Consider the following 144,179-nt stretch of genomic DNA (forward strand, 5'->3'; position numbering starts at 1 on the left):
CTAACAAAGAACAAATGTGTGACAATTTGCACTAATGTAAATTAACATAGATGATGGAACATGTTCCCTTTTGCTTATGTGATGAACCGCTAAGGGGACATAAATATTTACCATCTAAACCATGTGTGACCTCTGACCTCTCTGGCTGTAGAAGTGTTCTTCCTAACCAGTCCCTCAACAGCTCTCTGACTGAGCTCCACCCTCACTGGGTCTTCAGAGGAGAGGAAGGCTGAGGAGGGATGGAAGGATGAATGGATCAATCAGTCAACAAGGACAGGACTTTGCGGACACCACAGAGTGGGCGGACAGGCTGTGTGAAAGGCGAAGCTTCTGGAAGGCCGGCTGGACCAGCACGGGAGAGTTGAAATAAAGGGAGCTGCTGTCAGTTGTGTTGCACTCTTTTTTTCTGTGTTGTAAAAGCAAGCAGAGCAGAAACTGGCTACTCTTTAGTTGACTGATGTAACTGGGCAAGGTAACTGCTGTTTAACTTAACAGAACAAATACAAACTAGTGCTGTTGAGCTATTAGCTAGTGTAAATGACATGTACTGTTAATGTTTTTGTAGCCTTTGTTTTGTCCCGTTTCAGAAGTAGATGAACTTGGCTTTTACCAGTTGATGTACCGTAACAAATTACCCCAACCTTAACCACACTGCTAACCATAATGCTATGCTATGCTAACCATAATGCTATGCTATGCTAACCATAATACTATGCTATGCTAACAATAATGCTAACATTAGCTATTCTTTTTTGCCTCAATCACACTAGACCTGAATCAAATGATGAAACCAACGGCTGAAACGATTGAAGACCGATATTATGAAGTTTTTTTTTTTTCAGTGCAATGTTGAGTTTTTTTATTAGTCAGTATAGCAATGAAACGTTATTGATCTGTCAGTTTCCCCAAGCTAATTCCCTACCTTTCACACTGACACGGTAATAAACAGCTCTATGGGCTTCACTGTCGTGGTGCAGTGTCAGTACACAACGCTGTGCTCATCATGTCTTAGCAGGATCAGATGGTGTCCCAGCAGGGTCAGACAGCCAGGGAAGACCAGTCTGCGGAGCTCAGGTGAATTTTGCAGCGGTCTAAGGCACTGTGTCTCAGTGCTTGAGGCGTCACTACAGACCCCCTGGTTCGATTCCAGGCTGTATTACAACCGGCCGTGATTGGGAGTCCCATAGGGGCGGTGCACAATTGGCCCAGCGTCGTCCGGGTTTGGCCGGTGTAGGCCGTCATTGTAAATAAGAATATGTTCTTAACTGACTTGCCTAGTTAAATAAAGGTAAAATAAATAAATACATGTACACCAAGGTATTTATTTGTCATGCCTCCTTTTAGGGGGATCAGATGGTGACAGCAGGGTCAGGCAGCCAGGGAAGACCAGGCTGGGATGGAGCTAAGTTGTAATTTTTGCAGATACAACACTTTATTCTATCTGTGCAGCAAACACTGGACAAGCCAGAAGCTTCAAAGATTGAAACTATTTTAAGGCAGTCTGACAAAACCTCCAAAGTTAATTTACAAACTGTATCAGGGGTTGATAGAGGCTTTTCCCGATGACACAAAACATGTCAAACAAAAATGTGAGGAAGACCTGGTAGAAGCTATTGATGATCATGAATGGATACAGATACAGTGGGGGGAAAAAGTATTTAGTCAGCCACCAATTGTGCAAGTTCTCCCACTTAAAAAGATGAGAGAGGCCTGTAATTTTCATCATAGGTACACGTCAACTATGACAGACAAAATGAGGAACAAAAATCAAGAAAATCACATTGTAGGATTTTTTATGAATTTATTTGCAAATTATGGTGGAAAATAAGTATTTGGTCAATAACAAAAGTTTCTCAATACTTTGTTATATACCCTTTGTTGGCAATGACACAGGTCAAACGTTTTCTGTAAGTCTTCACAACGTTTTCACACACTGTTGCTGGTATTTTGGCCCATTCCTCCATGCAGATCTCCTCTAGAGCAGTGATGTTTTGGGGCTGTCGCTGGGCAACACAGACTTTCAACTCCCTCCAAAGATTTTCTATGGGGTTGAGATCTGGAGACTGGCTAGGCCACTCCAGGACCTTGAAATGCTTCTTACGAAGCCACTCCTTCGTTGCCCGGGCGGTGTGTTTGGGATCATTGTCATGCTGAAAGACCCAGCCACGTTACATCTTCAATGCCCTTGCTGATGGAAGGAGGTTTTCACTCAAAATCTCACGATACATGGCCCCATTCATTCTTTCCTTTACACGGATCAGTCGTCCTGGTCCCTTTGCAGAAAAACAGCCCCAAAGCATGATGTTTCCACCCCCATGCTTCACAGTAGGTATGGTGTTCTTTGGATGCAACTCAGCATTCTTTGTCTTCCAAACACGACGAGTTGAGTTTTTACCAAAAAGTCATCTGACCATATGACATTCTCCCAATCCTCTTCTGGATCATCCAAATGCACTCTAGCAAACTTCAGACGGGCCTGGACATGTACTGGCTTAAGCAGGGGGACACGTCTGGCACTGCATGATTTGAGTCCCTGGCGGCGTAGTGTGTTACTGATGGTAGGCTTTGTTACTTTGGTCCCAGCTCTCTGTAGGTCATTCACTAGGTCCCCCCGTGTGGTTCTGGGATTTTTGCTCACCGTTCTTGTGATCATTTTGACCCCACGGGGTGAGATCTTGTATGGAGCCCCAGATCGAGGGAGATTATCAGTGGTCTTGTATGTCTTCCATTTCCTAATAATTGCTCCCACAGTTGATTTCTTCAAACCAAGCTGCTTACCTATTGCAGATTCAGTCTTCCCAGCCTGGTGCAGGTCTACAATTTTGTTTCTGGTGTCCTTTGACAGCTCTTTGGTCTTGGCCATAGTGGAGTTTGGAGTGTGACTGTTTGAGGTTGTGGACAGGTGTCTTTTATACTGATAACAAGTTCAAACAGGTGCCATTAATACAGGTAACGAGTGGAGGACAGAGGAGCCTCTTAAAGAAGAAGTTACAGGTCTGTGAGAGCCAGAAATCTTGCTTGTTTGTAGGCGACCAAATACTTATTTTCCACCATAATTTGCAAATAAATTCATTAAAAATCCTACAATGTGATTTTCTTGATTTTTTTTCTCTCCATTTGTCTGTCATAGTTGACGTGTACCTATGATGAAAATTACAGGCCTCTCTCATCTTTTTAAGTGGGAGAACTTGCACAATTGGTGGCTGACTAAATACTTTTTTTCCCCACTGTATGTTTGAATGCCCAGTCATGTTCATATAATCTTAGACATAGTTTAAGACCATCCATAGAACGTACTATGTGCCAGTGAAACTGAATTACATGCACTCAGAAATGTAATTCCTCTGCTGGAGGTGTAAAACACAAAAGGGGATATACAGTAATTGCATATTTTATGGTCTTGTGAAGGCTGGTGGAATTCTGGCAAAGAGTATGTCCTTTTATCTCAGCATGTCTACAGATTCTCCCTTCTCCCTGCTTTTTGTTTGCTTGGAAATGTTGATACTGGAGACTGTTATCAGAAGAAACTGTGTAACCAAGCATTTATAGCGGCTAAGAAATGCATTGCCATTAATTGGAAGGTTGGTTATCCTCCCACAATGTCACAATGGATGGCAGAAATGTCAAGTTATGTATCACCAGATTTGATTTATTACACGATGAAGGGTCTACTGGGCAACTTTCATAAGGTCTGGATGCCTTATATCAGATACTGGACGACTAAAGGAGTCTGTATTGAAAACACGCCCACATCAAGGGAGATACCTATTTAGGAAATCCCTGGCTGCTGGGCTGCTCAGTCCTGGCCCTGGGGGTCTGCTGTACTGCTCAGTCCTGGCCCTGGGGGTCTGCTGTACTGCTCCCGGCCCTGGGGGTCTGCTGGGCTGCTCAGTCCTGGCCCTGGGGGTCTGCTGGGCTGCTCAGTCCTGGCCCTGGGGGTCTGCTGAGCTGCTCAGTCCTGGCCCTGGGGGTCTGCTGAGCTGCTCAGTCCTGGCCCTGGGGGTCTGCTGGGCTGCTCAGTCCTGGCCCTGGGGGTCTGCTGGGCTGCTCAGTCCTGGCCCTGGGGGTCTGCTGTACTGCTCAGTCCTGGCCCTGGGGGTCTGCTGTACTGCTCCTGGCCCTGGAGGTCTGCTGGGCTGCTCAGTCCTGGCCCTGGGGGTCTGCTGTACTGCTCCTGGCCCTGGGGGTCTGCTGGGCTGCTCAGTCCTGGCCCTGGGGGTCTGCTGGGCTGCTCAGTCCTGGCCCTGGGGGTCTGCTGGGCTGCTCAGTCCTGGCCCTGGGGGTCTGCTGGGCTGCTCAGTCCTGGCCCTGGGGGTCTGCTGGGCTGGTCAGTCCTGGCCCTGGGGGTCTGCAGTACTGCTCAGTCCTGGCCCTGGGGGTCTGCTGTACTGCTCAGTCCTGGCCCTGGGGGTCTGCTGGTCTGCTCAGTCCTGGCCCTGGGGGTCTGCTGTACTGCTCAGTCCTGGCCCTGGGGGGGGGTCTGCTGTACTGCTCAGTCCCGGCCCTGGGGGGTCTGCTGGGCTGCTCAGTCCTGGCCCTGGGGGGTCTGCTGTACTGCTCAGTCCTGGCCCTGGGGGGTCTGCTGGGCTGCTCAGTCCTGGCCCTGGGGGTCTGCTGGGCTGCTCAGTCCTGGCCCTGGGGGTCTGCTGTACTGCTCAGTCCTGGCCCTGGGGGTCTGCTGTACTGCTCAGTCCTGGCCCTGGGGGTCTGCTGGGCTGCTCAGTCCTGGCCCTGGGGGGTCTGCTGTACTGCTCAGTCCTGGCCCTGGGGGTCTGCTGGGCTGCTCAGTCCTGGCCCTGGGGGGTCTGCTGTACTGTTGGTTGTCACTCTGGCCTTGGCCTAACACACTCAAAACCAATAATGAACGTTTCACTAACATCCTAAAGCTGAGTGGGGTGTGTTGGTTTGGAGCGCTGCAGGGCGGTGGACCCCCAGGGGGGCAGGACGATCCTAAAGAGCTCTACAGTACTATTAGGCAGTGTTGTAGTACGCGAGTCGGGTCTCGAGACCAAATATTGAGTGTCTCGGTCTTAATAATAATAATAATAATAATATGCCATTTAGCAGACGCTTTTATCCAAAGCGACTTACAGTCATGTGCACATTCATTTTTACTCATGGGTGGTCCCGGGGATCGAACCCACTACCCTGGCGTTACAAGCGCCGTGCTCTACCAGCTGAGCTACAGAGGACCGGTGTCGGATACATTTATACTCTGAATTGACTCTGTCTCGGACGGTGAGGACTCCCGAGACCAGCCGAGACCAGCAGAGTAGAAAACTCATCATTATCAGCTTCCATTTAGTCAGTGCATAAAACCGCTTATCCAGGCCAAATATATACACTCCTTCATTGATACATTAATATATTAACAACCTTATCTATTATAGACTTGTTTGATCAGTGGTGAACCTATAGGCCTTCAGTGGTGACAGTGGTGAACCTATAGGCCTTCAGTGGTGACAGTGGTGAACCTAAAGGCCTTCAGTGGTGAACCTATAGACCTTCAGTGGTGACAGTGGTGAACCTATAGGCCTTCAGTGGTGACAGTGGTGAACCTATAGGCCTTCAGTGGTGAACCTATAAACCTTCAGTGGTGACAGTGGTGAACCTATAGGCCTTCAGTGGTGACAGTGGTGAACCTATAGGACTTCAGAGTGTGACAGGTTTGTGATTCTGAAAGAACAGCAACCGTAATACCAGAGAGCTCATGTAGGAGAGTTCACTTTTTGTAAACCCAAAGGGCCAGTGGTGTAGTGGAGGCTCTACGCAGGTATAAACCGTAAACCCAAAGGGCCAGTGGTGTAGTGGAGGCTATACGCAGGTATAAACCGTAAACCCAAAGGGCCAGTGGTGTAGTGGAGGCTATAGACCAGGTATAAACCGTAAACCCAAAGGGCCAGTGGTGTAGTGGAGGCTCTACGCAGGTATAAACCGTAAACCCAAAGGGCCAGTGGTGTAGTGGAGGCTCTACGCAGGTATAAACCGTAAACCCAAAGGGCCAGTGGTGTAGTGGAGGCTATAGACCAGGTATAAACCGTAAACCCAAAGGGCCAGTGGTGTAGTGGAGGCTCTACGCAGGTATAAACCGTAAACCCAAAGGGCCAGTGGTGTAGTGGAGGCTCTACGCAGGTATAAACCGTAAACCCAAAGGGCCAGTGGTGTAGTGGAGGCTCTACGCAGGTATAAACCGTAAACCCAAAGGGCCAGTGGTGTAGTGGAGGCTCTACGCAGGTATAAACCGTAAACCCAAAGGGCCAGTGGTGTAGTGGAGGCTATAGACCAGGTATAAACCGTAAACCCAAAGGGCCAGTGGTGTAGTGGAGGCTCTACGCAGGTATAAACCGTAAACCCAAAGGGCCAGTGGTGTAGTGGAGGCTCTACGCAGGTATAAACCGTAAACCCAAAGGGCCGGTGGTGTAGTGGAGGCTCTACGCAGGTATAAACCGTAAACCCAAAGGGCCGGTGGTGTAGTGGAGGCTCTACGCAGGTATAAACCGTAAACCCAAAGGGCCAGTGGTGTAGTGGAGGCTCTACGCAGGTATAAACCGTAAACCCAAAGGGCCAGTGGTGTAGTGGAGGCTCTACGCAGGTATAAACCGTAAACCCAAAGGGCCAGTGGTGTAGTGGAGGCTCTACGCAGGTATAAACCGTAAACCCAAAGGGCCAGTGGTGTAGTGGAGGCTCTACGCAGGTATAAACCGTAAACCCAAAGGGCCGGTGGTGTAGTGGAGGCTCTACGCAGGTATAAACCGTAAACCCAAAGGGCCGGTGGTGTAGTGGAGGCTCTACGCAGGTATAAACCGTAAACCCAAAGGGCCAGTGGTGTAGTGGAGGCTCTACGCAGGTATAAACCGTAAACCCAAAGGGCCAGTGGTGTAGTGGAGGCTCTACGCAGGTATAAACCGTAAACCCAAAGGGCCAGTGGTGTAGTGGAGGCTCTACGCAGGTATAAACCGTAAACCCAAAGGGCCAGTGGTGTAGTGGAGGCTCTACGCAGGTATAAACCGTAAACCCAAAGGGCCAGTGGTGTAGTGGAGGCTATACGCAGGTATAAACCGTAAACCCAAAGGGCCAGTGGTGTAGTGGAGGCTCTACGCAGGTATAAACCGTAAACCCAAAGGGCCAGTGGTGTAGTGGAGGCTCTACGCAGGTATAAACCGTAAACCCAAAGGGCCAGTGGTGTAGTGGAGGCTCTACGCAGGTATAAACCGTAAACCCAATGGGCCAGTGGTGTAGTGGAGGCTCTACGCAGGTATAAACCGTAAACCCAAAGGGCCAGTGGTGTAGTGGAGGCTCTACGCAGGTATAAACCGTAAACCCAAAGGGCCAGTGGTGTAGTGGAGGCTCTACGCAGGTATAAACCGTAAACCCAAAGGGCCAGTGGTGTAGTGGAGGCTCTACGCAGGTATAAACCGTAAACCCAAAGGGCCAGTGGTGTAGTGGAGGCTCTACGCAGGTATAAACCGTAAACCCAAAGGGCCAGTGGTGTAGTGGAGGCTCTACGCAGGTATAAACCGTAAACCCAAAGGGCCAGTGGTGTAGTGGAGGCTCTACGCAGGTATAAACCGTAAACCCACTTCCTTTTTCAGTGGGCGTTGCGTAATACTCATTGGTTAATCCCTACTGATGCATGTGATAGTAATGTAGTGGAGGAATACGACTTATCAATTACAGAGCCTTCGGAAAGTATTCAGACCCCTTGACTTTTTACACACTGTGTTACGTTACAGCCTTATTCTAAAATGTATTAAATATTTTTGCCCTCATCAATCTACACACAATACCCCCATAATGACAAACCAAAAGCAGTTTAAAAAAAATGGTGTGCCAATGTATTAAAATTTTTAAAAACAGTACGTATTCAGACCCTTTGCTATGAAACTCGAAATTGAGCTCAGGTGCATCCTGTTTCCATTGATCATCCTTGAGATGGTTCTACAACTTGATTGGAGTCCACCTGTGGAAAATTCAATTGTTTTGCCATGATTTGGAAAGGCACACACCTGTCTATATAAGGTCCCACAGTTGACAGTGCATGTCAGAGCAAAAACCAAGCCATAAGGTCGAAGTAATTGTCCGTAGAGCTCCGAAACAGGATTGTGTCGAGGCACAGATCTGGTGAAGGGTACCAAAACATTTCTGCAGCATTGAAGGTCCCCAAGAACACAGTGGCCTCCATCATTCTTAATGGAAGAAGTTTGGAACCACCAAGACTCTTCCTAGAGCTGGCCATCCGGCCAAACTGAGCAATCAGGGGGAAAGGGCCTTGGTCAGGGAAGTGACCAAGAACCCGATAGTCACTCTGACAGAGCTCCAGAGTTCCTCTGTGGAGATGGGAGAACTTTCCATAAGGACAACCATCTCTGCAGTACTCCACCAATCAGGCCTTTATGGTAGAGTGGCCAGACGGAAGCCACTCCTCAGTAAAAGGCAAATGACAGCCCGCTTGGAGTTTGCCAAAAGGCACCTAAAGGACTTTCAGACCATGAGAAACAAGATTCTCTGGTCTGATGAAACCAATAATGAACTCTTTGGCCTGAATGCCAAGCGTCACGTCTGGAGGAAACCTGGCACCATTCCTACGGTGAAGCATGGTGGTGGCAGCATCATGCATGCTGTGGCAATGTTTTTCAGTGGCAGGGACTGGGAGACTAGTCAGGATCGAGGGAAAGATGAACGGAGCAAAGTACAGAGAGATCCCGGCCGGCCAAACCCTCCCCTAACCCGGACGACGCTGGGCCAATTGTATGGGTCTCCCGGTCGCGGCTGGCTGCGATACAGCCCGGGATCGAACACGGATCTGTAGTGATGCCTCTAGCACTGCGATGCAATGCCTTAGACCGCTGCGCCACTCGGGAGGCCCACAGAGAGATCCTTGATGAAAATCTGTTCCAGAACGCTCAGGACTTCAGACTGGGGTGAAGGTTCACCTTCCAACAGGACAACGACCCTGAGCACACAGCCAAGACAACGCAGGAGTGGCTTCGGTCTCTGAATGTCCTTGAGTGGCCCAGCCAGAGCCCGGACTTGAACCCGATCGTACATCTCTGGAGAGATCTGAAAATAGCTGTTCAGTGACACTCCCCATCCAACAAAATGTAGAAAAAGGGAAGGGGTCTGAATACTTTCCGAATGTTGCTAAAATGCTGTCAGTTCCACTTTGAATGCAACAATGTTTCACACACAGAAGTTATTTTAAAAGAGATGGCTAACAAACTGCAATAAAAAACACAGTTCCACTCATCAGATGATGATCATTTGAAACTTAACTTCTTGTTGAAGTCCTTGAGTGGCCCAGCCAGAGCCCGGACTTGAACCCGATCGAACATCTCTGGAGAGATCTGAAAATAGCTGTGCAGTGACGCTCCCCATCCAACCTGATATAGCTAACAAATTAGCAACAACATCCTCTTTGATAACACCTGCTGCAACCGCTGTAAACTAGCCGACAACAAAAGCTAGCTAGCTAGACCGTGGGAAAACTATTGCTCGCTATTGCGCAGTGACCTGTTTGCCTTCAAGAAGGCAGAAGTTTTTGTAAAAACGTTCCCACCCATTAAGTCAAAATGTGATTGGTTGATTCTGCTGTCACTCCAAAATGTTGCCCTAATACAGTTGAATGGCAGATGCCTTCTATCTAGCTTCTGATGACCTAGCCAATGGCTGACTTTGCCAGCTAGATTTATCTCCCCAGAGACCAGAAAAAAATATTTGTATCTCTTCAGTGTTAACCGATTCCTTTCCAACAAAAGCTGCAGAGATTAAATCAGAACATCACTGAAAATAATAATATAATTATAATTATAATATAAATCCTTAGCCCTTCTCTGAAGGCGTAGAAGGCCCATTGTTCCCCACTGTGTTTGGGTTAGTAATCATTTGTAGAGTGGCTCTATTTTCCCTCAGCATGCATTTTTTCACTATTCTGAATGTCTAAAGAATCCATATGTTGTTCTGAAATATGAAGACAGAAATACTGGACATTTTGGACTCTTATTATGGTGGTGATTTGACAAAATTACAATCATGGTCTTGAATTGGACTCGCATGGTCTTGACTCGGTCTCGGACCCCTTGTCCCCCTCCCGGTCTCGGTCTTGACTCGGTCTCTGACCCCTTGTCCCCCTCCCGGTCTCGGTCTTGACTCAGTCTCGGACCCCTTGTCCCCCTCCCGGTCTCGGTCTTGACTCGGTCTCGGACCCCTTGTCCCCCTCCCGGTCTCGGCCTTGACTCGGTCTCGGACCCCTTGTCCCCCTCCCGGTCTATGTCTTGACTCGGTCTCGGACCCCTTGTCCCCCTCCCGGTCTCGGTCTTGACTCGGTCTCGGACCCCTTGTCCCCCTCCCGGTCTCGGTCTCGGACCCCTTGTCCCCCTCCCGGTCTCGGTCTTGACTCGGTCTCGGACCCCTTGTCCCCCTCCCGGTCTCGGTCTTGACTCGGTCTCACACCCCTTGTCCCCCTCCCGGTCTCGGTCTTGACTCGGTCTCGGACCCCTTGTCCCCCTCCCGGTCTCGGTCTTGACTCGGTCTCGGCCCTTGTCCCCCTCCCGTTCTCGGTCTTGACTCGTTCTCGGACCCCTTGTCCCCCTCCCGGTCTCGGTCTTGACTCGGTCTCGGACCCCTTGTCCCCCTCCCGGTCTCGGTATTGACTCGGTCTCGGACCCCTTGTCCCCCTCCCGGTCTCGGTCTTGACTCGGTCTCGGACCCCTTGTCCCCCTCCCGGTCTCGGTCTTGACTCGGTCTCTGACCCCTTGTCCCCCTCCCGGTCTCGGTCTTGACTCGGTCTCGGACCCCTTGTTCCCCTCCCGGTCTCGGTCTTGACTCGGTCTCGGACCCCTTGTCCCCCTCCCGGTCTCAGTCTCGGACCCCTTGTCCCCCTCCCGGTCTCGGTCTTTACTCAGTCTCGAACCCCTTGTCCTCCTCCCGGTCTCGGTCTTGACTCGGTCTCGGACCCCTTGTCCCCCTCCCGGTCTCAGTCTCGGACCCCTTGTCCCCCTCCCGGTCTCGGTCTTGACTCGGTCTCTGACCCCTTGTCCCCCTCCCGGTCTCGGTCTTGACTCGGTCTCTAACCCCTTGTCCCCCTCCCGGTCTCAGTCTTGACTCGGTCTCGGACCCCTTGTCCCCCTCCCGGTCTCGGTCTTGACTCGGTCTCTGACCCCTTGTCCCCCTCCCGGTCTCGGTCTTGACTCGGTCTCTAACCCCTTGTCCCCCTCCCGGTCTCGGTCTTGACTCGGTCTCTAACCCCTTGTCCCTCTCCCGGTCTCAGTCTTGACTCGGTCTCGGACCCCTTGTCCCCCTCCCGGTCTTGACTCGGTCTCTGACCCCTTGTCCCCCTCCCGGTCTCGGTCTTGACTCGGTCTCTGACCCCTTGTCCCCCTTTATTTATTTTTTATTTTTTTATTTTATTTCACCTTTATTTAACCAGGTAAGCCAGTTGAGAACAAGTTCTCATTTACAACTGCGACCTGGCCAAGATAAAGCAAAGCAGTGCGATAAAAACAACACAGAGTTACATATGGGGTAAAAAAACATAAAGTCAAAAATACAACAGAAAATATATATACAGTGTGTGCAAATGTAGCAAGTTATGGAGGTAAGGCAATAAATAGGCTATAGTGCAAAATAATTACAATAGTATTAACACTGGAATGCTAGATGTGCAAGAGATTATGTGCAAATAGAGATACTGGGGTACAAAAGAGCAAAATAAATAACAATATAGGGATGAGGTAGTTGGGTGGGCTAATTTCAGATGGGCTGTGTACAGGTGCAGTGATCGGTAAGGTGCTCTGACAACTGATGCTGAAAGTTAGTGAGGGAGATAAGAGTCTCCAGCTTCAGAGATTTTTGCAATTCGTTCCAGTCATTGGCAGCAGAGAACTGGAAGGAATGGCGGCCAAAGGAGGTGTTGGTTTGGGAATGACCAGTGAGATATACCTGCTGGAGCGCAGACTACGGGTGGGTGCACGATTAACACGATTAACTTCGCCCATAGCACCACTCCCGGTCTCGGTCTTGACTCGGTCTCGGACCCCTTGTCCCCCTCCCGGTCTCGGTCTCGGACCCCTTGTCCCCCTCCCGGTCTCGGTCTTGACTCGGTCTCGGACCCCTTGTCCCCCTCCCGGTCTCGGTCTTGACTCGGTCTCGAACCCCTTGTCCCCCTCCCGGTCTCGGTCTCGGACCCCTTGTCCCCCTCCCGGTCTCGGTCTTGACTCGGTCTCGAACCGCTTGTCCCCCTCCCGGTCTCGGTCTTGACTCGGTCTCGGACCCCTTGTCCCCCTCCCGGTCTCGGTCTCGGACCCCTTGTCCCCCTCCCGGTCTCGGTCTTGACTCGGTCTCGGACCCCTTGTCCCCCTCCCGGTCTCGGTCTTGTTTCGGTCTCGGACCCCTTGTCCCCCTCCCGGTCTCGGTCTTGACTCGGTCTCGAACCCCTTGTCCCCCTCCCGGTCTCGGTCTCGGACCCCTTGTCCCCCTCCCGGTCTCGGTCTTGACTCGGTCTCGAACCCCTTGTCCCCCTCCCGGTCTCGGTCTTGACTCGGTCTCGGACCCCTTGTCCCCCTCCCGGTCTCGGTCTTGACTCGGTCTCGGACCCCTTGTCCCCCTCCCGGTCTCGGTCTTGTTTCGGTCTCGGACCCCTTGTCCCCCTCCTGGTCTCGGTCTTGACTCGGTCTCGGACCCCTTGTCCCCCTCCCGGTCTCGGACCCCTTGTCCCCCTCCGGGTCTCGGTCTTGTTTCGGTCTCGGACCCCTTGTCCCCCTCCCGGTCTCGGTCTTGACTCGGTCTCGGACCCCTTGTCCCCCTCCAGGTCTCGGTCTCGGACCCCTTGTCCCCCTCCCGGTCTCGGTCTTGACTCGGTCTCGGACCCCTTGTCCCCCTCCCGGTCTCGGTCTTGACTCGGTCTCGGACCCCTTGTCCCCCTCCCGGTCTCGGTCTCGGACCCCTTGTCCCCCTCCCGGTCTCGGTCTTGACTCGGTCTCGGACCCCTTGTCCCCCTCCCGGTCTCGGTCTTGACTCGGTCTCGGACCCCTTGTCCCCCTCCCGGTCTCGGTCTTGTTTCGGTCTCGGACCCCTTGTCCCCCTCCCGGTCTCGGTCTCGGACCTCTTGTCCCCCTCCCGGTCTCGGTCTTGACTCGGTCTCGGAACCCTTGTCCCCCTCCCGGTCTCGGTCTTGACTCGGTCTCGGACCCCTTGTCCCCCTCCCGGTCTCGGTCTCAGACCCCTTGTCCCCCTCCCGGTCTCGGTCTTGACTCGGTCTCGGACCCCTTGTCCCCCTCCCGGTCTCGGTCTTGACTCGGTCTCGGACCCCTTGTCCCCCTCCCGGTCTCGGTCTTGTTTCGGTCTCGGACCCCTTGTCCCCCTCCCGGTCTCGGTCTTGACTCGGTCTCGGACCCCATGTCCCCCCCGCCAGTCTTGGTCTTAGAGTGTTGAAATATATATTTTTATGCGAAAATGTGCAAGAATTGAAGGTGCCAACAAATGTTATAGTCATCGTAACAATATTTTACTGTCATATACAAAAAAATCAGGTCCTCTCTCGACTGGCATCGATTAACTTCGCTCTTTTCAGCTTCTGCCCACCACCTGATAACACAACCACACCACAGATAGAACAATGAGCCAGATATTTCACCTGATGTATAAATGTGAAACATAATGTGAAGCATCCGGTTGGCGTTTCAACTCACTACCAAATATGGTGATGAGAGGAAGCCCAGTGGCCGGCAGTGGGAGAAGATGGAGCGAGATGGATTTTGGCCGATATTCCGCAATTTTTCTCATGATAAACGGTTGATCTCAATACAGTTTTCTATTTTCAAAACTAGAATCTGTGTCAAACAGAGTGGACTACGTTATGTAGACTTTAACCTTTGCCAAAGTTTTCTAATAATTGTGTTGTTTAGAAGGAGTGCAAGGGCGAATTGAGTTATTGCAGAGTAGGCGTTCCCTAACGGAAATATGCAAATAAATGCTAGAACGCGCCAATAGGACCTCTCTTGCTCCTGCTTGGCTCTGCCCACCTCCTTGCTTGTTCTGCCCACTAGGATTAATTTGCTCCTATTGGAAACGACAGGCTCTGGTCTATCTTGGGTTAGTTATAAAAGTATTTGGCCACACAGCCTGAGAAGAGCATGAGGTGTGGCTGAGATTAGTCAGCAGATGGCGATGTGGGACTTTAAGGCTATGCTGCTAGTGTGACGTATAATCTAGTGGACGGGACGCTTCTTTCAACAGCAGCAACAGTTAGTCAGACACCTCGGTAGCTTGCTAGACAAAATAGCCGAACCAATAAAGCTCTTTAGACGCTTTCGTGTATATTAGCCACTGTGTTTTAAACCCACTTCTGTCGTCTAGTTAGTTATCCCATTTAATTTCATATTTACGGTGTTGTTGTTATTGGTCAGCTAGCTGGCTGGTTAAGTTAGCACTAGCCTAGCTAGCTAACATCCCCGACCATGAGCTCACTAAGCTACTCTCCTCCTGCTAAAGAAGAGGAGGTCTGCTGGACGGAGAAAGAAGCTCTAGTGAAAGAGGAGGAGGAAGAGGAGGATGTTACAATACAAAAACAAGTAGAGGGTGAAGCTGTTACCGTGAAAGAAGAAGAGAAAGATGTTACAGTGAAAGAAGAGGAAGACGCGTTCAGAGTGAAAGAGGAGGAGGATGTTACAGTGAAAGAAGAGGAAGACGCGTTCAGAGTGAAAGAGGAGGAGGATGTTACAGTGAAAGAAGAGGAAGACGCGTTCAGAGTGAAAGAGGAGGAGGATGTTACAGTGAAAGAAGAGGAAGACGCGTTCAGAGTGAAAGAGGAGGAGGATGTTACAGTGAAAGAAGAGGAAGACGCGTTCAGAGTGAAAGAGGAGGAAGATGTTACAGTGAAAGAAGAGGAAGAAGAGATAGAGGAGGATGCAGTTTTTGGAGTGAAGAAGGAGGGAGAGATTACTGTCACGTTGAAAGATGAAGAGGAGGAGATAGGAGATCTGATTAACACCAGTAAGTACCGCCTTAAATGTGTTTTTCACTTTGGATATTTGGAGTTCGCTCGTCAATTCAATGGAGAGAGATGCTATGCTACTAGCATCATGTTATGAATTTGCAAAGCCATCTCCTATAGTGTTTTTTCTCAAAGTTGTTGGTATGTCACCTGTCCTACTTATCAGTACACTCAGAACAACTTAAGCATTACGAAACTTCTATTAGATCAAAGTAAACATCACGTAGCACGTAAGCCATTCATTTAGTTGACCAACTTGGACCAGCTCACAGACCTCCATACAAAAACTCCACCTGCTGGAAGGAGAGATATTCCCGTGAGTTGGTTCTCTCTCTTCCTCTAGGGCTACACTAGCTTGTGCTAGCTAGCTAGTAATCTCCTTCCCAGACACTTCCACGCAGTGTGGGGACGAGGTTAGCCAGCTAGCTACATTCCCTCGGCGTAAAGCAGTGCTCGGCAGGCCGGGGCTAAGGACACAGTGTACCGATGTTGTGAAACACAGACTTGCCGTTCAGGCTGTTGTGCTGCTTACAACTTGGAGGAAAACATTTGGCCACGTTAACTACCGCCGGCGACACCGTGATACAGCTGCCCAGTGGGAAGCACCTCAGGCCGGCATGCACCTCGAACACCGGTGATTTGGTATTTTATTAGGTGTAATGGTCGTTCGCACTGCTCGTCTTCCTGCTCCTGAAATCAGTAACGTGTTGGTGCTTTCAAGAGAACTCGGAACCTCATAGTTAAAGTGTATGGACGTTTGTTGTGTAGAGCTTCCTATTGGTCGATTCCGATATTTTCCAAGTGGGAAACCAAGGAAATGTTTCTATGAGTGTTCAAGTCGGAAATGTCAGAATGACCGATTCCCCAGTTGTCTTGAAAGCGGAAGGAACTAATTGGTAAGGCACTGTGACATCCAGATGGTGACCAACTCTCGCTCGACCATCAAAATAAACACAACTCTTGAGTCGCGGGATGTTGGGAAGCAAGGTGGTTGTCTGAAATGAGCCTTCCGATAAAACCCTCCCAGTTTCCTCAAAGTTCGATAGAATAGTCAATTTAGTATCATTGTTTTTTGAGTGATTTTGTTGTTTTGTTTTATCTAAGTTTTTCAACAATGTCTGCATTGAATTCAGCTTCAACACACGTAGCACAATCGCTAGCGCAGCGGCTAACCGTCTACCTCTTGTTGCACTTATAATAATAATAATATGCCATTTAGCAGACGCTTTTATCCAAAGCGACTTACAGTCGTGCGTGCATACATTTTTTTTTTTTGTGTATGGGTTGTCCCGGGGATCGAACCCACTACCTTGGCGTTACAAGCGCCGTGCGCTACCAGCTGAGCTACAGAGGACCACACTTCAGCCAGTATGACTTTGAAAGGGCAGAACATAGAACCCAGCTTGTTGTCGGCCTTGCAATCATCCCTGCAGAAGGCCATGGAAGAAATGGGTAGAGTCAAGCACCATTCTTGAATCTCTTGAGTCTGATGTTTTCTCAGGTCAAGCGATCTCAGATGAATATGCAAGAAGATGTATCGGTCCTATTACAGAGGCAATATGAGGCAGAGGGTCAGAGATCAACGCTGGAGGACGACAACGACCGACTGATTTAAGGAAGTCGAGAAGAACGCCAAACCGTATGAGGATCTCCACAGAAGCGTTCAAGATTCAGCTAACCGAGACAGGCTCCTCAATTTAAGACTTTTAGGGGTCTGGAGGATAGCAGGCCGCGGGAATGCGTGAGACGAATTATCTGGGAAGCTCTTGGGAGGGATCTGGACAAATCCGAGCTTCAACGGAGTCCACCGTTCCCTAGCAACAATACCACGGGAGAATCAGCCGCCTTAGACCGATCATCATCCGCTTTCTCAGGGATCTGGAGAGAGAGGACTGGCGGCTGCAGAAGGGAACGTATCGGGAGAAGAGAGGGGTGACTTGGAAGGACTAAAGCTTATGTTAGGGGCACAATAATAGCACACACTAGCAGAAAGAAAATGGAGAAAGAGTTGGAAAAAAACTAAAGTCTCACATTTAAAGAGTTGGCGAAAAATAGTTCTCCGAGGAAAAATCCCTATTGAAACAAGTCTGTGATCTGAAGTTTCAATGGCGTGAGATCTGTAACAAAAAAGGCTGAATATGTTTCTGCTTTGAAGAAAGTGGTGAAAGAACAGGTCCATTATTGGCTGGACAATTGAAAAAAAAAGATGCCAGTTTTGTAATACCAGCTATCAAAAGTGGAAGTGTGGAGCTACTGACTGGTACAAAAGATATTAACAATGTGTTTTATGACTTTTATTGGACTCTTTATATAAGTCTGAATGTAACTTAGACCCAGTTAAATTGAATGCCTTTTTTTTCCCAGGGGGTGTCCCCAGATCAAATAAAGGATTTGGATGCTCCTATACTAGAATCTGATATGAGAACAGCCATCACCTCAATGAAGTCTGGAAAGTCACCAGGAGTAATCAAATCAAATTTTATTTGCCACATGCGCCCGAATACAACAGGTGTGGACATTTCCGTGAAATGCTTACATACAGCCCTTAACCAACAACGCATTTATTTTTAAATAAAAAAGTAAAATAAAACAACAACAACAAAAAAAGTGTTGAGGGGGAAAAAAAGAGCAGAAGTAAAATAAAATAACAGTAGGGAGGCTATATACAGGGGGGTGTTAGACTGCTTCCTGGTTGAGTGTTTATAAGAGGAATATTGGCGTTATTATAATAATATAATATGCCATTTAGCAGACGCTTTTATCCAAAGCGACTTACACTCATGTGTGCATACATTTTTACGTATGGGTGGTCCCGGGGATCGAACCCACTACCCTGGCGTTACAAACGCCGTGCTCTACCAATTGAGCTACAGAGGACCACCAATGTCATGCAATAAAATGCAAATTAATTACTTAAAAATCATACAATGTGATTTTCTGGATTTTTGTTTTAGATTCCGCCTCTCACAGTTGAAGTGTAGCTATGATAAAAATTACAGACCTCTACATGCTTTGTAAGTAGGAAAACCTGAAAAATCGGCAGTGTATCAAATACTTGTTCTCAAACATATACTCATTAAAATACAAAAACACAGTCATGGGAAAATATATTGAGACCTAGGTGTCTTTTACACATGTATATACAGTGGGGAGAACAAGTATTTGATACACTGCCGATTTTGCAGGTTTTCCTACTTACAAAGCATGTAGAGGTCTGTAATTTTTATCATAGCTACACTTCAACTGTGAGAGGCGGAATCTAAAACAAAAATCCAGAAAATCACATTGTATGATTTTTAAGTAATTAATTTGCATTTTATTGCATGACATTGGTGGTCCTCTGTAGCTCAATTGGTAGAGCACGGCGTTTGTAACGCCAGGGTAGTGGGTTCGATCCCCGGGACCACCCATACGTAAAAATGTATGCACACATGAGTGTAAGTCGCTTTGGATAAAAGCGTCTGCTAAATGGCATATTATATTATTATAATAACGCCAATATTCCTCTTATAAACACTCAACCAGGAAGCAGTCTAACACCCCCCTGTATATAGCCTCCCTACTGTTATTTTATTTTACTTCTGCTCTTTTTTTCCCCCTCAACACTTTTTTTGTTGTTGTTGTTTTATTTTACTTTTTTATTTAAAAATAAATGCGTTGTTGGTTAAGGGCTGTATGTAAGCATTTCACGGAAATGTCCACACCTGTTGTATTCGGGCGCATGTGGCAAATAAAATTTGATTTGATTACTCCTGGTGACTTTCCAGACTTCATTGAGGTGATGGCTGTTCTCATATCAGATTCTAGTATAGGAGCATCCAAATCCTTTATTTGATCTGGGGACACCCCCTGGGAAAAAAAAGGCATTCAATTTAACTGGGTCTAAGTTACATTCAGACTTATATAAAGAGTCCAATAAAAGTCATAAAACACATTGTTAATATCTTTTGTACCAGTCAGTAGCTCCACACTTCCACTTTTGATAGCTGGTGTGAGAGACGGAATCTAAAACAAAAATCCATAAAATCACATTGTATGATTTTTAAGTAATTAATTAGCATTTTATTGCATGACATAAGTATTTGATACATCGGAAAAGCAGAACTTAATATTTGGTACAGAAACCTTTGTTTGCAATTACAGAGATCATACGTTTCCTGGTTGACCAGGTTTGCACACACTGCAGCAGGGATTTTGGCCCACTCCTCCATACAGACCTTCTCCAGATCCTTCAGGTTTTGGGGCTGTCGCTGGGCAATACGGACTTTCAGCTCCATCCAAAGATTTTCTATTAGGTTCACGTCTGGAGACTGGCTAGGCCACTCCAGGACCTTGAGATGCTTCTTACGGAGCCACTCCTTAGTTGCCCTGGCTGTGTGTTTCGGGTCGTTGTCATGCTGGAAGACCCAGCCACGACCCATCTTCAATGCTTTTACTGAGGGAAGGAGGTTGTTGGCCAAGATCTTGCGATACATGGCCCCATCCATCCTCCCCTCAATACGGTGCAGTCGTCCTGTCCCCTTTGCAGAAAAGCATCCCCAAAGAATGATGTTTCCACCTCCATGCTTCACGGTTGGGATGGTGTTCTTGGGGTTGTACTCATCCTTCTTCTTCCTCCAAACACGGCGAGTGGAGTTTAGACCAAAAAGCTCATTTTGTCTCATCAGACCACATGACCTTCTCCCATTCCTCCTCTGGATCATCCAGATGGTCATTGGCAAACTTGAGACGGGCCTGGACATGCTCTGGCTTGAGCAGGGGGACCTTGCGTGCGCTGCAGGATTTTTATCCATGACGGCGTAGTGTGTTACTAATGGTTTTCTTTGAGACTGTGGTCCCAGCTCTCTTCAGGTCATTGACCAGGTCCAGCCGTGTAGTTCTGGGCTGATCCCTCACCTTCCTCATGATCATTGATGCCCCACGAGGTGAGATCTTGCATGAAGCCCCAGACCGAGGGTGATTGACCGTCATCTTGAACTTCTTCCATTTTCTAATAATTGCGCCAACAGTTGTTGCCTTCTCACCAAGCTGCTTGCCTATTGTCCTGTAGCCCATCCCAGCCTTGTGCAGGTCTACAATTTTATCCCTGATGACCTTACACAGCTCTCTGGTCTTGGCCATTGTGGAGAGGTTGGAGTCTGTTTGATTGAGTGTGTGGACAGGTGTCTTTTATACAGGTAACGAGTTCAAACAGGTGCAGTTAATACAGGTAATGAGTGGAGAACAGGAGGGCTTCTTAAAGAAAAACTAACAGGTCTGTGAGAGCCGGAATTCTTACTGGTTGGTAGGTGATCAAATACTTGAAAATCATACAATGTGATTTTCTGGATTTTTGTTTTAGATTCCGTCTCTCACAGTTGAAGTGTACCTATGATAAAAATTACAGACCTCTACATGCTTTGTAAGTAGGAAAACCTGCAAAATCGGCAGTGTATCAAATACTTGTTCTCCCCACTGTATATATACAGTACCAGTCAAATATTTGGACACCTACCCATTCCAGGGTTTTTCTTAATTTTTTACTATTTTCTACATTGTATAATAATAGTGAAGACATCAAAACTATGAAATAACACGTATGGAATCATGTAGTAACCAAAAAAGTGTTAAACAAATCAAAATATATTTTATATTTGAGATTCTTCAAAGTAGCCACCCTTTGCCTTGACGACAGCTTTGCACAATCTTGGCATTCTCTCAACCAGCTTCATGAGGTAGTCACCTGGAATGCATTTCAATTAACAGGTGTGCCTTGTTAAAAGTTAATTTGTGGAATTTCTTTCCATGACTTCTTCCACATTTTTGTTACGTTACAGCCTTATTCTAAAATTGATGATATAAAAATGTTCCTCGTCAATCTACACACAATACCCCATAATGCCAAAGCAAAAACAGGTTTTTAGATTTATTTGCTAATAATACCCAGGAATAATTCTCAGAGTAATAATGTTACTATATAATGTTATAATGTATAATATAATATAATAATATGATGTAATATAATATAAAGATACTTGGAAAAAGAAGCTGAATAGAATGACAACATTAGAACTAAACAATTCAACCTCCTTCCAGTTAGAACTAGCTAGAACATCCTTCAGCAGCCCGGAAACAAAATCTGTTTGCGCGAGGCATTTCCGCTGACTCTGGGACCGATACCAGTCTCAGGTTATTGGGGCAAGAAAATCCCTCTAAGCTCACACAGCTCTCCTGCACCTTTTTCAGGTCTCCCAGCCAGGCGTTTCACGTCAGCCTCCAGAGAGGTAGTCAGCTCTCCCAGCCAGGCGTTTCACGTCAGCCTCCAGAGAGGTAGTCAGGTCTCCCAGCCAGGCGTTTCACGTCAGCCTCCAGAGAGGTAGTCAGCTCTCCCAGCCAGGCGTTTCACGTCAGCCTCCAGAGAGGTAGTCAGGTCTCCCAGCCAGGCATTTCACATCAGCCTCCAGAGAGGTAGTCAGGTCTCCCAGCCAGGCGTTTCACGTCAGCTTCCAGAGAGGTAGTCAGGTCTCCCAGCCAGGCGTTTCACGTCAGCCTCCAGAGAGGTAGTCAGGTCTCCTAGCCAGGCGTTTCACGCCAGCCTCTAGAGAGGTAGTCAGCTCTCCTGCACCTTTTTCAGATCTGCCAGCCAGGCCTTTCACGTCAGCCTCCAGAGAGGTAGTCAGGTCTCCTAGCCAGGCGTTTCACGTCAGCCTCCAGAGAGGTAGTCAGCTCTCCCAGCCAGGCGTTTCACGTCAGCCTCCAGAGAGGTAGTCAGCTCTCCCAGCCAGGCGTTTCACGTCAGCCTCCAGAGAGGTAGTCAGGTCTCCTGCACCTTTTTCAGATCAGCCAGCCAGGCCTTTCACGTCAGCCTCCAGAGAGGTAGTCAGGTCTCCCAGCCAGGCATTTCACGTCAGCCTCCAGAGAGGTAGTCAGGTCTCCCAGCCAGGCGTTTCACGTCAGCCTCCAGAGAGGTTTTCAGGTCTCCCAGCCAGGCGTTTCACGTCAGCCTCCAGAGAGGTAGTCAGGTCTCCCAGCCAGGCGTTTCATGTCAGCCTCCAGAGAGGTAGTCAGCTCTCCTAGCCAGGCGTTTCACGTCAGCCTCCAGAGAGGTAGTCAGGTCTCCCAGCCAGGCGTTTCATGTCAGCCTCCAGAGAGGTAGTCAGCTCTCATAGCCAGGCGTTTCACGTCAGCCTCCAGAGAGGTAGTCAGCTCTCCCAGCCAGGCGTTTCACGTCAGCCTCCAGAGAGGTAGTCAGGTCTCCCAGCCAGGCGTTTCACGTCAGCCTCCAGAGAGGTAGTCAGGTCTCCTAGCCAGGCGTTTCACGTCAGCCTCCAGAGAGGTAGTCAGGTCTCCCAGCCAGGCGTTTCACGTCAGCCTCCAGAGAAGTAGTCAGGTCTCCCAGCCAGGCGTTTCACGTCAGCCTCCAGAGAGGTAGTCAGGTCTCCCAGCCAGGCGTTTCACGTCAGCCTCCAGAGAAGTAGTCAGGTCTCCCAGCCAGGCGTTTCACGTCAGCCTCCAGAGAGGTTTTCAGGTCTCCCAGCCAGGCGTTTCACGTCAGCCTCCATAGAGGTAGTCAGGTCTCCCAGCCAGGTGTTTCACGTCAGCCTCCAGAGAGGTAGTCAGGTCTCCCAGCCAGGCGTTTCACGTCAGCCTCCAGAGAGGTAGTCAGCTCTCCCAGCCAGGCGTTTCACGTCAGCCTCCAGAGAGGTAGTCAGCTCTCCCAGCCAGGCGTTTCACGTCAGCCTCCAGAGAGGTAGTCAGGTCTCCTGCAGCTTTTTCAGATCAGCCAGCCAGGCCTTTCACGTCAGCCTCCAGAGAGGTAGTCAGGTCTCCCAGCCAGGCGTTTCACGTCAGCCTCCAGAGAGGTAGTCAGGTCTCCTAGCCAGGCATTTCACGTCAGCCTCCAGAGAGGTAGTCAGGTCTCCCAGCCAGGCGTTTCATGTCAGCCTCCAGAGAGGTAGTCAGGTCTCCCAGCCAGGCGTTTCATGTCAGCCTCCAGAGAGGTAGTCAGCTCTCCCAGCCAGGCGTTTCACGTCAGCCTCCAGAGAGGTAGTCAGGTCTCCTGCACCTTTTTCAGGTAGTCAGGTCGGAGTCAGGTGTAAAGGGCTGTAATCATCATGGTGTAGAACTCTTGTTGTTGTTTTGAGTGATGCAATAACAGGCATTCTCGTTTCGCAGATTAGTTGAATCTGCTTTGAAAAGTACCAGAAACCTCTTGCCCACAGTGGTCTAAAGTAGTGCACTGTATAGGGAATATTATGCTTGTATTCAACTACATACATTTTCATCTTAACTTTCTCAGAGCGTAGAAGAAGAAGCGTAGAAGAAGCTTGATGGCCTCGAATTTTCATTTTAGCGCCCCCAGACAAAGCCACACCTCTGGGCAAAGTGCGAGTCTCTGGGCTTTCAGGCTCAGGAGAGGACAGTGATGAAACTGGGTCTTGTAGGCCGGGTTTTCCCTCAGTCCTGTTTTTGGCTTTATGTTTCGTGACATTTTGAAAGCAAAGTAGTCTTGCGTACTCCAGAAAGGGATCACCAAAATAATATTTGAAAAGAAATACGGTTTTACTGCCAAATTCACATTAACTTTAAGAATACTGCGGGAGCAAACGGAAAACACACTGCGACCGAAATGTTTGATGATTGTCTAGGTTGCCTTGGTGACCACTGTTCTTCACACTGGCTATTACTTTCATGAACTCCACCCCCAAACAAGACCAAATCTGAACCAATCATAGACGTCCGTTTCACAAGTTTGGACACACAGTAACTGGATACTCTGTTTGTCTTTGGCAGGAGAGAGACCAGACTCTCCCTCTGACAGCGGGAAGAGTCCTTCAGGGGATCCAGACCAGGGTCCTTCAGGGCAATCAGACCAATCAGAGGCTCCCAAACCAGCAGGACAACATCACTGCTCCCACTGTGGAAGGAATTTTACTAAGTTAGGGAGCCTGAAGAAACATGAGAGGACACACACACAGGGAAAAATACTTTCCAATGTTCCGAGTGTGGGAAAGGTTTTCTTTGGTTATATCACCTTAAAAGGCATGAGAGGACACACACAGGAGAAAAACCATTCCGGTGTTCCGAGTGTGGAAAGAGTTTTAACAAATTAGGGTACCTGTTCCCCGGGACCACCCATACACAAAAAAAAAAATTATGCATGCATGACTGTAAGTCGCTTTGGATAAAAGCGTCTGCTAAATGGCATATTATTATTATTATTATTATTATTATTATTAATACACAAGAGAATACACTCGGGAGAGAAGCCTTACCACTGCTCCAAATGTGGAATGACTTTCACCTGGTTAGGGAGCCTGAAAACGCATGAGAGAATACACACTGGAGAAAATCCTTTCCAATGTTCCCGCTGTGGAAAGAGTTTTAGCCAGTTAGGGAACCTGAATAGGCACAAGGACACACACACAGGAGAGAAGCCTTACCAATGCTCTCAGTGTGGAAAGAGTGTTAGGGGGTGAGCCTGAAACAGCATAAGAGAATACACACAGGAGAGAAGCCTTACCACTGTCCCCAGTGTGGAAAGAGTTTTAGATGGTTAGGCACCTTGAAAATGCACGAGAGGACACATACAGGAGAAAAGCCTTACCAATGCACCATGTGTGGAAAGAGGTTTACCCAGTTAAAGTCCATGAAATTACACGGGAGGATACATACAGGAGAGAAGCCTTACCACTGCTCCCACTGTGGAATGACTTTTACCTGGTTAATAAACATGAAAACTCATGAGAGAATACACACAGGAGAGAAGCCTTATCAATGTTCCGAGTGTGGAAAGACTTTCAGGGGTTTAGTAAACCTGAAACAGCATGAGAGGACACACCCAAAAGAAAAGCCCTACCAATGCTCCCTGTGTGGAAAGAGTTTTACCAAGTTAGGGGGCCTGACTAGGCATGAGAGGACACACACAGGAGGGGATAAGACCTACCACTGCTCCCTGTGTGGAAAGACATTTAACCGGTTAAGACATCTGAATAAGCATGAAAGAATACATACACAGGAGGAGAAGACATACCACTGCTCTCACTGTGGAAAGACATTTTCCCAGTCAGAGGACCTGAAATCACATGAGAGAATAGAGAAACTGTGTTCTGACTTATGTTTTTGACTGAGAATTTGTGTTGTTGTTGATGCCACATAAAATCATGTTGTTTAATGAAATCATTTAAAAAATCGGTTGACTTAAAAAAGAAAAATTGTATCATGTATAAATGAGATGTAAAAAATTAGGTGTATGACAGGTGTATGAAAAGTATTCCGACCCCTTGACTTTTTCCACATTTTGTTTCGTTACAGCCTTATTCTAAAATGGATTAAATTACACACAGTACCCCATAATGACAAAGCGAAAACAGGTTTTTAGAATTATTTTCACATTTATTAAAAATAAAAACAGAAATACCTTTATTTACCTTAGTATTCAGACACTTTATGAGACTCGAAATTGAGCTCAGGTACATCCTGTTTCCATTGACCATCCTTGAGATGTTTCTACAACTTGATTGGAGTCCACCTGTGGTAAATTCAATTGATTGGACATGATTTGGAAAGGCACACACCTGTCTATATAAGGTCCCACAGTTGACAGTGCATGTCAGAGCAAAAACCAAGCCATGAGGATGAAGGAATTGTCCATAGAGCTCTGAGACAGGATTGTGTAGAGACACAGATCTGGGGAAGGGTACCAAAACATTTCTACAGCATTGATGTCCCCAACAACACAGTGGCCTCCATCCTTCTTAAATGGAAGAGGTTTGGAACCACCAAGACTCTTCCTAGAGCTGGCCGCCCGGCCAAACTGAGCAATCGGGGGAGAAGGGCCTTGGTCAGGGAGGTGACCAAGAACCCGATGGTGACTCTGACAGAGCTCCAGAGTTCCTCTGTGGTGTTGGGAGAACCTTCCAGAAAGACAACCATCTCTGCAGCACTCCACCTTCCAATAGGACAACGACCCTAAGCACACATCCAAAACAACACAGGAGTGGCTTCAGGACAAGTCTCTGAATAACCTTGAGTGGCCCAGCCAGAGCCCGGACTTGAACCCGATCTAACATCTCTGGAGAGACCTGAAAATAGCTGTGCAGCGACGCTCCCCATCCAACCTGACAGACCAAGCATATACTCAAACTAAAATCAAACATAATGAATCACCCAGAAAAATAGTTACATTCCGCCACAAATAAATTCCCAATCAATACTTTAAATTTAAAAAAGCCAACTTTAAATCTTAGCTTCTTAACCAGCTTATCTAAACTGAGCTAAAAAAGATAATCAAAGATAATTCGTAAAAATCAAAATAACTTCACAGATCTTCATTGTAAAGGGTTTAAACACTGTTTCCCATGCTTGTTCAATGAACCATAAACAATTAATGAACATGCACCTGTGGAACGGTTGTTAAGACACTAACAGTTTACAGACGGTAAGGAATTAAGGTCACAGTTATGAAAACTTAGGACACTAAAGTCCTTTCTACTGACTCTGAAAAACACCAAAAGAAAGATGCCCAGGGTCCCTGCTCATCTGCGTGAACGTGCCTTAGGCATGCTGCAAGGAGGCATGAGGACTGCAGATGTGGCCAGGGCAATAAATTGCAATGTCCGTACTGTGAGACGCCTAAGACAGCGCTACAGGTAGACAGGACGGACAGCTGATCGTCCTCGCAGTGACAGACCACGTGTAACAACACCTGCACAGGATCAGTACATCCGAACATCACACCTGCGGGACAGGTACAGGATGGCAACAACAACTGCCCGAGTTACACCAGGAACGCACAATCCCTCCATCAGTTGTGGCTTAAACCCATACAGTATGTTGTATCTTAGACCCATACAGTATGTTGTATCTTAGACCCATACAGTATGTTGTATCTTAGACCCATACAGTATGTTGTATCTTAGACCCATACAGTATGTTGTATCTTAGACCCATACAGTATGTTGTTAGACCCATACAGTATGTTGTATCTTAGACCCATACAGTATGTTGTATCTTAGACCCATACAGTATGTTGTATCTTAGTCCCATACAGTATGTTGTATCTTAGACCCATACAGTATGTTGTATCTTAGACCCATACAGTATGTTGTTAGACCCATACAGTATGTTGTATCTTAGACCCATACAGTATGTTGTATCTTAGACCCATACAGTATGTTGTATCTTAGACCCATACAGTATGTTGTATCTTAGACCCATACAGTATGTTGTATCTTAGACCCATACAGTATGTTGTATCTTAGACCATACAGTATGTTGTATCTTAGACCCATACAGTATGTTGTTAGACCCATACAGTATGTTGTATCTTAGACCCATACAGTATGTTGCATCTTAGACCCATACAGTATGTTGTATCTTAACCCATACAGTATGTTGTATCTTAGACCCATACAGTATGTTGTATCTTAGACCCATACAGTATGTTGTATCTTAGACCCATACAGTATGTTGTATCTTAGACCATACAGTATGTTGTATCTTAGACCCATACAGTATGTTGTATCTTAGACCCATACAGTATGTTGTTAGACCCATACAGTATGTTGTATCTTAGACCCATACAGTATGTTGTATCTTAGACCCATACAGTATGTTGTTAGACCCATACAGTATGTTGTATCTTAGACCCATACAGTATGTTGCATCTTAGACCCATACAGTATGTTGTATCTTAACCCATACAGTATGTTGTATCTTAGACCCATACAGTATGTTGTATCTTAGACCCATACAGTATGTTGTATCTTAGACCCATACAGTATGTTGTATCTTAGACCCATACAGTATGTTGTTAGACCCATACAGTATGTTGTATCTTAGACCCATACAGTATGTTGCATCTTAGACCCATACAGTATGTTGTATCTTAACCCATACAGTATGTTGTATCTTAGACCCATACAGTATGTTGTATCTAAGACCCATACAGTATGTTGTATCTTAGACCCATACAGTATGTGGTTAGACCCATACAGTATGTTGTATCTTAGACCCATACAGTATGTTGTTAGACCCATACAGTATGTTGTATCTTAGACCCATACAGTATGTTGTTAGACCCATACAGTATGTTGTATCTTAGACCCATACAGTATGTTGTATCTTAGACCCATACAGTATGTTGTATCTTAGACCCATACAGTATGTTGTATCTTAGACCCATACAGTATGTTGTATCTTAGACCCATACAGTATGTTGTTAGACCCATACAGTATGTTGTTAGACCCATACAGTATGTTGTATCTTAGACCCATACAGTATGTTGTATCTTAGACCCATACAGTATGTTGTATCTTAGACCCATACAGTATGTTGTAGCTTAGACCCATACAGTATGTTGTAGCTTAGACCCATACAGTATGTTGTATCTTAGACCCATACAGTATGTTGTTAGACCCATACAGTATGTTGTTAGACCCATACAGTATGTTGTATCTTAGACCCATACAGTATGTTGTATCTTAGACCCATACAGTATGTTGTATCTTAGACCCATACAGTATGTTGTATCTTAGACCCATACAGTATGTTGTTAGACCCATACAGTATGTTGTTAGACCCATACAGTATGTTGTATCTTAGACCCATACAGTATGTTGTATCTTAGACCCATACAGTATGTTGTATCTTAGACCCATACAGTATGTTGTTAGACCCATACAGTATGTTGTTAGACCCATACAGTATGTTGTATCTTAGACCCATACAGTATGTTGTATCTTAGACCCATACAGTATGTTGTATCTTAGACCCATACAGTATGTTGTAGCTTAGACCCATACAGTATGTTGTAGCTTAGACCCATACAGTATGTTGTATCTTAGACCCATACAGTATGTTGTTAGACCCATACAGTATGTTGTTAGACCCATACAGTATGTTGTATCTTAGACCCATACAGTATGTTGTATCTTAGACCCATACAGTATGTTGTATCTTAGACCCATACAGTATGTTGTTAGACCCATACAGTATGTTGTTAGACCCATACAGTATGTTGTATCTTAGACCCATACAGTATGTTGTATCTTAGACCCATACAGTATGTTGTATCTTAGACCCATACAGTATGTTGTAGCTTAGACCCATACAGTATGTTGTATCTTAGACCCATACAGTATGTTGTATCTTAGACCCATACAGTATGTTGTTAGACCCATACAGTATGTTGTTAGACCCATACAGTATGTTGTATCTTAGACCCATACAGTATGTTGTATCTTAGACCCATACAGTATGTTGTTAGACCCATACAGTATGTTGTATCTTAGACCCATACAGTATGTTGTATCTTAGACCCATACAGTATGTTGTATCTTAGACCCATACAGTATGTTGTTAGACCCATACAGTATGTTGTTAGACCCATACAGTATGTTGTATCTTAGACCCATACAGTATGTTGTATCTTAGACCCATACAGTATGTTGTATCTTAGACCCATACAGTATGTTGTAGCTTAGACCCATACAGTATGTTGTATCTTAGACCCATACAGTATGTTGTAGCTTAGACCCATACAGTATGTTGTAGCTTAGACCCATACAGTATGTTGTATCTTAGACCCATACAGTATGTTGTATCTTAGACCCATACAGTATGTTGTTAGACCCATACAGTATGTTGTATCTTAGACCCATACAGTATGTTGTATCTTAGACCCATACAGTATGTTGTATCTTAGACCCATACAGTATGTTGTGTCTTAGACCCATACAGTATGTTGTGTCTTAGACCCATACAGTATGTTGTTAGACCCATACAGTATGTTGTTAGACCCATACAGTATGTTGTATCTTAGACCCATACAGTATGTTGTATCTTAGACCCATACAGTATGTTGTATCTTAGACCCATACAGTATGTTGTTAGACCCATACAGTATGTTGTATCATAGACCCATACAGTATGTTGTATCTTAGACCCATACAGTATGTTGTATCTTAGACCCATACCGTATGTTGTATCTTAGACCCATACAGTATGTTGTATCTTAGACCCATACAGTATGTTGTTAGACCCATACAGTATGTTGTATCTTAGACCCATACCGTATGTTGTATCTTAGACCCATACAGTATGTTGTATCTTAGACCCATACAGTATGTTGTTAGACCCATACAGTATGTTGTATCTTAGACCCATACCGTATGTTGTATCTTAGACCCATACAGTATGTTGTATCTTAGACCCATACCGTATGTTGTATCTTAGACCCATACAGTATGTTGTATCTTAGACCCATACAGTATGTTGTATCTTAGACCCATACAGTATGTTGTATCTTAGACCCATACAGTATGTTGTATCTTAGACCCATACAGTATGTTGTATCTTAGACCCATACAGTATGTTGTATCTTAGACCCATACAGTATGTTGTATCTTAGACCCATACAGTATGTTGTTAGACCCATACAGTATGTTGTATCTTAGACCCATACAGTATGTTGTATCTTAGACCCATACAGTATGTTGTATCTTAGACCCATATAGTATGTTGTATCTTAGACCCATACAGTATGTTGTTAGACCCATACAGTATGTTGTATCATAGACCCATACAGTATGTTGTATCTTAGACCCATACAGTATGTTGTATCTTAGACCCATACCGTATGTTGTATCTTAGACCCATACAGTATGTTGTATCCTAGACCCATACAGTATGTTGTATCTTAGACCCATACAGTATGTTGTATCTTAGACCCATACAGTATGTTGTATCTTAGACCCATACAGTATGTTGTTAGACCCATACAGTATGTTGTATCTTAGACCCATACAGTACGTTGTTAGACCCATACAGTATGTTGTATCTTAGACCCATACAGTATGTTGTTAGACCCATACAGTATGTTGTATCTTAGAGCCATACAGTATGTTGTATCTTAGACCCATACAGTATGTTGTATCTTAGACCCATACAGTATGTTGTTAGACCCATACAGTATGTTGTTAGACCCATGCAGTATGTTGTATCCTAGACCCATACAGTATGTTAGACCCATACAGTATGTTGTATCTTAGACCCATACAGTATGTTGTATCTTAGACCCATACAGTATGTTGTATTTTAGACCCATACAGTATGTTGTATCTTAGACCCATACAGTATGTTGTATCTTAGACCCATACAGTATGTTGTATCTTAGACCCATACAGTATGTTGTATCTTAGACCCATACAGTATGTTGTATCCTAGACCCATACAGTATGTTGTATCTTAGACCCATACAGTATGTTGAATCTTAGACCCATACAGTAAGTTAAGGCTTAGATCCTATTTTACAGGGTGGTGTCGTGGCTGAAACATTTACTAAAAGTTGAAATGTAAATGTTATTCACCTTTCAAATGGAACCACAAAGATCGTTGGAGGTCCACAGAGAATGTTGACTTGAAAATATATGTTGTTTTAAATCCGGGACGGGCAGCTCCAGTCCTCGGGGACGGTGTGGTGTCACACTTTCCCCCCATCCCTAGCAAACACAGCTGATTAAACTAAATGCATTCTAAACTGAACATCACGATTAGTTGATTATTGGGGTCAGGTTTATTAGCTGGGATTGGGGCAAAAGTGACACCAATCAGGCCTTTATTAAAACACTTTTTTTTCAAGAAATAATCAAATAGTTTGACCACCCTGTTTGGAAGCTTTTAAATGATCTCAAACTCAACCGTTAATATTTTCCAGTGATGAAGACGATGGATGATTCATTGCATGGTGGGGTTTGGAAAAAGAGTCAACTTCGAGCACCTTTATCTCATAAATGTTTTGGCTTTCAGTTACAAAAAGTCACTTTCTTACCACTTCTTCCAAAGGCAAACATGTAAGGAAAGCTTTTTTTAAATCAAAAGGGATGCTGTCAAAAATGTATTCAATTCAAATGGATTTACCCAGTGTACAAAGCACTACAGCCACTCTGTGATGACAAGCTCTGCTCTTTTATTGAGGGATCTAGTCTAGGTTAAACCTCATAGGAAGACAGTTTTATCATGTGGAGGTTTCATTCAAGTCTCTGTTTAACTAAATACTCTGTTTGTCTTTGGCAGGAGAGAGACCAGACTCTCACTTTGACAGCGGGAAGAGTCCTACAGCGGAACCAGACCCAGAGACGCCCAAACCAGCGAGACAACACCACTGCTTCCAATGTGAAAAGAGATTTTCCCGATCAGGGGACCTCAAAGCTCATGAGAGGACACACACAGGAGAAAAGCCTTTCCAATGTTCCCAGTGTGGAAAGAGTTTTACCATGTTAAATAACCTGAAAAGGCATGAGAGAATACACACAGGAGAAAAGCCATTCCAATGTTCCCATTGTGGAAAGAGTTTTACTCAGATAGGGCACCTAAAAGAGCATGAGCGAAAACACACAAGAGAAAAGCCTTACCACTGCTCCCAATGTAAAAAGAGATTTTCCCGATCAGGGGACCTAAAAGCTCATGAGAGGACACACACAGGAGAAGAGCCTTTCCAATGTTCCCAGTGTGGAAAGATTTTTACCCTGTTAGCTAACCTGAAAAGGCATGAGAGAATACACACAGGAGAAAAACCTTACCACTGCTTCCAATGTGAAAAGCGATTTTCCCGATCAGGTGACCTAAAAGCTCATGAGTGGACACACACAGGAGAAGAGCCTTTCCAATGTTCCCAGTGTAGAAAGCGTTTTACCGTGTTAGCTAACCTGAAAAGGCATGAGCGAATACACACAGGAGAAAAGCCTTATCAATGTTCCCAATGTGGAATGAGTTTTATTCAGTTAGGGAGCCTGAAGGAGCATGAGTGGACACACACAGGAGAAAAGCCTTTCCAATGTTCCCAGTGTGGAAAGAGTTTTATCGTGTTAACTAACCTGAAAAGGCATGAGCGAATACACACAGGAGAAAAGCCATTCCAATGTTCCCATTGTGGAAACGGTTTTACTCAGAGAGGGCATCTAAAAGAGCATGAGAGAATACACACAGGAGAAAAGCCTTACCACTGCTCCCAGTGTAAAAAGAGATTTTCCCGAGTAGGGGACCTAAAAGCTCATGAGAAGACACACACAGGGGAAAAGCCTTTCCAATGTTCCCAGTGTAGAAAGAGTTTTACCGTGTTAGCTACCCTGAAAAGGCATGAGAGAATACACACAGGAGAAAAGCCTTACCACTGCTCCCAGTGTGGAAAGAGTTTTACCTGGTTAAGGAGCCTGAAGGAGCATAAGAGAACACACACGAAAAAAGCCCCACCACTGCTCTCTCTCTGTGTGGAAGGACAATTTCCCAGTCAGAGAACCTGAAATCACACGAGAGAATTGAGTGACTGTGTTCTGACTTATTTTTTAAACTGACAATTTGTGTTTTTGTTTATGCCACATGAAATCATTTTGTTTATATGAATTCTTACTCAAAAATAGGCATATTTTTGTTTTTTCACCTCGAGGCCTGATCATGTCTAAAATCAGATTAAATACTATAAAATGTGTATTTTGTTTTGGTTATGAACTTTAATGCATTGGTTACAGGTATAAACCCTCAGTTGTTCATTATATTATTTGGATATTGCTAAATGTAAATTATTATATAGATGAATGGAACTTTTTATTTCTTGATTCTAAACTTGAAACCTATAGACTTTGATTTGATATATAAGATTAGGCTTTTGCTAAATGAATTTTTTTTTTGAGAACTCTGTTTATTAAGTTTTACACACACACAGACAAGACAAAGCAATATAAATAATATACTCAACTAGACAAAAATACAAATAATACATATAAAAAAAAAATAATAACTTTAAAGATACCATACTTTAGACAAGTTAAACACACCAGGCAGAAGGCTACAAAAGGTTAAAGGGCAATCTATAGTATAGGGACAGAGCAAATACCTCACCATTGTTCCTGTAAACAGTTAAGGGATGGGGTGGAGAAATGCAACCACTCACAGACAGTCAAGGCCACAGACCAATCATCCACTGGACCAAAAATAAAAAGTTACAATGCTTTAAAAATAAAAAATGAATATTGATAATTTTATGTAGGCGTGAACAGAATTAAAAAAAATTAAAATAACTGGGAAAAACAAGCTCACACCTTAGTCTCTGCCCGGGCGAGATGAACAGGGCATCCGCAGGTCACAATCAATAAGGACATCAACCTTAATGCCCCCCACCCCCATCCCAGAAAAAAAACACAGAGAAATGCTCATCCAACCCCTAAGTCACAGGGAGGTCAAATACAGACTTATTTTGGTTTTAATAGGAATGCTATCAGAGGATGGACTGTTTAAAGTAAGACCGGAATGGAGCCCAAGCCTCATTAAACAGTTTGGGGTTCCCACGTGAATTGAATTTAATTTTTTCTAGTTTCAGAGAGCACAACACATCTCTCACCCAATATTTATAAGATGGGGGAGCTGCCATCTTCCAGTTCTGTAGTATTAGCCGTCTAGCTAAAAGAGTTGTATAAGCAACGGTGTCCGACTGGATTCTTGACAGGGGGGTGCTTATGGGCAGTACTCCAAAAAGGGCTGTAAGGGGAGAGGGATCTATAACAGTGTTATATATATCAGAGAAACATTTAAATATTAATTCCCAGAAACCTGACAGTTTATGACAGCCCCAGAACATATGCAACAGTGTGGCCGGTTCAATTTTACATCTGACACAGGTAGGATCAAAATCAGAGAATATTCTTCCAAGTCTGGCCCCAGACCAGTGGATACGGTGAACCACCTTGAATTGAATGAGGCTGTGTCTAGTGCTAAAAGAGGACGAATGCACCCTGCGCAGCACAGATTCCCAGGTGTCTTCCCCAAGTTCCTCCCCCAAATCCTTTTCCCATCGAGTCTTTAAAGGCACCAAAGAAGGGTTCTGTAAGTCATGAATGATTGCATATACATCTGAAATTGCGCCCCTAGGAAGCTTGTTCAGCTCCAGGATGCTCTCTATAGCTGTATTCACAGGCCTATGGGGAAATTCAGGTGTGTTAGCTCTGACAAAGTTCCTAGTCTGGAGATAGCGGAAAAAGTGGGATTGGGGGAGGTTGAACCTTTCCTGTAGCTGAGCAAAAGAGGCAAATGTATCATCAAAGAATAATTGGGCTAGTGAGGAGAGGCCTAGTGAGTGCCAGATGTCAAAAGCCCCATCATTCAAAGATGGAGGAAATAAAATGTTCTGATTGATTGGGCCTGATAGAGAAAAGCCTCGGAGGCCAAAGGCTAAGCGGAACTGATTCCAAATTTTAAGAGACTGCTTTACAATTGGGTTGACACACCTTTTGCCAAGGGACACTGGGAGGGACGAGCACAACACAGAAGAAAGTGCAGCAGGTTTACACGATTCAGACTCCATCTGGACCCAGATTGGTCTAGGGCCAGTAGGATCAGTCTGCAGCCAGTACAGAAGGGCTCTGAAATTTGCAGCCCAATAGTATGTCTGAAAATTTGGTAGAGCTAAACCCCCCAATGACTTAGGCTTCTGTAAATGTTTTCTACCAATCCGTGGTACCTTGCCATCCCAAATAAAATGCATGAATGTTTGATCCAGTGAAATAAAAAAAGATTTTGGAATAAAAATGGGTAGACATTGAAATAAATATAGAAATTTGGGCAACACACTCATTTTAATGACATTAATCCTTCCGATAAGAGAAAGAGGTAGCGCTTTCCAAAAAGCAAAAGATTGTTTCAAACTGTCTGCTAGAGCAACCAAGTTTTCCTGAAACAGATTTGAATATTTCCTTGTCACTTTGACTCCCAAGTAGGTGAATTGATCCCGGACAATCCTAAACTGAGAGCTTGTAAAAGAGCACTTTAAAGCAGCCTTGTTTACAGGAAAAAGCTCACTCTTGCCTAGATTCAGCTTGTACCCTGAGATTGATCCAAACTTTTTAAGAACAGATAAGGCGCGTGGCAAAGAGGTATCAGGGTTAGAGATAAACAAAAGGAGGTCATCCGCATATAGCGAGACTTTCTGCTCTGAGCCCGTCCGGATTATTCCTTGAATGGCATCATTAGAGCGTAATGCAATGGCGAGAGGTTCGATTGCCAAAGCAAACAACAAGGGGGAGAGTGGACAGCCCTGTCTGGATCCGCGGTGCAAGGGAAAATAGTCAGAGGACAAGTTGTTAGTCCGTACCGAAGCCATGGGGGAAAAATAAAGAATCTTTATCCACGCAATGAATTTGGGGCCAAAGCCAAATCTATAAAGGGTGGCTGTTAGGTAATCCCACTCAACGCGGTCAAACGCTTTTTCTGCATCAAGTGAGACCACCACCTCTGGGTCCTCCGACGCAGGGGAGTACAGTATATTCATAAGGCGCCTAATATTGAAAAACAAATGCCTATTTCTCACAAAGCCAGTCTGGTCAGAGTGTATTACTTGATGCAGCGAGCCTTCCATACGGATGGCTAAAAGCTTGGCTAGGATTTTGTAATCACAGTTTAAAAGCGAGATTGGGCGAAAGGATCCACATTCCAGAGGGTCTTTGTTTTTCTTTAATAGTAATGAAATTGAAGCTTGATAAAGACTAGGCGGTAGCTTTGAGGTATTAAGGCACTCTGCAAATAGTCGAAACAAGAATGGGCAAAGCAGACCAGAAAACGTCCTGTAAAATTCGGTTGGAAAACCATCCGGACCCGGTGATTTACCGCTTTTCATTGCGGACACTGCTGTTGCAATCTCCTCAGGTGTAAATTCTTCTTCTAGATAGTCATGGGTGTCTGTATCAATTGAAGGCATATTCAGGCCATTAAAGAAGGAATCAATCAGCAAAGGGTCTTGAGGGGATTCAGAGGTGTATAGCGCAGAATAAAATTGTTTGAATTGATCATTGATCTCTTTATGTATAACTGTGGTGGCACCAGACGGGGTCCTTATTTGTGGGATTAAACGTGAGGCCTCAGATTTACGGATCTGATGTGCAAGGAGTTTACTGGCCTTGTCGCCTTGTTCATACACTCTGTACCGAGCTCGCAAGAGTAGCTGTTCAGCTTGCCTGGTAGAAAGCTCATCAAATTCAGATTGGAGTAGTTGGCGCTCTTTATGCAGATCAGAGGAAGGAACCGTGGCATACTTCTCATCCAATGTGGCTATGGATTCGCTCAGGTCCCGAAGTCGCTGAGAGCGAACTCTGTTTTGGTTGGCTGTATAAGAAATAATTTGGCCACGTAGGTATGCTTTGAGAGACTCCCATATGGTAGAGCAGGACATACCTGGTGTTGAATTAGTTTCTAGGAATAAGGTGATTTCAGAAGAAATGAAATTGACAAACTCCTTATCTGAGAGTAAAATGGGGTTAAGACGCCATTGATAACACATAGGAGGTCGCTGGGGAAACTCTAGTTCAAGCACTAATGGAGAATGGTCCGAAATAACAATACTCTTGTAAGTACACTGCCGAAGGTTAGGCAAAAGTTTTTTGTCCAAAAAGAAGTAATCAATCCGGGAGTATGTTTGATGAACATGAGAATAAAAGGAATACTGTCTATCTGTAGGATGTAGGAAACGCCAGGCCTCAAACATGGCATATTTCTGAAGAAAGGCTTGAATAAGTAGGGCACATTTAGATGGGCCTGTAGTTGTTCGTGAGGACTTGTCAAGAACTGGGGACATTTTGCAGTTGAAATCCCCCCCTAAAATCAATAAATGAGAGTCTAAATTGGGTATAGCAGACAAAAAGGAAGAAATGAAACTTGTGTCATCCCAATTGGGAGCATAAACACTAGCCAAAACAAGAGGGGTAGAAAACAGTTTACCGGTTACTATGACGTATCGTCCCTTAGGATCAGCGATAACCTCAGAAGCTACAAAGGGAGTGACTTTATCAACCAAAATGGCAGCCCCTCTTGATTTACTATGAAAGTTAGAGTGGAACACTTGACCAACCCAGTCCCTACGCATCCTGAAGTGCTCACCAGTCCTCAAGTGAGTCTCTTGTAGAAATGCTACATTTGCATTCAAACCCTTTAAGTGTGTCAACACCCTCTTACGTTTCACTGGGTTATTAACCCCTTTGGTGTTCCACGAAATGTATTTGATCGCATTGTTTCGGCCCCTCTGGGCATTCCCGTTATACAACCCTGTCATTAGAGCATAGAATGGAAAAGCAATGAGCGCCCAGAAACCCCAGTATAACTTGTCTCAGAGTAATAATGTACGGTGGTAGATGTTGAGAAAAAGTACCGAAAAAAAAACAAAAAAGACAGAATGACAACATTAGAACTGAACAATTCAACCCCTCCCCCCACCCCCTCCCCCCATCCCAGACAGTACCTCCCCAAACGAGGTACAAGCCTAAATAGAGCATGTTCTCTTCGCACAGTATGTCTGTGAGAGTGCGGTCTTAAACCTAAACCCACAGTCCCGCTCTTTAAAGTCGTGTTTTGTTAGTGGATCAAACAGCAAAAAGAGATAATCATTTTTTAAATAAAAGAAATTAAGGTGAATCCCTTGTGCAGACGAAATTACAAAAGCACCACTTGTAGATGTATATAATTATATTCCCAGTCTTATAGCAGGCATTTGAGAGAGAAAATAAAGAAAATAAATAGAATGTGTAACGGCTCTCAGCCGAAAACCTAATTTGAAGTAAGGAAATCGTAGTAAGACAATCAAAAATGATAATAATTATTATTATTATAATAGTTGTCTAGTTGAATGCTGAGACAGCTTACAACCAAGACCAAAAAACTACGTGTGCGCAACGTTTAACGCTTGCTGGGCATAAATGACGCTCTGAGCCTTAAAATTTAAGTGAAGACCCCAAAAAAACGTGTCGCCTCGGGAAGCATTTACCGTTTACTGGGTCAATGCAAACGGCTGCAGTAAGCAAATAACCAAGAATATTTTGAGTCACTGAGACACTATGTAAACAAACTGAATAGGTGAGCAAGACAGCCTGGAAAACACAGGAGTATAGTAAAACCGCAATACAATGAGATTAAAATGACTGAATGCTTGTAAGGCAAGCACACTAGATGATCAAAACATTAGATCACATCAAATAAGCCTGAATGGGTACGCCAACCCCCCAACTATACAAAATTAGCATGTTGTAGCTAAACAGTTGTACCACAGGTGGGTTACTTACTATCCACAGTTCGCTAGCAACAATTGCTGAACTATGAGCAAGTTCAAGACTTCTTGATGTGACGTTGAATGTGAGAGAGAGCCTCATCCGGAGATTCAAATGTGTAGTCTTTACCATCATGAGATAGCCATAAACGGGCCGGGAATCGCAGTCCGTACTTCACACCTGGGTGGTCCCGAAGTAGTCGTTTGGCCTGTCCAAAGGCTGCGCGCTGCCTGGAAACAGTGGGGGAGTAGTCCTGGTAGATGGAGAAGCTCTGTCCTTGAAAGCTCAGAGTGGTATTGCGGGCTCGTCGGAGAATCTCCATCTTCTCATGGAAAAAGTGCACTCGAAGAATTATGTCACGGGGCCTCTCCCCCTCCCGGGGCTTTGGGCGCAGCGACCGGTGGGCACGATCAATCAGGGGCTTTTCATCCAAGGCTAGAACATCCTTCAGCAGGCCAGAAACGAAATCCGTGGCGCGAGGCATTTCCGCTGACTCTGGGACTGATACAAGTCTCAAGTTATTGCGGCGAGAGAATCCCTCCAAACTTACACAGCTCTCCTTCACCTTTTTCAAGTCCGCAGCTAGGCGTTTCACGTCAGCCTCCAGGGATGTAGTTAAGTCGGAGACATTTGTAGCGAAGGTCTCCAGTGCTGCAATCGTTGTAGTGTGCGACTCCATTGTTGTTTTGAGTGATGCGATTGCCGGCACTGTCTCGTTCCGCAGGATGGTTAGATCTGCTTTTAAAGTATCAGAAACCTCCTTTATTCGGGCCTCAATCGTAGCAACCACCTCCGTTTTCATTTCAACTATCTCAGAGCGTAGTAGTTTGATGGCCTCGAGAATGTTCACTTCGGCGCCGCCAGGCCAAGCCGCCCCCCCGGGTAGAGTATCAGTCCCCGGGTCGTCAGGCTCAGGGGAGGGCGGTGATGAGAGTGTGTCTTGTAGGCCGGGTTTTCTCAAAGTCATGCTTTTGGCCTTATGTTTCGTCGACATGCTGATATTTGGAAGTAAAGTAGTCTTGGTTTTTACGGGAAGGGATCACCAAAATAATATATGAAAATAAATACGGTTTTGCTGCTAAATTCACATAAACTTTAAAAATACCACGGGAGCAAACGGAAAACACGTCAGTCGCACATGGCGTCCCTCCAATCCCCCCTTGCTAAATGAATTTGATTGAAATTGATTGGATATATGATTTGGATATTGCAAAATGAATTTGATTACATGATTTGGATATTGCTAAATGTAAATGATGAACTAGATTCATAGCATGTGCATTTCTTGATTCTAACATTGAAACCTTTTGAATTTACTTGTGTTTCATTTAGTTAATTTGTATAGTAAAGTCCTCAAGCTAAAGGTGTATGAAAATGTGATGTTCTGGTAACATTGATAAGTTGTTGACATGAAAAACATTCACTACCTCATGACTGTTCCCATCAGTATTATTCCACCATATCAGAGAGAACTGGTGCTGATTGTAAAAAGGATTTTATTAATGCAGCGTAATTTTATCTGAATAGAAATAAAATCACATGAGAGAATAGTGAGGCTGTGTTCTGACTTTTGTTTTTGACTGAGAATTTAGTGTTTTTGTTCATGGCACATTACATCATATTGTTTACGATTATACCTGTCTATATAAGGTCCCACAGTTGACAATGCATGTCAGAGCAAAAACCAAGCCATGAGGTCGAAGGAGTTGTCCGTAGCGCTCTGAGACAGGATTGTGTCTGGGGAAGGGTACCAAAAAATTTCTGCAATATTGAAGGGTCCCAAGAACACAGTGGCCTCCATCATTCTGAAATGGAAGAAGTTTGGAACCACCAAGACTCTTCCTAGAGTTGGCCGCCCGGCCAAACTGAGCAATCGGGGGAGAAGGGCCTTGGTCAGGGGGGTGACCAAGAACCCGATGGCCACTGACACAGTTCCAGAGTTCCTCAGTTGGGATGGGAGAACCTTCCAGAAGGACAACAATCTCTGTAGCACTCTACAAATCAGGCCTTTACGGTAGAGTGGCCAGACGGAAACCACTCCTCAGTAAAAGGCACATGACAGCCTGCTTGGAGTTTGCCAAAAGGTACCTAAAGGACTCTCAGACCATGAGAAAGAAGATTCTCTGGTCTGATGAAACCAAGATTGAACTCTTTGGCCTGAACGCCAAGCGTCACGGGTGGCGTAAACCTGGCATCCTCCCTACGGTGAAGCATGGTTGTGGCAGCATCATGCTGTGGGGATGTTTTTCAGTGGTAGAGACTTGTCAGGATCGAGGGAAAGATGAATGGAGAAAAGTACAGATGAAAACCTTCTCAGGACCTCAGACTGGGTTGAAGGTTCACCTTCCAATAGGACAACGACCCTAAGCACACAACCAAGACAACGCAGGAGTGGCTTCGGGACAAGTCTCTGAATAACCTTGAGTGGACCAGCCAGAGCCCGACTTGAACCCGATCTAACATCTCTGTAGAGACCTGAAAATAGCTGTGAAGCGACGCTCCCCATCCAACCTGACAGAGCTTGAGAGGATCTGCAGAGAAGCTTGTCTCCTGAGTGGCGCAGTGGTCTAAGGCACTGTATTGCAGTGCTAACTGTGCCACTATAGATCCTGGTTCGAATCCAGGCTCTGTCGCAGCCGGCCGCGACCGGGAGACTCATGGGCGGCGCACAATTGGCCCAGCGTCGTCCAGGGTAGGGGAGGGAATGGCCGGCAGGGATGTAGCTCAGTTGATAGAGCATGGCGTTTGCAACGCCAGGGTTGTTGGTTCGATTCCCACGGGGGGCCGGTATAAAAATATATATATATGTTTTCACTAACTGTAAGTCGCTCTGGATAAGAGCATCTGCTAAATGACTAAAATGTAAATGTAAATGTAAGAATGGGAGAAACTACCCAAATACAGGTGTGCCAAGCTTGTAGCATCACACCCAAGAAGACTCGATGCTGTAATCGCTGCCAAAGGTGCTTCAACAAAGTACGTAGTAAAGGGTCTGAATACATATGTAAATGATATATTAACGTTTTTATTAATTAATTAATTAATGTTAATATTAATATTTATGTAAATGTGACACTTCATTATTTCTTTATTTATATAAATTAGCAACAAAAACAAAAACATGTTTTTGCTTCGTCATTATGTAATTATGTATTGATGTTGATTTTTATTTTATTTTAGTCGATTTTAGAATGAGGCTGTAACGTAACAAAATGTGGGAAAAGCCAATGGGTCTGAACGCTTTCCGAATGCACTGTATTGTAACACCATGTAGGAGCTGTATAGACCTAGTCTGTTCATTATATACATCTATATGATGTATTGTTACACCATGTAATAGCAGTATAGACCTAGTCTTTTCATTATATACATCTACATGATGTATTGTTACACCATGTAGGAGCAGTATAGACCTAGTGTGTTCATTATATACATCTATATGATGTATTGTTACACCATGTAGGAGCAGTATAAATCTAGTCTGTTCATTATATACATCTACATGATGTATTGTTACACCATGTAGGAGCAGTATAGATCTAGTCTGTTCATTATATACATCTACATGATGTATTGTTACACCATGTAGGAGCAGTATAGATCTAGTCTGTTCATTATATACATCTATATGATGTATTGTTACACCATGTAGGAGCAGTATAGACCTAGTCTGTTCATTATATACATCTATATGATGTATTGTTACACCATGTTGGAGCAGCATGTTAGATAGTTACTTATTTAGATTTTGTTTGACTTAATGAAACTGCCTTAAATGCAGATGTGCTGTAGTATAATTTTTTTTATTTGAACTCGTTAAAAATCTGCACTAATCAATTAACACATCCCTGTCTTTGTACGTCTCAATATAATAGTATTATTTAATTATATACATTTAAAATAAACTTTGAAAATAAAATATTTTCCTCAAGCGCGATACCCACTCCAGTCAGCAGATGGCGATGTGCGTCTTTCAGGCGATGCTGAAAGCGTGACGTATAATCTAGTGGACGGGAGGCAACAGTCAACCACCTCCGTAGCTGGTTAGCCAACAGCCGAAAGATTCAAGCTCTAGACGCTTTCGGTGTATATTAGCTACTGTGTTTTAAACACACTTCCGTCGTATCTACTTGTTAACCTATTTAATTTAATATTAAGTTGTTATTAGTCAGCTAGCTGGCTTGTTAAGTTAGCACTAGCCTAGCTAGCTAACATCCCCGACCATGAGGTCACTAAGCTACTCTCCTCCTGCTAAAGAAGAGGAGGTCTGCTGGACGGAGAAAGAAGCTCTAGTGAAAGAGGAGGAGGAAGAGGAGGATGTTACAATACAAAAACAAGTAGAGGGTGAAGCTGTTACCGTGAAAGAAGAAGAGAAAGACGTTACAGTGAAAGAAGAGGAAGACTCGTTCAGAGTGAAAGAAGAGGAGGATGTTACAGTGAAAGAAGAGGAAGACGCGTTCAGAATGAAAGAGGAGGAGGATGTTACAGTGAAAGAAGAGGAAGACGCGTTCAGAGTGAAAGAGGAGGAGGATGTTACAGTGAAAGAAGAGGACGACGCGTTCAGAGTGAAAGAGGAGGAGGATGTTACAGTGAAAGAAGAGGAAGACGCGTTCAGAGTGAAAGAGGAGGAGGATGTTACAGTGAAAGAAGAGGAAGACGCGTTCAGAGTGAAAGAGGAAGAGGATGTTACAGTGAAAGAAGAGGAAGACGCGTTCAGAGTGAAAGAGGAGGAGGATGTTACAGTGAAAGAAGAGGAAGACGCGTTCAGAGTGAAAGAGGAGGAGGAAGAGATAGAGGAGGATGCAGGTTTTGGAGTGAAGAAGGAGGGAGAGATTACTGTCACGTTGAAAGATGAAGAGGAGGAGATGGGAGATCTGATTAACACCAGTAAGTACCGCCTTAAATGTGTTTTTCACTTTGGATATTTGGAGTTCGCTCGTCAATTCAATGGAGAGAGATGCTATGCTACTAGCATCATGTTATGAATTTGCAAAGCCATCTCCTATAGTGTTTTTTCTCAAAGTTGTCGGTATGTCACGTGTACTACTGTAACCTACTGGTCACCATAGCAACATCCACCCTACTGACCCGGATTTTAAATGAATATTTTCCAGTAATAATAATAAGTTGTGTCTTCCTATCCACACGTTTTAGAGATCTACAGACCACTACTGTGGGTTCCCTCTCCAATAACAGACAACTACTGTGGGTTCCCTCTCCAATAACAGACCACTACTGTGGGTTCCCTCTCCAATAACAGACAACTACTGTGGGTTCCCTCTCCAATAACTACTGTGGGTTCCCTCTCCAATAACAGACAACTACTGTGGGTTCCCTCTCCAATAACAGACCACTTCTGTGGGTTCCCTCTCCAATAACAGACAACTACTGTGGGTTCCCTCTCCAATAACAGACAACTACTGTGGGTTCCCTCTCCAATAACAGACCACTACTGTGGGTTCCCTATCCAATAACAGACAACTACTGTGGGTTCCCTCTCCAATAACAGACCACTACTGTCGGTTCCCTCTCCAATAACAGACAACTACTGTGGGTTCCCTCTCCAATAACTACTGTGGGTTCCCTCTCCAATAACAGACCACTACTGTGGGTTCCCTCTCCAATAACAGACAACTACTGTGGGTTCCCTCTCCAATAACAGACCACTACTGTGGGTTCCCTCTCCAATAACAGACCACTACTGTGGGTTCCCTCTCCAATAACAGACAACTACTGTGGGTTCCCTCTCCAATAACAGACAACTACTGTGGGTTCCCTCTCCAATAACAGACCACTACTGTGGGTTCCCTCTCCAATAACATACAACTACTGTGGGTTCCCTCTCCAATAACTACTGTGGGTTCCCTCTCCAATAACAGACCACTACTGTGGGTTCCCTCTCCAATAACAGACCACTACTGTGGGTTCCCTCTCCAATAACAGACAACTACTGTGGGTTCCCTCTCCAATAACAGACAACTACTGTGGGTTCCCTCTCCAATAACAGACAACTACTGTGGGTTCCCTCTCCTTTGTCATCCACTCTACACATTTTCCTCTCCTTTGATTTCTTTAAAATATTCAGTTGAGATACTTATATGTTTTATTTCCTACATTTAAAAAAAGCTTCCTATCCACATCACATTGAGATCTACAACCAGTTTGGGTGATGGCACTGATCTCGCTCAGTAATGCTACACCCATTATAATGTAGAATATAATATATACACATTACATGCTAACAATGCTAAATGCTAAATAATGCTACCAGGGTTTCTGTTAGGAAGATGTGGCGTCGGACAAAGTGACCGGGAAGATTTTAATTTACCGGCCATTTGAGAACTTTACCGGACCCACCGTATGTATTGGGTGCATAACCCATTAGGCTCGTCGACCCACGGTGATCGACCCACGGTGCTCAACCCACGGTGCTCAGAATGACAGAAATCACATTTAGATTATGGTAATGAATCTTAACAGGACATGCAACTCATGTAATGAAGCAGCCAATAAAACATACACCACCGTTCAAAGGTTTGGGGGTCACTTAGAAATGTCCTTGTTTTCGAAAGAAAATCTTTTTTTTTGTCCATTTTAAAATAACATCAAATTGATCAGAAATTGAGTGTAGACATTGTTAATGTTGTGAATGGCTATTGTAGCTGGAAACGGCTGATTTTTTTTATGGAATATCTACATAGGCGTACAGAGGCCCATTATCAGCAACCATCAGTCCTGTGTTCCAATGGCACGTTGTGTTTGCTAATCCAAGTTTATCATTTTTAAAACCCTTTTGCAATTATGTTAGCATAGCTGAAAACTGTTGTGCTGATTAAAGAAGCAATACAACTGACCTTCTTGAGACTAGTTGAGGATCTGGAGCATCAGCAATTGTGGGTTCGATTACAGGCTCAAAACGGCCAGAAACAAAGAACTTTCTTCTGAAACTCGTCAGTCTATTCTTGTTCTGAGAAATGAAGGCTATTCCATGCGAGAAATTGCCAAGAAACTGAAGATCTCGTACAACGCTGTGTACTACTCCCTTCACAGAACAGTGCAAACTGGCTCTAACCAGAATAGAAAGAGGAGTGGGAGGCCCCGGTGCACAACTGAGCAAGAGGACAAATACATTAGTGTCTAGTTTGAGAAACATGCGCCTCACAGGTCCTCAACTGGCAGCTTCATTAAATAGTACCCGCAAAACACCAGTCTTAATGTCAACAGTGAAGACGCGACTCCGGGATGCTGACCTTCTAGGCAGAGTTGCAAAGAAAAAGACATCTCAGACTGGCCAATAAAAAGAAAAGATTAAGATGGGCAAAATAACACAGACACTGGACAGAGGAAGATTGGAAAAAAGTATTATGGACAGACGAATCAAAGTTTGAGGTGTTCGGATCACAAAGAAGAACATTTGTGAGACGCAGACCAAATGAAAAGATGCTGGAGGAGAGCTTGATGCCATCTGTCAAGCATGGTGGAGGCAATGTGATGGTCTGGGGGTGCTTTGGTGGTGGTAAAGTGGGAGATGTGTACAGGGTAAAAGGGATCTTGAAGAAGGAAGGCTATCACTCCATTTTGCAACGCCATGCCATACCCTGTGGACGGCGCTTGATTGGAGCCAATTTCCTCCTACAACAGGACAATGACCCAAAGCACAGCTCCAAACTACAGTGGGGAAAAAAAGTATTTAGTCAGCCACCAATTGTGCAAGTTCTCCCACTTAAAAAGATGAGAGATGCCTGTAATTTTCATCATAGGTACAAAATGACAAAAAAAAATCCAGAAAATCACATTGTAGGATTTTTAATGAATTTATTTGCAAATTATGGTGGGAAATAACTATTTGGTCAATAACAAAAGTTTCTCAATACTTTGTTATATACCCTTTGTTGGCAATGACACAGGTCAAACGTTTTCTGTAAGTCTTCACAAGGTTTTCACACACTGTTGCTGGTATTTTGGCCCATTCCTCCATGCAGATCTCCTCTAGAGCAGTGATGTTTTGGGGCTGTCGCTGGGCAACACGGACTTTCAACTCCCTCCAAAGATTTTCTATGGGGTTGAGATCTGGAGACTGGCTAGGCCACTCCAGGACCTTGAAATGCTTCTTACGAAGCCACTCCTTCATTGCCCGGGCGGTGTGTTTGGGATCATTGTCATGCTGAAAGACCCAGCCACATTTCATATTCAATGCCCTTGCTGATGGAAGGAGGTTTTCACTCAAAATCTCACGATACATGGCCCCATTCATTCTTTCCTTTACACGGATCAGTCGTCCTGGTCCCTTTGCAGAAAAACAGCCCCAAAGCATGATGTTTCCACCCCCATGCTTCACAGTAGGTATGGTGTTCTTTGGATGCAACTCAGCATTCTTTGTCCTCCAAACACGACGAGTTGAGTTTTTACCAAAAAGTTCTATTTTGGTTTCATCTGACCATATGACATTCTCCCAATCCTCTTCTGGATCATCCAAATGCACTCTAGCAAACTTCAGACGGGCCTGGACATGTACTGGTTTAAGCAGGGGGACACGTCTGGCACTGCAGGATTTGAGTCCCTGGCGGCGTAGTGTGTTACTGATGGTAGGCTTTGTTACTTTGGTCCCAGCTCTCTGCAGGTCATTCACTAGGTCCCCCCGTGTGGTTCTGGGATTTTTGCTCACCGTTCTTGTGATCATTTTGACCCCACGGGGTGAGATCTTGCGTGGAGCCCCAGATCGAGGGAGATTATCAGTGGTCTTGTATGTCTTCCATTTCCTAATAATTGCTCCCACAGTTGATTTCTTCAAACCAAGCTGCTTACCTATTGCAGATTCAGTCTTCCCAGCCTGGTGCAGGTCTACAATTTTGTTTCTGGTGTCCTTTGACAGCTCTTTGGTCTTGGCCATAGTGGAGTTTGGAGTGTGACTGTTTGAGGTTGTGGACAGGTGTCTTTTATACTGATAACAAGTTCAAACAGGTGCCATTAATACAGGTAACGAGTGGAGGACAGAGGAGCCTCTTAAAGAAGAAGTTACAGGTCTGTGAGAGCCAGAAATCTTGCTTGTTTGTAGGTGACCAAATACTTATTTTCCACCATAATTTGCAAATAAATTCATTAAAAATCCTACAATGGGATTTTCTGGATTTTTTTTTCTCAATTTGTCTGTCATAGTTGACGTGTACCTATGATGAAAATTACAGGCCTCTCTCATCTTTTTAAGTGGGAGAACTTGCACAATTGGTGGCTGACTAAATACTTTTTTCCCCCACTGTAATAGTGGTTCCAAATGTGACAGAGATAAAAATCTCTGTTAGAAACTTAGAAAGAGGGGGAATCTAATGATGCAACAACTAGGATGGGATGCTAATATGACTAGGATGGGATGCTAATATGACTAGGATGGGATGCTAATATGACTAGGATGGGATGCTAATATGACTAGGATTGTGCCTTTGGCTTCTGGACAACGAAAGAAAGGTGATATGAGAACCAATAGAACAGGAGAGAAATGACATAGCGCTGGGTCCAATAGGAAAGTTAATGGAAATAAATTTGCCAAAACTATATATTTACTCCTGTCTATACAGAAATAAATAAAAAATACTTCACCAGAAAGCATGACTTGGCCACAGAGGAATCAGGGATCATTAGCGTCTTTAATAAAAAAATAGCTGTGGATAGTTTCAGATCACAGCCTGTTTGGGAAGCCAGCAGTTTGGGCATTGCCGTGGCGATAGGTCTATCTGATTGCTGAGTGGTGACTGTCAGTGAAAAGCATCTAGAATATGTGGGAAGATAATGCCTCTTCAGTATCATTTAATATGTTGAGACGAGAAGAAGAAGGGAAGGGTTATGTGGGAAGATAATGCCTCTTCAGTATAATTTAATATGTTGAGACGAGAAGAAGAAGGGGAGGGTTATGTGGAGAAGAAGATATAGGCCAGTCTCTCTTCAGAATGTCCTCCGCTGGCTTCCACCAATTTTTGAATTGCCCTTTGATTTAACAAAAAATCTATTCCCCATTACATATATCACCAGTAGTAAATCTACCGTTAATCCCTGTCATTTGGTTAGATTAATTTCTGTGAATGCATATATTAATTACAGGCCTCACTCCAATGACAACGGAACCAGAAATAAGACCAGACTAGAGTTCCACATTGTAGAAAGGAACTGCCAATGCAACGCATCTCCACGCCTTGTACTAACACACTGGAACCAGTTGCTGAAGCATCTCCACGCCTTGTACTAACACACTGTAACTAGTTGCTGAAGCATCTCCACGCCTTGTACTAACACACTGGAACCAGTTGCTGAAGCATCTCCACGCCTTGTACTAACACACTGGAACCAGTTGCTGACGTGGCAAAAAACACCCTCCAAAAAGGAATGAACGGCTTCCCCAGTATCTCCCAGTATCTTCACCGGCTGCTTAACAGCATCACCACTCTGCAGTGACCCAGAACCTGTCTGAAACAAACGGTTCGTACACATCTGATCCAACATCTGGTTTAGGAGATACCCCAGTCCCAACCAGAGACTTAATGAGAGTCCCAACCAGAGACTTAATGAGAGTCCCCAGTCCCAACCAGAGACTTAATGAGAGTCCCAACCAGAGACTTAATGAGAGTCCCCAGTCCCAACCAGAGACTTAATGAGAGTCCCAACCAGAGACTTAATGAGAGTCCCAACCAGAGACTTAATGAGAGTCCCAACCAGAGACTTAATGAGAGTCCCAACCAGAGACTTAATGAGAGTCCCAACCAGAGACTTAATGAGAGTCCCAACCAGAGACTTAATGAGAGTCCCAACCAGAGACTTAATGAGAGTCCCAACCAGAGACTTAATGAGAGTCCCAACCAGAGACTTAATGAGAGACCCCAGTCCCAACCAGAGACTTCATGAGAGACCCCAGTCCCAACCAGAGACTTAATGAGAGTCCCAACCAGAGACTTAATGAGAGTCCCAACCAGAGACTTAATGAGAGTCCCAACCAGAGACTTAATGAGAGTCCCAACCAGAGACTTAATGAGAGTCCTAACCAGAGACTTAATGAGAGACCCCAGTCCCAACCAGAGACTTAATGAGAGTCCCAACCAGAGACTTAATGAGAGTCCCAACCAGAGACTTAATGAGAGTCCCAACCAGAGACTTAATGAGAGTCCCAACCAGAGACTTAATGAGAGTCCCAACCAGAGACTTAATGAGAGTCCCAACCAGAGACTTAATGAGAGTCCCAACCAGAGACTTCATGAGAGTCCCAACCAGAGACTTCATGACAGACCCCAGTCCCAACCAGAGACTTAATGGGCTGGAGTGCTCCCACAAGAAGAAACATATTTTTCTGTTTCAACTTAGGACACTGAGAAACAATGTGTCCTTTCTCATGGCAGTAATTACAAACGGGTGGATACGATAAACCAGTTTTCTGCCAATCTTTATCTTTTGGCACTGTAGAAAAGGACTAAAATCTCGCAGTAGGAGGTGACTTCTCTGGATTGATTTTTGCATAGAGATACAGTGGGGGAAAAAAGTATTTAGTCAGCCACCAATTGTGCAAGTTCTCCCACGTAATGTAGAATGATGAAACAAGATTGGTTGCCTTCTAGAGTGTCTGAGGATTGCACAGAAACCGAACTTGACTGGGTGAAACAAGGTTTAGCGTTTAGATTTCATCGATTGTTTTGTTGCAAGTTGAGAGAGTCGGAATTCATGCGAAACACTGTATACAACATGGTTCGTGTTAGGATATAAAAATGGATTTTTATCAAACAAAAATACGCTACATTTTATCTCTGGGACCCTCAGGATGTCAAATCAGAGCAAGATTACTGAATGTAAGTACATTATTTACCTTCAGAGGTGAATGTATCAAACCAGTTGCCGTGATAACTTTTTTGTTGTTGTGCACTCTCCTCAAACAATAGCATGGTGTTTTTTCACTGTAATAGCTACTGTAAATTGGACAGTGCAGTTAGATTATCGAGAATTTAAGCTTTTCTGCCCATATAAGACATGTCTATGTCCCGGAAGGTTGGCTGTTGTTTACAACGTCATTCTAGTCACATTATCGCATATCGAGCAACAACCGTCCCGATTTCGGGACACTGATCCAATAGAGGCCCTTAACCAACGATGCAGTTTTAATAACAAAAAATACAAAATAAGTGTTCAAGTATTTACTAAATAAACTGAAGTAAACAATTAAATAAATAAAATAATAAACTGTTCATTACTATTGTGTCTAAGTTTAATGGTTTTAACACACAGTGGTTAAAAAAACTCGGGTCACAAAAATGTAATGACATTGAGCAATAGACCACATTACTTGTTACTACTAATATATTTCTGGTTTTAGAAACAAAGCATGGTCATTCATTACTTGTTACTACTAATATATTTCTGGTTTTAGAAACAAAGCATGGTCATTCATTACTTGTTACTACTAATATATTTCTGGTTTTAGAAACAAAGCATGGTCATTCATTACTTGTTACTACTAATATATTTCTGGTTTTAGAAACAAAGCATGGTCATTCATTACTTGTTACTACTAATATATTTCTGGTTTTAGAAACAAAGCATGGTCATTCATTACTTGTTACTACTAATATATTTCTGGTTTTAGAAACAAAGCATGGTCATTCATTACTTGTTACTACTAATATATTTCTGGTTTTAGAAACAAAGCATGGTCATTCATTACTTGTTACTACTAATATATTTCTGGTTTTAGAAACAAAGCATGGTCATTCATTTTTGTGATTTTTGGTGTAATCATGGCAAAAACAATATTTTGGCTGGTAACAAAAAACTGAATGGCTGGTATATTCTTTAATCTGCCTGCCACAGTGGCTGGTATATTCTTTAATCTGCCTGCCACAGATGCTGGTATATTCTTTAATCTGCCTGCTACAGTGGCTGGTATATTCTTTAATCTTTCTGCCACAGTGGCTGGTGGACCAAAAACGAACCAAAACAAGACTTAGAAGACAATTGTCAAAGTTTGTGAAAGACATTTTTAAAATTCACTAGATTAGCTAGGTTTCCTTCCAATTTGTGACAGATTTTCATGTGAATATTCAAAATATATTCATACAAATATATGCACATGTTTCCATCCAACCTGTTTTCAGATAAAGGTCAGTGCGTGATGACGTAGTATCAGAATAACTCCTGCGGTTAAATTCCCATCTACCGAATAAAGAAACAACCAGTTCAATGGGATTCGGCAGCCAAGCATCGATCATCATGTCACCAGACTAAGACCGTCGATACTTATTGGAATTGGAGCGTCAAGCTCATCACCGTGGCACTTTCACCAACCCTGTGAAGTTCATCGTAACTTATTTAATCTGTAGCCTAATAAACATAAAAGCGTTTCCGCTGCCATTTCTCGAATAATTAATTTTACTGACAGAAAAAGTTCCCACCATGTTGAATGAACAAATGTCTGTCGGCATTTATAAAATTGTACCTGCATTTCCTGTTTCCATCAGCCCAGTCGTGACCTTTTTCATGTGTTCATCTGAATGAAATGGTTGAATGGAAACCTGGTTAGTGACTGTGTGACTTTGTCGTTCACACAGGAGAGAGACGTGACTGTTGTGGATCCTCTGGGGAGCCTCAACAACATCATGATGCTGACGAGGCAGAGAAGAGTCTCTCCAGATCAGAACACCTCAAGAAACACCAGCGGAGACCCACAGGGAAGAAACCTCACTGTGGGAAACGTTGCAAATCTTCATCAAAACATGAAATACACCAGCGAGTACACACAGGAGAGAAATCTTATAGCTGTGATCAATGTGGGAAGTGTTTTGTTCATTCAAGAAATATGAAAACACATCAGCGGATACACACAGGAGAGAAACCTTTTAGCTGTGATCAATGTGACAAGAGTTTTACTCATTCAAGCAACCTGAAAACACACCAGCGGACACACACAGGAGAGAAGCTTCACCACTGTTCAGATTGTGGGAAAAGCTTTTCAACATCACAGACTTTGATGCTGCACCAGAGAACCCACACAGGAGAGAAGCCTTATAGCTGTGATCGGTGTGGGAAAAGTTTTTCTCGTATAGAACACCTTAAAGAACACCAGAGAACCCACACAGGAGAGAAGCCTTATAGCTGTGATCAATGTGGGAAGAGATTCACTCAGTCAGCACACCTGACTGTACACCAGAGAATCCACACGGGAGTGAATCCTTATAGCTGTGATCGGTGTGGGAAAAGTTTTTCTCGTATAGAACACCTTAAAGAACACCAGAGAACACACACAGGAGAGAAACCTTATAGCTGTGATCAGTGTGGGAAAAGCTTTGGTAGAGCTTATTATCTGACTGAACATAAGCAAACACACACAGGAGACAAACCTTACCACTGCTCTGACTGTGGGAAGAGCTTTGCTTCCCTAAGAAACCTGACACAACACCAGAGAACACACACAGGAGAGAAACCTTATAGCTGTGATCAATGTGACAAGAGATACTCTCATTCAAGTTCTCTGATTAAACATCAGAAAATACATGCGGGAGATCCACAGAGTGTGGAATGATCTCCAACACCAGACCTGGGTAGTAGAACACAGAGTGTGGAATGATCTCCAATACCAGACCTGGGTAGTAGAACACAGTGTGGAATGATCTCCAACACCAGACCTGGGTAGTAGAACACAGAGTGTGGAATGATCTCCAACACCAGACCTGGGTAGTAGAACACAGAGTGTGGAATGATCTCCAATACCAGACCTGGGTAGTAGAACACAGAATGTGGAATGATCTCCAATACCAGACCTGGGTAGTAGAACACAGAGTGTGGAATGATCTCCAATACCAGACCTGGGTAGCAGAACAATCATCATTGCATATCGTTTTTATATAGCACATGCGCAGAGCGTTATATGTCAGACATTTAGAAAATGCAAAAAAGTGTGTTTGTGTTGGAGGTGTTTTTATTCACACTCATGGGTTATTAAATCACTTTTTATCTTTAGTTTTTACCGCATGGAATGGGCTTTAAAATTATGCTCCCTAGTGAAAATTATTGTTATCAATCAATAATGACAAACCTCCTGGCATTGACAACTTAGATGAAAAGCTACTGAGGATGTTAGCTGACTCTATAGCCACTCCTATCGGTCATATCTTTAATCTGAGCCTAGAGGAAAGTCTTTGTCCTCAGGCCTGGAGGGAAGCCAAAGTCATTCCGCTACCCAAGAATGGTAAAGCATCTTTACTGGTTCCACCAGCCGACCTATCAGCTTGCTGCCAGCTCTTAGTAAACTGTTTGACCAAATACATTTTCTCTGTAAACAACAGACTTTTCAGCATGCTTATAGAGAAAGGCACTCAACATGTACTGCACTGACGCAAATTACTGATGATTGGTTGAAAGAAATTGATAATTAGAAGATTGTGGGAGCTATACTGTTAGATTTCAGTGCAGCCTTTGATATGATTGACCATAACCTGTTGTTGAAAAAATGTTTGTTATGGCTTTTCAACCTCCGCCATATCGTGGATTCAGAGCTATCTATGTAAAAGAACACAGAGGGTTTTCTTTAATGGAAGCTTCTCTAATGTTTAACATGTAAAGTGTGGTGTACCGCAGGGCAGCTATCTAGGCCCTCAACTCTTTTCTATTTTTACCAATGACAACGTAATGGATCCAGATAAAATAAAATAAATACTCAATTCTGTTCTTTGTATTTTATGCTACCCTTGTAAAAGAGACAGTCTCAATGTAACTCAGAACTAAAATATTTTCTAAATTTGGTCAGATGCTCTATTTAATTCTGGGGGCATACATGTTAGAAATTGAGATTTTTCCACCCTCACCAATGGAAACTCTCAGCAAAAGGCTGATGTTTACATGCACACCATGTGAAGCAGTGAAGGAACATGGAAGTGTTCAGACTACATTTTACATTCGGAAAGTATCCAGTGAGCTCGGGACAGACACAGCTGTAGGCGATTTTGCGCCAAGGGATAAGAAGCGGTGGTTGACTAGCTGAGTACCAGCACCTCAGATGTTCTACTGCTTGAGCTCCTGTTCCTTCCTTTTATAGAATTATTAGCTCAAAAGAATTGTGGAGCTCCTGCACCTAAATATAAACAGTACCAGCACCCAAAATGAGTACCGGAACCTATTTCAGTCCAAGTCAAGCACTGATAAGAAGGAATCGGCTAGGCCTGTTTTATGATGTTTCCACTGGATCAGAGCATGACATTTTTCGCTTTCACGCTGAGTGGTTATCGAAAGGGAGAGAGCTGGAAATATTTTTTTCAGGCCAGGTAGCCTATAGTCCTACTTCTATGCGTAATCAGGTGAGTGTCCATTACTCAACATTGACAGGAGCGCTCCAAACAAAAGACAAAACTCGTAAATGTTAATTTAGGTTAATCAAAATTCTATCTAAATCTAAATGAAGATTATACAAATCTAAAAGTAACTTCTATTGCCATGGTCAACTATTTAAAAATAGCCAACATAAAGCTAACCAAAAAAAATCTTTGCAGCCTGCAGGTAGAAAATCTCCTGATCAAAATAAATATCCTATAAATCACATTGACTACGAATGGCCTGTCTGCAACGAACTTGAAACATGGTATCAACTGGGTCCGGCCTGAAGCTCATGCTGGCAAACTTGCAACATTGTATAAAATATTCTGGGCCCTCAGACTTTTCGATGCCAGTGAGCTCCGAACAGACACAGCTGTAAGCTATTTGCGGGATAAGAAGTAATCAGGTAAGGCCCTATTTTATGATGTTTCCACTGGATCAGAGCAAGACCATTTCTTTCCTTTCACGGTGAGTGATTATCGAAAGGGAGAGAGCTGGAAAGATTTGAGGAACTATTGTAATTCTCAATTAATGTAAAAACAGACTTTGTTTACTTGCTGTTTGAGGTGAAGAAAAAAAATAATTTGAGAAGCTCTACAGCTCATTAGTGGTGGTGCGTTAAGCCAATCAGAAATACTATCAGATCCCCAAATGGGGACAATTAATAAATTGACAAAACTCATAAATGCAATGAAATAAACCATAACTTGTTTCTCACAAGTGTAGCAGGTTGTTGTGGTCCTCAAACAACGTGTCCACTCTGACAATGAGAATGTTTAAAATGCTGTAATAATAATATATTGAATGCATTAACAGAAGTTACCGTAACAAACATTGTAGATTAGAAATTATAGAAATTACGGTAAATGTACTTCTGGTGATGTATGTAATGGGGAATTGATAGACACTGACAATCAAACACAAACAATTCACACAATGAAGTTATGAAACAATGAATGTGCACAAATTGGTGGGAGAGAGTGCATTCTGGAGAGAGAAGTGCATTGTGCATCTGAGTGCATGGTCAATCCCAACGTCTCCATTGGCAATGCAGTATTTACGGTGATACGGCCTCAGCAGAAGTTAGGGCATTCACACTTCTTGCTCTTCACGGAGCAGTTCATTGTTACAAACATTTTGGGAGGCGCACGGCGATGCGGTACAGTGCGTCGATTTGGCCTCTGGAGGCTGTGCAATTGCGTCTTAATATGGAGCCTCTGACCACATATGGAGCCTCTGACCACATTTTTGGATCAAGCATTAATTGTATTTTAGTCTAGGACTCCGCATTGGATTAGAACACAGAGATGGGTGCAAGAAGCCTGGTGTGGTATATCAGTCAGTCTCATGCAGGAACCAACCATGGTTATAATGACTTGTTTGTGTAGCAGTATAAAGGGACTGAAAAGGGAACGTCCCTTTTTCAGAGTTTCATCGGGCTTGTATTGAGTTTGTGAACCTCTCCGTGATAATAAAGATTGCTTCATTTACTTTGAATTTGAGTCCTTAGTGGTGAATTTAAACTAAAAGCAGATTTACCCAGCTCGGTGGAGAACCTAGGAAACTCAAGAGTTAACCAATCCTGTGAACGAGTTAAACAACTCAGGTGTCTATACTTCAACAGCAAAGTTAGATAAGACAGAAGGTTATGAAGTAGGGCTTTGTAAACAGAAAGGGGGTAATGTAGAGATCTACGGGTCTTTAGCGAAGTCCAGCCAACCTTTTGAAACAGGATGCAGTGATGAGTATCAAACCTGTCGCCTGTAACAAAACGAAGGGCACTATGGTAGATGGCATCCAAAGGTTTAGGAGTAGTAGCAGCTGGACTTTGATAAATAATATCACCATAATCAGGAACAGATAAAAAGGTTGACTGAATAATCTGCTTCCTACTGCTTAGAGAAAGGCACCATCTGTTTCTGTAGAAAAAGCCAACTTTAAATCGTAGCTTCTTAACCAGCTCATCTATATGTATTTTAAACATAAAATCCATGTCAATCCAAATGATTAAGTATTTATATGCGGGGCAAACGTTCGATTGGAGAACCATCTAATGAGTGAACATGTAGTTCATCTGAAACATTCTTACGAGAGTTTGAAAACAACATGTATTTAGTTTTACTTTTATTAAGCACAAGTTTTAAATCAGCAAGGGATTCCCGCATAGCTCTAAATTCTGACTAGTTTTGACACAGCCAGATCATTACCCATCATACCATGAGACATCCATGTCTTCATCACTGGAAAAGATAAAACGGTTCAGATCGATATCATTTAAAACAAACAGGGTTATCAAACTATTTCATCATTTCTGGGAAAAAATCAAATATAATCTGTAATATTTGCACCTTTAAAGTCAATTATCTTAAACTTGTAAACTCTGATTTTTTTTCATATTCGCATACAGTATGTTGTAGCTTAGACCCTATTTTACATGTGAGGTTCCTGTGTTGTGCCGTCTGTTGAGAATAAAAGGTGGTGTCATGTTTTGGCTGATACATTTGACTAAAATGGGAATAACATTTCAACTTTCAAATGGAACCACAAAGATCGTTGGAGGTCCACAGAGAATGTTGACTTGAAAATATGTGTTGTTTTGAATCCAGGACGGGCAGCTCCAATCCTCGGGGACGGAGTGGTGTCACACTTTTCCCCCATCCCTAGCAAACACAGCTGATTTTAAACTAATTGCATTCTAAACTGAAGATCACGATTAGTTGATTGTTGGAGTCTTTTCTATGAGTCTATAATCTATATTTCTATTGAAATCATAGAAATATGGATAATAGAATAGACATTACCATTTAACTTGACATTGGACGGTGGGTGGACCGGTGGTCTTTTTTGTGTTGTAGTAATTAGAAGTAAACATTTATATCCAATTAAAATGTCATTAAGGTGTATCAGCTAAATTGCAGCGGTCTGAAGGGATAGGTCCATTCTATTAATTATATTTCTATAATTTGAAATGACACCCGCCCTGTATTCAAGAGAATGCTGCCTCAACCGATGGCAGCACAACCCAAAAACCTCAGATGATGTAAAGTAGAGTCAAAGCTACAACGTGAAAATATATATATTTTTTAATCTGAGTTTAAACGTTTTTAGATCATTGACGGTAAAGGGGTTACATTAGTTTTTATTAAAACACTTTTTTCCCCCCCAATAAATAATCAAATAGTTTGACAACACTGTTTGGAAGCTTTTATATGATATCGAACTAAACCGTTAATATTTTCCAGTGATGAAGACGATGGATGATTCATTGCATGGTGGGGTTTGCAAAAAGAGTAAACTTTGAGCACCATTTATGTCATGAAGTCACTGTCTTGCCACTTCTTCCATAGGCAAACATGTAAGGAAAGCTTTTTTTAAATCAAAAGGGATGCTGTCAAAAATGTATTGAATTCAAATGGATTTACCCAGTCTACAAAGCACTACAGCCACTCTGTGATGACAAGCTCTGCTCTTTTATTGAGGGATCTAGTCTGGATTAAACCTCATAGGAAGACAGTTTTATCATGTGGAGGTTTCATTCAAGTCTCTAAATAATCTGTTTGTCTTTGGCAGGAGAGAGACCAGACAGCGGGAAGAGTCCTACAGGGGAACCAGAACCAGAGACGTCCAAACCAGCGACACACCACCACTGCTCCCACTGTGGAAAGAGTTTTAGCTGCTTAGGGAACCTAAAACGGCATGAGTGGACACACACAGGAGAAAAGCCTTTCCAATGTTCCCACTGTGGAAATAGTTTTACCATGTTAAATAATCTGAAAAGGCATGAGCGAATACACACAGGAGAAAAGCCTTTCCAATGTTCCCAGTGTGGAAACAGTTTTACTCAGATAGGGCATCTAAAAGAGCATGAGAGAAAACACACAGGAGAAAAGCCTTACCACTGCTCCCAGTGTAAAAATAGATTTTCCCGAGTAGGGTACCTAAAAGCTCATGAGAGGACACACGCAGGAGAAAAGCCTTACCAATGCTCCCAGTGTGGAAAGAGTTTTACCGTGTTAGCTACCCTGAAAAGGCATGAGAGAATACACACAGGAGAAAAGCCATTCCAATGTTCCCAGTGTGGAAAGAGTTTTACCTGGTTAAGGAACCTGAAGGAGCATAAGAGAACACACACGAAAAAAGCCCCACCACTGCTCTCTCTCTGTGTGGAAGGACAATTTCCCAGTCAGAGAACCTGAAATCACATGAGAGAATAGAGAGGCTGTGTTCTGTCTTATGGTTTTGACTGACAATTTGTGTTTTTGTTTATGCCACATGAAATCATTTTGTTTATATGAATTCTTACTCAGAAATAGGCATATTTTTGTTTTTTCACCTCGAGGCCTGATCATGTCTAAAATCAGATTAAATACTATAAAATGTGTATTTTGTTTTGGTTATGAACTTTAATGCATTGGTTACAGGTATAAACCCTCAGTTGTTCATTATATAATTTGGATATTGCTAAATGTAAATTATTATATAGATGAATGGAACTTTGCATTTCTTGATTCTAACCTTGAAACCTATAGACTTTGATTTGATATATAAGATTAGGCTTTTGCTAAATGAATTTGATTGAAATTGATTGGATATATGATTTGGATATTGCAAAATGAATTTGATTACATGATTTGGATATTGCAAAATGTAAATGATGAACTAGATTCATAGCATGTGCATTTCTTGATTAACATTGAAACCTTTTGAATTTACTTGTTGTGTTTCATTGAGTTAATTTGTGTACTAGTCCTCAAGCTAAAGGAATATGAAAATGTGATGATGTTGTTCTGATAACATTGATAAGTTGTTGACATGAAAAACATTCGCTACCTCATGAATGTTCCCATCAGTATTATTCCACCATGTCGGAGACAACACTGGTGCTGATTGTAAAAAGGATTTGATTAATGCAGAGTAATTTTATCTGAATATAAATAAAATCACATGAGAGAATAGTGAGGCTGTGTTCTGACTTATGTTTTTGACTGGGAATTAGTGTTTTTGTTCATGGCACATGAAATCATATTGTTTACGATTATACCTGTCTATATAAGGTCCCACAATTGACAATGCATGTCAGAGCAAAAACCAAGCCATGAGGTCGAAGGAGTTGTCCGTAGCGCTCCGAGACAGGATTGTGTCTGGGGAAGGGTACCAAAAAAATTCTGCAATATTGAAGGGTCCCAAGAACACAGTGGCCTCCATCATTCTTAAATGGAAGAAGTTTGGAACCACCAAGACTCTTCCTAGAGCTGGCCGCCCGGCCAAACTGAGCAATCGGGGGAGAAGGGCCTTGGTAAGGGAGGTGACCAAGAACCCGATGGCCACTGACAGAGTTCCAGAGTTCCTCAGTTGGGATGGGAGAACCTTCCAGAAGGACAACAATCTCTGTAGCACTCTACAAATCAAGCCTTTACGGTAGAGTGGCCAGACGGAAGCCACTCCTCAGTAAAAGGCACATGACAGCCTGCTTGGAGTTTGCCAAAAGGTACCTAAAGACTCTCAGACCATGAGAAAGAAGATTCTCTGGTCTGATGAAACCAAGATTGAACTCTTTGGCCTGAATGCCAAGCGTCACGGGTGGCGTAAACCTGGCATCCTCCCTACGGTGAAGCATGGTGGTGGCAGCATCATGCTGTGGGGATGTTTTTCAGTGGTAGGGACTAGTCAGGATCGAGGGAAAGATGAATGGAGCAAAGTACAGATGAAAACCTGCTCCAGAGCTCTCAGGACCTCAGACTGGGGTGAAGGTTCACCTTCCAATAGGACAACGACCCTAAGCACACAACCAAGACAACGCAGGAGTGGCTTCGGGACAAGTCTCTGAATAACCTTGAGTGGACCAACCAGAGCCCGACTTGAACCCGATCTAACATCTCTGTAGAGACCTGAAAATAGCTGTGCAGCGACGCTCCCCATCCAACCTGACAGAGCTTGAGAGGATCTGCAGAGAAGCTTGTCTCCTGAGTGGCGCAGTGGTCTAAGGCGCCGCATCGCAGTGCTAACTGTGCCACTAGAGATCCTGGTTTGAATCCAGGCTCTGTCGCAGCCGGCCGCGATCGGGAGACTCATGGGCGGCGCACAATTGGCCCAGCGTCGTCCAGGGTAGGGGAGGGAATGGCCGGCAGGGATGTAGCTCAGTTGATAGAGCATGGCGTTTGCAACGCCAGGGTTGTGGGTTCGATTCCCACGGGGGGCCAGTATAAAAAAATATATATATGTTTTCACTAACTGTAAGTCGCTCTGGATAAGAGCGTCTGCTAAATGACTAAAATGTAAATGTAAGAATGGGAGAAACTCCCCAAATACAGGTGTGCCAAGCTTGTAGCATCACACCCAAGAAGACTCGATGCTGTAATCGCTGCCAAAGGTGCTTCAACAAAGTACGTAGTAAAGGGTCTGAATACATATGTAAATGATATATTAACGTTTTTATTAATTAATTAATTAATGTTAATATTAATATTTATGGAAATGTGATACTTCATTATTTCTTTATTTATATAAATTAGCAACAAAAACAAAAACGTGTTTTTGCTTCGTCATTATGTAATTATGTATTGATGAGGATTTTTATTTTATTTTAGTCTATTTTAGAATAAGGCTGTAACGTAACAAAATGTGGGAAAAGCCAATGGGTCTGAACACTTTCCGAATGCGCTGTATTGTTACTCCATGTAGGAGCAGTATAGACCTAGTCTGTTCATTATATACATCTACATGATGTATTGTTACACCATGTAGGAGCAGTATAGATCTAGTCTGTTCATTATATACATCTATATGATGTATTGTTACACCATGTAGGAGCAGTATAGATCTAGTCTGTTCATTATATACATCTATATGATGTATTGTTACACCATGTAGGAGCAGTATAGACCTAGTCTGTTCATTATATACATCTACTTTATGTATTGTTACACCATGTAGGAGCAGTATAGATCTAGTCTGTTCATTATATACATCTATATGATGTATTGTTACACCATGTTGGAGCAGTATAGACCTAGTCTGTTCATTATATACATCTATATGATGTATTGATACACCATGTAGGAGCAGTATAGACCTAGTCTGTTCATTATATACATCTACTTTATGTATTGTTACACCATGTAGGAGCAGCATGTTAGATAGTTACTTATTTAGATTTTGTTTGACTTAATGAAACTGCCTTAAATGCAGATGTGCTGTAGTATATATTTTTTAATTTGAACTCGTTAAAAATCTGCACTAATCAATCAACACATCCCTGTCTTTGTACGTGTCAATATAATAGTATTATTTAATTGTATACATTTAAAATGAACTTTGAAAATAAAATATTTTCCTCAACTGCGATACCCACTCCAGTCAGCAGATGGCGATGTGTGTCTTTCAGGCGATGGTGAAAGCGTGACGTATAATCTAGTGGACGGGAGGCAACAGTCAACCACCTCCGTAGCTGGTTAGCCAACAGCCGAAAGATTCAAGCTCTAGACGCTTTCGGTGTATATTAGTATCTACTTGTTAACCTATTTAATTTAATATTAAGTTGTTTTTATTAGTCAGCTACAGTAGCTTAGCCCTTACTAGCCCCTGCTAACCCTCTTACTCACTAGTGCTTCACCACCGGACCTTATGATAACTCAGCTATACAGCTGATATCTGCTGGACTGTTCCTTTTTACGGTACTACATCCTGTTTATGTTTAGCCTCAGCCCAAACATGGTTAGTTTATTGTTGTTTCGGTTATTTCTAATTGTACTATATCACTGTAGACCCCCCAGCCTAGCTAAACCTGCCTTAGATAGCTATTTTGTCCCTCCCCCCATACACTCAGAGACCGACTCAATTTATGCCTCTAGAGATACCTCCAGCGATGCTATCTCTTTCATTGTTACCCAACGCTCAGGTTTACCTCCACTTTACTCATATCCTTCCTTATCCTTGTCTGTACATAATGCCCTGAATCTTTTCTATAACACCCGGAAATCTGCCCCCTTTATTCTATGAACCCAACGCACTAGAAGACCAGTTCTTAAAGCCTTTAGCCGTATCCTTATTCTAGTCCTCCTCTGTTCCTCTGGTGATGTAGAGGCTAACCCAGGCCCTGCTGCCCCCAGTATCACTCCTACTCCCCAGGCGCTATCATTTGATGACTTCTGTAATCGCAAAAGTATTGGTTTCTTGCACATAAATATCAGAAGTCTACTTCCTAAGTTTGAGTTATTCACTGCGTTAGCACACTCTGCCAACCCTGATGTTCTAGCAGTGTCTGAATCCTGGCTCAGGAAGGCCACCAAAAATTCTGAAATTTCCATCCCCAACTATAACATTTTCCGTCTAGATAGAACTGCCAAAGGGGGTGGAGTTGCAATCTACTGTAGAGATAGCCTGCAGAGCTCTATCATACTATCCAGGTCTGTGCCCAAACAGTTTGAGCTTCTACTTCTAAAAATCCACCTTTCCAGAAATAAGTCTCTCACTGTTGCCGCTTGCTACAGACCGTCCTCAGCCCCCAGCTGTGCCCTGGACACCATATGTGAATTGATTGCCCCCCATTTATCCTCAGAGTTTGTACTGCTTGGTGACCTAAATTGGGATATGCTTAATACCCCAGCCATCCTACAATCCAAGCTAGATGCCCTCAACCTCACGCAAATTATCAACGAACCTACCAGGTACAACCCTAAATCCGTAAACATGGGTACCCTCATAGATATCATCCTGACTAACATACCCTCTAAATACACCTCAGCTGTCTTCAACCAGGATCTCAGCGATCACTGCCTTATTGCCTGCGTCCGTAATGGGTCTGCGGTCAAACGACCACCCCTCATCACTGTCAAACGCTCCCTAAAACACTTTAGCGAGGAGGCCTTCCTAATTGACCTGGCCCAGGTATCCTGGATGGATATAGATCTCATTCCGTCAGTAGAGGATGCCTGGTTGTTCCTTAAAAGTAATTTCCTCTCAATCTTAAATAAACATGCCCCATTCAAAAAATACAGAACTAAGAACCGATATAGCCCCTGGTTCTCCTCAGACTTGACTGCCCTTGACCAGCACAAAAACATCCTGTGGCGTACAGCATTAGCATCAAATAGCCCCCGCGATATGCAACTTTTCAGGGAAGTTAGGAACCAATATACACAAGCAGTCAGGAAAGCAAAGGCTAACTTTTTCAAACAGAAATTTGCTTCCTGTAGCACTAACTCCAAAAAGTTTTGGGACACTGTAAAGTCCATGGAGAATAAGAGCACTTCCTCCCAGCTGCCCACTGCACTGAGGCTAGGAAACACTATCACCACCGATAAATCTACAATAATCGAGAATTTCAACAAGCATTTTGCTACAGCTGGCCATGCTTTCCATCTGGCTACCACTAACCCGGCCACCAACTCTGCACCCTCTGCTGCAACTTGCCCATGCCCCCCCCGCTTCTCCTTCACACAAATTCAGACAGCTGATGTTTTGAAAGCGCTGCAAAATCTGGACCCCTACAAATCAGCTGGGCTAGACAATCTGGACCCTTTCTTTCTAAAACTAGCCGCCGAAATTGTCGCAACCCCTATTACTAGTCTGTTCAACCTCTCTTTCATAACGTCTGAGATCCCCAGAGATTGGAAAGCTGCCGCGGTCATCCCCCTCTTCAAAGGGGGTGACACTCTAGATCCAAACTGCTACAGACCTATATCCATCCTGCCCTGCCTTTCGAAAGTATTCGAAAGCCAAGTTAACAAACAGATCATCGACCATTTCGAATTCCACCGTACCTTCTCCGCTATGCAATCCGGTTTCCGAGCTGGTCACGGGTGCACTTCAGCCACGCTCAAGGTCCTAAACGATATTATAACCGCGATTGATAATAGACAGTACTGTGCAGCCGTCTTCATCGACCTGGCCAAGGCTTTCGACTCTGTCAACCACCGCATTCTTATTGGCAGACTAAATAGCCTTGGTTTCTCAAATGACTGCCTCGCCTGGTTCACCAACTACTTCTCAGATAGAGTTCAGTGTGTCAAATCGGAGGGCCTGTTGTCTGGACCTATGGCAGTCTCTATGGGGGTGCCACAGGGTTCAATTCTTGGGCCGACACTTTTCTCCGTGTATATCAATGATGTCGCTCTTGCTGCTGGTGACTCTCAGATCCACCTCTACGCAGACGACACCATTTTGTATACATCTGGCCCTTCATTGGACACTGTGTTAACAAACCTCCAAACGAGCTTCAATGCCATACAACAATCCTTCAGTAGCCTTCAACTGCTCTTAAACACTAGTAAAACTAAATGCATGCTTTTCAATCGAACGCTGCTAGCACCCGCCCACCCGACTAGAATCACCACTCTCGACGGGTCGGACCTAGAGTATGTGGACAACTACAAATATCTAGGTGTCTGGTTAGACTGTAAACTCAACTTCCAGACTCACATAAAGAATCTCCAATCCAAAGTTAAATCTAGAATCGGCTTCCTATTTCGCAACAAAGCCTCCTTCACTCATGCTGCCAAACATGCCCTCGTAAAACTGACTATCCTACCGATCCTTGACTTCGGCGATGTCATTTACAAAATAGCCTCCAACACTCTACTCAGCAAATTGGATGTAGTCTATCACAGTGCCATCCGTTTTGTCTCCAAAGCCCCATACACTACCCACCACTGTGACCTGTACGCTCTTGTTGGCTGGTCCTCACTACATGTCCGTCGTCAAACCCACTGGCTCCAGGCCATCTATAAATCACTGCTAGGCAAATCCCCGCCTTATCTTAGCTCATTGGTCACCATAGCAGCACCCACCCGTAGTCTGCGCTCCAGCAGGTATATCTCACTGGTCATTCCCAAAGCCAACACCTCCTTTGGCCGCCATTCCTTCCAGTTCTCTGCTGCCAATGACTGGAACGAATTGCAAAAATCTCTGAAGCTGGAGACTCTTATCTCCCTCAATAACTTTAAGCATCAGTTGTCAGAGCACCTTACCGATTACTGCACCTGTACACAGCCCATCTGAAATTAGCCCACCCAACTACCTCATCCCTATATTGTTATTTATTTTGCTCTTTTGCACCCCAGTATCTCTATTTGCACATAATCTCTTGCACATCTAGCATTCCAGTGTTAATACTATTGTAATTATTCTGCACTATAGCCTTTGTATTGCCTTACCTCCATAACTTGCTACATTTGCACACACTGTATATATATTTTCTGTTGTATTTCTGACTTTATGTTTTTTTTACCCCATATGTAACTCTGTGTTGTTTTTATTGCACTACTTTGCTTTATCTTGGCCAGGTCGCAGTTGTAAATGAGAACCTGTTCTCAACTGGCTTACCTGGTTAAATAAAGGTGAAATAAATAAAAAAATAGCTGGCTGGTTAAGTTAGCACTAGCCTAGCTAGCTAACATCCCCGACCATGAGTTCACTAAGCTACTCTCCTCCTGCTAAAGAAGAGGAGGTCTGCTGGACGGAGAAAGAAGCTCTAGTGAAAGAGGAGGAGGAAGAGGAGGATGTTACAATACAAAAACAAGTAGAGGGTGATGCTGTTACCGTGAAAGAAGAAGAGAAAGATGTTACAGTGAAAGAAGAGGAAGACGCGTTCAGAGTGAAAGAGGAGGAGGATGTTACAGTGAAAGAAGAGGAAGACGCGTTCAGAGTGAAAGAGGAGGAGGATGTTACAGTGAAAGAAGAGGAAGACGCGTTCAGAGTGAAAGAGGAGGAGGATGTTACAGTGAAAGAAGAGGAAGACGCGTTCAGAGTGAAAGAGGAGGAGGATGTTACAGTGAAAGAAGAGGAAGACGCGTTCAGAGTGAAAGAGGAGGAGGATGTTACAGTGAAAGAAGAGGAGGAAGAGATAGAGGAGGATGCCGTTTTTGGAGTGAAGAAGGAGGGAGAGATTACTGTCACGTTGAAAGATGAAGAGGAGGAGATAGGAGATCTGATTAACACCAGTAAGTACCGCCTTAAATGTGTTTTTCACTTTGGATATTTGGAGTTCGCTCGTCAATTCAATGGAGAGAGATGCTATGCTACTAGCATCATGTTATGAATTTGCAAAGCCATCTCCTATAGTGTTTTTTCTCAAAGTTGGGGTTAGGGTATGTCACGTGTCCTACTTATCAGTACACTCAGAACAACTTAAGCATCACGAAACTTCTATTCGATCAAGTAAACATCACGTAGCACGTAAGCCATTCATTTTGTTGACCAACCTGGACCAGCTCATTGACCTCCATACAAAAACTCCACCTGCTGGAAGGAGAGATATTCCCGTGAGTTGGTTCTCTCTCTTCCTCTCTGGCTACACTAGCTTGTGCTAGCTAGTTAGTAATCTCGTTCCCAGACACTTCCACGCAGTGTGGGACGAGGTTAGCCAGCTAGCTACATTCCCTCGGCGTAAAGCAGTGCTCGGCAGGCCGGGGCTAAGGACACAGTGTACCGATGTTGTGAAACACAGACTTGCCGTTCAGGCTGTTGTGCTGCTTACAACTTGGAGGAAAACAGTTGGCCACGTTAACTACCGCCGGCGACACCGTGATACAGCTGCCCAGTGGGAAGCACCTGAGGCCGGCATGCACCTCGAACACCGGTGATTTGGTATTTTATTAGGTGTAATGGTCGTTCGCACGGCTCGTCTTCCTGCTCCTGAAATCAGTAACGTGCTTTCAAGAGAACTCGGAACCTCATAGTTAAAGTGTATGGAAGTTTGTTGTGTAGAGCTTCCTGTTGGTCGATTCCGATATTTTCCAAGTGAGGAAACCAAGGAAATGTTTCTATGAGTGTTCAAGTCGGAAATGTCAGAATGACCGATTCCCCAGTTGTCTTGAAAGCGGAAGGAACTAATTGGTAAGTCACTGTGACATCCAGATGGTGACCAACTCTCGCTCGACCATCAAAATAAACACAACTCTTGAGTCACGGGATGTTGGGAAGCAAGGTGGTTGTCTGAAATGAGCCTCCCGATAAAACCCTCCCAGTTTCCTCAAAGTTCGATAGAATAGTCAATTTAGTATCATTGTTTTTTGAGGGATTTTGTTGTTTTATCTAAGTTTTTCAACAATGTCTGCATTGAATTCAGCTTCAACACACGTAGCACAATCGCTAGCGCAGCGGCTAACCGTCTACCTCTTGTTGCACTTATAATAATAATAATATGCCATTTAGCAGACGCTTTTATCCAAAGCGACTTACAGTCGTGCGTGCATACATATTTTTTTTTGTGTATGGGTTGTCCCGGGGATCGAACCCACTACCTTGGCGTTACAAGCGCCGTGCGCTACCAGCTGAGCTACAGTGGGCCACACTTCAGCCAGTATGACTTTGAAAGGGCAGAACATAGAACCCAGCTTGTTGTCGGCCTTGCAATCATCCCTGCAGAAGGCCATGGAAGAAATGGGTAGAGTCAAGCACCATTCTTGAATCTCTTGAGTCTGATGTTTTCTCAGGTCAAGCGATCTCAGATGAATATGCAAGAAGATGTATCGGTCCTATTACAGAGGCAATATGAGGCAGAGGGTCAGAGATCAACGCTGGAGGACGACAACGACCGACTGATTTAAGGAAGTCGAGAAGAACGCCAAACCGTATGAGGATCTCCACAGAAGCGTTCAAGATTCAGCTAACCGAGACAGGCTCCTCAATTTAAGACTTTTAGGGGTCAAGGAGGGTCTGGAGGATAGCAGGCCGCGGGAATGCGTGAGACAAATTATCTGGGAAGCTCTTGGGGTGGATCTGGACAAATCCGAGCTTCAACGGAGTCCACCGTTCCCTAGCAACAATACCACGGGAGAATCAGCCGCCTTAGACCGATCATCATCCGCTTTCTCAGGGATCTGGAGAGAGAGTACTGGCCGCTGCAGAAGGGAACGTATCGGGAGAAGAGAGGGGTGACTTGGAAGGACTAAAGCTTATGTTAGGGGCACAATAATAGCACACACCAGCAGAAAGAAAAGGGAAAATGGAGAAAGAGTTGGAAAAAACTAAAGTCTCAAATTTAAAGAGTTGGGGGAAAAATAGTTATCTGAGGAAAAATCCCAATTGAAACAAGTCTGTGATCTGAAGTTTCAATGACGTGAGATCTGTAACAAAAAAGGCTGAATATGTTTCTGCTTTGAAGAAAGTGGTGAAAGAACAGGTCCATTATTGGCTGGACAATTGAAACAAAAAAGATGCCAGTTTTGTAATACCAGCTATCAAAAGTGGAAGTGTGGAGGTACTGACTGGTACAAAAGATATTAACAATGTGTTTTATGACTTTTATTGGACTCTTTATATAAGTCTGAATGTAACTTAGACCCAGGTAAATTGAATGCCTTTTTTTTCCCAGGGGGTGTCCCCAGATCAAATAAAGGATTTGGATGCTCCTATACTAGAATCTGATATGAGAACAGCCATCACCTCAATGAAGTCTGGAAAGTCACCAGGAGTAATCAAATCAAATTTTATTTGCCACATGCGCCCGAATACAACAGGTGTGGACATTTCCGTGAAATGCTTATATGCAGCCCTTAACCAACAACGCATTTATTTTTAAATAAAAAAGTAAACTAAAACAACAACAACAAAAAAAGTGTTGAGGGGGAAAAAAAGAGCAGAAGTAAAATAAAATAACAGTAGGGAGGCTATATACAGGGGGGTGTTAGACTGCTTCCTGGTTGAGTGTTTATAAGAGGAATATTGGCGTTATTATAATAATATAATATGCCATTTAGCAGACGCTTTTATCCAAAGCGACTTACACTCATGTGTGCATACATTTTTACGTATGGGTGGTCCCGGGGATCGAACCCACTACCCTGGCGTTACAAACGCCGTGCTCTACCAATTGAGCTACAGAGGACCACCAATGTCATGCAATAAAATGCAAATTAATTACCTAAAAATCATACAATGTGATTTTCTGGATTTTTGTTTTAGATTCCGCCTCTCACAGTTGAAGTGTACCTATGATAAAATTTACAGACCTCTACATGCTTTGTAAGTAGGAAAACCTGAAAAATCGGCAGTGTATCAAATACTTGTTCTCAAACATATACTCATTAAAATACAAAAACACAGTCATGGGAAAATATATTGAGACCTAGGTGTCTTTTACACATGTATATACAGTGGGGAGAACAAGTATTTGATACACTGCCGATTTTGCAGGTTTTCCTACTTACAAAGCATGTAGAGGTCTGTAATTTTTATCATAGGTACACTTCAACTGTGAGAGACGGAATCTAAAACAAAAATCCATAAAATCACATTGTATGATTTTTAAGTAATTAATTTGCATTTTATTGCATGACATAAGTATTTGATACATCGGAAAAGCAGAACTTAATATTTGGTACAGAAACCTTTGTTTGCAATTACAGAGATCATACGTTTCCTGGTTGACCAGGTTTGCACACACTGCAGCAGGGATTTTGGCCCACTCCTCCATACAGACCTTCTCCAGATCCTTCAGGTTTTGGGGCTGTCGCTGGGCAATACGGACTTTCAGCTCCATCCAAAGATTTTCTATTAGGTTCAGGTCTGGAGACTGGCTAGGCCACTCCAGGACCTTGAGATGCTTCTTACGGAGCCACTCCTTAGTTGCCCTGGCTGTGTGTTTCGGGTCGTTGTCATGCTGGAAGACCCAGCCACGACCCATCTTCAATGCTTTTACTGAGGGAAGGAGGTTGTTGGCCAAGATCTTGCGATACATGGCCCCATCCATCCTCCCCTCAATACGGTGCAGTCGTCCTGTCCCCTTTGCAGAAAAGCATCCCCAAAGAATGATGTTTCCACCTCCATGCTTCACGGTTGGGATGGTGTTCTTGGGGTTGTACTCATCCTTCTTCTTCCTCCAAACACGGCGAGTGGAGTTTAGACCAAAAAGCTCTATTTTTGTCTCATCAGACCACATGACCTTCTCCCATTCCTCCTCTGGATCATCCAGATGGTCATTGGCAAACTTGAGACGGGCCTGGACATGCGCTGGCTTGAGCAGGGGGACCTTGCGTGCGCTGCAGGATTTTTATCCATGACGGCGTAGTGTGTTACTAATGGTTTTCTTTGAGACTGTGGTCCCAGCTCTCTTCAGGTCATTGACCAGGTCCAGCCGTGTAGTTCTGGGCTGATCCCTCACCTTCCTCATGATCATTGATGCCCCACGAGGTGAGATCTTGCATGAAGCCCCAGACCGAGGGTGATTGACCGTCATCTTGAACTTCTTCCATTTTCTAATAATTGCGTCAACATTTACATTTTTTTTTACATTTTAGTCATTTAGCAGACGCTCTTATCCAGAGCGACTTACAGTTAGTGAGTGCATAATTTTTTTTTTTATACTGGCCCCCCGTGGGAAACGAACCCACAACCCTGGCGTTGCAAGCGCCATGCTCTACCAACTGAGCTACAGGGGACTACAGTTGTTGCCTTCTCACCAAGCTGCTTGCCTATTGTCCTGTAGCCCATCCCAGCCTTGTGCAGGTCTACAATTTTATCCCTGATGTCCTTACACAGCTCTCTGGTCTTGGCCATTGTGGAGAGGTTGGAGTCTGTTTGATTGAGTGTGTGGACAGGTGTCTTTTATACAGGTAACGAGTTCAAACAGGTGCAGTTAATACAGGTAATGAGTGGAGAACAGGAGGGCTTCTTAAAGAAAAACTAACAGGTCTGTGAGAGCCGGAATTCTTACTGGTTGGTAGGTGATCAAATACTTGAAAATCATACAATGTGATTTTCTGGATTTTTGTTTTAGATTCCGTCTCTCACAGTTGAAGTGTACCTATGATAAAAATTACAGACCTCTACATGCTTTGTAAGTAGGAAAACCTGCAAAATCGGCAGTGTATCAAATACTTGTTCTCCCCACTGTATATATACAGTACCAGTCAAATATTTGGACACCTACCCATTCCAGGGTTTTTCTTAATTTTTTACTATTTTCTACATTGTATAATAATAGTGAAGACATCAAAACTATGAAATAACACGTATGGAATCATGTAGTAACCAAAAAAGTGTTAAACAAATCAAAATATATTTTATATTTGAGATTCTTCAAAGTAGCCACCCTTTGCCTTGACGACAGCTTTGCACAATCTTGGCATTCTCTCAACCAGCTTCATGAGGTAGTCACCTGGAATGCATTTCAATTAACAGGTGTGCCTTGTTAAAAGTTAATTTGTGGAATTTCTTTCCTTGACTTCTTCCACATTTTTGTTACGTTACAGCCTTATTCTAAAATTGATGATATAAAAATGTTCCTCGTCAATCTACACACAATACCCCATAATGCCAAAGCAAAAACAGGTTTTTAGATTTATTTGCTAATAATCCCCAGGAATAATTCTCAGAGTAATAATGTTACTATATAATGTTATAATGTATAATATAATATAATAATATGATGTAATATAATATAAAGATACTTGGAAAAAGAAGCTGAATAGAATGACAACATTAGAACTAAACAATTCAACCTCCTTCCAGTTAGAACTAGCTAGAACATCCTTCAGCAGCCCGGAAACAAAATCTGTTTGCGCGAGGCATTTCCGCTGACTCTGGGACCGATACCAGTCTCAGGTTATTGGGGCAAGAAAATCCCTCTAAGCTCACACAGCTCTCCTGCACCTTTTTCAGATCAGCCAGCCAGGCGTTTCACGTCAGCCTCCAGAGAGGTAGTCAGCTCTCCCAGCCAGGCGTTTCACGTCAGCCTCCAGAGAGGTTTTCAGGTCTCCCAGCCAGGCGTTTCACGTCAGCCTCCAGAGAGGTAGTCAGGTCTCCCAGCCAGGCGTTTCACGTCAGCCTCCAGAGAGGTAGTCAGGTCTCCCAGCCAGGCGTTTCACGTCAGCCTCCAGAGAGGTAGTCAGGTCTCCTAGCCAGGCGTTTCACGCCAGCCTCTAGAGAGGTAGTCAGCTCTCCTGCACCTTTTTCAGATCTGCCAGCCAGGCATTTCACGTCAGCCTCCAGAGAGGTAGTCAGGTCTCCCAGCCAGGTGTTTCACGTCAGCCTCCAGAGAGGTAGTCAGCTCTCCCAGCCAGGCGTTTCACGTCAGCCTCCAGAGAGGTAGTCAGCTCTCCCAGCCAGGCGTTTCACGTCAGCCTCCAGAGAGGTAGTCAGGTCTCCTGCACCTTTTTCAGATCAGCCAGCCAGGCCTTTCACGTCAGCCTCCAGAGAGGTAGTCAGGTCTCCCAGCCAGGCATTTCACGTCAGCCTCCAGAGAGGTAGTCAGGTCTCCCAGCCAGGCGTTTCACGTCAGCCTCCAGAGAGGTTTTCAGGTCTCCCAGCCAGGCGTTTCACGTCAGCCTCCAGAGAGGTAGTCAGGTCTCCCAGCCAGGCGTTTCATGTCAGCCTCCAGAGAGGTAGTCAGCTCTCCTAGCCAGGCGTTTCACGTCAGCCTCCAGAGAGGTAGTCAGGTCTCCCAGCCAGGCGTTTCATGTCAGCCTCCAGAGAGGTAGTCAGCTCTTCTAGCCAGGCGTTTCACGTCAGCCTCCAGAGAGGTAGTCAGCTCTCCCAGCCAGGCGTTTCACGTCAGCCTCCAGAGAGGTAGTCAGGTCTCCCAGCCAGGCGTTTCACGTCAGCCTCCAGAGAGGTAGTCAGGTCTCCTAGCCAGGCGTTTCACGTCAGCCTCCAGAGAGGTAGTCAGCTCTCCCAGCCAGGCGTTTCACGTCAGCCTCCAGAGAGGTAGTCAGGTCTCCCAGCCAGGCGTTTCACGTCAGCCTCCAGAGAGGTAGTCAGGTCTCCCAGCCAGGCGTTTCACGTCAGCCTCCAGAGAGGTAGTCAGGTCTCCTAGCCAGGCGTTTCATGTCAGCCTCCAGAGAGGTAGTCAGGTCTCCCAGCCAGGCGTTTCACGTCAGCCTCCAGAGAGGTTTTCAGGTCTCCCAGCCAGGCGTTTCACGTCAGCCTCCAGAGAGGTAGTCAGGTCTCCCAGCCAGGCGTTTCATGTCAGCCTCCAGAGAGGTAGTCAGCTCTCCTAGCCAGGCGTTTCACGTCAGCCTCCAGAGAGGTAGTCAGGTCTCCCAGCCAGGCGTCTCACGTCAGCCTCCAGAGAGGTAGTCAGGTCTCCTAGCCAGGCGTTTCATGTCAGCCTACAGAGAGGTAGTCAGGTCTCCCAGCCAGGCGTTTCACGTCAGCCTCCAGAGAGGTAGTCAGCTCTCCTAGCCAGGCGTTTCACGTCAGCCTCCAGAGAGGTAGTCAGGTCTCCCAGCCAGGCGTTTCACGTCAGCCTCCAGAGAGGTAGTCAGGTCTCCTAGCCAGGCGTTTCACGTCAGCCTACAGAGAGGTAGTCAGGTCTCCCAGCCAGGCGTTTCACGTCAGCCTCCAGAGAGGTAGTCAGGTCGGAGTCAGGTGTAAAGGGCTGTAATCATCATGGTGTAGAACTCTGTTGTTGTTTTGAGTGAAGCAATAACAGGCAGTCTCGTTTCGCAGATTAGTTGAATCTGCTTTGAAAAGTACCAGAAACCTCTTGCCCACAGTGGTCTAAAGTAGTGCACTGTATAGGGAATATGATGCTTGTATTCAACTACATACATTTTCATCTTAACTTTCTCAGAGCGTAGAAGAAGAAGCGTAGCGTGTCCCCCAGGGATCGGTTCTGGGCCCTCTCCTTTTCTCCCTATACACCAAGTCACTTGGCTCTGTCATATCCTCACATGGTCTCTCCTATCATTGCTACGCTGACGATACACAACTAATCTTCTCCTTTCCCCCTTCTGATAACCAGGTGGCGAATCGCATCTCTGCATGTCTGGCAGACATATCAGTATGGATGACGGATCACCACCTCAAGCTGAACCCTGGCAAGACGGAGCTGCTCTTCCTCCCGGGGAAGGACTGCCCGTTCCATGATCTCGCCATCACGGTTGACAACTCCGCTGTGTCCTCCTCCCAGAGTGCGAAGAGCCTAGGCGTGACCCTGGACAACACCCTGTCGTTCTCCGCCAACATCAAGGCGGTGACCCGCTCCTGCAGGTTCATGCTCTACAACATTCGGAGAGTGCGACCCTGCCTTACACAGGAAGCGGCGCAGGTCCTGGTCCAGGCACTTGTCATCTCCCGTCTGGACTACTGCAACTCGCTGTTGGCTGGGCTCCCTGCCTGTGCCATTAAACCCCTACAACTCATCCAGAATGCCGCAGCCCGTCTGGTGTTCAACCTTCCCAAGTTCTCTCACGTCACCCCCCTCCTCCGCACACTCCACTGGCTTCCAGTTGAAGCTCGCATCCGCTACAAGACCATGGTGCTTGCCTATGGAGCAGTGAGGGGAACGGCACCTCTGTACCTTCAGGCTCTGATCAGTCCCTACACCCAAACGAGGACATTGCGTTCATCCACCTCTGGCCTGCTGGCTCCCCTTCCTCTGCGGAAGCACAGCTCCCGCTCAGCCCAGTCAAAACTGTTCGCTGCTCTGGCACCCCAATGGTGGAACAAGCTCCCTCACGACGCCAGGACAGCGGAGTCACTCACCACCTTCCGGAGACATTTGAAACCCCACCTCTTTAAGGAATACCTGGGATAGGATAAAGTATTCCTTCTAACCCCCCCCCCCCCCCCCCCCAAATTGTAAAGTGGTTATCCCACTGGCTATAGGGTGAACGCACCAATTTGTGAGTCGCTCTGGCTAAGAGCGTCTGCTAAATGACGTTAATGTGCCCTTGAGCAAGGCACTTAACCCTAATTGCTCCTGTAAGTCGCTCTGGTTAAGAGCGTCTGCTAAATGACTAAAATGTAAATGTAAATGTAAGAAGCTTGATTGCCTCGAATTTTCATTTTAGCGCCCCCAGACAAAACCACACCTCTGGGCAAAGTGCGAGTCTCTGGGCTTTCAGGCTCAGGAGAGGACAGTGATGAAACTGGGTCTTGTAGGCCGGGTTTTTCCTCAGTCCTGTTTTTGTCTTTATGTTTCGTGACATTTTGAAAGCAAAGTAGTCTTGCGTACTCCAGAAAGGGATCACCAAAATAATATTTGAAAAGAAATACGGTTTTACTGCTAAATTCACATTAACTTTAAGAATACTGCGGGAGCAAACGGAAAACACACTGCGACCGAAATGTTTGATGATTGTCTAGGTTGCCTTGGTGACCACTGTTCTTCACACTGGCTATTACTTTCATGAACTCCACCCCCAAACAAGACCAAATCTGAACCAATCATAGACGTCTGTTTCACAAGTTTGGACACACAGTAACTGGATACTCTGTTCGTCTTTGGCAGGAGAGAGACCAGACTCTTCCTCTGACAGCGGGAAGAGTCCTTCAGGGGACCCAGACCAGGGTCCTTCAGGGCAATCAGACCAATCAGAGGCTCCCAAACCAGCAGGACAACATCACTGCTCCCACTGTGGAAGGAATTTTACTAAATTAGGGAGCCTGAAGAAACATGAGAGGACACACACAGGGAAAAATACTTTCCAGTGTTCCGAGTGTGGGAAAGGTTTTCTTTGGTTATATCACCTTAAAAGGCATGAGAGGACACACACAGGAGAAAAACCTTTCCGGTGTTCAGAGTGTGGAAAGAGATTTAACGAATTAGGGTACCTGTTAATACACAAGAGAATACACTCGGGAGAGAAGCCTTACCACTGCTCCAAATGTGGAATGACTTTCACCTGGTTAGGGAGCCTGAAAACGCACGAGAGAATACACACTGGAGAAAATCCTTTCCAATGTTCCCACTGTGGAAAGAGTTTTAGCCAGTTAGGGAACCTGAATAGGCACAAGGGGACACACACAGGAGAGAAGCCTTACCAATGCTCTCAGTGTGGAAAGAGTTTTAGGGGTTTAGTGAGCCTGAAACAGCATAAGAGAATACACACAGGAGAGAAGCCTTACCACTGTCCCCAGTGTGAAAAGAGTTTTAGATGGTTAGGCACCTTGAAAATGCACGAGAGGACACATACAGGAGAAAAGCCTTACCAATGCACCATGTGTGGAAAGAGGTTTACCCAGTTAAAGTCCATGAAATTACACGGGAGGATACATACAGGAGAGAAGCCTTACCACTGCTCCCACTGTGGAATGACTTTTACCTGGTTAATAAACATGAAAACTCATGAGAGAATACACACAGGAGAGAAGCCTTATCAATGTTCCGAGTGTGGAAAGACTTTCAGGGGTTTAGTAAACCTGAAACAGCATGAGAGGACACACCCACAAGAAAAGCCTTACCAATGCTCCCTGTGTGGAAAGAGTTTTACCAAGTTAGGGGGCCTGACTAGGCATGAGAGGACACACACAGGAGGGGATAAGACCTACCACTGCTCCCTGTGTGGAAAGACATTTAACCGGTTAAGACATCTGAATAAGCATGAAAGAATACATACACAGGAGGAGAAGACATACCACTGCTCTCATTGTGGAAAGACATTTTCCCAGTCAGAGGACCTGAAATCACATGAGAGAATAGAGAGGCTGTGTTCTGACTTATGTTTTTGACTGAGAATTTGTGTTGTTGTTGATGCCACATAAAATCATGTTGTTTAATGAAATCATTTAAAAAATCGGTTGACTTAAAAAAGAAATAAATTGTATCATGTATAAATGAGATGTAAAAAATTAGGTGTATGACAGGTGTATGAAAAGTATTCCGACCCCTTGACTTTTTCCACATTTTGTTTCGTTACAGCCTTATTCTAAAATTGATTAAATTACACACAGTACCCCATAATGATAAAGCGAAAACAGGTTTTTAGAATTATTTTCACATTTATTAAAAATAAAAACAGAAATACCTTTATTTACCTTAGTATTCAGACCCTTTATGAGACTGGAAATTGAGCTCAGGTGCATCCTGTTTCCATTGACCATCCTTGAGATGTTTCTACAACTTGATTGGAGTCCACCTGTGGTAAATTCAATTGATTGGACATGATTTGGAAAGGCACACACCTGTCTATATAAGGTCCCACAGTTGACAGTGCATGTCAGAGCAAAAACCAAGCCATGAGGATGAAGGAATTGTCCATAGAGCTCTGAGACAGGATTGTGTAGAGACACAGATCTGGGGAAGGGTACCAAAACATTTCTACAACACAGTGGCCTCCATCATTCTTAAATGGAAGAGGTTTGGAACCACCAAGACTCTTCCTAGAGCTGGCCGCCCGGCCAAACTGAGCAATCGGGGGAGAAGGGCCTTGGTCAGGGAGGTGACCAAGAACCCGATGGTGACTCTGACAGAGCTCCAGAGTTCCTCTGTGGTGTTGGGAGAACCTTCCAGAAAGACAACCATCTCTGCAGCACTCCACCTTCCAATAGGACAACGACCCTAAGCACACATCCAAAACAACACAGGAGTGGCTTCAGGACAAGTCTCTGAATAACCTTGAGTGGCCCAGCCAGAGCCCGGACTTGAACCCGATCTAACATCTCTGGAGAGACCTGAAAATAGCTGTGCAGCGACGCTCCCCATCCAACCTGACAGAGCTTGAGAGGATCTGCAGAGAAGAATAGGAGAAACTCCCCAAATACAGGTGTGCCAAGCTTGTAGCATCATACCCAAGAAGACTCGATGCTGTAATCGCTGCCAAAGGTGCTTCAACAAAGTACTGAGTAAAGGGTCTGAATACGTATGTAAATGTGATATTTCCGTAAAAAACAACAACAGCTTTTGCTTTGTCATTATTGGGTATTGTGTGTAGATTGATGAGGAATAATCTTTTAAAATCAAATTTAGAATAAGGCTGTAACGTAACAAAATGTGGAAAAAGTCAAGGGGTCTGAATACTTTCCGAAGGCACTGTATTAGAGGGAAATCGTTGCTGTTTGGGGAGGAGAGGCCAACCAGCTTGTCTAAGGAGGAAACCATTCCTGTTTGGGGAGGAGAGGCCAACCAGCTTGTCTACGGAGGAAACCATTCCTGTTTGGGGAGGAGAGGCCAACCAGCTTTGACAGTGATGAGGGGTGGTCGTTTGACCGCGGACCCGTTACGGACGCAGGCAATAAGGCAGTGATCGCTGAGATCCTGGTTGAAGACAGCGGAGGTGTATTTAGAGGGTAAGTTAGTCAGGATGATATCTATGAGGGTACCCATGTTTACGGATTTAGGGTTGTACCTGGTAGGTTCGTTGATAATTTGTGTGAGATTGAGGGCATCTAGTTTAGATTGTAGGATGGCCGGGGTGTTAAGCATATCCCAATTTAGGTCACCAAGCAGTACGAACTCTGAGGATAGATGGGGGGCAATCAATTCACATATGGTGTCCAGGGCACAGCTGGGGGCTGAGGACGGTCTGTAGCAAGCGGCAACAGTGAGAGACTTATTTCTGGAAAGGTGGATTTTTAGAAGTAGAAGCTCAAACTGTTTGGGCACAGACCTGGATAGTATGATAGAGCTCTGCAGGCTATCTCTACAGTAGATTGCAACTCCACCCCCTTTGGCAGTTCTATCTAGACGGAAAATGTTATAGTTGGGGATGGAAATTTCAGAATTTTTGGTGGCCTTCCTAAGCCAGGATTCAGACACTGCTAGAACATCAGGGTTGGCGGAGTGTGCTAACGCAGTGAAAAACTCCAACTTAGGAAGGAGGCTTCTGATATTTACGTGCAGAAAACCAAGGCTTTTACGGTTACAGAAGTCAACAAATGATAGCTCCTGGGGAGTAGGAGTGATACTGGGGGCTGCAGGGCCTGGGTTAGCCTCTACATCACCAGAGGAACAGAGGAGGAGTAGAATAAGGATATGACTAAAGGCTTTAAGAACTGGTCTTCTAGTGCGTTGGGTACAGAGAATAAAGGGGGCAGATGTCCAGGCGTTGTAGAATAGATTCAGGGCATTATGTACAGAAAAGGATATGGAAGGATATGAGTACAGTTGAGGTAAACCTAAGCGTTGGGTAACAATGAAAGAGATAGCATCACTGGAGGCACCGATTGAGCCGGTCTCGGCGTGTATGGGGGGTGGAACAAAGGAACTATTTGAGGTAGTTTGAGAGGGACTTGGGGTTCTACAGTGAAATTGTATAATAAGAACTAACCCAAACAGCAATAGGCAATGCATATTGACATGGGAGAGAGGCATAAAGCAATCACAGGTGTTATTAGAGAGAGCTAAGACAACAACTGGTAATAGCGATAAAGTTTGGGCTGAGGCTAAACAGAATAAACAGGACAGGGTACCGTGTAAAGGAACAGTCCAGCAGGCATCAGCTGTGCAGCTGAGTGATCATAAGGTCCAGTGAACAGCAATATGTGAGTCCGAGAGCAGTTCAAATTGGTGCTTCAGCACAGCTAGCAGGAAGCACAGTTGTAGTTTGCGTGTGCTAGCGGGCCGGGGCTAGCAGATGGATCTTCGTGGTCGTCGCAACGGGAAGCCTGTTGAAATCACATCAGACGATTTCGTCGGCAAACCAGTCGTGTTGGATCGGCAGAGCTCAGAGTCAACACTAGGAGGTCCCGTCCGGTTGACAGAGAGGTAGATAGCCGTGAGATGGGCCTGAGGCTAGCTCAAGGCTAACTGGTGCTTGCTATGGGGCAATGGTAATTAGCCAACAACAGGTTGCAGCTAGCTGGTTGCGATGATCCGGCGCTAGGGTCCAGTGATTCCGGCAGAAAGTCCGATATGCTCTGGGTCGATAGCACGCTGTGCAGACTGGCCGACGAATTGTCCAGGCTAGAGCTAGAGCTGGCTGGTGGATAGTGCAGGCCACGGACAATGGTGAAGACGCTAACGGTGACTAATAGCAAGTAGCCATTCAGTGGCAGCTTGACTAGTTTCAGCTTAAGGTTCTTGATGAAAGTTATAAAGAAATAATAGAATCCTTTCCACGTTGGGTGAGGCGGGTTGCAGGAAAGTATATTTAGTTAAAGAATTAAAAGTAAAATTGAGAAATATATATACAAAATAGACACAAAAAAAAAGAAACTGGAAATTTACACTAGGACAATGAATAAAACCACGACCGCACTGCTACGCCATCTTGGAACAAATTAGCTGGGATTGGGGCAAAAGTGACACCAATCAGGCCTTTATTAAAACACTTTTTTTTCAAGAAATAATCAAATAGTTTGACCACCCTGTTTGGAAGCTTTTAAATGATCTCAAACTCAACCGTTAATATTTTCCAGTGATGAAGACAATGGATGATTCATTGCATGGTGGGGTTTGCAAAAAGAGTCAACTTCGAGCACCTTTATCTCATGAATGTTTTGGCTTTCAGTTACAAAAAGTCACTTTCTTACCACTTCTTCCAAAGGCAAACATGCTTTCTTCTTTATCAAAAGGGATGCTGTCAAAAATGTATTGAATTCAAATGGATTTACCCAGTCTACAAAGCAGTACAGCCACTCTGTGATGACAAGCTCTGCTCTTTTACAGTGGGGGAAAAAAGTATTTAGTCAGCCACCAATTGTGCAAGTTCTCCCACTTAAAAAGATGAGAGAGGCCTGTAATTTTCATCATAGGTACACGTCAACTATGACAAACAAAATGAGAAAAAAAAAATCAAGAAAATCACATTGTAGGATTTTTAATGAATTTATTTGCAAATTATGGTGGAAAATAAGTATTTGGTCAATAACAAAAGTTTCTCAATACTTTGTTATATACCCTTTGTTGGCAATGACACAGGTCAAATGTTTTCTGTAAGTCTTCACAAGGTTTTCACACACTGTTGCTGGTATTTTGGCCCATTCCTCCATGCAGATCTCCTCTAGAGCAGTGATGTTTTGGGGCTGTCGCTGGGCAACACGGACTTTCAACTCCCTCCAAAGATTTTCTATGGGGTTGAGATCTGGAGACTGGCTAGGCCACTCCAGGACCTTGAAATGCTTCTTACGAAGCCACTCCTTCGTTGCCCGGGCGGTGTGTTTGGGATCATTGTCATGCTGAAAGACCCAGCCACATTTCATATTCAATGCCCTTGCTGATGGAAGGAGGTTTTCACTCAAAATCTCACGATACATGGCCCCATTCATTCTTTCCTTTACACGGATCAGTCGTCCTGGTCCCTTTGCAGAAAAACAGCCCCAAAGCATGATGTTTCCGCCCCCATGCTTCACAGTAGGTATGGTGTTCTTTGGATGCAACTCAGCATTCTTTGTCTTCCAAACACGACTAGTTGAGTTTTTACCAAAAAGTTCTATTTTGGTTTCATCTGACCATATGACATTCTCCCAATCCTCTTCTGGATCATCCAAAAAGTTCTATTTTGGTTTCATCTGACCATATGACATTCTCCCAATCCTCTTCTGGATCATCCAAATGCACTCTAGCAAACTTCAGACGGGCCTGGGCATGTACTGGCTTAAGCAGGGGGACACGTCTGGCACTGCAGGATTTGAGTCCCTGGCGGCGTAGTGTGTTACTGATGGTAGGCTTTGTTACTTTGGTCCCAGCTCTCTGCAGGTCATTCACTAGGTCCCCCCGTGTGGTTCTGGGATTTTTGCTCACCGTTCTTGTGATCATTTTGACCCCACGGGGTGAGATCTTGCGTGGAGCCCCAGATCGAGGGAGATTATCAGTGGTCTTGTATGTCTTCCATTTCCTAATAATTGCTCCCACAGTTGATTTCTTCAAACCAAGCTGCTTACCTATTGCAGATTCAGTCTTCCCAGCCTGGTGCAGGTCTACAATTTTGTTTCTGGTGTCCTTTGACAGCTCTTTGGTCTTGGCCATGGTGGAGTTTGGAGTGTGACTGTTTGAGGTTGTGGACAGGTGTCTTTTATACTGATTACAAGTTCAAACAGGTGCCATTAATACAGGTAACGAGTGGAGGACAGAGGAGCCTCTTAAAGAAGTTGTTACAGGTCTGTGAGAGCCAGAAATCTTGCTTGTTTGTAGGTGACCAAATACTTATTTTCCACCATAATTTGCAAATAAATTCATAAAAAATCCTACAATGTGATTTTCTGGAATTCTTTTTCTCAATTTGTCTGTCATAGTTGACGTGTACCTATGATGAAAATTACAGGCCTCTCTCATCTTTTTAAGTGGGAGAACTTGCACAATTGGTGGCTGACTAAAAACTTTTTTTCCCCACTGTATTTAGGGATCTAGTCTAGATTAAACCTCACAGGAAGACAGTTTTATCATGTGGAGGTTTCATTCAAGTCTCTGTTTAACTAAATACTCTGTCTTTGGCAGGAGAGAGACCTGACTCTCACTCTGACAGCGGGAAGAGTCCTTCAGCGGAACCAGACCCAGAGACGCCCAAACCAGCGAGACAACACCACTGCTTCCAATGTGAAAAGAGATTTTCCCAATCAGGGGACCTCAAAGCTCATGAGAGGACACACACAGGAGAAAAGCCTTTCCAATGTTCCCAGTGTGGAAAGAGTTTTAGCATGTTAAATAGCCTGAAAAGGCATGAGAGAATACACACAGGAGAAAAGCCATTCCAATGTTCCCATTGTGGAAACAGTTTTACCGTGTTAAATAACCTGAAAAGGCATGAAAGAATACACACAGGAGAAAAGCCTTTCCAATGTTCCCAGTGTGGAAAGAGTTTTATCGTGTTAACTAACCTGAAAAGTCATGAGCGAATACACACAGGAGAAAAGCCATTCCAATGTTCCCAGTGTGGAAACAGTTTTACTCAGAGAGGGCATCTAAAAGAGCATGAGAGAAAACACACAGGAGAAAAGCCTTACCACTGCTCCCAGTGTAAAAAGAGATTTTCCCGATCAGGTGACCTAAAAGCTCATGAGAGGACACACACAGAAGAAGAGCCTTTCCAATGTTCCCAGTGTGGAAAGATTTTTACCGTGTTAGCTAACCTGAAAAGGCATGAAAGAATACACACAGGAGAAAAGCCTTTCCAATGTTCCCAGTGTAGAAAGAGTTTTACCGTGTTAGCTACCCTGAAAAGGCATGAGAGAATACACACAGGAGAAAAGCCTTTCCAATGTTCCCGGTGTAGAAAGAGTTTTTCCATGTTAACTAACCTGAAAAGTCATGAGAGAATACACACAGGAGAAAAGCCATTCCAATGTTCCCAGTGTGGAAAGAGTTTTACCTGGTTAAGGAGTCTGAAGGAGCATAAGAGAACACACACGAAAAAAGCCCCACCACTGCTCTCTCTCTGTGTGGAAGGACAATTTCCCAGTCAAAGAACCTGAAATCACACGAGAGAATAGAGAGGCTGTGTTCTGACTTATTTTTTAAACTGACAATTTGTGTTTTTGTTTATGCCACATGAAAACATTTTGTTTATATGAATTCTTACTCAAAAATAGGCATATTTTTGTTTTTTCACCTCGAGGCCTGATCATATCTAAAATCAGATTAAATACTATGAAATGTGTATTTTGTTTTGGTTATGAACTTTAATGCATTGGTTACAGGTATACACCCTCAGTTGTTCATTATATAATTTGGATATTGCTAAATGTAAATTATTATATAGATGAATGGAACTTTGCATTTCTTGATTCTAACCTTGAAACCTATAGACTTTGATTTGATATATAAGATTAGGCTTTTGCTAAATTAATTTGATTGAAATTGATTGGATATATGATTTGGATATTGCAAAATGAATTTGATTACATGATTTGGATATTGCTAAATGTAAATGATGAACTAGATTCATAGCATGTGCATTTCTTGATTCTAACATTGAAACCTTTTGAATTTACTTGTTTCATTTAGTTAATTTGTGTAGTAATCATCAAGCTAAAGGTGTATGAAAATGTGATGTTCTGATAACATTGATAAGTTGTTGACATGAAGAACATTCACTACCTCATGACTGTTCCCATCAGTATTATTCCACCATGTCAGAGAGAACTGGTGCTGATTGTAAAAAGGATTTTATTAATGCAGTGTAATTTTATCTGAATAGAAATAAAATCACATGAGAGAATAGTGAGGCTGTGTTCTGACTTATGTTTTTGACTGAGAATTAATGTTTTTGTTCATGCCACATGAAATCATATTGTTTACGATTATACCTGTCTGTATAAGGTCCCACAGTTGACAATGCATGTCAGAGCAAAAACCAAGCCATGAGGTCGAAGGAATTGTCCGTAGCGCTCCAAGACAGGATTGTGTCTGGGGAAGGGTACCAAAAAATGTCTGCAATATTGAAGGTTCCCAAGAACACCGTGGCCTCCATCATTCTTAAATGGAAGAAGTTTGGAACCACCTAGACTCTTCCTAGAGCTGGCCGCCCAGCCAAACTGAGCAATCGGGGGAGAAGGGCCTTGGTCAGGGAGGTGACCAAGAACCTGATGGTCACTCTGACAGAGTTCCAGAGTTCCTCTGTTGGGATGGGAGATCCTTCCAGAAGGACAACAATCTCTGTAGCACTCTACGAATCAGGCCTTTACGGTAGAGTGGCCAGACGGAAGCCACTGCTCAGTAAAAGGCACATGACAGCCTGCTTGGAGTTTGCCAAAAGGTACCTAAAGGACTCTCAGACCATGAGAAACAAGATTCTCTGGTCTGATGAAACCAAGATTGAACTCTTTGGCCTGAATGCCAAGCGTCACGGGTGGCTTAAACCTGGCATCCTCCCTACGGTGAAGCATGGTGGTGGCAGCATCATGCTGTGGGGATGTTATTCAGCGGTAGGGACTTGTCAGGATCGAGGGAAAGATGAACGGAGAAAAGTACAGATGAAAACCTTCTCAGGACCTCAGACTGGGTTGAAGGTTCACCTTCCAATAGGACAACGTCCCTAAGCACACAGCCAAGACAACGCAGGTGTGGCTTCGGGACAAGTCTCTGAATAACCTTGAGTGGACCAGCCAGTGCCCAGACTTGAACCCGGTCGAACATCTCTGGAGAGACCTGAAAATAGCTGTGTAGCGACGCTCCCCATCCAACCTGATAGAGCTTGAGAGGATCTGCAGAGAAGAATGGGAGAAACTCCCCAAATACAGGTGTGCCAAGCTTGTAGCATCACACCCAAGAAGACTCGATGCTGTAATCGCTGCCAAAGGTGCTTCAACAAAGTACGTAGTAAAGGGTCTGAATACATACAGTGAGGGAAAAAAGTATTTGATCCCCTGTTGATTTTGTACGTTTGCCCACTGACAAAGAAATGATCAGTCTATAATTTTAATGGTAGGTTTATTTGAACAGTGAGACACAGAATAACAACAAAAAAGTCCAGAAAAACGCATGTAAAAAATGTTATAAATTGATTTGCATTTTAATGAGGGAAATAAGTATTTGACCCCCTCTCAATCACAAGTGTTGTGGTCAGATGAGACCAAAATCGAGCTCTTTGGCATCAACTCAACTCGCCGTGTTTGGAGGAGGAGGAATGCTGCCTATGACCCCAAGAACACCATCCCCACCGTCAAACATGGAGGTGGAAACATTATGCTTTGGGGGTGTGTTTCTGCTAAGGGGACAGGACAACTTCACTGCATCAAAGGGACGATGGACGGGGCCATGTACGCCCCCATTCTCATCGACGGGGCTGTAGTGGAACAGGTTGAGAGCTTCAAGTTCCTTGGTGTCCACATCACCAACGAACTATCATGGTCCAAACACTCCAAGACAGTCGTGAAGAAGGCACGACAAAGCCTATTCCCCCTCAGGAGACTGAAAAGATTTGGCATGGGTCCTCAGATCCTCAAAAAATTATACAGCTGCACCATCGAGAGCATCCTGACTGGTTGCATCACTGCCTGGAATGGCAACTGCTTGGCCTCCGACCGCAAGGCACTACAGAGGGTAGTGCGTACGGCCCAGTACATCACTGGGGCCAAGCTTCCTGCCATCCAGGACCTCTATACCAGGCGGTGTCAGAGGAAAGCCCTCAAAATTGTCAAAGACTCCAGCCACCCTAGTCATAGACTGTTCTCTCTGCTACCGCATGGCAAGCGGGACTGGAGTGCCAAGTCTAGGTCCAAAATACTTCTCAACAGCTTCTACCCCCAACCCATAAGACTCCTGAACAGCTAATCATGGCTACCCAGACTATTTGCACTGCCCCCCCACCCCATCCTTTTACGCTGCTGCTACTCTGTTAATTATTTATGCATGGTCACTTTAACTCTGCCCACATGTACATATTATTTCAACTACCTCAACTAGCCGGTGCCCCCGCACATTGACTCTGCACCGGTACCCCCCTGTATATATAGCCTCCCTACTGTTATTTTATTTTACTTCTGCTCTTTTTTTTCTCAACATTTTTTTTGTTGTTGTTTAATTTTTTAATTTTTTGTTAAAAATAAATGCACTGTTGGTTAAGGGCTGTAAGCAAGCATTTCACTGTAATGTCTGCACCTGTTGTATTCGGCGCATGTGGCCAATAACATTTGATTTGATTTGATTTGATCTGAAATCTTGGGTGAGAACCTCCTTCCCTCAGCCAGGGCATTGAAAATGGGTCGTGGAAGGGTATTCCAGCATGACAATGACCCAAAACACACGGCCAAGGCAACAAAGGAGTGGCTCAAGAAGAAGCACATTAAGGTCCTGGAGTGGCCTAGCCAGTCTCCAGACCTTAATCCCATAGAAAATCTGTGGAGGGAGCTGAAGGTTCGAGTTGCCAAACATCAGCCTCAAAACCTTAATGACTTGGAGAAGCTCTGCAAAGAGGAGTGGAACAAAATCCCTCCTGAGATGTGTGCAAACCTGGTGGCCAACTACAAGAAACGTCTGACCTCTGTGATTGCCAACAAGGGTTTTGCCACCAAGTACTAAGTAATGTTTTGCAGAGGGGTCAAATACTTATTTCCCTCATTAAAAATGCAAATCAATTTATAACATTTTTGACATGTGTTTTTCTGGATTTTTGTTGTTGTTATTCTGTCTCTCACTGTTCAAATAAACCTACCATTAAAATTATAGACTGATCATGTCTTTGTCAGCGGGCAAACGTACAAAATCAGCAGGGGATCAAATACTTTTTTCCCTCACTGTATGTAAATTATATATTAAAGTTTTTATTAATGTATTAATTAATTAATGTTAATATTAATATTTATGTAAATGTGATACTTCATTATTTCTTTATTTATATAAATTAGCAACAAAAACGTGTTTTGGCTTCGTCATTATGTGTATATTGATGAGGATTTTTATTTTATTTTAGTCTATTTTAGAATAAGGCTGTAACGTAACAAAATGTGGGAAAAGCCAATGGGTCCGAACACTTTCCGAATGCACTGTATTGTTACACCATGTAGGAGCAGTATAGAGCTAGTCTGTTCATTATATACATCTATATGATGTATTGTTACACCATGGAGGAGCAGTATAGACCTAGTCTGTTCATTATATACATCTATATGATGTATTGTTACACCACGTAGGATCAGTATAGATCTAGTCTGTTCTTTATATACATCTATATGATGTATTGTTACACCATGTAGGAGCAGTATAGACCTAGTCTGTTCATTATATACATCTATATGATGTATTGTTACACCATGTAGGAGCAGTATAGATCTAGTCTGTTCATTATATACATCTATATGATGTATTGTTACACCATGTAGGAGCAGTATAGACCTAGTCTGTTCATTATATACATCTATATGATGTATTGTTACACCATGTAGGAGCAGTATAGACCTAGTCTGTTCATTATATACATCTATATGATGTATTGTTACACCATGTAGGAGCAGTATAGATCTAGTCTGTTCATTATATACATCTATATGATGTATTGTTACACCATGTAGGAGCAGTATAGATCTAGTCTGTTCATTATATACATCTACATGATGTATTGTTACACCATGTAGGAGCAGTATAGATCTAGTCTGTTCATTATATACATCTATATGATGTATTGTTACACCATGTAGGAGCAGTATAGATCTAGTCTGTTCTTTATATACATCTATATGATGTATTGTTACACCATGTAGGAGCAGTATAGACCTAGTCTGTTCATTATATACATCTATATGATGTATTGTTACACCATGTAGGAGCAGTATAGATCTAGTCTGTTCATTATATACATCTATATGATGTATTGTTACACCATGTAGGAGCAGTATAGACCTAGTCTGTTCATTATATACATCTATATGATGTATTGTTACACCATGTAGGAGCAGTATAGATCTAGTCTGTTCATTATATACATCTATATGATGTATTGTTACACCATGTAGGAGCAGTATAGATCTAGTCTGTTCATTATATACATCTATATGATGTATTGTTACACCAAGTAGGAGCAGTATAGACCTAGTCTGTTCATTATATACATCTACTTTATGTATTGTTACACCATGTAGGAGCAGCATGTTAGATAGTTACTTATTTAGATTTTGTTTGACTTAATGAAACTGCCTTAAATGCGGATGTGCTGTAGTATAATTTTTTTAATTTGAACTCGTTAAAAATCTGCACTAATCAATCAACACATCCCTGTCTTTGTACGTCTCAATATAATAGTATTATTTCATTATATACATTTAAAATAAACGTTGAAAATAAAATATTTTCCTCAAGCGCGATACCCACTCCAGTCAGCAGATGGCGATGTGTGTCTTTCAGGCGATGCTGAAAGCGTGACGTATAATCTAGTGGACGGGAGGCAACAGTCAACCACCTCCGTAGCTGGTTAGACAACAGCCGAAAGATTCAAGCTCTAGACGCTTTCGGTGTATATTAGCTACTGTGTTTTAAACAAACTTCGGTCGTATCTACTTGTTAACCTATTTAATTTAATATTAAGTTGTTATTAGTCAGCTACAGTAGCTGGCTGGTTAAGTTAGCACTAGCCTAGCTAGCTAACATCCCCGACCATGAGCTCACTAAGCTACTCTCCTCCTGCTAAAGAAGAGGAGGTCTGCTGGACGGAGAAAGAAGCTCTAGTGAAAGAGGAGGAGGAAGAGGAGGATGTTACAATACAAAAACAAGTAGAGGGTGAAGCTGTTACCGTGAAAGAAGAAGAGAAAGACGTTACAGTGAAAGAAGAGGAAGACGCGTTCAGAGTGAAAGAGGAGGAGGATGTTACAGTGAAAGAAGAGGAAGACGCGTTCAGAGTGAAAGAGGAGGAGGATGTTACAGTGAAAGAAGAGGAAGACGCGTTCAGAGTGAAAGAGGAGGAGGATGTTACAGTGAAAGATGAGGAAGACGCGTTCAGAGTGAAAGAGGAGGAAGATGTTACAGTGAAAGAAGAGGAAGACGCGTTCAGAGTGAAAGAGGAGGAGGATGTTACAGTGAAAGAGGAGGAGGAGGAGATGACTGTCACATCGAAAAAGGAGGAGGAAGAAGAGGAGGAAACTGGATATCTGGTTCCGGTTTCCCAAAGGCATCTTAAGGCATCCAATGATTCTAATGATGAACTTAGCAGAAAGATGCTTTTGAGGAACCGGGCCCTGATTAACACTAGTAAGTACTGTCTTAAAAACAGAGGCACAAACTCTGCAGTTGTTGAACTGATGTGTGGTGTTAAAGGGGGAATCTGCAGTTGCTACATCCATATTTGGACTTTTAAATTATGTATATATAGCCATTGATTCTTGAAGAATATAACACATGCCTCATGAGCTTAGTTCAACTGTCTTACCCCATCAGGACCTAAAGTAAGATTTTTTTACTCCAATGTTTAGAAACAATGTAAATGTAAACCAACACTGTATCGCCTCAACATGGTTAAAACTATAATATTGATGTCATGGATGGTCAGTCCTTGCATCCATAGGTCTGTCTATGATTTGAGAGTAGTTACATTTCTCCAGCCCCATCATCATCTTATTACCAAAACAGTGGTGGAATGACAGCTTTGTTATTGTTTGAACTGAAGATTGGTTGATTGATTGATGTGGCTTTTTTAAAAGAACAACCTAGGATTTAAACAGCAACAAAATGGCTGCCAAGAGAGACTTGGTTTGGTAAACAGCTGAGGGATGGGGGCTGGAGAAATGTAACCACTCTCAAATTCATAGAGAAAGCTATTGTAGCAACCTTAACCCAAAACCTAGCGACCTCATCAAGAAGTTCAGACATCTTGGTATAACAGTTATAAGGTGTTGGCTTGACAGTGTCTGGACCCAGGTTTGAGTCCAGCTCAGGGCTACCCCCTGGAATTCACTACACTATGAATACAAGGACTGGCCATCCATAAGGTCATAATCACAGTTTTAACCTGGTTTTGAAGATATACAGTGTTTGTTTACAAACAGTGGCGTTATATGAGCTCATGTTTTGGTTTCTGATGGGGTAAGACAGTTGAAACATTTGAGGCATTTATAAGTTATATTCTTCAGGAATCAATGACTATACAGTTTATGGGTCTTTCTATATCTGCCAGTGAGGCTTTCCTGTGGGGGTCAAATTGTTGGAGCTGTTGATAAGTCATTTTATAATATTCTGCAAATGTATTTTCATTTTTATTAGTGCTGACCCTAGTCGACTGGTCGATTGTTTGGTCGGTAGGCTGTTTTGTCGACAGAGATTTTTTTAGACTGATTGTTTTTTAGTCGAGCAGTCGCAAATACACTATATATACAAAAGTATGTGGACACCCCTTCAAATTAGTCGATTCAGCTGTTTCAGCCACAACCGTTGCTGACAGGTGTATAAAATCGAGCACACAGCCATGCAATTTCCATAGACAAACGTTGGCAGTAGAATGGCCTTACTGAAGCGCTCAGTGACTTTAAACGTAGCACCGTCATAGGATGCCACCTTTCCAACAAGTCAGTTCGTCAAATTTCTGCCCTGCCAGAGCTGCCCCGGTCAACTGTAAGTGCTGTTATTGTGAAGTGGAAACGTCTAGGACATAGGTCACTAACAGGCGGACCGCGGTCCGGATCCGGACCCAGAAGCCGTCCCATACGGACCCGGACCAAAACAAAAGATTATGAATTAAAACCTGACGGGGCGCTTCTATTTTAATATGCACAGCTTTTGTAGTCTTTACGGTACTCGTTTTGTGAATGAGGAAACTCACCGACCAATTGCATGTGAGTTAAGCGATCCCACGTGATACCACTCAGCCAATGAAGTCTTTGCATTCCTGGCGGTAAACATTGGGACTCTACAGTGCAGACAGATGAGAGTTTTAGAGGCAAGTTACCAAGGAAAAGAAAGTCGGATTAAAAAGATAGCGATATATGTAGAAAACAAAGGGAGCGAAAACAGACGAATGAGACGGAGAAAGGGAACGAAACAGACGAGTGAGAAACAGACGAATGAGACGGAGAAAGGGAGAGATACAGACGAGTGTGCCGGAGAAAGCTGAGGAAAATACGAGTGAGACGGAGAAAGTTGACGAAAATATGAGTGAGACGGAGAAAGGGAGCGAAACAGATATGACCAGTCAACCAGGATCCTGAGCAACACATTCACTGCCCAACAACGTGCTCTTGAGTGTTCCCTCAGAGTTTCTTGGATTTTGGGTAAACACAAAAAGCCATTTACAGATGGAGGGGTTGTCAAAGAATGCATGAGTGCAGTAGCTGAAACACTACTTGAGGGAAAACAAAAAAATTAGCTTTGTGATAAAATAAAGCAAATTCCCATGTCAGCATCATCTGCCACAAAGAAAAGTGAAATATTAACTCAGGATGTGCTAACCCAGCTAGATGAAGCCATGCATAAGGCACCATGTGTAGGCTTAGCTGTGGATGAGTCCACTGACATATGTGACAATGCTCAGCTGTTAGTGTTTGCCAGGTTTTTCAACACAGCCCAGAAAACATTCTGTGAAGACATGTTAGGTGTCACTCCCCTTCAGACCAGTACAAGAGGAGAGGATATCTACCTGGCCATTAAGGAGATGTTAACAAAAAGAGGAATAGAGCCAAAACAAGTGGTTTCAATAACCACAGATGGAGCCCCTTCTATGATAGGGAAAGAAAAAGGAGCTGTAGCAAGACTGAAAGGGGACAATCCTGAGCTTTTATCTTACCATTGCATCATTCATCAATCTGTCCTCTGTGCCTCCCTGTCAGATGAGCATGCTGAGGTGATGAATACAATGATGAAAATGATAAATTTTCTCAGGGCATCCTCTTCCTACCAGCATCGCATGCTTAGGGAATTCCTCAGAGAAGTTGATGCCAATGCTGATGATCTTTTGCTGCACAACAATGTGAGATGGCTCAGCAAAGGCAGGGTGCTAGAGCGCTTTTGGTCCATCAGTTAGCATCTTTTTTGGCAGAGCTAAGCAGTCAGAAGGCAACACAGTTTTCTCTCTTTTTAGAAAATGAGAAATGGATGGATAATGTGGCCTTTTTGGTTGACATCACGTCACATCTGAATGAACTGAATTTGAGGCTACAGGGCAAGGACAATTCAATTTGTGAACTGATGACAGCTGTTCGCTCCTTTCAGAGGAAACTTGAAGTGTTCAAGGAAGACCTGCAGGGAGACTGTGTACACTTCCCAGCAGTGCAGGAACAGGTTCAGGTACAGAGAGATTTGTCTTCTTTTGTTGATTTTATTGATAAGCTGATTGTAAACTTCAGCAACCGTTTTGACAGCTTCAGCTTTGGAGAGCAGCTCACCATGTTCATTCAGAACCCATTTCTGATCACAGATGTCAGGGGGTTCTCAAAGGAAGTCACACAGCACTTTAAATGGGTAAATGCTGGGTCTCTCCAGATGCAATTGGTTGATCTCCAAGCAGATGTGGCCCTGAAAGAGCAGTTTGTAAGAACTGACCCTTCCACTTTCTGGTTCCAAATGGTCCCTGAGACTGCTTTCCCGGGTCTGAGGAAAGTAGCCCTATACATCTTGACCATGTTTGGCTCCACATACAACTGCGAGGCAGCTTTCTCCACAATGAACATAATTAAAACTAAATATCGTTCCAGGCTCACCAATGAGCACCTTCACATGTGTATGAGAATGGCCCTGACTCCATTCAAGCCCAGGTTTAAAATTCTGGCAAGACAGGCTAAAGCTCAATTCTCTCACTGAGCAAAAACATGGTGGAGTGGGATATGAGGGGAAGAAAGTGATACTCTAAAACTGTTCAATTGTTAAGATCTGTTGAGATTTATTATTTGTAAAATTGGTTGAGACTGTTGAGTCAAGATGTGAAACAGAAAAGGGGAAATTCAAACTTTTCCTCCCTTTATATTATTTTTCTGAAGTTAAGCACTTTTTTTGAAAATGCACAATTTTCACATTTTATTTATTTTCTCTTATTTTGACATGCAGCCCTAGTTTTATTTAGTTAATTAATGAGAGCACATTGTACATATCTACAGTCATACATATATGTTCAGTAGGGCTGCCCCTCTTAGTCGATTAGTCGACTAATCGGTCGTTTTGGTCTTAGTCGACTAAGATTTCTTTAGTCGATAAGTCATTTTTTATGCTTATTCATGCTTAATTACTCATTTCCAAGTAACTTATGAGAACATTTCTGGTGAACACGAGATTTAAAGTGGTGCTTTTGCAGGATTAATTTCGGAGAAACTCAGTTTTACAGATGGTTAATTAACTACATTTATATTGCGCTTTTCTAGTCTTGCACAGCTCTGTCGATTAAATCAACTAATCGATTAGTCGACAAACTCATATAAGTGTTAGTCGACTAAGAATTTCTTTAGTCGAGGACAACCCTAATGTTCAGTTCTATGTTTCGTGATAATAAATATTGTCAACAAGTTTTTGAATTGTACTGAATTAATTTGATTAGACGGTCAGTTATTGATTACATTCAGAACTACTAGGCTACTTAAATATATATACCACTAAATTGTTAGACATTATGATCTTCTGGACCTTTGCTTCAAAACATTTTCTCTAACTGGACCTTTTTTAAATTTTGTTGAATACCCCTGGTCTAGGAGCAACAACGGCTGAACCGCGAAGTGGTAGGCCACACAAGCTCACAGAACAGGCCCGCCGAGTGCTGAAGCGCGTTCCAAACTGCCTCTGGAAGCAACGTCAGCAGAATAACTGTTAGTCGGGAGCTTCATGAAATGGGCTTCCATGGCCGAGCAGCCGCACACAAGCCCCAGATCACCATCCGCAATGCCAAGTGTCGGTTGGAGTGGTGTAAAGCTCGCTGCCATTGGACTCTGGAGCGGTAGAAAGGCGTTCTCTGGAGTGATCAATCCGACGGACGAATCTGGGTTTAGCGGACGCCCGGAGAACACTACTTGCCCCAATGCATAGTGCCAACTGTAATGTTTGGTGGAGGAGGAATAATGGCCTGGGGCTGTTATTCATGGTTCGGTCCCCTTAGTTCCAGTGAAGGGAAATCTTAACGCTACAGCATACAGTGACATTCTAGATGATTCTGTGCTTCCAACTTTGTGGCAACAGTTTGGGGAAGGCCCTTTCCTGTTTCAGCATGACAATGCCCCTGTGCGTAAAGCGAAGTCCAAACAGAAATGGTTTGTCGAGATCGGTGTGGAAGAACTTGACTTGCCTGCACAGAGCCCTGACCTCAACCCCATCGAACACCTTTGGGATGAATTGGAAGGCCGACTGCGAGCCAGGCCTAATCGCCCAACGTCAGTGCCCGACCTCACTAAAGCTCTTGTGGCTGAATGGAAGCAAGTCCCCGCAGCAATGTTCCAACATCTAGTGGAAAGCCTTCCCAGAAGAGTGGAGGCTGTTATAGCAGCAAAGGGGGGACCAACTCCATATTAATGCCTCTGCTTGAAACATGTAGGTATTACAGACGCGGTCAGGGAGACGTTTTAAAATGTCAGTGAAGACTCTTGCCAGCTGGTCAGTGCATGCTCTGAGTACGCGTCCTGGTAATCTGTCTGTGAAGATTAACCTGTTTAACCCCTTGGAGTCAATTGATGCAAATTTGCTTCAATTTAAGTAATTTAAGTAATCCATAGTACGACCATCTTAAAACAATTCCATATGTCAGTTTACACCCCCTCCCCCAACGGCTTAGATTTACAGGGGTTAAAGGTCTTACTCACATCGGCTAAGGAGAGAGTGATCATACAGTCGTCCGGAACAGCTGGTGCACAAGACTTTGTGGAGGCCACGGAGATGGCACAGTCCATCGCTCTAAGACATGTGATACATAAATTGTATATGGTTATATACAGTGGGGAAAAAAAGTATTTAGTCAGCCACCAATTGTGCAAGTTCTCCCACTTAAAAAGATGAGAGAGGCCTGTAATTTTCATCATAGGTACACGTCAACTATGACAGGCAAAATGAGAAAAAATAATCCAGAAAATCACATTGTAGGATTTTTAATGAATTTATTTGCAAATGATGGTGGAAAATAAGTATTTGGTCAATAACAAAAGTTTCTCAATACTTTGTTATATACCCTTTGTTGGCAATGACACAGGTCAAACGTTTTCTGTAAGTCTTCACAAGGTTTTCACACACTGTTTCTGGTATTTTGGCCCATTCCTCCATGCAGATCTCCTCTAGAGTAGTGATGTTTTGGGGCTGTCGCTGGGCAACACAGACTTTCAACTCCCTCCAAAGATTTTCTATGGGGTTGAGATCTGGAGACTGGCTAGGCCACTCCAGGACCTTGAAATGCTTCTTACGAAGCCACTCCTTCGTTGCCCGGGCGGTGTGTTTGGGATCATTGTCATGCTGAAAGACTCAGCCACATTTCATCTTCAATGCCCTTGCTGATGGAAGGAGGTTTTCACTCAAAATCTCACGATACATGGCCTCATTCATTATTTCCTTTACACGGATCAGTCGTCCTGGTCCCTTTGCAGAAAAACAGCCCCAAAGCATGATGTTTCCACCCCCATGCTTCACAGTAGGTATGGTGTTCTTTGGATGCAACTCAGCATTCTTTGTCCTCCAAACATGACGAGTTGAGTTTTTACCAAAAAGTTATATTTTGGTTTCATCTGACCATATGACATTCTCCCAATCCTCTTCTGGATCATCCAAATGCACTTCAGACGGGCCTGGACATGTACTGGCTTAAGCAGGGGGACACGTCTTGCACTGCAGGATTTGAGTCCCTGGCGGCGTAGTGTGTTAATGATGGTAGGCTTTGTTACTTTGGTCCCAGCTCTCTGCAGGTCATTCACTAGGTCCCCCCGTGTGGTTCTGGGATTTTTGCTCACCGTTCTTGTGATCATTTTGACCCCAAGGGGTGAGATCTTGCGTGGAGCCCCAGATCGAGGGAGATTATCAGTGGTCTTGTATGTCTTCCATTTCCTAATAATTGCTCCCACAGTTGATTTCTTCAAACCAAGCTGCTTACCTATTGCAGATTCAGTCTTCCCAGCCTGGTGCAGGTCTACAATTTTGTTTCTGGTGTCCTTTGACAGCTCTTTGGTCTTGGCCATAGTGGAGTTTGGAGTGTGACTGTTTGAGGTTGTGGACAGGTGTCTTTTATACTGATAACAAGTTCAAACAGGTGCCATTAATACAGGTAACGAGTGGAGGACAGAGGAGCCTCTTAAAGAAGAAGTTACAGGTCTGTGAGAGCCAGAAATCTTGCTTGTTTGTAGGTGACCAAATACTTATTTTCCACCATAATTTGCAAATAAATTCATTAAAAATCCTACGATGTGATTTTCTGGATTTTTTTCCCTCAATTTGTCTGTCATAGTTGACGTGTACCTATGATGAAAATTACAGGCCTCTCTCATCTTTTTAAGTGGGAGAACTTGCACAATTGGTGGCTGACTAAATACTTTTTTCCCCCACTGTATTATGTACAAATAATGATGCAACACTAATAAATCTAATATTATTTTATAACAAATGTACTTTCTCCCGCTTTGGATACTGTCGCTGTCCGCGGTTCTGAATGTAATTATATGCACAAGCACAAAACACCACATCTGTAATTTTAGTCCCGTCTGAATCTGCCATGTCAGTCATTTTTACATGGCAGGAGAGTAACAATTCAAGCCAGAATAACCTACTGTTTTTTGGCGAACTCCAAGGTCCTCTGGTAATACTAGTCCCGTGGGAATCGACATCCCTGTGTTTTGAGAGAAATGAGTTTGACAGGTGTTGCTCACGGTTTGATCAAGGAAAACAATAACTGATTTGATCAATTTAACGAAGTGCTGCTCATAGCCTACATATGAAGGGCCTGCAAGTATCAACTTTCACAGTGGATGATTTTGTTCATATGTTTTGTGGGTATTAATATTTCTAGCCTACAATCATCGATGTTACTACTAATGTGAAAACAAGACAAAATATTACTATTACTGCTCACTTGACTGTCTTAAGACAATTGTCAAATAATTTAACAGATGTCAATTGTTGTACAGCTTCATGGGTACGCTCTGGGCATCACCTTTTACCTCAAATAAACAGTATTTCTGCTGTTGTGGCCCTTTAACCATCTGTCTGACTTTGTCGTTCACACAGAAGAGAGACGTGACTATCGTGGATCCTCTGGGGAGCCTCAACAACATCATGAAGCTGAGGAGGCAGAGAAGAGTCCCTCCAGATCAGAACATCTCAAGAAACACCAGCGGAAACCCACAGGGAAGAAATCTCACTGCTGCTCTGACTGTGGGAATATATTCAACTCTTCAGCAGACCTTAAAAGACATATGAGAATCCATACAGGAGAGAAACCTTATAGCTGTGATCAATGTGGGAAGAGTTTTACTCACTCAAGCTTCCTGAAGGTACATTTGAGAACACACACTGGAGAGAAACCTTATAGCTGTGATCAATGCGGGAAGAGTTTTACTACATCTACCAGTCTGACTATCCACCAGAGAATACACACAGGAGAGAAGCCTTATAGCTGTGATCAATGTGGGAAGAGTTTTACTCACTCAAGCTTCCTGAAGGTACATTTGAGAACACACACTGGAGAGAAACCTTATAGCTGCGATCAATGTGGGAAGAGTTTTACTCACTCAAGCTGCCTGAAGGTACATTTGAGAACACACACTGGAGAGAAACCTTATAGCTGTGATCAATGCGGGAAGAGTTTTACTACATCTAGCCGTCTGACTAGTCACCAGAGAATACACACAGGAGAGAAACCTTATAGCTGTGATCAATGTGGGAAGAGTTTTAGTCGATCAAGCAAGCTGATGGTACATTTGAGAATGCACACAGGGGAGAAACCTTATAGCTGTGATCAATGCGAGAAGAGTTTTACTACATCTAGCCATCTGACTAGTCACCAGAGAACACACACAGGAGAGAAACCTTATAGCTGTGATCAATGCGAGAAGAGTTTTACTACATCTAGCCATCTGACTAGTCACCAGAGAACACACACAGGAGAGAAACCTTATAGCTGTGATCAATGCGAGAAGAGTTTTACTACATCTAGCCGTCTGACTAGTCACCAGAGAACACACACAGGAGAGAAACCTTATAGCTGTGATCAATGTGGGAAGAGTTTTACTCAATCAAGCTGCCTGATAGTACATCAGAGAACACACACAGGAGAGAAACCTTATAGCTGTGATCAATGTGGGAAGAGTTTTAGTCAATCAAGCAACCTGATGGTACATCAGAGAACACACACTAGAGAGAAACCTTATAGCTGTGATCAATGTGGGAAGAGTTTTAGTGATTCAAACAACCTGAAGGTACATTTGAGAACACACACTAGAGAGAAACCTTATAGCTGTGGTCAATGTGGCAAGAGATACGCTGGTAAAATAACTCTGATTAAACATCAGAAAGTACATACATGAAGGAGTTGTTTCATGATATCAATTAAATAATGTCACAATGTTTTAACATTGTTGTATGAGTATTTTAATGAATTTTACAATGTAGAACCATCATACATTATTTTTGTATTTTTCATACTGGCCCCCCGTGGGAATCGAACCCACAACCCTGGCGTTGCAAACGCCATGCTCTACCAACTGAGCTACATCCCTGCTGGCCATTCCCTCCCCTACCCTGGATGACGCTGGGCCAATTGTGCGCCACCCCAACCGTTTTCCCCCTGTTCTATTGATTTCAGCGTGATATGGATATTAGCCTCATCAGGGGGAAAATCCAGGCTCTGAAATGAGTTGTTACATTTACCACGTTGGCGACCCACTTGAATCAAAATGCAACACTTCTAAATGTAGCTAGCTGTTTTCTACAAATTGTCCTCTGACCAGTGATGTACACATTATTCCCAGATTCCGTGTGGTTTTTGAGCTGTTAGTTTTAACAGGACGTGCAACCTCATCTCCCCCCTCGCGCATAATTGATTTCAACGTGATATCGATATGAGTGATGACAAATAAGTGTTGCGTTTCTCTTCGTTTTGGGGACCGCTAAATTTAAATGCATCACTCCAAAATGTAGCTGACTGTCTTCTGCAGGTTGTCCTCTAACCAGTGAAGTAAAAAATATATTGCCCGTTTTCATGTGTATTTTTGTTGTTGTGTTAGTTTCAACAGCACGTACAACCTAATTTTTCCCCCTAATCGATATTAGTGATTTATTGCCACTTGTCAAAACAACTGTGTTTTTGGTGCTTGTGCAGTTAATAAGGTGGTTGTTTAAATAAATTCAAGTATTATATATGATTACTATTGTGGAACATGTTTGTGTCGATAGTACATTTTATGTTTAGGTTTTCCATTTATCACAAACTGTTTCTGCATATTGGTTATTGATTTGGACACGTTAAAACTGTGTTTTGACATTGGGCAGTATCCCACCTTGCAAAATATAGTCGAAAAGACGTTGAAAAGAAGACTATGCTCGAGGTCCAATCTACGTTTTGGTTTTGGTTGAAAGTTAAAGTTAAAAATATGTATTTTTTAGGTCGTTGTTTCAATGACTTGAAAACAACTTCATTTCAACGTACTTGCAGCCTATAAACATGGACGCAGGATAACGCATGCGTCTATGAACTGTTTTATTAACAATCTTACATCACTCCAGTATTTCTTTACAACATTCAAGTGCTAATTGTCTTTATTCCACTGCTGAAGAAGCATGACTCAAATCACCTACTCATATTTCAAACATCCAGCCTGACAAAATATAAAATTTTAATTATTCCATGCCTCCCTATTGGAAATGAATTATTGCCAATACATATGAACAAAGGGGTGTACATTCGGTTTTGATATTTCATAATATTTCCATTTTATGTAACATTTAGTAATCATAATAATTTATGTGATTAACAGATTTTTTGTTGTTGTACAATTATATTGTTTACAAACAGTGTAGTAAAACCAGCTTATATTTTGGCCTGGATATTACATCATATTCTTACTGTTTTAACCAATGTTATTTCCTTAGATGCTCTTTAGTCTTTCAGCTTTTATTGATATTCTTTAGTTTTTTATCCACTGTTTGTTGTCTAGTAAATATTTCCGTTTTTATTTTAATAGTTTTTATTCATTTTTTCCTGTGAATTGCGTTGCATTTCATGTCTGAAATGTGCTATATAAATAAACTATACTGAACAAAAATATAAAAGCAACAACGTAAAGTGTTGGTCCCATGTTTCATGAGCTGAAATAAAAGATCCCAGAAATGTTCCATACTCACAAAAAGCTTATTTCTCTCAAATGTTGTTCACACCCCTGTTAGTGAGCATTTCTCCTCCTTTGCCATAATAATCCATCCACTTCACAGCTGTGGCATATCAAGAAGCTGATTAAACAGCATGATCATTACACAGGTGCACCTTGTGCTAGGCACAATAAAAGGCCACTTTAAAATATGCAGTTTTATCACACAATGCAATGCCACAGATGACTAGAGTTTTGAAGAAGCATGCAATTGGCGTGCTGACTGCAGGAATGTCCACCAGAGTTGTTGCCAGAGAGTTGAATGTTAATTTCTCTACCATAAGCCGCCTCCAACGTTGTTTTAGAGAATTTGGCCGTACGTCCAACCGGCCTCACAACTGCAGAGCACGTGTATGGCGTCGTGTGGGTGAGTGGTTTGCTGATGTCAACAGAATGCCCCATGGTGGGGTTATGGTATGAGCAGGCTTAAGCTACGGACACAATTGCATTTTACCGATGGCAATTTAAATGCCAAAGATACCGTGACGAGATCCTGACGGCAATTTTGAGGCCCATTTCTTTTGCGCCGCCTCATGGGTCTCACAGTCACGGTAGTCTGTGACACCGCCTGGGATCGAACCCGGGTCTGTGGTGACGCCTCATGGGTCTCACAGTCACGGCAGGCTGTGACACCGCCTGGGATCGAACCCGGGTCTGTAGTGACGCCTCATGGGTCTCACAGTCACGGCAGGCTGTGACACCGCCTGGGATCGAACCCGGGTCTGTAGTGACGCCTCATGGGTCTCACAGTCACGGCAGGCTGTGACACCGCCTGGGATCGAACCCGGGTCTGTAGTGACGCCTCATGGGTCTCACAGTCACGGCAGGCTGTGACACCGCCTGGGATCGAACCCGGGTCTGTAGTGACGCCTCATGGGTCTCACAGTCACGGCAGGCTGTGACACCGCCTGGGATCGAACCCGGGTCTGTAGTGACGCCTCATGGGTCTCACAGTCATGGCAGGCTGTGACACCGCCTGGGATCGAACTCGGGTCTGTAGTGACGCCTCAAGCACTGCGACACAGTGCCTTAGACCGCTACACCACTTGGGAGGCCTGGGTAGGTTACTTTCTAAATCTACAGTCCAGAATTCTCATCAGTAACTAACCTTTGGATTACTGACACTCAGTAATGTAATCTGATTACTTTCAGTTACTTTACACTGCTAACCCTAATGCCTAACCCTAACATGAAATAACCCTAACCTTAACCACACTGCTAACCCTAATTCCTAACCCTAACATGAAATAACCCTAACCTTAACCACACTGCTAACCCTAATGCCTAACCCTAACATTAAATAACCCTAACCTTAACCACACTGCTAACCCTAATGCCTAACCCTAACATGAAATAACCCTAACCTTAACCACACTGCTAACCCTAATTCCTAACCCTAACATGAAATAACCCTAACCTTAACCACACTGCTAACCCTAATGCCTAACCCTAACATTAAATAACCCTAACCTTAACCACACTGCTAACCCTAATGCCTAACCCTAACATGAAATAACCCTAACCTTAACCACACTGCTAACCATAATGCCTAACCCTAACATTAAATAACCCTAACCTTACATTTGTGTTTTCATGAAAATTGACAGTATAGCCAATGTTGACTGCAGCTGGCCCATCTAGCAGAAATCCCTCAGTTCTGCCTCCAGGACAAGACTCATCACAATAAACGTCAACCTGCTTAAGAGGCATTAGAAGAAGACACATTTAATATTACCAATTGAACATCTATGGCAGGATAAGTCAATGTTAGAGGTTATGTAGCTGGCCATAAATGGATGTTGCATTTAACTTTATGAGTTTGTTATGTAGGCATCTTCTAACCCATTGCTTTCTACTATAGATAATAATATGATTAGGTTATATCTTTAGGCCTACAGAAAAAACTGTCTGTCGGATTTCCAGTCTTCAAGAACAGGAGTTGGAATTATGGAAGTATAGATTAGCCAAATTGTTTCTCCTGAGCATAACTCCAAAACGAAGGATTGAATAGCCCCATTCTGTTGCTTATGATGTTGTTGTCATGGAGGACTGATTGGGCTCATTGTTTCCAGTTGAAAATAAATGCTTCTCTTGGAATGGCATGCTGTGAGCACTACCGAACAGTGCTGTTTGCGTGTGCAAAATGATTTCCATTTGCTATTGGCCTATTGTTTACGTTTTGTTGGTGACACTTTGATATCTCGATCATTTACTGCTGGTTAGATCTATCAAAAGAGCTCGAGTTTGAGCATGTGTCCGTTTTCTAATCAGCACGAATTAGATTGAGCAATAAGACTCATGGTCTTCTCAAATTAAACTTTTTTTTTTTTTTTACAGTATTACATGTAACCCGTTACTCATCAAACCCGGACTGTATCTAACCATCCAGAGGGTCTCGGGGGTAGCGGGGCGGCCTGGCTCATCTCCTGGTCAGCTGACATATCGTACGGGGTGAGTGAATCATCACTGGTTCATACACACACAGGACAGTGACATACAGAGAGCCTAGTGAATAAAACACTACGATAGAGAGAAATGGTAACGGGGTCTTTTAGGCAGGCACTAACTTCGCCATGTTTTGTTGGACAAAAGCCTTTGGGGAAATTAGTAGTCAAATAAGGTAGGAGGTTAACACAGGCTTTGGGAGATCTTATACGTTTTTTTTCCTAACATCACTTTTTTTGTGAATTTTGACTAATTTATGTCATCATACAAAAGCACATAATGGCTTCATAATTCATAAAGGTTGTGTTAACTGACTGGTATTATATCATAGAACAAAACGTATTAAGATCTCCCAAGCCTGTGTTAACCTCCTCCCTTATTTTAGGCTTTCATCCCAAAACCCTTTTCTTTCCCCATTCATTTTCCCCATGGGAATGGCTGAACAAACCAGAGGGAACTCATTTCCGGTTTTTAGGACTACAACCCAGATAGTGAAACATTTCCCCGCTGTCCCTATACCCAATGCTATAAATTAACTACCGCCAGCGGGCAAGTGCAGTTTGCCGCTCATGACATGATTTGCATCTCTGGCGGGTAGCCCCCATTCAGAGGACCGCTATAATCCCTCCGCAGGCCGCTGTTGCATCTCTGGCGTTTAGCCTCCACTTAGAGGACAGCTATAATCCCTCGGCAGGCCGCTGTTGCATCTCTGGCGTTTAGCCTCCACTTAGAGGACAGCTATAATCCCTCGGCAGGCCGCTGTTGCATCTCTGGCGTTTAGCCTCCACTTAGAGGACCGCTATAATCCCTCGGCAGGCCGCGGTTGCATCTCTGGCGTTTAGCCTCCACTTAGAGGACAGCTATAATCCCTCGGCAGGCCGCTGTTGCATCTCTGGCGTTTAGCCTCCACTTAGAGGACCGCTATAATCCCTCGGCAGGCCGCTGTTGCATCTCTGGCGGGTAACCCCCATTCAGAGGACCGCTATAATCCCTCGGCAGGCCGCTGTTGCATCTCTGGCGTTTAGCCTCCACTTAGAGGACCGCTATAATCCCTCGGCAGGCCGCTGTTGCATCTCTTGCGTTTAGCCTCCACTTAGAGGACAGCTATACGCCCAAGGCAAGCCATCTAGCCATGAGTTAGTTTGAAAGACAATAGCCAGGAAGGTCTCTAATCTCAAATTCGGCCTGCCACCTTCCAGCTAACCACAGCCGGCCAGAGGCTGCAAGCTGTTTTGTTGTGATCTATAAATCTAACATGCAGACCACACCGCATGCGTCGCGTGCGCGAGCGTTGCAAAATAAATGTATACATGCATGTTATTCAATCGTTGCACCTAAACTGCTCGCTCGCGTCAACGAGCGTCTGCGTGGGCCGGTTCTATTTGTGACGCTCAACGCGCTGCAAGTCTCCCATCTCCTCATTGGTTTATAAGAGCATCTACCCACGTGTGTGATTGAAATATAAACTGAGGTCTACGCTCCAGTCCAGTTGGTTGTGGAAATGCACCATAAAGTTGGTTGCCATCAGCCATATAAAGTCCAAAGAAGAAGAAGAAGCCTGAAGGAGGAGAGATTACTAAAAAACAAACTTTTACTGTTTTATCTGTTGATTAATTGTCGGAGTAGAGGACCTTGTGCATTTCAGGGTAAAATAACAACCCAATGTTTATATCCTAGGACAAATTAGCTAGCAACAGCAAGCTAAATTGACATACATGTTTAATGCTTTTAGACCTGTCCCCAAATAAATAATAATATGCCATTTAGCAGATGCTTTTATCCAAAGCGACTTACAGTCATGTGTGCATACATAAATATAATTGGTTCAGAGTTTATTTTGATATTTCAACCTGTGTGTCCTGATCGCCTCTGGTGTGGGGACAAATTCAACTTGCGCGCGGTCTAGGTAGTATGTTAACCTACATTCTTTTGTGATTTCAATTTGATTTGATTATTTTGCCAATTTAAAAACAAAACAGCCACACACGAGGACACAATGCATTAAAAATAATCGAGGATGACACAAAGTGATACTCGCAACTCGCTGTTGGCTGGGCTCCCTGCCTGTGCCATTAAACCCCTACAACTCATCCAGAATGCCGCAGCCCGTCTGGTATTCAACCTTCCCAAGTTCTCTCACGTCACCCCGCTCCTCCGCACACTCCACTGGCTTCCAGTTGAAGCTCGCATCTGCTACAAGACCATGGTGCTTGCCTACGGAGCTGTGAGGGGAACGGCACCTCTGTACCTTCAGGCTCTGATCAGTCCCTACACCCAAACGAGGGCATTGCGTTCATCCACCTCTGGCCTGCTGGCCCCCCTAACTCTGCGGAAGCACAGTTCCCGCTCAGCCCAGTCAAAACTGTTCGCTGCTCTGGCACCCCAATGGTGGAACAAGCTCCCTCACGACGCCAGGACAGCAGAGTCACTCACCACCTTCCGGAGACACTTGAAACCCCACCGCTTTAAGGAATACCTGGGATAGGATAAAGTAATCATTCTACCCCCTTTACCCCACCCCCCCAAAAAATAATAATATATATATACATATTGTAAAGTGGGTGTCTCACTGGCTATAAGGTGAATGCACCAATTTGTAAGTCGCTCTGGATAAGAGCGTCTGCTAAATGACGTAAATGTAAATGTAAAAATGATACACCTAATAATGTACAGTTTATAGCCATTAATAGCCTACATTTTTCATTTGTTTTATATACTAGGCTATATTTTCAAGGCAATACCAACTGTTCAGATTTCTCTGTTAAAGAGATGCCGCTCCCTAAACCGCTTCACACAGTGTTGATCACTGTCATTAAGGGTGACATTGTCTGTGGTCATGAAGCCAATTCTAGTCTATCCTATTGAGGCCATTACAATGTACATTTAATTCCATGACCTGTTTATTGCTTCAAACTATGTTCAAATCAAAGCCACAGTCAATGTTGCAACTTGCAATGTAAATATGGCGGCAACTCTTAAATCCTCACAGAATAACCCGGAAAGCACAATATCATCAACAGGAAGTTAGTAACCATCCTCCCTCGAATGTGGTAGTAGCGATAGAAAAATGGCGACGGTAGGCTTTTGGAACTAAATAACTGTTTAATTGTTTGTATTTATCACTGAACGTTTTTGAAATATCGAATATACACTAGTGGCACACTTTTAGTCAAAAGATAGATGGAGCACCAATTCGCTGGCCTGGATTTTGAATCATGGAGAGCGATTCATGTTGTCGATGTAAAAACCTGCTGGAGATGGACCTAATTTTATTTTAAAAAATTAAACCAATGCATTTGAAATGTTTTCTAGTTTTTAGTTTTACTCATCTGTTCATGCACCAGATTGGAATGCAAAGGATGTTACATTTGTTATTTTCCCCAATAGAGTATCTTTTCCACAAATATATTAGTATGACCTAGTTATATTCGTTTTGCAACTGAAGTCAATTTGGGCAATTCCATTGGTCCTTGAGCAAACCCCCCCCCCCCCCCCCCACACATGATTCTTGTTTTTACTGCGACTCAGCTTGTTTGTTCAAGTAAAGTTACGGCTTTCCATCTTGTTACATCATATCAGACTATTGTCATAGCGAATGCAAACTTTTATAACTTATGATTGTCTTTAATATTTAAATATTTGCTCAAACATTAACGTTAACACGTTAAGCTAGCGAAGTAAACTCAACGATGAATTACACGCTAACTCAGCTGGCGTTTTTTCACTGCATTCTTTTTTAGGACAATTAACGTTAACGCAAGTTGCTAATGTTAGCTTGCTAGCTAGTAGCTGGTGTGGTTTTGCTAGCCTAACGGTTTCATCATCTTATTAAGTTGGATAGCTTACTATCTGCTTATTTTCTTGTTAGCTGAGTTACTTACCTAGCTAGCTTGCTAACATTAGATGCTAGCTAACAACATTATAGGGCGTTCACTCACTGCTCTAGAATGTAGTGATATACGGATGAATTCAAGAGGGTCCTGCTAAATTATTAACTTAAGTTATCTTTAGCCTATTTCATTATGGACAGCACATTTTGTCGCTAGTCAATTTGACTATTTCCTTGAATTACCTTATGGTATGCAATTAAGTTAAGACGTTATCAAGGGTTGTCATTCTAATTTCATTGGTTATTTTGGTTTCACAGGCAATGTTGTTGTTTTGTTTTTTGGGTGCATGGTGAATCACGATGTGAGTCATGTGTCCAAAGGGGGAATTACCGGTCCCCTGGGCCTTTGGTAAATATGCAAATTGTATTAAGAATATGAGCAGTAGTAATTAATGTGTTATGAGTTAGATGGAATGTTTTATGTGCAAATGTATTTGTGGCCGGAGACAAAGTACAAAGGGGACCTGTCTCTGAAACTAGTGGACTGCTGCAAGAATGTGTACTTCCTAATCTCAAGGCTTCTCCTGACTGATGAGAAGACATGGTACAGTAGTAGCATACTGTGTCTCACTTAACAATGTTCTTAAGACTCTCTTCTCATGGGTGAAGGCTTCTCTGCCCAACCTAGCAGGAGAATCTGAGCATTGTCTGCGCCCTGGAGACTTTGTGGCGGTAAAAGACTACAGAAGAAAGAGTTGGAAAGACCCTAGGTGGTGGGGTCCGAACCAGGTGTTGCTGGCTACCTCGATGACGGTGAAAGTAGCAGCGACAGATACCTGGATCCATGTGTCCCACTGTAGGAGAGTTCCAACCCCAGAAGAGGAAGATGGCCCCGCCATTGTGTAGCATTGTTTTCTTTTGTGTCTGTCTTTGTCTGTGTGTCTTTGCAGTAGTGACTCCCAGCTTCCCTATTGGTGCGCTGCCAGAAGGACACTCTCCGCAGACCAATGTTGATGGATTGAGAGGGACTCTGCCTGATCCGGAGACCCTGGTGACGGAAGAAGGTCCCGAGCCAAAGAGACCATACATCGTCACCCCGGCTGCACCGAAGGCTGTACGGATAGAGGGGAGCTCGACCTGGTATCATCTAAACCACTGCACCAGAGGACCACAAGAAAATTGAGGACCTAGAGATGATGGACCTGAGGATGCGGAAATACTGGAGCTGGCCAAAGTCAGGAGATGGGGGAGGATGGCGATGGGAATGCTACTGATAAGCTATGTTCTCTGGCTGATTCCTCGGGGGAGGGACAGGCCTCCAAGATCCTACAAGACCTCCAAGATCCTACAAGACTTCCAAGATCCTACAAGACCTCCAAGATCCTACAAGACCACCAAGACTCACCAGATTTCCCCACCATTGATTTCTCTACCCTTGACTAGTCCCCCTAACAGAAATTGGAAACCAGAACAGTTGAGTAAGGAAAATGGCATACTGACAATAGTAAAGAGCACAAGAAAAAGACAGAGAAGAGAAACAGACAGGATTGGAATGTATATTCTTGCACAAGCAGGAACCACAACTGAAGTACAGAAAGGGATCGCTATTAAAGTACGAGGGTCAAATGATTATTGGTGTAGGAGGAACCAGCACAAGGATTATGGGGAAATTGCGTTGGGTAACTGTGACCTCAGGATAATAAAAGGAACGACAGGTGGATCATGGGTAACTGTGACCTCAGGATAATAAAAGGAACGACAGGTGGATCATGGGTAACTGTGACCTCAGGATAATAAAAGGAACGACAGGTGGATCATAGGTAACTGTGACCTCAGGATAATAAAAGGAACGACAGGTGGATCATGGGTAACTGTGACCTCAGGATAATAAAAGGAACGACAGGTGGATCATGGGTAACTGTGACCTCAGGATAATAAAAGGAACGACAGGTGGATCATGGGTAACTGTGACCTCAGGATAATAAAAGGAACGACAGGTGGATCATGGGTAACTGTGACCTCAGGATAATTAAAGGAACCACAGGTGGATCATGGGTAACTGTGACCTCAGGATAATAAAAGGAACGACAGGTGGATCATGGGTAACTGTGACCTAAGAAAAAGGAATGACAGGTGGACCATAGACATAAGAATAACAGCCCAAGACTTAGATAAACAATTTGATGTAGTACTTACAAGTACTACGTTTCCAGGGGGCAGTGTTGCCGAAGTAGTTATTCCTTGGGAAAGTTCACTAAACCCCTTACATGTTAGAGCCCCATCAGAAGCAGAAGGAAGAGAATGGAAGGAGGAGCTAAACAATGACTGGTATAGATGGGCACAATATACTACATTACAATGAAAGAAAACTGTCTAATCTGCACTTCGTCTCCCTTTTTAAAATAATTAACAGTAGTACCAAATCCCCACAGCTACCAGGACTGTGCTACGTTTAAATCACAACTTCTGTCGTCTAAGGGACTCGGAAAGACCGTATTGCCCAGCAGAATGTTTGTCATATTTTAGGAAATCCTAAATATGAACAATTTTATAATCAACCAGGATGGGGAGAGAAGTGTAAGCGATTAGACGCTAGAATAGAAACCAGGAAAAGGGAAGCACCAGAGAAATATAAAATAGACTATGAGCGGAAATATGAGTGTTACAACAAAACAATCGGGTTATATAATTTGGGAGAATTCAAGGGAGAATGTGAAACAACATGACACCTAGATACAGATAGCTTTTGGAATGCAGACACCTCTCAAAGAAAAATTGATCAGGCAGCAGGGTCAAGTACTGGGGTAATAGTTATCCCGGAAGGATGCGGAAATCAGACACTGGCATCACCACTGATCATTCCTTATGAGGATCAGTCGGGGGGCCATTGAGAATTTCTTCTGGGTCTGTCAGGGGAAACTAAGGACGTTATGGCCAAAAGGACGGAAATGGATTGGAAGTACAGCTAATACAGCTAATACAAAACGTTTTAAATAGTTGACTGGAAGGCCTTAAATGTTGATATACAAGATACTAAATAGATCAGAAAGGGCATTTAAGTCATTTAGCAGACGCTCTTATCCAGAGCGATATACATGAGCAATTAGGGTTAAGTGCCTTGCTTAAGGGCACATCGACAGATTTTTCACCTAGTCGGCTCGGGGATTAGAACCAGCGACCTTTCGGTTACTGGCACAACGCTCTTACCCACTAAGCTACCTGCCGCACCCGTATGAAGCTGACCCCAACGTACAGATAGGTGCTAACCTAGAGGAATTCCCAATGAATGTAAAGCGAGGTGTGAGAATAAATCAGGATTTTGAATCAATATTTCTTTGGATAACTCTTAATAAAAATGTGGAATGGAACAATTAAATACATTACAATCAACAGAGGTTCATAAATTATACTGACTCAGTGTAACAGTGTTGCTTCCGTCCCTCTCCTCGCCCCTACCTGGGCTTGAACCAGGGACCCTCTGCACACATCGACAACAGTCACCCTCGAAACACCGTTACCCGTCGCTCCACAAAAGGCCGCTGCCCTTGCAGGGAAACAACTACTTCAAGGTCTCAGAGCGAGTGACGTCACCGATTGAAACGCTACTAGTGCGCACCGCTAACTAGCTAGCCATTTCACACCGGTTACATCAGCATTGTCAATGCTGGGAGAACAAGTACAGGCAACAAGTAGGATGATCTGGCAGAATAGACAGGCTCTGGATTGGCTCCTAGCAGAAAAAGGCAGAGTCTGTGTTATGTTCGGAAGCAAGGGCTGAACTTTTAGTCCTAATAATACTGCCCCCAGGAGGAATATTCTCTGAGGCAATGATCAAGCTTAAAGGATTGAGACAGGAAGTCCAGAACAATGCTGGGCAGGACACGTGTGCCTGGGATTGGCTGTTTCTTGACATTTGGAAAACGGGGAGCAATGTTCACTAAAAATGGCAATGATAATAAGCATAGCACTGGTAGTAACGGGAATAGTCTTTTTGCTGTTTGTTGCCATTGCTGAAAACCCAGTTGATCAGAACCACGGTGAAACAAATGACTGTGAGGAGAACGACCATAAGGACCGGAACCCGAATGGGACATGAACTTGACAGAGGTGATCCCAGTTACCAGGGAAACAAGGACATTATACGAATTCTAATGGGAAGCAACGTCAAAGGAGGACCACTTGACTGCCCTTACGGAAACCCAGAATGTCTTTTATAGGGTGGTGGCAGGAGGAGGAGGAGGAGGAGGGGCTTGTCATGACTACAAGGACCAGCAACAGCTGGAGAAACCTGGACTTGGAGATATTCATCCTCCCAGACTTATATATCCTGTTCCATATTACTTTTGTGGTGATAATGACTCTAGAATGAGGTCAGAAATGGGATAATAAGCAAACATAGACGAAGCATTAGTTAAGGGAAGTAGGTGAGGTAACATTTGAAATGGATTTTGGTGTTGGAACTGGGAGTCCCATATGGGGGACGCCTGAGGAAAACCAGGAACCTTAAAAAAGAAAGACTACGCCTCTCTCATGTCTTAACCTATGTAGTAGATGTATGTTACAAAGGGTTTTTTCCGGTTACGAGTGTCCACGGACATGTCTCTTAATCCCCTAAACAAGGTTCTGCTTAGATTCAGAAGTCGGTTGTTAGGGAAGTAAACAGGTTCTGCTTAGATTCAGAAGTCGGTTGTTAGGGAAGTGAACAGGTTCTGCTTAGATTCAGAAGTCTGTTGTTAGGGAAGTAAACAAGGTTCTGCTTAGATTCAGAAGTCGGTTGTTAGGGAAGTGAACAGGTTCTGCTTAGATTCAGAAGTCGGTTGTTAGGGAAGTGAACAGGTTCTGCTTAGATTCAGAAGTCGGTTGTTAGGGAAGTAAACAGGTTCTGCTTAGATTCAGAAGTATGTTGTTAGGGAAGTAAACAGGTTCTGCTTAGATTCAGAAGTCTGTTGTTAGGGAAGTAAACAGGTTCTGCTTAGATTCAGAAGTCGGTTGTTAGGGAAGTGAACAGGTTCTGCTTAGATTCAGAAGTCGGTTGTTAGGGAAGTGAACAGGTTCTGCTTAGATTCAGAAGTCGGTTGTTAGGGAAGTAAACAGGTTCTGCTTAGATTCAGAAGTCTGTTGTTAGGGAAGTAAACAGGTTCTGCTTAGATTCAGAAGTCTGTTGTTAGGGAAGTAAACAGGTTCTGCTTAGATTCAGAAGTCTGTTGTTAGGGAAGTAAACAGGTTCTGCTTAGATTCAGAAGTCGGTTGTTAGGGAAGTGAACAGGTTCTGCTTAGATTCAGAAGTCGGTTGTTAGGGAAGTGAACAGGTTCTGCTTAGATTCAGAAGTCGGTTGTTAGGGAAGTAAACAGGTTCTGCTTAGATTCAGAAGTCTATTGTTAGGGAAGTAAACAGGTTCTGCTTAGATTCAGAAGTCTGTTGTTAGGGAAGTAAACAGGTTCTGCTTAGATTCAGAAGTCTGTTGTTAGGGAAGTAAACAGGTTCTGCTTATATATGGAGAGCAAACATTACTAGACCTTGTAAACATTAATAAATTATATTATGAGAAATAATATTAGAAATAATCCACTAGTTCATGTATTGCTTATACAATTGCAAGATAACTGTCTTAAATAGATATTATGGTTGAAACAGAGCTGCATTATTGTTGTGTATTTTTTATGTGTTTGGATACTGACACATATTTTATTTTGAGTAGAAACATTTATGTTGTTACCTTTGGAATTGGTAATGTTTGAAAGTATAACCTTAGTGCTTTATATCGTAAACATGGTTGTTCTTATGTTAGTCACTACATATCCCTGTATTAATATATTAGTCACTATATCCATTTGTAAAGATGTGGGACCAATAAAGTCCCAGAGTGGGGATAAGATGGGAATTATTCAGTGGACCATACAGTAGTTACATCTCTTCAGACTCAGACTACAGATAAACATAGTTAATCACAACATGACGAATACGGAGCTAAAAAAATAGATGTTATTTTAATTTTTTTTATATATTGTAAAGTGGTGGTCCCACTGGCTATCATAAGGTGAATGCACCAATTTGTAAGTCGCTCTGGATAAGAGCGTCTGCTAAATGACTAAAATGTAAATGTTAATCACAACATGACCAACACGGAGCCAGGGTTAAACATGGGTACATCTCTGTTGCTAGGCAAGAACTTAATTGGTTCCTCTCACTGGTGTAGTTACTGCCCTGCCTGGTATACAGTTGAAGTCGGAGGTTTACATACACCTTAGCCAAATACATTTAAACTCAGATTCACAATTCCTGACATTTAATCCTAGTAAAAATTCCCTGTCTTAGGTCAGTTAGGATCACCACTTTATTTTAAGAATGTGAAATGTCAGAATAAAAGTAGAGAGAATGATTTATTTAAGCTTTTATTTCTTTCATCACATTCCCAGTGGGTCAGAAGTTCAATTAGTATTTGGTAGCATTGCCTTTAAATTGTTTAACTTGGGTCAAACGTTTCAGGTAGCCTTCCACAAGCTTCCCACAATAAGTTGGGTGAATTTTGGCCCATTCTTCCTGACAGAGCTGGTGTAACTGAGTCAGGATTGTAGGCCTCCTTGCTCGCACACACTTTTTCAGTCCTGCCCACAAATTGTCTATAGGATTGAGGTCAGGACTTTGTGATGGCCACTCCAATACCTTGACTTTGTTGTCCTTAAGCCATTTTGCTACAACTTTGGAAGTATGCTTGGGGTCATTGTCCATTTGGAAGACCCATTTGCGACCAAGCTTTAACTTCCTGACTGATGTCTTGAGATGTTGCTTCAATATATCCACATACTTTTCCTTCCTCATGATGCCATCTATTTTGTGAAGTGCACCAGTCCCTCCTGCAGCAAAGCACCCCCACAGCATGATGCTGCCACCCTCGTGCTTCACGGATGGGGATGGTGTTCTTCAGCTTGCAAGACCCCCTTTTTCCTCCAAACCAGACCAGAGGACATTTCTCCAAAAAGTACGATCTTTGTCCCCATGTGCAGTTGCAAACCGTAGTCTGGCTTTTTTATGGCGGTTTTGGAGCAGTGGCTTCTTCCTTGCTGAGCGGCCTTTCAGGTTATGTTGATATAGGACTCATTTTACTGTGGATATAGATACTTTTGTACCTGTTTCCTCCAGCATCTTTGCTGTTATTCTGGGATTGATTTGCACTTTTCGCACCAAAGTATGTTTATCTCTAGGAGACAGAACGCGTCTCCTTCCTGAGCAGTATGACGGCTGCGTTGTCCCATGGTGTTTATACTTGCGTATTATTGTTTGTACAGATGAACGTGGTACCTTCAGGTGTTTGGAAATTGCTCCCAAGGATGAACCAGACTTGTGGAGGTCTACAATTTTTTTCTGAGGTCTTGGCTGATTTCTTTTGATTTTCCCATGATGTCAAGCAAAGAGGCACTGAGTTTGAAGGTAGGCCTTGAAATACATCCACAGGTACACCTCCAATTGACTCAAATTATGTCAAATAGCCTATCAGAAGCTTCTAAAGCCATGACATCATTTTCTGGAATTTTCCAAGCTGTTTAAAGGCACAGTCAAATTAGTGTATGTAAACTTCCACTGGAATTGTGATACAGTGAATTATAAGTCAAATAATCTGTCTGTAAAAAAATTTGGAAAAATTACTTGTGTCATGCACAAAGTAGATGTCCTAACCAACTTGCCAAACTATAGTTTGTTAACAAGAAATTAGTGGAGTGGTTGAAAAACAAGTTTTAATGACTCCAACCTAAGCGTATGTAAACTTCCGACTTCAACTGTACATATACACACACACATACACACACACACACACATAAAGTGTGTCTCAAATGGCTCCCTGTTTCCTATATAGTGCACTACTTTTGACCAGAGCTCTATGGGGATAGGATGCTGTTTGAGATACCAGTACATACAGGTAGAGTACACCAACAGAACTCATACAGTAGTAAATATACACAGTATAACATAGACATCTCTCTTCATACCTCAACCAGTTTTAATGACTCCCACCTGGAAGTGTCTGTAAACTTCCAACTTCTCTTTTCATCTGACCTGTCTTCGGGTCTAATTCCTCGCTCCTCTCTAATCCACGGCTGTCCTGCCTTATCAGTGACTGAAACCAGACTGCTGCCCTTCGCCTCTCTCCTTAGGCATAGTCCTGGAACAGAGCCAGTGGTTGAACAGAGTTCAGACTAAACCTGGTTAATCACAGCATGACGGGGGGCGTTTGGACTGGGTGGTACAGAGGGAGGAGGCTTGTGTATGTTTGAGAAAATTGATTATGGACCTGCCATGTTTTAAGTATCGATTGATAGGTTTGGGAATCAATTAGGGGGTCAGAACGGAGCCAGGAAATGGCTCTGTTATTTTTCCATGACAGGGCTTGGTCCCACCACTATTGTTTCCAGACACGGAACTAGAAGGGAGGGAAGTCAGATACCGCCATTAAGGAAGTGGGCGGAGCGGTCAAGAGGTGAAAACTGGAGACAGTGGTGGAGGAACTAAAGAGGGAGGGATTAAGCTAAAATGTATGTAAATTGACTGTGTAAACTGAGAGCTGAGAGGTGGAAAGTTAGATGCTCTGCAGACCACCTCGGCCATATTGATTGTAATAAAGTCTATCTTAATTCTACAAAAAACTCTGAAAGTTCTTTGTGTTTGACGGAGGACAAAGACCATTTTCTACAACATTAATAATTAGATTGTTCTCTGCAATATTCTAACCTTAATGGTCCTCTGTAGCTCAATTGGTAGAGCATGGTTTGATCCCCGGGACCACCCATACGTAAAAATTTATGCACGCATGACTGTAAGTCGCTTTGGATAAAAGCGTCTGCTAAATGGCATATTATTATTAATAATATGCTTGTCCTTAACAGTGTTGATTTAAATAAGAGCGTTAGTTTGCTGTGACCCTTACTAGTTTAGGCCACGCCCCTCCTGGTTGTATCTCTTCCATATTTCAGCGTTGGGTCGGGAGGGTGCTACCATTTTTGTTCCCGGGCCGCCTCGGACCCATCAAAATCAACTTGAAACCCTCGTCATTTTCATCTCCAGATCTGTTGCTTCCTCTAACCCCGGTCAATCTACGTTTTCTATGGCGGTTTAATTAAATGGAAAGACTCAAATACACCATGGAAAACTACCTTGCCATGCAACTGAATCCAATTCTGAGCATTGTAAAATTTGCTGCCGTTTTACAATGCTGGTTTTGTTTTAAAAAATAGTTTATCCTACAGACACCTTGACAGACTAGCCTTACCTTTGTGCTTTAAGTGAAAGGTGTGTTAACCAAGTCAAGTTACTGGACTAAAAGGAGGAGAATAGTGAGGGGAGATCAGAGGGACATGCAGGAGATTGGGGAGTTCAGAGGGACATGCAGGAGATTGGGGAGTTCAGAGGGACATGCAGGAGATTGGGGAGTTCAGAGGGACATGCAGGAGATTGGGGAGTTCAGAGGGACATGCAGGAGATTGGAGAGTTCAGAGCATTAAATCTAAGATCATTCTCTGGTAACAGCTCTGGTGGACATTCCTGCAGTCAGCATGCCAATTGCACGCTCCTTCAAAACTTGAGACATCTGTGGCATTGTGTTATGTGACAAAACTGCACATTTTAAAGTGGCCTTTTATTGTCCCCAGCACAAGGTGCACCTGTGTAATGATCATACTGTTTAATCTGCTTCTTGATATGCCACATCTGTCAAGTGGATGGATTATCTTGGCAAAGGAGAAATGCTCACTGACAGGGATATAAACAAAAATGTTGTGCGTATGAAAAATTTATTATTTCAGGCTCTTGAAATCAAAACTTTAAATGTTGAATTTACAGAATATTAATAGATTTACAAAAGAAATCTCCAAAGACAAATGTTTTAAGGGCATGAAAAATAGTAATGTTCTACTTTATCCCTGTAGCTCAGTTGGTAGAGCATGGCGCTTGCAACGCCAGGGTTGTGGGTTCGTTTCCCACGGGGGGGCAGTATGAAAATGTATGCACTCACTAACTGTAAGTCGCTCTGGATAAGAGCGTCTGCTAAAATGACTAAAATGTAAAATGTATCGAAGGCTTTATAAAATCCCAAAAGAGAATAAAACTCTCATCAGAGACCAAATCTGAGTAATCTATGATATTTAATACCAGTGTGACATTATTCGAGATTTGTCTATTTCTCATCAACCCTGACCGGGACTCATCTATAATGGCATCCAAAACCAGAGCTATTAGCTTAGAATCGTTATTTAAAAGACAAAATGGACGCCAATTATCAATGAGTAACAAGTATTTTTTTAGGTTAGAGTAATTAAACCTTGCGTTAGAGGGGCTAGCATACAAACTGTAGCACAGACTAGATCAATATGATGTTGAGAAATAGTGCATTGTGGGTAGTTTAGAAGATATTGGAAATAAGTTAATAAATATGTAATAACCCCAAAAAACATAACAATGTTTGTACTTATAGGTAACCAGATTATGACTACAACTACGTTATTAAGTCTTTAAAACGCCACTGTGTTGTTACATTGGTGAGTAAAAACACATGCTTCCTACCTTTTAACTTTTTGTCTGAAAATAAAATCTACATTTTACTCAACTTCGTTACCCACTCCAGTCAGCAGATGGCGATGTGGGACTTTAAGGCTATGCTGCTAGTGTGACGTATAATCTAGTGGACGGGACGCTTCTTTCAACAGCAGCAACAATTAGTCAGACACCTCGGTAGCTTGCTAGCCAAAATAGCCCAACCAATATCGTCTAGTTAGTTATCCCATTTAATTTCATATTTACGGTGTTGTTGTTATTGGTCAGCTAGCTGGCTGGTTAAGTTAGCACTAGCCTAGCTAGCTAACATCCCCGACCATGAGGTCACTAAGCTAGGCTGCTCCAGTTGGCAGGCTCGCTTGGCGGGGGTCGTGTTTCAGAGGATGCATGGCTCTCGACCTTCGCCTCTCCCGAGTCCGTATGGGAGTTGCAGCGATGGGACAATAATGTTTTTTTTTTTTTGGCGTTTCAACTCAATACCAAATATGGTGATGAGAGGAAGCCCAGTGGCCGGCAGTGGGAGAAGATGGAGCGAGATGGATTTTGGCCGATATTCTGCTATTTTTTTTATTTCTATCTATGAAACATTTGATCTCAATACAGTTTTCTGTTTCCATCACTAGAATCTGTAACAAACAGAGTAGACTACGTTTTGTAGACTTTATCCTTTGCCAAAGTTGTAAAAAATTGCATTGTTTAGAAGGAGTGCAAGGGCGAATTGAGTTATTGCACATGGGCAATCTTCACAAAGTAGGCTTTCCCTAAAGGAAATATGCAAATAGATGCTAGAACGCGCCAATAGGAGCTCTCTTGCTCCTGCTTGGCTCTGCCCACCTCCTTGCTTGTTCTGCCCACTATGATTAATTTGCTCCCATTGGAAACGACAGGCTCTGGTCTATCTTGGGTTAGTTATAAAAGTCTTTGGCCACACAGTCTGAGAAGAGCATGAGGTGTGGCTGAGATTAGTCAGTTTGAGCTAGCATATGAACTCGGTAGCACAGAGTGGTTCAATTTGACATTGTAAAATGGTGCATTGTGAGTACTTTAGAAGATATCCGGAAATAAGTTAATAAACATGTAAAAACATAACTGTTTGTACTTATAGGTAACCAGATCGTGACTACAACTAAGTTATTAAGTCTTTAACCACACTGTGTTGTTACATTGGTGAGTAAAAACTCATGCTTCCTACGCTTTAACTTTTTGTCTGAAAATAAAATCTACATTTTACTCAACTTCGTTACCCACTCCAGTCAGCAGATGGCGATGTGGGACTTTAAGGCTATGCTGCTAGTGTGACGTATAATCTAGTGGACGGGACGCTTCTTTCAACAGCAGCAACAGTTAGTCAGACACCTCGGTAGCTTGCTAGACAAAATAGCCCAACCAATAAAGCTCTTTAGACGCTTTCGTGTATATTAGCCACTGTGTTTTCAACCCACTTCTGTCGTCTAGTTAGTTATCCCATTTAATTTCATATTTACGGTGTTGTTGTTATTGGTCAGCTAGCTGGCTGGTTAAGTTAGCACTAGCCTAGCTAGCTAACATCCCCGACCATGAGCTCACTAAGCTACTCTCCTCCTGCTAAAGAAGAGGAGGTCTGCTGGACGGAGAAAGAAGCTCTAGTGAAAGAGGAGGAGGAAGAGGAGGATGTTACAATACAAAAACAAGTAGAGGGTGAAGCTGTTACCGTGAAAGAAGAAGAGAAAGACGTTACAGTGAAAGAAGAGGAAGACGCGTTCAGAGTGAAAGAGGAGGAGGATGTTACAGTGAAAGAAGAGGAAGACGCGTTCAGAGTGAAAGAGGAGGAGGATGTTACAGTGAAAGAAGAGGAAGACGCGTTCAGAGTGAAAGAGGAAGAGGATGTTACAGTGAAAGAAGAGGTGGCTCCCGTTTTTGGAGTGAAAGAGGAGGAGGGGGAGATGACTGTCACATCGAAAAAGGAGGAGGAAGAAGAGGAGGAAACTGGATATCTGGTTCCGGTTTCCCAAAGGCATCTTAAGGCATCCAATGGTTCTAATGATGAACTTAGCAGTAAGATGGTTTTGAGAAACCGAGCCCTGATTAACACTAGTAAGTACTGTCTTAAAAACAGAGGCACAAACTCTGCAGTTGTTGAACTGATGTGTGGTGTTAAAGGTGAAATCTGCAGTTGCTACATCCATATTTGGACTTTTAAATTATTTATATTCTTGAAGAATATAACACATGCCTCATGAGCTTAGTTCAACTGTCGTACCCCATCAGATCCCAAAATAAGCTTTTTTTACTCCAATGTTTAGAAACAATGTAAATGTAAACCAACACTGTATAGCCTCAGCATGGTTAAAACTATAATGGTGATATCATGGATGGTCAGTCCTTGCATCCATAGGTCTGTCTATGATTTTGAGAGTAGTTACATTTCTCCAGCCCCATCCTCATCTTATTACCAAAACAGTGGTGGAATGACAGCTTTGTTATTGTTTGAACTGCAGATTGTTTGATTGATGTGTGGATTTTTTAAAGGGACAACCTAGGATTTAAACAGCAGCAAAATGGCTGCACAGAGACTTGGTTTGGTAAACAGCTGAGGGATGGGGGCTGGAGAAATGTAACCACTCTCAAATTCATAGAGAAAGCTATTGAAGCAACCTTAAACCAAAACCTAGCGACCTCATCAACAGTTCAGACATCTTGGTATAACAGTTAGAAGGTGTTGGCTTGACAGTCTCTGGACCCAGGTTTGAGTCCAGCTCAGGGCTAATTCAAAATTCTCACACAGGGTAATGAGTGGAGAACAGGAGGGCTTCATAAAGAAAAACTAACAGGTCTGTGAGAGCCGGAATTTTACTGGTTGGTAGGTGATCAAATACTTATGTCATGCAATAAAATGCAAATGAATTACTTTAAAATCATACAATGTGATTTTCTGGATTTTTGTTTTAGATTCTGTCTCTCACAGTTGAAGTGTACCTATGATAAAATGTACAGACCTCTACATGCTTTGTAAGTAGGAAAACCTGCAAAATAGCCTAATGGTAGCTAGCTAGCTAACATTGAACCTAGTTGGTTAGCTTTTAGCTACCTGCAGATTCATGCAGGGTAGTAACGTAATGAGTTGGGATTATGGTTAATTGTTTAGCTAGCTAGCTAACATTGAACCTAGTTGGTTAGCTTTTAGCTACCTGCAGATTCATGCAGGGTAGTAACGTAATGAGTTGGGATTATGGTTAATTGTTTAGCTAGCTAGCTACATGTCTAAACAAAAGACTCCACTATGCAAGTAACCATTTCACTGTACCCGTTTACACCTTCTGTATCCTGTGCATGTGACAAATACACTTTGATTTTATTTGATATAGTGTGTGTTTACCAGCGACGGTAATGTGAAGAACGTTACCTGCACCAAAGTCAAATTCGGATATAACGTTAGGTTAGGATATAACGTTAGGTTAGGATATAACGTTAGGTTAGGTTATAACGTTAGGTTAGGTTAGGATATAACGTTAGGGTTAGGTTAGGATATAATGTTAGGTTAGGTTATAACGTTAGGTTAGGTTAGGATATAACGTTAGGGTTAGGTTAGGATATAATGTTAGGTTAGGTTATAACGTTTAGGTTAGGTTAGGATATAACGTTAGGTTAGGATATAACGTTAGGTTAGGATATAACGTTAGGTTAGGTTAGGATATAACGTTAGGGTTAGGTTAGGATATAATGTTAGGTTAGGTTATAACGTTAGGTTAGGTTAGGATATAACGTTAGGGTTAGGTTAGGATATAATGATAGGTTAGGTTATAACGTTTAGGTTAGGTTAGGATATAACGTTAGGTTAGGATATAACGTTTGGGTTAGGTTAGGATATAACGTTAGGGTTAGGTTAGGTTAGGATATAACGTTAGGGTTAGGTTAGGTTAAGATATAACGTTAGGGTTAGGTTAGGTTAGGATATAACGTTAGGGTTAGGTTAGGATATAATGTTAGGTTAGGTTATAACGTTTAGGTTAGGATATAACGTTAGGTTATGATATGGCAGGTAGATTAGTGGGTAAGAGCGTTGTGCCAGTAACCGAAGGTCGCTGGTTCTAATCCCCGAGCCGACTAGGTGAAAAATCTGTCGCTGTGCCCTTAAGCAAGGCACTTAACCCTAATTGCTCCTGTAAGTCGCTCTGGATAAGAGCGTCTGCTAAATGACTAAAATGTAAATGTAAAATGATATAACGTTAGGGTTAGGTTAGGATATAACGTTAGGGTTAGGTTAGGATATAACGTTAGGGTTAGGTTAGGATATAACGTTAGGGTTAGGTTAGGATATAACGTTAGGGTTAGGTTAGGATATAACGTTAGGTTAGGTTAGAATATAAGGTTAGGTTAGGTTAGGATATAACGTTAGGGTTAGGTTAGGATATAACGTTAGGTTAGGTTAGGTTAGGATATAACGTTAGGTTAGGTTAGGATATAACGTTAGGGTTAGGTTAGGATATAACGAATGTAGAATGCCCTGCTTTTATTTAGTCACATTCCAACCGTAAGCTATTTTCTGTAATTAGCTCACCATTAACTTGTAAATAATGATCTTGTTGTGAGTTTATTTTCATGTAATAATTAATACAAATTAGCTAAAGTAAAGACGACGTCAGCTATATGATATGGTTATTATTTGAACTGGCTAGCCAGCTAACTTAACGTTAGCTAGCTAGCTAACAAGCTAGAAACTAACCAAAACATTGTTTAGAAAGTTGCTTTTAATTGCCTAGTTTGCTAGATTGACATATACTAAATTCATTTTTAAACAGATGGGTTTATTGGTGTTTAAATACACTAGTTACAGTGAGGGGAAAAAAGTGTTTGATCCCCTACTGATTTTGTACGTTTGCCCACTGACAAAGAAATGATCAGTCTATAATTTAAATGGTAGGTTTATTTGAACAGTGAGAGACAGAATAACAACAGAAAAATCCATGTCAAAAATGTTATGAATTGATTTGCATTTTAATGAGGGAAATAGCTACTGTTATAGCTTGCCATTGTTTACAGAAGTCTTCTAAGTCCCTATAGCAACAAGCCATTGTTTACAGAAGTCTTCTAAGTACCTATAGCAACAAGCCATTGTTTACAGAAGTCTTCTAAGTCCCTATAGCAACAAGCCATTGTTTACAGAAATCTTCTAAGTCCCTATAGCAACAAGCCATTGTTTACAGTCCCTACTAAGGTCAGGACAGAAATATGCTCTCAGGCTAGATTTTAATTTGTTCAACCAAAGTTCCTCAAAGGACCTGATGATACAGTGGGGAAAAAAAGTATTTAGTCAGCCACCAATTGTGCAAGTTCTCCCACTTAAAAAGATGAGAGAGGCCTGTAATTTTCATCATAGGTACACGTCAACTATGACAGACAAAATGAGGAAAAAAAATCCAGAAAATCACATTGTAGGATTTTTTATGAATTTATTGGCAAATTATGGTGGAAAATAAGTATTTGGTAAATAACAAAAGTTTCTCAATACTTTGTTATATACCCTTTGTTGGCAATGACACAGGTCAAACGTTTTCTGTAAGTCTTCACAAGGTTTTCACACACTGTTGCTGGTATTTTGGCCCATTCCTCCATGCAGATCTCCTCTAGAGCAGTGATGTTTTGGGGCTGTCGCAGGTCATTCACTAGGTCCCCCCGTGTGGTTCTGGGATTTTTGCTCACCGTTCTTGTGATCATTTTGACCCCACAGGGTGAGATCTTGCGTGGAGCCCCAGATCGAGGGAGATTATCAGTGGTCTTGTATGTCTTCCATTTCCTAATAATTGCTCCCACAGTTGATTTCTTCAAACCAAGCTGCTTACCTATTGCAGATTCAGTCTTCCCAGCCTGGTGCAGGTTTACAATTTTGTTTTTGGTGTCCTTTGACAGCTCTTTGGTCTTGGCCATTGTGGATTTTTGGAGTGTGACTGTTTGAGGTTGTGGACAGGTGTCTTTTATACTGATAACAAGTTCAAACAGGTGCCATTAACACAGGTAACGAGTGGAGGACAGAGGAGCCTCTTAAAGAAGAAGTTACAGGTCTGTGAGAGCCAGAAATCTTGCTTGTTTGTAGGTGACCAAATACTTATTTTGCACCATAATTTGCAAATAAATTCATTAACAATCCTACAATGAGATTTTCTGGATTTTCTTTTCTCAATTTGTCTGTCATAGTTGACGTGTACCTATGATGAAAATTACAGGCCTCTCTCATCTTTTTAAGTGGGAGAACTTGCACAATTGGTGGCTGACTAAATACTTTTTTTCCCCACTGTATAGGCCTAGATATTGTTTTTGTCTTTAAGTGTTTTAGGTTTTCCCTAATTGTAATCTACTCCCTTTAGTACTTGAAGTTAATAAAGTATTTTGTTGAAATCTTTTCTTTGTTATTTCAGCACTACTACCTCACTGCTTTAGCACACGGCCACATTCCCATGTTCCAATGTGAATTCTTTAATTATTTAAGAGATGGGGTTGGTCTACGGCTGGAGAGAACGATGCTAAATGGGCGTGAACAAAGAGCAGCACTGTAGCTATACAAACAAATAGGTAAAAAGTCATCTGGCAACACTGCTTAGGGTTTCAGCAACTTTAATAATGTATTTCTAGCCTACAATCATCCACTATACTACTGTGGAAAATTAAGACTAAATATGGCTGTTGTTGTTCACTTGACTGTCTTATTAAGACAATTGTCAAAAAAGTTTGTAAAAGCGTTTCATTATCATGGACATCACCTTTTAGCTAAAATAAACAGTGGATTTCTGCTGTTGTGGGTCTTTAACCATCTGTCTGACTTTGTTGTTCACACAGGAGAGAGACGTGACTATTGTGGATCCTCTGGGGAACCTCAACAACATCATGAAGCTGACGAGGCAGAGAAGAGTCTCTCCAGATCAGAACACCTCAAGAAACACCAGCGGAAACCCACAGGGGAGAAATCTCACCATTGCTCTGACTGTGGGAAGAGATTCACCTTAAAAGCAGTACTTAACAGACATAAGAGAACACACACAGGAGAGAAATCTTATAGCTGTGATCAATGTGGGAAGAGTTTTCCACACTCAAGCAACCTGAGGGTACATCAGAGAATACACACTGGAGAGAAACCTTACAGCTGTGATCAATGTGGGATGAGTTTTTCTCAGTCAAACATCCTGATAACACACCAGAGAACTCACACAGGAGAGAAACCTTACAGCTGTGATCAATGTGGGAAGAGTTTTGTTGAATCTGGAGCTCTGACTATACACAAGAGAACACACACAGGAGAGAAACCTTACAGCTGTGATCAATGTGGGATGAGTTTTTCTCAGTCAAACATCCTGATAACACACCAGAGAACTCACACAGGAGAGAAACCTTACAGCTGTGATCAATGTGGGAAGAGTTTTTCTCAGTCAACCATCCTGACAAGACACCAGAGAACACACACAGGAGAGAAACCTTATAGCTGTGATCATTGTGGGAAGAGTTTTGTTGAATCTGGAGCTCTGACTATACACAAGAGAACACACACAGGAGAGAAACCTTATAGCTGTGATCAATGTGGGAAGAGTTATGCTTATTCAAACATGATGATAATACACCAGAGAACACACACAGGAGAGAAACCTTATAGCTGTGATCAATGTGGGAAGAGTTTTGTTACATCTAGCCATCTGACTAGTCACCAGAGAACACACACAGGAGAGAAACCTTACAGCTGTGATCAATGTGTGAAGAGTTTTGTTAGATCTAGCTCTCTGACTATACACCAGAGAACACACACAGGAGAGAAACCTTACAGCTGTGATCAATGTGGAAAGAAATACTCCCATTCACGTTCTCTGATTAAACATCAGAAAATACATACATGAGTTGTTTCATGATATCAATAAAATAATGTCACAGTGTAGAATGTTTTTAACATTATAGTAGGACTATTTTAATTAATGTCACGATTCAGAATGATTTTAACATTTAAGTAGAAGGAGTATTTTAATGAATAATGTCACAATGTATGAATCACTCCAAAATATAGCTGACTGTCTTCTGCAGGTTGTCCTCTAACCAGTGAGGTAAAAGTTATCTCCCATTTCCATGTGTTTTTTTTGTTGTGTTAGTTTCAACATCACATACAACCTGATTTCCCCCATAATCGATATCAGTGATTTATTTCCACTTGTCAAAACAACACAAGTATTATGATTACTATTGTGTTTGTGTCGATAGTACATGTTATGTTTATGTTTTCAATAGATCACAAACTGTTTTTTCATATTGGTTATTGATTTGGACACATTAAAACTGTTTTGACATTGTGCTATCCCACCTAACAAAATGTTTTTTAAAAGAAGACTATGCCGGTCGTCCAATCATCCTTGATGAAAACCTGCCAATAGGACAATGACACTAAGCACACAACGCAGGAGTGGCCTCGGGACAAGTCCCAAGCCCGGACTTGAACCCGATCTAACATCTCTGGAGAGAGCTGAAAATAGCTGTGCAGCGACGCTCCCCATCCAACCTGACAGAGCTTGAGAGGATATGCAGAGAAGAATGGGAGAAACTCCCCAAATACAGGTGTGCCAAGCTTGTAGCGTCATACCCAAGAAGACTCAAGGCTGTAATCGCTGCCAAAGGTGCTTGAACAAAGTACTGAGTAAAGGGTCTGAATACTTATGTAAATGTAATCTTTCCGTTTTTTTAACTTTTATACATTTGCTAAAATGATTAAACGCATTTTGCTGTCTCATTATGGGGTATTGTGTGTAGATTGATGAGGAAATAAACAATTCAATCAATTTTAGAATAAGGCTGTAACGTAACAGTCATGGGGTCTGAATACTTTCCAAATGCACTGTATATACTGTATCCATGGTTGGATAGGTATACTTTCCACTGTATATACTGGATCCAGGGTTGGATAGGTATACTTTCCACTGTATATACTGGATCCAGGGTTGGATAGGTATACTTTCCACTGTATATACTGGATCCAGGGTTGGATAGGTATACTTTCCACTGTATATACTGTATCCAGGGTTGGATAGGTATACTTTCCACTGTATATACTGTATCCAGGGTTGGATAGGTATACTTTCCACTGTATATACTGTATCCAGGGTTGGATAGGTATACTTTCCACTGTATATACTGTATCCAGGGTTGGATAGGTATACTTTCCACTGTATATACTGTATCCAGGGTTGGATAGGTATACTTTCCACTGTATATACTGTATCCAGGGTTGGATAGGGATACTTTCCACTGTATATACTGTATCCAGGGTTGGATAGGTATACTTTCCACTGGATATACTGTATCCAGGGTTGGATAGGTATACTTTCCACTGTATATACTGTATCCAGGGTTGGATAGGGATACTTTCCACTGTATATACTGTATCCAGGGTTGGATAGGTATACTTTCCACTGGATATACTGGATCCAGGGTTGGATAGGTATACTTTCCACTGTATATACTGTATCCAGGGTTGGATAGGTATACTTTCCACTGTATATACTGTATCCAGGGTTGGATAGGTATACTTTCCACTGTATATACTGTATCCAGGGTTGGATAGGTATACTTTCCACTGTATATACTGTATCCAGGGTTGGATAGGTATACTTTACACTGTATATACTGTATCCAGGGTTGGATAGGTATACTTTCCACTGTATATACTGTATCCAGGGTTGGATAGGTATACTTTCCACTGTATATACTGTATCCAGGGTTGGATAGGTATACTTTCCACTGTATATACTGTATCCATGGTTGGATAGGTATACTTTCCACTGTATATACTGTATCAAGGGTTGGATAGGGATACTTTCCACTGTATATACTGGATCAAGGGTTGGATAGGTATACTTTCCACTGTATATACTGGATCCAGGGTTGGATAGGTATACTTTCCACTGTATATACTGTATCCAGGGTTGGATAGGTATACTTTCCACTGTATATACTGTATCCAGGGTTGGATAGGTATACTTTCCACTGTATATACTGTATCCAGGGTTGGATAGGTATACTTTCCACTGTATATACTGTATCCAGGGTTGGATAGGTATACTTTCCACTGTATATACTGGATCAAGGGTTGGATAGGGATACTTTCCACTGTATATACTGGATCCAGGGTTGGATAGGTATACTTTCCACTGTATATACTGGATCAAGGGTTGGATAGGGATACTATCCACTGTATATACTGTATCCAGGGTTGGATAGGTATACTTTCCACTGTATATACTGTATCCAGGGTTGGATAGGTATACTTTCCACTGTATATACTGTATCCAGGGTTGGATAGGGATACTTTCCAAATGCACTGTATATACTGTATCCAGGGTTGGATAGGTATACTTTCCACTGTATATACTGGATCCAGGGTTGGATAGGGATACTTTCCACTGTATATACTGTATCCAGGGTTGGATAGGGATACTTTCCACTGTATATACTGTATCCAGGGTTGGATAGGTATACTTTCCACTGTATATACTGGATCAAGGGTTGGATAGGGATACTTTGTAAATGTAATCCATTAGTTACTAGTTACCTGTTCAACATTGTCATCAGTAACATACATGTTGGATTACCCTAACTCAGTAACGTAATCTGATTGCTTTTAGATTACTTTCCCCTTAAGAGCACAGGTTAGTACCACAGTCATAAAATCTGACTTTAAATCTAACCTTAACCACACTGCTAACCCTAATACCTAACCCTAACCTTAACCACACCGCTAACCCTAATACCTAACCCTAACCTTAACCACACTGCTAACCCTAATACCTAACCCTAACCTTAAATAACCCTAACCTTAACCACACTGCTAACCCTAATACCTAACCCTAACCTTAACCACACGCTAACCCTAATATCTAACCCTAACCTTAACCACACCGCTAACCCTAATACCTAACCCTAACCTTAACCACACCGCTAACCCTAATGCCTAACCCTAACCTTAAATAACCCTAACCTTAACCACACTGCTAACCCTAATGCCTAACCCTAACCTTAACCACACTGCTAACCCTAATGCCTAACCCTAACCTTAAATAACCCTAACCTTAACCACACTGCTAACCCTAATGCCTAACCCTAACCTTAACCACACTGCTAACCCTAATGCCTAACCCTAACCTTAAATAACCCTAACCTTAACCACACTGCTAACCCTAATGCCTAACCCTAACCTTAACCACACTGCTAACCCTAATGCCTAACTCTTACCTTAAATAACCCTAACCTTAACCACACTGCTAACCCTAATGCCTAACCCTAACCTTAACCACACCGCTAACCCTAATATCTAACCCTAACCTTAACCACACCGCTAACCCTAATACCTAACCCTAACCTTAACCACACCGCTAACCCTAATGCCTAACCCTAACCTTAAATAACCCTAACCTTAACCACACTGCTAACCCTAATGCCTAACCCTAACCTTAACCACACTGCTAACCCTAATGCCTAACCCTAACCTTAAATAACCCTAACCTTAACCACACTGCTAACCCTAATGCCTAACCCTAACCTTAACCACACTGCTAACCCTAATGCCTAACCCTAACCTTAAATAACCCTAACCTTAACCACACTGCTAACCCTAATGCCTAACCCTAACCTTAACCACACTGCTAACCCTAATGCCTAACCCTAACCTTAAATAACCCTAACCTTAACCACACTGCTAACCCTAATGCCTAACTCTTACCTTAAATAACCCTAACCTTAACCACACTGCTAACCCTAATGCCTAACCCTTACCTTAAATAACCCTAACCTTAACCACACTGCTAACCCTAATGCCTAACCCTAACCTTAACCACACTGCTAACCTGAAATAACCCTAACCTTAAATAACCCTAACCTTAACCACACTGCTAACCCTAATGCCTAACCCTAACCTTAACCACACTGCTAACCCTAATGCCTAACCCTAACCTTAACCACACTGCTAACCCTAATGCCTAACCCTAACCTTAACCACACTGCTAACCTGAAATAACCCTGCTTGTCAACCTGCTTAAGAGGCATTAGAAGAAGACAAAAAATAATATGACCAATTGAACATCAGGATAAATCAATGTTAGAGTTTACATACAGTTGAAGTCGGAAGTTTACATACACCTTAGCCAAATACATTTAAACTCAGTTTTTCACAATTCCTGACATTTAATCCTAGTAAAAAATTCCCTGTCTTAGGTCAGTTAGGATCACCACGTTATTTTAAGAATGTGAAATGTCAGAATAATAGTAGAGAAAATGATTTATTTCAGCTTTTATTTCTTTCATCACATTCCCAGTGGGTCAGAAGTTTACATACACTGAATTAGTATTTGGTAGCTTTGCTTTTAAATTGTTTAATTTGGGTGAAACGTTTCGGGTAGCCTTCCACAAGCTTCCCACAATAAGTTGGGTGAATTTTGGCCAATTCCTCCTGACAGAGCTGGTGTAACTGAGTCAGGTTTGTAGGCCTCCTTGCTCACACACGCTTTTTCAGTTCTGCCCACAAATGTCCTATAGGATTGAGGTCAGGGCTTTGTGATGGCCATTCCAATATCTTGACTTTGTTGTCCTTAAGCCATTTTGCCACAACTTTGGAAGTATGTTTGGGGTCATTGTCCATTTGGAAGACCCATTTGCGACCAAGCTTTAACTTCCTGACTGATGTCTTGAGATGTTGCTTCAATATATACACATAATTTTCCTTCCTCAAGATGCGTTTTACTGTGTACATAGATACTTTTGTACATGTTTCCTCCAGCATCTTCACAAGGTCCTTTGCTGTTGTTCTGGGATTGATTTGCACTTTTCGAACAAAAGTACATTCATCTCTAGGAGACAGAACGTGTCTCCTTCCTGAGCGGTATGACGGCTGCGTGGTCCCATGGTGTTTATACTTGCGTACTATTGTTTGTACAGATGAACGTGGTACCTTCAGGCATTTGGAAATTGCTCCAAGAATGAACCAGACTTGTGGAGGTCTACAATTTTTTTTCTGAGGTCTTGGCTGATTTCTTTAGATTTTCCCATGATGTCAAGCAAAGAGGCACTGAGTTTGAAGGTAGGCCTTGAAATACATCCACAGGTACACCTCCAATTGACTCAAATTATGTCAATTAGCCTATCAGAAGCTTCTAAAGCCATGACATCATTTTCTGGAATTTGCCAAGCTGTTTAAAGGCACAGTCAACTTAGTGTATGTAAACTTCTGACCCACTGGAATTGTGATACAGTGAATTATAAGTGAAATAATCTGTCTGTAAACAATTGTTGGAAAAATGACTTGTGTCATGCGCAAAGTAGATGTCCTAACCGACTTGCCAAAACTATAGTTTGTTAACAAGAAATTTGTGGAATGGTTTTAATGACTCCAACCTGTATGTCAACTTTTGACTTCAACTGTAGCTGGCCATAAATGGATGTTGCATTTAACTTTATGAGTTTGTTATGTAGGCTTCTTCTAACCCATTGCTTTCTACTACAGATAATAATATGATTAGGTTATATCTTTAGGCCTACAGAAAAAACTGTCTGTCGGATTTCCAGTCTTCAAGAATAGGATTTGGAATTATGGAAGTATAGATTAGCCAAATAGTTTTACCTGAGCATAACTCATAAACTAAGGACTTATTAACCTACTCTGTTGTTTATGATTTTGTTGTCATCAAGGACTTATTGGGCACATTGCTTCCAGTTGAAAAGGAAATGTTGCTCTCGGAAAGGCATGATTTATTTGAGCAGTACTGAAAAGTGCTATTTGCAGGGGGTCATGTCCCTCCCACATCTGAAATTGCAGTTTTGTCATTGCAATGTGATACAACAAGCGGCACAACAGTGCTTCTGGAAGGCTGGCTGGACCAGCAGGGAGAGTTGAACAGAGGGAGCTGCTGTCAGTGTGTTCCACGCTTTTTCCGAGTTGTAAAAGCAAGCAGAGCAGAAACTGGCTACTCTTTAGTCGATTGATGTAGCTGGCAAGGTAACTGCTGTTTAACTAACAGAAAAAAACTAAAGTAGTGTTTATTCCCAGTGCTGAGCTATCAGCTAGTGTAACTGACATGTGTAACGACATGCAGTGGGGAGAATTATATTGTCCCCGTCAGTAGCCCAGGTTTTTATCATAGATGGTAATGTTCTCATCTCTGGACCACACAAGCTTTAGATTGCATTCTGCTAAGGCACTTGTCTCTCTACATCGGTCAGCTACATTGGTGACCAGGGTGGCATCTTTTCCATACAACTTTGGGGACTGGGCACACAAATGCTCCTAGAGAGAAGGGGGAATACTGAAGCATGTGTTTGACAGTTCTACAGCCTCCATCAGATGCCCAGACTTTGGCATAGAGGGTAAATGTCTCTTTTCAACATTGTAAGATTGTGCCCTCCATGGCACTTGAAACACATTGATTGGTAGGTTTCACTGTATTTAGATACTTCACATACTGCCTGAGACACCTTTGCTGTTTCTCTCCGTACTCAATAAATGGTGAAACACTATTTGTGATGGTGTTCGTATGTATATGCATGAAACGTACATTCTGGAAAACATGTCTCACACTCAGTCATAGTTAGTAGAATAATGAATGCATTGGTAAGATTTTGGCACCGTCAACTTCTAGAAGGTTAGTAGGACAGTTAATCATGTAAACCACGTAAATATACTCCCATTCACTAAACATTTAGTATTTGAAAGTCAAACATTAATTTCCCAACAGTTTTGTCTATAATCCTACAGGCTCTTTATCAGTTTCCATACCTTATATTCCAATGCATCCAACATGATGCCCACCATGGTATTGGTCAGCTGCTATTTGAGAACTCATCTGGTTTAGAAATCAAACTCTGGGTATCTTATTGCACAGCACATTGTACAACTGTTTTTAGAGTAGATTGTACTGCAAGGTATACTATATGTGTAGGCTATGCCATATGTACTGGTTAATATCCTGCTGTCGTTTCTAAACCTCCATTCTAGCAGACATGACACACACACTTCTTTCTATATACAGTGGGGGAAAAAAGTATTTAGTCAGCCACCAATTGTGCAAGTTCTCCCACTTAAAAAGATGAGAGAGGCCTGTAATTTTCATCATAGGTACACGTCAACTATGACAGACAAATTGAGGAGAAAAAATCCAGAAAATCACATTGTAGGATTTTTAATGAATTTATTTGCAAATGATGGTGGAAAATAAGTATTTGGTCAATAACAAAAGTTGGAAAGCCCTTTCCTGGGTAGCTGACTGAGAAAATAAATAAATAAAAATGAAAACATTGTTTGGCTGATAGTCATTTTAAGGAACTGATTGGGTCCCTACATGACACTAACTAACATCCCATAATATCTGTCCCTCTGCCCTTTCCAAACATCCCATAATATCTGTCCCTCTGCCCTTCCCAAACATCCCATAATATCTGTCCCTCTGCCCTTCCCAAACATCCCATAATATCTGTCCCTCTGCCCTTTCCAAATATCCCATAATATCTGTCCCTCTGCCCTTCCCAAACCCAAACATCCCATAATATATGTCCCTCTGCCCTTTCCAAATATCCCATATCTGTCCCTCTGCCCTTCCCAAACATCCCATAATATATGTCCCTCTGCCCTTTCCAAATATCCCATAATATCTGTCCCTCTGCCCTTCCCAAACATCCCATAATATCTGTCCCTCTGCCCTTTCCAAACATCCCATAATATCTGTCCCTCTGCCCTTCCCAAACATCCCATAATATCTGTCCCTCTGCCCTTTCCAAACATCCCATAATATCTGTCCCTCTGCCCTTCCTAAATCGTGCCATTGAACGGTTCAGCAGACTTTCAGCCCACTGGCTACGAGATTATTGAAGCTCTGTGGGTGTAACATTTATTGACAATTTTGATACCTTCTGGAAACAAAGCTCGTATTATAAGGAGGATAGGATCCACCCAAATCATTTGGGTTCCTGGATCCTTTCACAGCATTATTGTCACGGTTTCGGCCGAGACTGCTCCTCCTCCTGGTTCGGGAAGGCTTCGGCGTTCGCCGTCCACGGAGTACTAGCTGCCACCGTTGAATGCTTCGTGGTGTGATTGCTTTGGTCTGTCTTGTACACCTGTGTCTGTTTGTGTTCTGATTACGTGTCCTATAAGTTCCCTGTTTGGTATTGGTTAGATTGTGTGTTGTTGTCTGCCTGTATTTTCGGAGCTGCGTTTTGACGCTCTGTTTGTTTGTTTAGTGTTTACGCATGGTTTACGTATTCACTCGCCTCTGTTTGTTTTCGAGGCCGTGTATTGTAATGTAGCACTTTTGACTAGTAAAGTCTGTTGGACGAAGCCTCTGTGTCCTGCGCCTGACTCCTCCACCACATCCACATCGGTTCTACTGACAATTATGAGGCTGCGTTGAGACAATTACTTATCAATGACCCAAGTCCAGCTCATTTAATCCCTACCATTGTGTTGCTGAGTTGTCACAATGCTTCAGCAAATGTACATTATCTTAGGGGCGTTGGAAGACACAATGTAAATAACCTAATGTATGTCCCTCTTACTGCCCTGAATACCTCTGATGATCCTACAGCTATTGTATGCAGTAATCATATGCCCATGAACCAGAGTTACACTGTTAGCACTGAGGTGGTGTGCCCTAGTAGGAAGTCCACTGTGTTCAGATCACCCTGCACTAACATAAATAACATGAGCATGTCTACCTCTGCTAAGCTTCCCAGTAAAGCAAAGACAATTATCAAGCATCCCAGAAAAGTGTTAAAAATAGGTTAATCTGCCTCACCTAAAGCTCATTCTGGTGGGAAGCTGCTATAGACCACCAAGTGCTAACAGTCAGTATCTGGATAACATATGTGAAATGCTTGATAATGTATGTGATATCAATAGAGATGTATACTTACTGGGTGATTTAAATATTGACTGGCTTTCATCAGGCTGCCCACTCAAGAGAAAGCTTCAAACTGTAACTAGTGCCTGCAACCTGGTTCAGGTTATCAAATCAACCTACCAGGGTAGTTGCAAACAGTACAGGAATTAAATAATCAACATTTATTGATCAGATCTTTACTAATGCTGCAGAAAATATGTTTTAAAGCAGTATCCAACTCTATCGGATGTAGTGATCACAATATAGTAGCCATATCTATGAAAACCAAAGTTCAAAAGACTGGGCCTAATATAGTGTATAAGAGGTCATACAATACGTTTTGTAGTGATTCCTGTTGTTGATGTGAAGAATATTTGTTGGTCCCTGGTGTGTAATGACGAGCAACCAGACGCTGCACTTGACACATTTATGAAATTGCTTACCCCAGTTACTAATAAGCATGCACTCAATAAGAAAATTACTGTAAAAACGGTTCAATCCCTGTGGATTGATGAGGAATTGAACAATTGTATGTTTGAGAGGGATGAGGCAAAGAGATGGCAAATAGGTCTGGCTGCACAACCGATTGGCAAACGTACTGCAAACTGAGAAATCAAGTGACTAAACTGAATAAAAAGAAGAAGAAACTACACAATGAAACGAAGATAAATGACAAAGAATGTTTGTATGAACATAACAAGATTCAACAACTGAGACATAAACTGAACAAGTTCCACACACAAATAATGTGTCCCTGGGGGGGGGTGGTCAAAATCAAAAGTAACAGTCAGTATCTGGTGTGGCCACCAGCTGCATTAAGTACTGCAGTGCATCTCCTCCTCATGGACTGCACCAGAATTGCCAGTTCTTGCTGTGAGATGTTACCCCACTCTTCCACCAAGGCACATACAAGTTCCCAGACATTTCTGGGGGGAATTGCCCTAGCCCTCACCCTCCGATCCAACAGGTCCCAGACGTGCTCAATGGGATTGAGATCCGGGTTCTTCACTGGCCATGACAGAACACTGACATTCCTGTCTTGCAGGAAATCACGCACAGAATGAGCAGTATGGCTGGTGGCATTGTCATGTCAGGATGAGCCTGCAGGAAGGGTACCACATGAGGGAGGATGCCTCCTTGCAGCATGCATAAGGCACGTTTACGCAGATGAGCAGGGACCCTGGGCATATTTATTTTGGTGTTTTCCAGAGTCAATAGAAAGGCCTCTTTTGTGTCCTAAGTTTTCATAACTGTGACCTTAATTGCCTACCATCTGTAAGTCTTAACGACCGTTCCACAGGTGCATGTTCATTAATTATTTATGGTTCATTGAACAAGCATGGGAAACTTGATGGCATGGGTTATTGATTTTGGATTTTTACAAATTATCTTTGAAAGACAGGGTCCTGAAAAATGGATGTTTTCTTTTTTTGCTGAGTTTATATTGGACATCAGGCATAGTCTTCTTTTCAATGACTTTTCAATGACATTTTGCTACGTGGGAAACCTCAATGTCAAAACACAGTTTTAACATGTCCAAATCAATAACCAATATGCAAAAACAGTTTGTGATATATTGAAAACCGAAACCTAAGCTGTACTATCTACACAAATGTGCCACAATAATCATATTAAAACAAGCACCTTATAAACTGCACAAGCACCAACAATAAGTCACTGATATCGATTATGGGGGAGATCAGGTTGTACCTGCTGTTGAAACTAACACAACTAAAAAAACACATGGAAATGGGAGATATCTTTTACCTCACTGGTTAGAGGACAACCTGCAGAAGACAGTCAGCTACATTTTGGAGTGATGTATTTACATGGGTCGCTAAACAAAGGAACGCAACACTTATTTCATCGATATCATGTTGAAATCAATTGCGCAAGAGGGGGGAGATGAGGTTGCACGTCCTGTTAAAACGAATAGCTCAAACACCACATGGAATCTGGGAATAATGTGTACATCTCTGGTCAGAGGACAATTTGTAGAAAACAGCTAGCTACATTTTGATTAACGTGTAACACAACTTTTTTTTTAAACTTTTTGTTAAATCACATAAATACTCTTTCAATTCAGAGCCTGGATTTTTCCCAAAGGCTAATATCCATATCACGCTGAAATAAATTGAACAGGGGGAAATGTTTAGGGTTCTACATTGTGACATTATTAATTAAAGTACTCCTACAATGTTAAAACATTCTACATTGTGACATTTCATTGATATCATGAAACAACTCATGTATGTATTTTCTGATGTTTGATCAGAGATATTTTATCAAAGTATCTCTTGTCACATGATCACAGCTTTATTATTTATCTCCTGCTATAGAGTTTCTCTCCTGTGTGTGTTCTCTGGTGTCTCGTCAGATGGCTAGATCTAACAAAACTCTTCCCACATTGAGTACAGCTGTAAGGTTTCTCTCCTGTGTGTGTTCTCTGGTGTCTCGTCAGATGGCTAGATCTAACAAAACTCTTCCCACATTGAGTACAGCTGTACGATTTTTCTCCTGTGTGTGTTCTCTGGTGCACTATCAGGGAGCTTGACTGAGTAAAACTCTTCCCACATTGATCACAGCTATAAAGTTTCTCTCCTGTGTGTGTTCTCTGGTGCACTATCAGGGAACTTGACCGAGTAAAACTCTTCCCACATTGAGTACAGCTATATGGTGATTTCTCTCCTGTGTGTGTTCTCTGGTGTGATTTTAAATCTCTTAAACTAACAAAAGTCTTTCCGCAGTCAGAGCAGTTGTAAGGTTTCTCTCCTGTGTGTGTTCTCTGGTGCAATATCAGGGAGCTTGACCGAGTAAAACTCCTCCCACATTGATCACAGCTATAAGATTTCTCTCCTGTGTGTGTTCTCTGGTGCACTATCAGGGCGTTTGGCCGAGTAAAACTCTTCCCACATTGAGTACAGCTATATGGTGATTTCTCTCCTGTGTGTGTTCTCTGGTGTGATTTTAAATCTCTTAAACTAACAAAAGTCTTTCCGCAGTCAGAGCAGTTGTAAGGTTTCTCTCCTGTGTGTGTTCTCTGGTGCAATATCAGGTAGCTTGACCGAGTAAAACTCTTCCCACATTGATCACAGCTATAAGGTTTCTCTCCTGTGTGTACTCGCTGGTGTATTTTAAGTTCTGATGAACACTTGCAACGTTTCCCACAGTCAGAGCAGCAGTGAGATTTCTTCCCAGTGGGTATCAGATGGTTTTTCTTAAGGTGTTCTGATCTGGAGAGAGACCTTTCTGCCTCGTCAGCATCATGTTGTTGAGGCTCCCCAGAGGATCCACGATAGCCATGTCTCTCTCCTGTGTGAACGACAGTCAGACAGATGGTTAAAGAACCACAACAGCAGAAATACACTGTTTATTTGAGGTAAAAGGTGATACCCAGAGCGTACCCATTAAATTGTACAACAATTGATGCCTTAAATTATTTGACAATTGTCTTTTATACAGTCAAGTGAGCAACAATAGTCATATTTTGTCTTGTTTTCACATTAGTAGTAACATCGATGACTGTAGGCTAGAAATAAGTTAAAGTTTAAAGTTGTTGAAATCCTAAGCAGAGTGCCAGACGACTTTTACTCTCCAATATAGGACCCTTTCTGTGTTTGCTGTTTGTTGCTATGCAACACAATTTGGCTGCAGAAACTCCTCCATGCTAATAACCTCTATTTATAGATGTAGTATATCTGAACTCCTCCATGCTAATAACCTCTAGTTATGGATGTAGTATATCTGAACTCCTCCATGCTAATAACCTCTAGTTATGGATGTAGTATATCTGAACTCCTCCATGCTAATAACCTCTAGTTATGGATGTAGTATATCTGAACTCCTCCATGCTAATAACCTCTAGTTATGGATGTAGTATATCTGAACTCCTCCATGCTAATAACCTCTAGTTATGGATGTAGTATATCTGAACTCCTCCATGCTAATAACCTCTAGTCATGGATGTAGTATATCTGAACTCCTCCATGCTAATAACCTCTAGTTATGGATGTAGTATATCTGAACTCCTCCATGCTAATAACCTCTAGTTATGGATGTAGTATATCTGAACTCCTCCATGCTAATAACCTCTAGTTATGGATGTAGTATATCTGAACTCCTCCATGCTAATAACCTCTAGTCATGGATGTAGTATATCTGAACTCCTCCATGCTAATAACCTCTAGTTATGGATGTAGTATATCTGAACTCCTCCATGCTAATAACCTCTAGTTATGGATGTAGTATATCTGAACTCCTCCATGCTAATAACCTCTAGTTATGGATGTAGTATATCTGAACTCCTCCATGCTAATAACCTCTAGTTATGGATGTAGTATATCTGAACTCCTCCATGCTAATAACCTCTAGTTATGGATGTAGTATATCTGCATGGAGGAACAATGGTGAGCGAAGATTTCACAATGTATTCTGAATATTACCACACATTATCAGAGCAAGATCGGGAGTGCTACTCAAGGAAACTCACATTAAGCTCTGTGTCGCTATTCACTAATTCACCACTAATTCAGTAAAATGCTCTTTGGCTACCTTTGCACACTAAGTGTATGCCAAATTGGCCCATAACTTCATCTAACAATAACATACAGTACCAGTCAAAAGTTTGGACACAACTACTCATTCAAGGGTTGTTCTTTATTTTTACTATTTTCTACATTGTAGAACAATAGTGAAGACATGAAAACTATGAAATAACACATATGGAATCATGTAGTAACCAAAATAGTGTTAAACTAATCAAAATATTTTAGATTTTAGATTCTTCAAAGTAGCCACCGTTTGCCTTGAAGACAACTTTGCACTCTTGGCATTCTCTCAAGCAGCTTCATCTGGAATGCTTTTCCAACAGTCTTGAAGGAGTTCCCACATATACTGAGCACTTGTTGGCTGCTTTTCTTTCACTCTGCGGTTCAACTCATCCCAAACCATCTCAATTGGGTTGAGGTCGGGGGATTGTGGAGGCCAGGTCATCTGATGCAGCACTCCATCACTCTCCTTCTTGGTAAAATAGCCCTTACACAGCCTGGAGGTGTGTTGGGTCATTGTCCTGTTGAAAAGCAAAATGATAGTCCCACTAAGCCCAAACCAGATGGGATGGCGTATCACTGCAGAATACTGTGGTAGCCATGCTGGTTAAGTGTGCCTTGAATTCTAAATGAATCACAGACAGTGTCACCATCAAAGCACCCCCACATCACCACACCTCCTCCTCCATGCTTCACGGTGGGAACTACACACGCAGAGATCATCCGTTCACCCACATCGCGTCGCATAAAGACACGGCGGTTGGAACCAAATATCTCAATTTCCACCGGTCTAATGTCCATTGCTTGTGTTTCTTGGCCCTAGCAGATCTCTTCTTCTTATTGGTGTCCTTCAGTAGTGGTTTCTTTGTAGCAATTCAACCATGAAGGCCTGATTTACCCAGTCCCCTCTGAACAGTTGATGTTGAGATACGTCTGTGACTTGAAATCTGTGAAGTCTTTATTTGGGCTGCAATTTCTGAGGCTGGTAACTCTAATGAACTTATCCTCTGCAGCAGAGCTAACTCTGGGTCTTCCATTCCTGTGGCGGTCCTCATGAGAGCCAGTTTCATCATAGCACTTGATGGTTTTTGCGACTGCACTTGAAGAAACATTCAAAGTTCTTGAAATGTTCCGTATTGTCTGACCTTCATGTCTTAAAGTAATGATGGACTGTCGTTTCTCTTTGCTTATTTGAGCTGTTCTTGCCATAATATGGACTTGGTCTTTCACCAAATAGGGCTATCTTCTGTATACCAACCCTACCTTGTCACAACACAACTGATTGGCTCAAATGCATTAAGAAGGAAATAAATTCCACAAATTAACTTAAGGCACACCTGTTAATTGAAATGCATTCCAGGTGACTACCTCATGAAGCTGGTTGAGAGAATGCCAAGAGTGCAAAGCTGCCATCAAGGCAAAGGGTGGCTACTTTACAGAATCTCTTTGTTTAACACTTTTTTTGTTACTACATGATTCCATATGTGTTATTTCATAGTTTTGATGTCTTCACTATTATTCTACAATGTAGAAAATAGTAAAAAATAAAGAAAAACCCTTGAATGAGTAGGTGTGTCCAAACTTTTGACTGGTAGTGTACATAGTGTACACTAACTGTAAGTTGCTCTGGATAAGAGCGTCTGCTAAATGACTCAAATGTAAATGTAAAATATATATATATATACAGTGGGGAGAACAAGTATTTGATACACTGCCGATTTTGCAGGTTTTCCTACTTACAAAGCATGTAGAGGTCTGTCATTTTTATCATAGGTACACTTCAACTGTGAGACGGAATCTAAAACAAAAATCACATTGTATGATTTTTAAGTAATTAATTTGCATTTTATTGCATGCCATAAGTATTTGATCACCTACCAACCAGTAAGAATTCCGGCTCTCACAGACCTGTTAGTTTTTCTTTAAGAGGCCCTCCTGTTCTCCACTCATTACCTGTATTAACTGCACCTGTTTGAACTCGTTACCTGTATAAAAGACACCTGGCCACACACTCAATCAAACAAAATCCAACCTCTCCACAATGGCCAAGACCAGAGAGCTGTGTAAGGACATCAGGGATACAATTGTAGACCTGCACAAGGCTGGGATGGGCTACAGGACAATAGGCAAGCAGCTTGGTGAGAAGGCAACAACTGTTGGCACAATTATTAGAAAATGGAAGAAGTTCAAGATGACGGTCAATCACCCTCGGTCTGGGGCTCCATGCAAGATCTCACCTCGTGGGGCATCAATGATCATGAGGAAGGTGAGAGATCAGCCCAGAACTACACGACAGGACCTGGTCAATGACCTGAAGAGAGCTGGGACCACAGTCTCAAAGAAAACCATTAGTAACACACTACGCCGTCATGAATTAAAATCCTGCAGCGCACGCAAGGTCCCCCTGCTCAAGCCAGCGCATGTCCAGGCCCGTCTGAAGTTTGCCAATGACCATCTGGATGATCCAGAGGAGGAATGGGAGAAGGTCATGTGGTCTGATGAGACAAAAATATAGCTTTTTGGTCACCGTGTTTGGAGGAAGAAGAAGGATGAGTACAACCCCAAGAACACCATCCCAACTGTGAAGCATGGAGGTGGAAACATCATTCTTTGGAGATGCTTTTCTGAAAAGGGGACAGGACGACTGCACCGTATTGAGGGGAGGATGGATTGGGCCATGTATCGCGAGATCTTGGCCAACAACCTCCTTCCCTCAGTAAGAGCATTGAAGATGGGTCGTGGCTGGGTCTTCCAGCATGACAACGACCCGAAACACACAGCCAGGGCAACTAAGGAGTGGCTCCGTAAGAAGCATCTCAAGGTCCTGGAGTGGCCTATCCAGTACTGTAGGACCCATAACTTCACCTAACAACATAGACCTACTGTAGGACCCATAACTTCACCTAACAACACCTAACAACATAGACCTACTGTAGGACCCATAACTTCACCTAACAACATAGACCTACTGTAGGACCCATAACTTCACCTAACAATAACATAGACCTACTGTAGGACCCATAACTTTACCTAACAACATACACCTACTGTAGGACCCATAACTTCACCTAACAACATAGACCTACTGTAGGACCCATAACTTCACCTAACAATAATACAGACCTACTGTAGGACCCATAACTTCACCTAACAATAACATAGACCTACTGTAGGACCCATAACTTCACCTAACAACAACATAGACCTACTGTAGGACCCATAACTTCACCTAACAACATAGACCTACTGTAGGACCCATAACTTCACCTAACAACACCTAACAACATAGACCTACTGTAGGACCCATAACTTCACCTAACAACATAGACCTGCTGTAGGACCCATAACTTCACCTAACAATAACACAGACCTACTGTAGGACCCATAACTTCACCTAACAACATAGACCTACTGTAGGACCCATAACTTCACCTAACAACATAGACCAACTGTAGGACCCATAACTTCACCTAACAACATAGACCTACTGTAGGACCTATAACTTCACCTAACAACATAGACCTACTGTAGGACCCATAACTTCACCTAACAACAACATAGACCTACTGTAGGACCCATAACTTCACCTAACAACATAGACCTACTGTAGGACCCATAACTTTACCTAACAACATAGACCTACTGTAGGACCCATAACTTCACCTAACAACAACACAGACCTACTGTAGGACCCATAACTTCACCCAACAACATAGACCTACTGTAGGACCCATAACTTCACCTAACAATATAGACCTACTGTAGGACCCATAACTTTACCTAACAACATAGACCTACTGTAGGACCCATAACTTCACCTAACAACACAGACCTACTGTAGGACCCATTACTTCACCTAACAACAACATAGACCTACTGTAGGACCCATAACTTCACCTAACAACATAGACCTACTGTAGGACCCATTACTTCACCTAACAATAACACAGACCTACTGTAGGACCCATAACTTCACCTAACAACATAGATCTACTGTAGGACCCATAACCTCACCTAACAATAACAAAGACCTACTGTAGGACCCATAACTTCACCTAACAACAACATAGACCTACTGTAGGACCCATAACTTCACCTAACAACATAGACCCACTGTAGGACCTATAACTTCACCAAACAACAACATAGACCGACTGTAGGACCCATAACTTCACCTAACAACATAGACCTAGTGTAGGACCCATAACTTAACCTAACAACATATACCTAATGTAGGACCCATAACTTCACCTAACAACATAGACCTACTGTAGGACCCATAACTTCAACTAACAACATAGACCTA

General features: G+C 43.0%; 2 protein-coding genes and 1 pseudogene across 3 annotated transcripts in view; 2 read left to right on the top strand and 1 right to left on the bottom strand.

Moving 5' to 3' along the window:
* Positions 1-40,041: 40,041 nt before the first annotated feature.
* On the top strand, positions 40,042-109,373 carry LOC311124272 (uncharacterized protein; the record flags this gene model as incomplete). The annotated part of the gene is made up of 5 exons (XM_084198441.1): positions 40,042-40,057; positions 66,928-67,320; positions 83,421-83,594; positions 108,872-109,035; positions 109,365-109,373. The coding sequence occupies 5 exons, from the start codon at positions 40,042-40,044 to the stop codon at positions 109,371-109,373; spliced, it is 756 nt and encodes a 251-aa protein (XP_084054567.1).
* LOC311124268 lies at positions 68,873-77,783 on the top strand (annotated as a pseudogene). Its single transcript has 3 exons — positions 68,873-68,884; positions 77,027-77,270; positions 77,499-77,783. The product of its transcript is annotated as an uncharacterized misc_RNA (transcript).
* Positions 109,374-135,987: 26,614 nt separating the features above from the next.
* LOC311124281 (uncharacterized protein) overlaps positions 135,988-144,179 on the bottom strand; it is an 18,638-nt gene continuing 10,446 nt past the window's right edge. The window contains exon 2 of the mRNA XM_084198450.1: positions 135,988-138,638. Within this exon, the coding sequence (XP_084054576.1) occupies positions 137,650-138,638 (989 nt within the window). The 3' untranslated portion in view covers positions 135,988-137,649. The remainder of the gene's footprint in view (positions 138,639-144,179) is intronic.

Source organism: Coregonus lavaretus (assembly GCF_964263955.1).
Source record: "Coregonus lavaretus genome assembly, contig: HAP1_SCAFFOLD_69, whole genome shotgun sequence".
Classification (NCBI taxonomy): Eukaryota; Metazoa; Chordata; class Actinopteri; order Salmoniformes; family Salmonidae; genus Coregonus; species Coregonus lavaretus.